Genomic DNA, 124,554 nt, shown 5'->3' with positions numbered 1-124,554 from the left:
GTATATTACAACTGCTTTATTGTAGCAGTACATAGTGGTGAAGTCGGATGCCCTCCGACTTCGTTTCTATAATAATTATAATTATTGTGCAATGTTGACAAAGTGTATTACTATTAGTATAATTATTATTAATACTTACTATTTAATAAAAATTGATTATTCAATTTATATTTATTGCAAATCGAATATATGAAATATATGATATATATGATAAATATCATATATATATGAAATCTATTACAAATATATATAGTATAGCTTTTGTTCTAATTAAAGTTTATTTATTTGGTTACGGAAAGCATGATACATTACATGTGCAAGAAGACATTTCGCGACGAGCAGATTTCAAAATCAAAGCATCAAACTTGAGCACTATTTTCATATTTTAAAGTGATTGCTTTGCTGATGGGATTGCTTGATAATATTACATAGAAGAAGATTCCACTCTATGGTTTATTAAATTGAATATTGATCGAGACAATGAGAAAGACGTTTACCAATCCCTTCTATCATTATACATATATCTTACAGCATTATTAGTATTTTTCCGGATAGAGGATAATTGAGTTAGGGTTGAGTGTAAAACTTTTTAGAACTCTGCAGTACAATAACTATCAATAACTTAATTTTTCATTGACTATTTTGCTTTTAGAATATCAGTGTTTGATTCAAATGAGTAGAGTTCTGTATAGATTCAAAGAATAATAGAAATAAAATAGAAAATAAATACGAAAAGTATTAGCCGGTTAGTCACTAATCATTATATTTAGATCAGGATTTTCAGGTTTAACCCCTTCCGTGTTCATTGCCAGGACCCCATTCACGTGCCCAGGTGCTACTTGGATGGGGAAAAGGCGATTATAAGTGTACATGATGTTTATATTGTATCTATATTTTGTTTGTTTGTGTTGTTTATAAAATCTATTGGTCGATAGTTTACTTTTTTGTGTTGCATATTTTTGTTTCAGATGTTCCAGTACCTTCAATTTGGTCTTACACAATATTATAATGTACATATTACTTATGTTTAAATAATTTGTTACGTACTTTTCGTATGTTTTAGGATTTCTGTTGGTTAACATGTTCCTGTATTTGCTAATTATTATCCTACATATACATCTCAGGTGTTCTTAAGTGTTTCACTGTTTCCTTGTTTTACTTGTATGGTTATATTTGTTCGTATTTGGTTCGTCATTACGTATGTACACATACATGCTCGTCATGGTTCGTTTCTATCAGTCTTCTTGAGCACTCTACTTCTAACTCTTCCCTTTATCGCTTTTAAGGTTCGTACTTCCTTTGTTTCTGAAAGTATCATCAATTGGAGGAAACATGGTTTCATCGTATATCATTGTATAATATCTTTAGATATTCTCTTTGATTTATTGATAGATAGGAATAATTTCCTTTGAGTTAATACAGATGCATGGTTAGGTAGGTCATTTCTAAATCCTTAGCCAGGTAGAATATTCTGAAGTTGAAATGTGTTTCAGTTTTGTTTTAATTCTTTGTCGCGACAATTCGTTAAAGAACTCCTTTCAGCGTGTACTTGCACAGGGATCGAAAATCGAAAGTGTTGCAAATGCACGTTGAAAGGAGGTTTTATTTAATAATAAATCGTATGAAAGGAGGGTGGATGGGGCGTGGTTAGGGTGGGTCTCAATTCGCAGCAACCTCCACGTGGTGAGACCTGGGCAATCGATTATATTTTATTCGATATATAATTACTAATTGCATTAGTTGGTGACATGATACAATTACTAATTATATAACAAATAATTCGAGCAAATTGCTGCCATAGGATAGTTATTTAGATTGATTTAGATTAATGTTCATTGTAATAGATGACAGAGATTTTAAATAATACTGTTTAGAATGATAGTTTAGAGGTACTTTTGGTTAAGTGGTTAAAAATATAAGCAATACTGAATTTAAATGTAAGCTGCCATAGTACATTCGTATGATAGTTGAATAAAGAAAGGAACGAGACTATGAAATCTTGAAACTAGAAAATATTGTGTCAACACAAGCAAACAGTTGTTCGTTGTAGAGTACTAGGTTTTTATCGAATTTTTATGACCGTGAACAATTTGCGAATCAGATGTTTTCCAGTGATACGGACTCGAAATTGCAAAGGATCGTTAGGTTTCACGCCACGAAGCAAATTTTTTGCACTTCTTTTTAACAAATGCCTAAGGAATCGCTGTTACGGCTGTCTGAAACGTTTTCTAAGAACACCCATAACAATAAAGTGAAAAGAACTTGTGGCCGGCGAATCGAGGAACAAGAAAGCGTTGAAAAAGAACGAAAGTTAATGCCGCTGTTCCTAATGGCATTCGACATTGAAAGTAACTGCACGAAAATTGCATAATTCCCGTAGAAATGGCCAATTGATCGAACTCAATTACACCTTGCGATAGATTTTCTCACCAGATTGTTCTTGAAACCGCCTGGCACGCTTTTGAACCGCTTCGAGTCTAGATAAATTGGATTTTTCTACTTGTGCGGATTTTCAAATATCTCAGATTTAGATAAATTTGATTTGAAACGAAAATAAAATATAACTGTATAATATATCGTTGACTTACATCAATTTTTTTATATTATTTTGTAAAGTAAATATACATAATGGAATAATTGAGAGAATAATCAGTCATTATTCAAATAGAATAATTTCTACTGAGAAAAGGCACATCAGTTAAATATCATCGCTGATTAGCAATCAGTTTATTATGATAACACTGAGATTTCTTTAGAAAAGCAAAAATGTTGAATTCAGTGAAACAGATAGAATGTTTCTCTTTCAAGACGTTTTATATTTTTATACTTCGGTTGATATCATTGTTGGTGAAAGTACGCAACTGATGGGACGATAACGTGGCGTTAGTATCCTTCGACCTATTACGCTCGCCTTGAATTCGGTATGAAATAAACGGAGCCTTGATACGTCTAGCAAAATTACGCTACGATACACTTGGCTTCACGGATGCTCTACTTTTTCGAGTGGTAACTAGACTCTAATTTGCATATTTAGGTGGACTAAAACCTCTCTAGAGAAATAACCTCTTACCCATGTAAAGCTCGCGACGATACTTTAAACAGTTTCAAACTAATTGGCTATAATTTATATCTGCGAAATCCTGAATAAGAATTTTTGGCATACAAATGTTTTTTATATTTTGAACTGATTACAGGATTAATACTGAGCAAATAATTTTAAGTTATTTTGTACAAAATGTGACTGTGTACATAAAACACGAATCCATAAGTAAAGAAGCACGTATCGTCGTTGTTCTGTCTAAAGTAGCCGACAACTGAAATTGCAAAATTACTAGCTGTTTCAACAGCATAGGAAAATCGTCAACCGTATTTATCACGGCAACAAAGTGACCAGTCTCGTTTCTTAACAAACGACGATCCTTTCTCAGTTGCGCAATTTTAAATGGATAGATCGCGTGCGAATTCATCGACCTATGTTCTCTTCTGATTCGCATTCTTCGTAGAGTACTTTCTCACGATGTTCTATTCGTACTACAGGGCCTTTAGCAGCTATTCCATCTCACGAAACAGATAGAACTGTTCGAAACGCGGCGAAGGAAAACGTATTCCCTGCATTACAAATAAGTATTATTCTATACATTAGATAGACTTTTACTCTTAAGAACACCATAATGAGAATAATGGTTAATCATTTTTTCGTTGAATTCAGGATGCCTCCAATATGAAAGTCGCGATACAATGCTCCAGTATTCCTTGAACAGCACTCCTAGTCTCACAGACATCGTAAACCTTATCTTTCATCTGTTCCTTCCAACCTAACAAACTCCCTTGTTATTACGTAGAGTTGCCCAACAGCTCGTAGACCGATTTCACTCGAATCGATCACAGTGCTCGGTCAAAAGTGGCTGCAGATCGTTTCCGCGGGTTCATCGATACCAAAGAGGGTGTCGTAACTCAGGAAACGACACCAGCCGCGCGATACTTAAACGCGGGTGAAACTATTCGCGACGTCCATTCTTCGACGTGCCATTGTTCCATTTGCTGATTATCAGCTGTACAAAAAGGCGCGATCCTGCGACTTCCTCGCAGTGCCGCGGCTCTTTTTCATCTCGTTGCGGGAGAATCGGTTCTGCGGCTTTGGCCTGAGGTGTCGTTGCATTGGGAACCGGAATTTCACGGTAATTGCTCTGTTTCCTCGTTTAGGATCGTTAGCCAGCGTCAGGCATGAGTAGACAAAAGAATTGAGGGGAAAAGTTGCGGGAGAGATTTTGAATTTTTAATCATGATAGGAGAAAATAGTGTTTCTCAGTTCTTCTTTAGATTGTACAAGCGTCTGCAGAGGCTATGCTGGTAGTATTTCAAAATTGAAAGATTATTTTCAAAAAGATTGAAAATCTAAGCAATAATGCTATAAATTGTTAAATACGTTCACAATTTTCTGCTGTTTTTCGGTTTTCATCTTCGTTGCATTAAAACTAGCTTGAAGTTTTATACCTGTTATGTTTATAAATTTTACCGTTATGAGACAATGTACAAAATATTGATAAAACCTATAATTTAATATAATTTAATTTTCATTTATTGGATTCCACACTTCATACAATGCACAATACTTTCTAAAAATAATTATTTTGTAAAGAAATTAATAATTTACAGATATTATTTCCAGTTACCAGTAAAATTAAACATTTATTCAATCGATGCCTCATGAAAATGTAAATTTTCTTAATCAGAACATCTACGTATCAATTACTACTTCCTGTTTTACCGCATTTTACAAGTATCTCAGCGTACAATGTATCGAACATCTGTTGCACTCGGCAAATACCGCTAGATTCTGCATAGCACGACCATTCACAGTAAATACCAGCTGACTTCTTTCATTCCGTAGTTGTGAACCATGTACGTCGGCCAGTCGGTCAATGGGTGACTTTACTGCTCGCGATACTTAATCACTGGAACATGACGGATGTTTAGGGCTACGGATGAAAATTATGTCATCATCATTCTGTTCTTTTTTACACAAATAATCGTTACACAATAATCTCGTTGGTTATTTCACACTAAAATGCCAAACTAGTTTGTTAGAACATTTTACTTCCTGTTCGAGATTTCATATAGAATGTTAAGATGTGTTAGAAGAAATCTTGACACCTTCGTTTACGTCCGTTCTTTACCCTTTGAGCTTAGTAAGTGAAAGACCTGGACTACTTAAAAGTTAGATCGTATCTACAAAGAAGTTTCATCTCACAAGAACCAGGAAATTCGATAATCTTGAAACGATATAAAAAAATTATATTAATGTATCACTAACGAAAAACCCTGAAATTACAAAATGAAAATATTAATAAGGAAAAGAACAAATAAGGATTAATCGATTGAAATCCACATGAAATCACTTTTAATGAATCAACATCGAAGGCAGAACGTACCAGAACATTTTCATTTCTGACAGAAGATAAATAATAAGCAAATAAGAAATAAAAACAGTCAAAGCATCCAGAACCGCACCTTTAAAGATAAACCGTCGAACGATAAAACGAGGAGGTGGAATAAAAGGTGGACGCTGCTCCTATCCTATCCGCTTGAAGGAAATCGTCGAAAGTGTAACAGTAGGTTTCCCAGGGACCGCTTAGGAGCTGCGTGTGTCTCTTCTGGATGAAAAGGATCAGTCGCGGTGGCGTTCTCCAAGTGCTTCGTGGCTACCTCCAGCTAAGAAACTCGGGGTCACAGAGTTCAGCGAATCAGTGGAATCAGGGGTCGTCTAATGTACCGTGGAAGGAAGTAAGTAGGTTTCCCGGAAAAGGGATTCGATGGACCAAGTGTGCACGACGAGATTGGTCAGTGACCGTTTTGCTCTTCTGCTGGTCGAAGCAATTGGGACTTTGATTCTGACTTTGGAGAACGACGGGTACAGTGCTCTTCTTATCCCCTATAATTTCATGGATTTTGAAGACTTATCCATTTTAAAGTGAAGAGTGACATTTCTTTGAAAAAGGAATTAAATCCTCGTGCTCTATGTTAAAATTTAAGTTGAAAGTGACACCAAAAGGGAACACACAATTTGCCATGATTTGAATAATTAATCAGTATATTTATCAATACTTTCAACAGTGGCATTTGGATTAACCATCAATGGATCATTTTGGACCGCAGTGTTGTTTAAAAGAAGATTTACCGATTTTTCTTTGCAAAATATTAATATTAACTACAACGAGGATTCGTGGAATTTTATTGGAATAATTTATAGAATAATATCTGTACGATATGTACAGGAGAAAATAATTTCAAGGTGTACAAAGAGATCAGTATTTGGAATCATATGGAATGATCTTTCGTGATCGATAAATCTGAATAGATCATTCATTCGAATCGATAATGTGTTGCAACGCATAATGCGTTCGCGCGAGAAGTACCGCGGTTCTTCGACACCGGAACTTGAGGATCGTGACATGTTGGATAAGTTTGGAAGAATTCACAGCTGATATTCGAAGCTTGTTCCCGTATTTGTGAACACGTACTCGATGATTCGCAATAAAGTCGATGCTGCGGTGATTCCTCATGGCTTTTTTCAGCCACAGACGACGCACCATCGGGGGATCTTTATTTTATTGTTTGTGATACTCGTAACGTTGCCTTGTTACGAAAGTCGTGGTACGTAACAATGCCACTAATTGAGAGAAGTATATTAAAAAAAATGTGAATCTGAAATTAATAATGAGCTTTATGAAGAAACACAGTGGCGTGCAGTCCATGGAAGCACTGATAGCGCTGCTTTCCTTATATTTTCTAAAATATAAATAATAAATGTATATCGTTTGATTACTTTTTGTGAGAATATTCATGTTGTATCTATTTTAGAGTCAAAATAGAAGAACTGTTCATTCTTGTTATTTTTAGTATTTGCTCATAATTTTTATGAAAACACAACTTTCCTATCAGCAAATATTGCCGCACGCCACTGATGATAATAGTAATAAATATTTTTATTTAACTGTACGATTACTAATCGAGCTTTTTAGCGCCGTAATTTAATAATGCACTGTAGACGGAAGTATGCCTAGATGCTAGAGATCTTGGTGCATTAAGCGTGAAACGAAAGAACGGGACATTTGAAATCGGGAGAAAAGATGTATTTTTAATTACTTGTAAATTAATAAGTAGATCGAGGAAAAGGAAGAAAATTAAATACAATCGAACATTTATGCTATTAGTATTTCTAGTATTAGACATATTAACGTCTGAAAGACAAAGGTAGTAGAAATCGCATAAAAAGTGCAATAGCAAATATAAAATAGCCAAAGTACAGTAAATTATAAGAAATTAAAATAGTTTTAAAGAGAAGAAACTCGAAAGACCATAGAATAGTCAGTAATGACTTTAAACTACTTACGTACGTACATTTCGTGCGGAGAACAGTTTACTTTGAAAGCAATTTCAAAACTATGGAAAGAAATTTTCTCCCAGAACGGTTATTTAGTGAAATTAGAATACTATATTTATTCTTGCGCTATTCTTGGTCAAATTACTGCACATTACAGTAATTGCTATTATTTAACGAAAAATAACTGTAATTCGATTCTTGATAAACTAATAATACCTCCAGATCTTGTTAAAACATTTACAAGTTATTACTTTATAAATTATAGTGAATTGATGTACCATTAAATAACGATTGCACAAAGTATAAATAAATGAACATACGACTTTTCCTATATGTCATTAAACGTAATTTTTACAGCCAGGAATACTCCAAGTACCCAGCAATTAATTAGAAATAGGGAAACATATAATTTAAATAAAGATAATTCTTTATCCAATTACATAGAAGATGATTGGAAGAAAGAGAATCTTCATATAGGACACAGCAATGACGCGTGGGCTTCGGTAGCCATGCAACAACAAAAGGAAAATGTTTATATACGTGAATCTCCATCTGTTAATTTTACACACAATTATACAAAAGATGAAGGATTATTGTAAGTTTTTCTAGTAAAGATGTTTACTTAAAATATGTTTACCTTTAATTCTATGTATACATCAGTATAGCACTTTCATAGCATAAATAAAATAACTTTAAATTGTTCTGAGAGTATGTATATTGTTTCAGAATGTACAATGGACAAAGTTCAACGCATAAAAGATTTAAAAGAGGTGTAATACATTTGTACAATATGGTAGTATGCGCAACTGGATGCAATCCTTTAGCGTATAAGGGATACGGATGTTACTGTGGCTTTTTAGGCTCGGGATACGTAATAGACGGAATAGATAGGTAAATTTTTCGTATAAAATTTCGATTGTAGTAAAAAATGATAAAATTCATAAAATAAAACATTAAATACACATATATATATAAATAAAAATGTGACATCTAATACATGACACTAATTTATACAATGTATTATGTACATGTAAACGAATTAAAATAACAAAAGATATAAATGTAATTTTATAAATATTTTCGAAATTTAAACAAATTTAGATATATAAATAACAATGTAATAATTTTATATAGGTGTTGTAAAATGCATGATTGGTGTTATGATGCTACAGAATGTGCAATGTTCTCAGAGTACTTCGTACCGTATTATTGGAGATGTTACCACGGTTACAAACCAGTATGCGGTTCGTTTTATTGATGAATGTGCTATTTGTCTCGGTTCCTTAATGATATTTCGAATTATTCGAGAGTACATTTCTTTTACATTGCAGCCGTTGAACATGGAAGCTGGGGTGGTTCTGGATCATGTGCTCAGCGATTATGCGAATGCGATCGTTCGTTCGCTGAATGTTTAAAACGTTACCCTTGCCCAACGACTAAAGCAGTTTGTACTTCTTCACCTTGGAGATTGGTACAAAATCTATTTATGATTATGTAATCGTTGGGAGAGAATTGTAAATTATAAAAGATGACATCGGAAGTTAATTTATGATTTGATAAAGTTGCGTTCATATACCAAAGATAACAAGGATGTACTTTAAATAAGTATTTCAACATCCATTATATCATAAAAGGTATAAATTTTTCTATAACGTTGCAAATCGACAAGATACATACATCGAAATAAATTTTTTATAATTTGTGAATATTTTATTAAAAGAGTACGTAAAAAAAGTATTTAGTCAATTTTTTACATAAGGCCTAATACTATTTTTTACCTATTTTGCGATAAAATCTTATTTACATTGAACATATCTTGTCTTTCTTTTTTTAAGTATTTACAATATACTTATCCCACCAGTTAAATGTACAACTCTATTTTTATATTTTTTTGAAATATCCTTTTCAATCTGTGAACAGACAAAGAGGACAAATAAATTCATAGACATATATTAATAGTAAAATTTATTATCAAGGACTATTGTAAATACCTCTATTTGTAACTCCTTTGTCCTCTGTATAAGAAGTTGAAGGAGAGGTCGGATAGTATTAACTTCTTCTACAGCACTTTCTCTCTTTTCTCTCATAGTTTTTTGTAAAGCTTCCATTTTCTCAACTAAACTTAACTTCTGTTTTAACGTTGATGTTAAAGTGTCCACATACCTATAAAAATGAAATAAAAGTTACGTTAATTCCTTCAAAATAATATATAAACGTATTTTTTATTTATTCTAATTACCTCGCGGAATGTTTGATGTTATGCAAATGTTGTACTTTAGTATCCAAAATTTCTGATAAAATAACTTGAATGTCATCCAACATATTTTGAGTATTCTCTAGTGTAGAATGTTGCAAAATAGAAGACGAATCTTCTAGCTGACTAAAGCTCAAAAAATTTACACTAGTATCTCCCTTAAACTCGTACAATCGCAATTTAAGGAATGCTTCCAGCTATATGAGAGAGAGAAAGAATGGAAGAGATAATAATATTATAACAAAACCAATCAAGAAATAAATTTTAGCCACCAATTTTAATAGAGCATATACCTCAAATAACTGATTGATAAAATCATTTCTAGTGGTTGGATTATCAAGAATTGTATATGCTTCAGTACCAGTAGCGTTACCACCTTCATGACCAGCTGCCTCTACGACTATACCTGATTCTTCCAAAGAAATATTATAATCGATATCAGCGGGTGCAGCTTCTTCTGCGATTCCATCACCCCAATCAATTTCACCTCCTGCTTCTAACTGAACGTCATCGCCGAAATCTATATCACCGTTTATATCAATTTCTCCAAAATCGATCGCCTGGATTAATTACAAACATGTTTAAGGGACAATCTTCCAAATTATTTCTAACATGTTTAAATTATTTACGTACAGCATTATATACAGTATCTTCAACTTTTTTTTTTGCCAAATCATCGTTGTCTAAATTTATGTTTAAAGGTGGTTCACTGACAGAGAGTGGAGGTTCCCCGTAAACCCATTCGTATGTGGTAGTATTTCCTTTATCTAATTAATTAATAATATTTAATATAGTACTTGTGATGACTCTTATGTGGAATAACTTATGCGTATAAATTCTTATAAGTTAACATACCAATTATGTATTTTACCATAGGAACACAGCCACCATCATGCTGTCTACCAAGGGTATAATTAACGAAACTGCAGTAAAACTCTACAGCTTTCTGTAATGATTTCGTCTTTTTGGCGATCTTTTCGTAAATATCTGGAAGTTCTTTTACTTTTTCACCTAATTCTTGTTTAATCTGCTCTCCAGAGATACCTAATTGCTTACAGAGTGAATTAAACTCTGACTTAGCTGCATTTTCTGATTTCTTATAGTCTGCTTCTTTCTTTGTCAAGTCCTATTCAGAAAAAACATTAGTATGTTACTTATAAAAATATAGTGACAAATAATGTACATATGAAATACTCACAATTTGCATTTGCTCCAATTTTTGAATCTGTTTTTTAGTACTTGGAATTTCGTAATTAACATTTCTTATAAGCATTTGAGCAGCTTCTGCAAGATATATATTATCTTTCTCATATAAACGTATTATGTCTTGCCAATCTTTCATTCTTTGCGATCCATATCTGCCAAATACATTTTTTGTATCAGCTTCAGTCTCTTTTAAAATTTCTACTATTTTTAAACAGTGAAAGTAATTTATATCTGAAAGAGCAAGAGAATGAATAATAAGTACATAAATTAAACATTTATATCAATCATAATCAATTACTATAATAATTGTATTAAAACATAACATATTGAATTAACATACATGAACCAGATAATAGTTTTGCAATGCCCTGGTGAACGGGCATACCTTGTATTGCATTGTTAATTTTTTCTCTGATAGCAAGAACATTTGTGTTCCAGTCCTTATTGCAATGACGTCTATTAATTAGCCATTCTAATAATTTGCTAGAATTTATATCAATCGGGATATTTTGTTCCTAGATACAATATAATATTAATTATAATTGAAGTCACACATTTCACAAAATAGAAAGATAATATACCAAAATAAAAAATTTAACACAGTATAAAATTGAGTAAAATTTTAGTAAATATTGTATGGGAACTTTTGCTATAAAAAGTACAAGTAAATATTATTAATAATTATTTATTAGTGCATGTAGTAAAATTGAATGTTCCAAGTACTTACGTCCATAATATAAAATTTTAATACAAGTTAATTAAAATTTGTTTGTTTTCTTTTCGATAGGTTATAACAGCTGTTGCTTGTTAGTTATGTGCCGTTTCAGTATGCAGAGTGAATACAACGATAAGATTATTCTACCGGCTGTCTTAATGACACGTAAGTTACGTATTTCCGCAAAAGTACTATTTTAATTTCCTACTCTCGTATACGCCACGTAGGTATTCTAAATTACAAATCTCTTAGTACCTACGTAGGTATGTGTCATCAATAGTTGCAACTAATTTTAAGTATCGTAAAGCAAGTAAAATATAAAACCAATAGATTTAGAAGATGCAAGAGGCAATTTTGTGTATAAAATTGTGGAAAAAAAAACGTTGATAGCTTATAATTCTGTAAAAGAATGAAACTATGCTTTTACAAGGGAATTTCGTAGTTGAAAACATATCTGACAAATGATGACTTCTTTAAAAAAAATTTAAGATTTAAGACACGCAAATGAATGCATCCGGAAAGTAATATCTTTGTAGGGAAAGAAATTGTATATCGAACCTTAGGGATGAAAAATGGCAAGGCTCATACTTCCACAAGAGAAAGTCTTCAGTTTCGAATATATGAAGTTCTTTATTGTACAACAGGATAAAGAAAAAATAAAACAATCAGAGGCTCAAATATTTAAATTTATTATTACACATTCACAGTAAGAAAAATGTGTTCCTCGTGACAATGTTCTATCGTACTTTGAGCGCCAAAGTATAATTATAACTTAAGAGTTTATCATTTAGAAGAGACAGCCCGATTGTCTCTACACACAGCTCGCAGTAGAGCAGGTACTCACATTAAAAAGTCCTAGCTTTCATGTAACTTAATATTCAAATAATACACACATAAACGCGCATACACAACATTTTCATACTTGAGGAGATGATGAAATCTCTGCTGCTAGATTAATTCCGTCTGTTTGATGTTACATTTTCGTGTCCACGCTAAGTATTGGACGTAACAGAACAACTGGCCAATGTTAACATGGCACCATGAGACTGGTAGAATATTATGAAACGCTGAGTATGATGCCGTTTCACGTCGATCAGACGGATTAGTTGTTTTATTGCGAACAACGAACGGTAGTGTTATTCGCAGACTAACGGATGTACTAAGGTTTTCTCTCCGTGAAAAAGGTCCTTAAAACGTACACCTGCCCCACAGATATGATTAAAATTGTAAGTGTTTCCATAATGGACCACAAGAGCACACCAGTATTTAACTCTTCTGCGCGTTTGCGACCCTGTGCTTCTCTTAGTCGATGATGTGTTTGGTAGTCTAAAATGCTATTCAAGTGTTTGTGTATCTCCTGGGCAGAAGACTCCATCTAGAAACAAATTCACTAGTCTTAAATTCAATCTTATAAGTAAAAAATAATCTATAGTTTAAGCGTTAATATCGTGTAGATCAATGTTACCTGAGTCATAACAGTTATATGTTCTCCTTGTCCAACTAATAGCTTATCCACTCTAAAATCCATGTAAACGAGTTTATGTGAGAATGTTGAAAACTCATTACTGAAACAAGCCTTATAAATTCCTCCTATGGACGCTGTAAACTGATGCGAGTCAAACTGTGTCTTTACTTGTTTGTAAATGATTTCCTTATTTGGAGCTTCTAAAATGACATCTACGTCGTATTGTCCTCCTGTTACAACCTGAGATACATTACAATTGAACGTATCGTAGTATTAATATACAATCAATGATATATTTAATGTAAGCATCGGTATAACTTTGACCAGCAAATTTTATATTATTTACGCATATTATAAATTATTTTTGTGAGTAATCGGCATCGATTTGATTCTGTTAAACGATTTTATATGTAATTCTTTTTTAATGTTTATTGTATTTCATCAGTTTCATAATTTAATTCATCCCACAGGGATTGTCATAGTGGAATGATAGTTACATCACAATTCCAATTACTTGCAAATTCTGTTTTATAACTATGCGTTATTGAAAAAAAACATACTTTTATGGTTTATTAAACGCTGATTTATTTACCTGGAATTCGAGCATCGCTGTCGCGTTCTTCTCGATTTCCTGAAAGAAACATTGTTTCGCATTGTCGGGCAGTTCAAAGCTTAGCTCAACGCCACTAGTACGTAATATCGTACCAAGTAGCGAAACAAACAGTAAGCAAATCGACCAGTAGTCCATTTTTGTAGATCTTTGATATACCGTATCTCATTCACTATTCGAGATACATTTAAGTTACGGAGAAAATCTTCTAAAACACTGTTTAATTGGTTAATCAAGACTCCGGCCAATATTCTAACCAAACAAGCTATTTTAACGTGGCCGGATATTGTTCACGTTATTACGACAGGAGCGCCGCCGAAACGGAATTGTCTACGATGACGTCTGAATTTTAAAGAATGTTCTAAGCAGTGTTTTAGTTAAGGAAATATTACGTTTCAAATATATTAAAACAAACTTAGTGACGAGCAATAAATTTCGTGTACAAAAAAGTATTTTAAACATCGATGCGTCTAATTGAAGTTTTAATCGTGCAATAAATATAGGGACGAGTCAAATGTAGTGCAAATCTAAGCAAAAGAATTTATCTTTAAGTACGAAAGAGAATTGTATTCCAACTTAGTTCGTTAGTTAGAAAGTTTTTAATTTTTTACTTGACAACTTAGGGGAAAGGTAAACCTTGAGAAATTATATTGATTGCAAATTTTAACATGTATGCTATTATATTAAAGTAAGAACGTTTTTTCTTTATCCTGTTATGTATGATATTTTTGCTTATGTGTGATCACTTTCAGGATCTATAAAACAAAGCATCTCGAACATTTATGATAATTTATAGAGTACGAATACATATAAGGTTGGTCACGTTTTTTTCACGACATTAATACATACAGACCCTTAGGAGTTAGACGAATATTAAATAGTTTCCTCTACGTGTGTCGCATGATTCTAAAAACCGGAAGTACTTCTAGAGTCTCAGATTTTAAACACTTTCCTCGTTTAAACAAGTCGACGGTGCTTAAATACTGATAGACAATAACAGGTGTATGTAATACAATATTGCAAAGCGGGAAATTCGAGTATACAATTAATTTTAATTACTTCATTATGCATACAACTTATCTTCAAATGAAAACAACCGAAAAATCTGATAAAACACATTTTTATTTTGAAATGTGTGGAAAGTTATACACGTCTAGCTTTTACATGTAATTTTTATGCGTGATCTTTATTACTGTCTGGAACAGTCACATATATTATCGCATTTTCTGCATGTGACTTATTTTTACTTAAGTAATTGCGATACAGAATGATTTGCAATTTTCGTGTGCACCCTGGATCAGATAGGGAAAGCTTTAATACTGCAAGCAAACACATGTACGTACATACGTGTGTGTAGAACAGTGTTTGCGTGAGGCGCCCTAAGGTCCCGCCTCCTATTCTAATAGAGTTTCCTCGTCTGTCATGTTACTTATTCATGGAAGTGTGTTGCACACAGGACAAGTCACGTGTATCGAAGGGCACGTAGGGTGACCAAAAGGGAGGGAGCGCAATAGATACATGTGTTCGTCAAGATCCTTTTCATTGCAAAAGAAAATTAAGCGCGAAGGGAGAAACAAAATGATGTGTTATCCTAAAAATGGTTTCACATAAGTATATTATAAAATTAGAAACAGATGAAAGATGATTTGCACAACAAAATTAAAAAATAATAATAATAATTTGCATATTATTTTGCTCTCTTGGAATTAAATTTGCTTCCCCCTTTACTGTAATTATCGAAATTGTATCTGAAGGTAGGTCTGAGACTTTCGAGACAGAAAAATGAAATCATGATTATGTAGATTGTAGATTATACCATATAGATAACTTGCACAGTTGTAATGCACATGAACGTATACATGTTCACGTAATGCAATACTGTATATACTTATACATCCTATCGTATAATCTAGACTCCCTGCTGGCACGGCAATAACCGTCGCGAATTTTTTGATAACTCCGTATAGCGTGCCTGAATGATCCTTAACGATATCTGCAAGTAGTTCTAAATTTAACGTGTTGCCGCACAGGGTATAAAATCAATAGAAGTTTAGTTGAAACTAAAATCTACCATCGTTTTGTCTGATGCAGAATTTTTGGAAGTATCAGAAGAGGGATATCAAAATTGTGGAGTTAAAATGAGCACCGACCAAGATCAGTGTGTATTGATATTTCGAGTCGAAATATTTGATTATAGTTTTGTATAATTCCTTTGCAACCGATTCAATTCATTTATAATAAGTTTCTAACATTCATGTTATTTATTCATAACATGGCGAAGAGAAAGACTTATCCTCTTCATAGAAAAACTTAGCGCACCTGCTCTGTGTCGTACTTACATACACGGTTCGTGAATATCTAACGACTATGTTCCGTTTGAGACTGTATACCTACATACACTATCCACCAAAAGTTTTAGGTTTTAAGAATCACACCTTCGAATTTCTTACTAAAAAGTTCTATTTTAACGAGTATAGAAAACAAAAAACAGTAGGAAATCTTTAAGGCACAAATTTATTCCTTTCAGTTATTGTCAGATAAAATCAATACATTAAAACTTTTTTCGAAACGCATTTGGTAGTTAAAAGCTCTATATTATGCCTTCTAAACAATCTTATAATAAGAAAGTCTAAGATATTCGAATTAGAAATATTATAAAATTTCATCTTAAATAAAAATTAGAATAATGTTATATATAATACCATTTTATATTCACCTATATATTTTCTTATATTTATTCGTTATATTACATTGCATTGTATATATATAAATATGTGCAAAATGAAGTTGTTAATTGTAAATTGTAAGCGCAAGACTTAAGAATCCGCTAATCGCACCCATGCTTCAACTTTTGAGGGATAGTGTATGTATACACGTGTATTCGTGTATACACGGAGAGTCAGGTTCGAAATACGAACAACACGAAGGGTTTCTCCACCACGATTAACTCCATCGGAGTGGGGGAAGAAGCACACGATCGCATCAAGCTCGCACCATGAGTTTTCGAACGACAACGGTAGGAGGCAGGTCTCTTTCTGTACACCGCTCTCGTCCCTCGCCAGTAGTATTTTTACTCACAAATTTTTCTTCCGCAGAGTTGGAAGAAATTCGTGCGCGAAGGATTTGTGCCCCTGTTGAGCGGAGTTTATAAGTATTACATAGTAACGCGTGTGAAGGAACACTTTCTACCGGAGTTGAAGACAGAAAACGATCCGGAGTAACGTCGTAGGTCGGTGACTTGAAAAATCTCCAACCTAGCTGACTGTAAAGTGAGTAAATACATTTATAGAAGAAATTTACGCACAATCTTGATTAAAACTTTATATAGAAATAACGTGTTACTGCTCAAGTAAACAAGCGATACCAATTTTATAGCAAACTGGTTTACAGCTTTAACTATTCTGCAATATACAGAAGATTTTTAATCATACCTTTTTTTCATTAATGTAGAACTTTTCAAATATTGAATTTCTTGCATTTATCATATTAATTATGTAAACATGTGATTTGTGATATCGAATCGTGTTGTTTACTACAAATGGCCTAGATATTATTATGTTTTCTGTATTGATGTTTGAGCAATATTTGATTTTGGTACGTTAATATTTTGCTAGATAATCTAATATGGTCAATAATCCAAGCATGGTGCTTTATTATGTTTATTTATTTTTATACATACATGTATTTGAAACAATATATATTGCTTGTTTCCAATCGAGTATTGTAGTCATTTCATTGTGCTTTTGAGAAAATTGTGGAAATTTAATTTTACTATTTATAACTGTAGGAGAATAGTAATGATTAATAGGCTTGTTTGTTATCATTCTGGTATATGTATACTGTTTTTCCTATCGAATCTGACTTTCGAATGAAATTGATTTAGCAACCAATGTCCTTTTAAAGTCAAATGTTGTTTTTGTACCACTTATAGCGTGCTTAAGTCGAGGATGATATAGATCGACGACTTCTTACGATTATTTAACACGATGTTAAGGTGCTAACATTAATGTTAAATAAAAATACAAAAGGGAGCAATAATTTGTTACAAAATTATGTTTATATATGCGTGCAAAGCTTACAAATTAAAAGATTAATTTTCTTCGACCAATTTTTCCAATAATCGTTTTGAAGGCCGAAGACCAACTGTTCTATAAGGCGCGCATTTTAAAAGAGTTAATAATTTTCATAACAATTATTCTCTCCGTTCGTTTCTCAATTGCCTTTCAATCACCATATTGATCTTATGCCCTCCTTAACTGTTTCTTCATCAATTTCCATGATTAACCAACGAAAGCGGCGGTTGGTTATGCACGAGCCGAGGGTGCTGTAACGAAAGTTAAAAATAGCCGAATATAGCAAATAAACGAAGCAAGGTTGACGGACGCGATGCTGAAATACTCGCTGTATTAATAAATTTCCCGCGTTATTCTTAATATATTACAATTTTATTGTACATACAAGGGAACGTTGGTATTCGTGACATTTTTATAAGAACGAATGAATGAACAATTATTTCGATGTTAGTGTTTGTGTAAAACTTGAAGGTGGAGAGGCGGAAGGGGGAGAAGGAGTATGATATACAATTTGTAAAGCGTATCAGCAATTATAACTTGTAGTTAGAACAAGTTGTCCAAAGGCAATTACGTGTACGTATAAAAAACATTTTCACACAGAAATCTAAAACATATAATTTACAATCTAAAGGGAATTTTCACGGACTATTTCATAGTACGATCACTATAATTTTGCATCTCCATAAGAGGAGTTTATAATTTGCTATAGAGAAAGTATGCTCTTTCAAGGCCACTCCTGAATTCAACTTGTATCATACTCATCTCCCAATGAAACTCTCCTCTGAAGTTTGAAAACTGTGACTTACAATACACTTTGACTTTAGGACCTAAATAGGTAGTACCTATATTTGGTACGTAGCAGTCTAATTTTTCAAATTCTCCTAAAGTTTAATCGAAATAGACGCATGGCCAATGTGGCAAAAATGGAAACGTCGTGGAATACATCGTGCGTGCAATAAAGGGGCGTGTGCTTCGTGTTCGACGCTGTTATATAGCCGGAATAGGATTTTGGCTAAAGACGGCCATAAAACAGCGCAGCCGGTTGTCTAGACCCGTAGCTCGCACGTGAACAACGTATACACACGCTGTTCAATCGATCTTACCGACCGTCCGTGTCCGATAAATTCTAGTTTTCACCGTCGCGACAATCGCGAACGGATAGGTCAACGGCCCGGTGCATAATTGAGGGAATCTCGCTGTTAATAATTAACAGGCAATTCGCCAATGTAGATTGGGAGAATCGTGCTATTTGTGACGCTTCGTTGCCAGCTTTTATTCTAGCCAGACCAATTTATCGCCGGTACATATAAGATACGCGTGGTAAAACCAACGGCGGACCGCGTATACAAGATTTTTCCATACAACCGTTTCCTAATTATCATTAACTCAGCCGTGATATTAGTTATTACATCGCTTCCTTACTATTTAACGTTGCTGTGATTGGTATCGCTGTTACCATTAAGCCAGTAGTTACATCTACGATACAATTATTGCATTCCGATGTTGATAATACTGTTATCGGTATTGTTACACGAGATGTTTCATAATGGGTGGTATAACTTGAGGAGATGATTGTTCTTTAAATTTTTCCGTTCTCTTATTCCAACGAGGTCTCGCACATTGGGCACTATAACAATAATCAAATTGACTAAACTTATAAAACTTAACGCGGTTTCTAAATTCATTCTTCTTGAAATGTTATTTCCTTAGCTAGAAAGAAAACCGTTGCTATTATTAGACACTATAGACGGTGAGATTCAAGACTTTTTCTCTTCATTCATCCAACCACGGAAGAAAACCGTCGGAGATCCTCTTTCGTTAGGCACGTTCAGTTAACGTATCTCTTCGCTTCTTCTTGCAACATAGACTGGTTTCAGTTATGGACCACGGAGCAATGCAGACGCGCTCTGTCAGACCCGCTACTCCTTCATTGCACGCCATTTCTCCTCCCCTTCGCGCGTTCCTTTTCTACGAATTTATCCGCAGTTTAACTGTTTATAACATCATGCAACTTCATTATTCAATTATATAGACTGTTTGATAAATCAATCCCATTAGTTTGAATTATTAACTATCAGGACAGTTGTGGATTATTATGTTAGATAAATTTGTTTTAATGTTCGTTCCTTTCTGCAAAATGCTATCTAGTTGGTTGCCATTTAGGTATGACACGATGCTTTTAGTATTTGATGGTTGTAACGTAGACGCGTAGGAGATTTATTGTGAAGCGCTGCACAATTTAACCCTTTGAGCGCTATGAATCCATATATGGCCACGCGAGCAACCATTCCGTTGTGCGCTATGAATCCATATATGTGCCAGATACTACTGTTGCTTTTGAACCTAGGAATGGTGGAAGCGCGTGCCTTAGCATTTCACACTCGATAAGTGTTTGTTGCAGTAGAATCTTTTTTCACATTCCGAGTTTCAGACAATTAGGAGTACAATTGACATACTGTGCCTCTAAAGTATGCTTCTATTTAGATACGCTGTGGTATTGCATTACCATTAAGTAATTCATTAGTGTCTTTTTCTTTTTTATTGTTATTGAGCATTTGTTTTGTAGGAATCATTGATTTCGATGTATGCCTTGCATCAAAGTATAAAGTTCTTTTTCTTTGGCAAAGAAAAGCCAGGTTGCAGTAGGTTAACGTTTCCGGAGCGTGGTCCAACGGCTGTCATTGCCGTGAAAGCAAACGAGCCCTAATTAGCGCGACCGCGCGTAAGTTATATACGAAGTAGAAAATGACTTGACGGGTAATAGAATCAGCAGGATTGCTTTATTAACGTTTGTGAAAATGATGCGAGCGAAGATAACTTCCCTAGCGTGTGGATCTTGGTTTTCAGACACGACATAAATAGTTAATTTATTTCAAGAGGAACTTGCGCATAATTGTTTCAAAATATGTTTATATATAGAAAGAGAGTTTCTATTATGTGTAATAATATATGTGTTATTGTAAAAAGGAAAAAGTAACGAAACTGTTATTAACATGGTTTTAATTGCTTAAGAAAAGGATGAAATACAGTTTGTTGAATAATATCGAAGATAAAATTATTTAGATCGTGCTGTATTATTTTCTACTCAAGTAATTCAGAGTTGTATGATATTATATATATTTGTTATTAGTTATTTTTATACTTGCACTTTCCATCGAGGATTGTTTATTTCAACATGAAATAGCAAAAGGCAACAACGCAGAAGTAATAAGCCGCTCGAGAAACAACCGACCTGTCGGTTTTAATTAAACAATGGACAGGTCTGTTAATTAACAGAAATTGGATAACGAACAATCCGCAATCCGGAATCCGCTGGATCGATACGGGATTGGAAATATCCAACAGAGACAATCGCTTGCTTATCCAACGGAAGAAATTGTTACGCGCACACGAAAAACAGCGTGAAAGCGACACATACAATTAAGCGAGTAACCGGAATCGGCGATCTAATGCATTATCTTGCAGCGGAGAACTTTCTCTCCCCTCGCGCACATCGTGAAATCGTATCGGGAGCAATGTAAGCCAGAAAATTTTAATTGGATCGCTATTGGTCCCATTGTCTCTTCTGCGTTGATTGTTTTCTGCTTCGTTTAATAGGCTATTGAACTATTTATATAACGCACGATGGTTTTTATAAGATCGTTTTCGAGGGATATTAACCGTTCGAGTGGCACAAAGAGATCCAATCGAAAAGTGCCATGCAGCGCCATAGCGCCTCTCAATTTCTACGTTTTGAACCAGCTAGGAAACACGACGGTGCTTCTCAATTTCTGCGTCTCGAAATTCCTAGCAGCGATTTGAAAGCATAGTATCCAACACGATAACGCCAATAATGCCGTTGGAACCAAGCAAACATGGTTGATCCCATCGTTGCAGTGCAATCAATTTTATTACTATATATTATTGCACCCACGCGAAACTCCTACGGTTCGACGTAAGTGCCTTTGATCCCTTTCAAATCGCGCGATCGGAATTTCTAGCATCGTTATCGTCCGTACGAGTGAATTCGTTAATCAAGCTGCAGACGAAATAATAATAGCAGAACCGCGCGCGATCATTTGGGTCACGGATCGATTCCGCGGCCGACGCGGCTACGCGCAACGAATATTCTTTATTGTGATTCCGGCTCAGCGTAGAACAACCGCGTCTCCCGGCTCCTCCGCTTGTTCCGAGCCGTAATTAAAGTTGCGGTGATAATGAAGTGGACAATGCGACGAGATGAACTCGTGAATTCGCACTCTCTTTAATTCGCCCGCCGTACGTAATTATTATCCGCGGAGGTCCATGTACATCGCGTTCCAAAGTGTTAGGACGTTCACGCGTTCGTGGTTCGATGGAAATTTGTGTTACTAAAGAGGCTTTCGTTGTGATATTCCATTAGGATGCTCTGGCAGTATCCGATTGTATTATGTAATATATTCAATTAAGTAGAAGTTCCAAAAATGATTGTAATATACACATGTAATGATTGTACATGTAAATGATTGGTGTTACGAAAAGTATTTTCAGAAAATATTCTATTCTGTTAGTTTTATTTTTCTAGCCATGGCATTTAATTAATCAAATGTTTGTAGCACTTTTGTATGAGAATGTACATTACTCGCGAGGGCGCCTCTGAATAATTATATCGACAAGTGGACACGTTGCATAGTTAATTAGCTATGAATATAATGATGCATAATAATCATAATTTGGAAGGGTGTTTATATTGTTCTGTCTCGTAATTAGTTTAGTGTCGAGACGTAATTGTAGAATATTTGATAGGTGTGCGTCGGGGAATGATGTTGGGGATAATGGCGACGCGTTCGAAATGATGGAGTAACTAATTAAACGATAGTTCGTATATTTCATATTCGAGCAAGTATCTAAAACGTTTGTATTTTATTCTCAATTCGTTGTATATTTATATCGTAATCCTCGATGTTTACTGTTATTATTTTATCTTTTTATTGTAGGATACTTTTCTGTGATAAAAAGAAAAAGAACAGATAGCAATAAAATAGAAAGTGATCCGTCTCGATTTGTCGAGAAACACCAGGCTATCTTTTTATTCCTCTAAATAACGCGTTCACGTTTTAATTCGCAGGATAAAGTGAAACACCGAAGTCGCTCTCTCGTTCAAGACTACCGTGACCGTATTGGATTTCTATTTCCTGTCCGCAGGAGAACGCACGCACATGAAGAGTGCTCTCCCCTGTTTCTTCGTCAAGAGGGAAATTATGAGAATGATACAGGATCGGGGAGGGCGCGCGCGAGTTTAGTGAAGGTAAGTCTGGCGTGGAATTCTTTGCATCTATTTCCAGATCTGGAAACCGGTTCGCATATACGAAAAATAACGTTGACAATAGTGGTTAATAGGTATCGACGATGTTATTGATCGCGTACGATCGATATACGATTCAGGTTGAAATATCGAAGAGGATTGATAATATTATTGCCAAGCTGGGTCGATCAATATTGTTAATCGCGTACTTGCTTACTGTAATTGTGATAACATGAAGTATCGTCTGAGTATATCGCCATCCTTGAATTCAGTTTTGAACTACATTTTCTAAAGTGGTCTAACGTACGTTTGATATAAATTTTTAGTTTCAATTTAATTCTTTACACTTCGAATCACTTTTCAATTTTGTTGCCGACAACTCTCTTTTTTAATGATGCATAAATTGTAGAATGAGAAAAATCCGCTGAAAGTTTTATATGCAAAATCTACCTAAATTAATAATTTGCAATCAAGATCTGGGAAATACTAATTTGATTCAGATAGGTCCACATTAAGTTAACTAGAAAGTGAGAAAACCTAACGCGTATACATATATAATTGGCAATATATCTTTTTAATTTGTTAAGAGCCGGTTTGTTATTCCGCCACGTATTAAAATAAATTTATAACCACAGCGCACGATATAAAGGTTTCGATTCAAATTGGTCGGCTTTCTTTTTTCTAAATTTATACACAGCTCGTAGCAACCAATAATTTTGTAAGCATTTCGTATGTACGTACGTAACACTCCCCTTATATTTTCTTAAAAATTGCAGTAAGTATTTAAACTTCGCCAGTGCCGAACTGCATTTGTTAACGACTACCATTATCGTAGATCTATTTTATGTTCATTTCCAAGTAAACACCCCACTTCCTGTTTGGAACTTCTGTGCTAGGCACTTTATATACAGAATCGATTTCAATTATCATACAAATGTTTCCAGATATTTCGGATACTCTTCCTCCGGTTGACCCTTTCTCTAACTGCAGATTTATACTCCCACGATATAAACATTGACGTGCAATTTCCAAGATAGTTCAATATCTTATTACATCAATTTGTCGTCTCAATATAGTGTGAGTATAAAATTAAAAAATGTAATCGAAAACAGACAAATTCGTTCCCCAAAATATTCAGATTATGCATGAATGTAAATATTAATGTGGCCAGCTTGACTTTGCTGCAAAAAATGGACATAGGCCAGTTTCAAAATAAACGGCTGATTTATCCATCCGAAAGGAAAAGTTGCACATTGACCCAGATTCTAAAATCATTCAGTACAGTCAATGAAAGTTCGAGTGGTGGTGCATCGAGTACCCGCGTTACGAGTTCCACGTTTTCTTGCTCGGGTTATACAAGGAATGCACGGTACGCGAACGCGTAGCGGCACGAGTTTACAATCGCGATGCAACGAGGCCCTCGTAAACGGCTTTTCTTCGCGAGCGGCCAGATGCAGGTCGCACATGGGCCTTTGTACTTTTATGGTGTTCCACGAAAACCGGTAGACATTCCCGCCAAGGCATCTTCTGTTTTTGTCGCAAACCTTGTAACTATAATTAACCATCGTGGAATTCGATGGTGTTTTGCTCCTCTTTTTTGGGCGGAGGAATGTATTGCGTGTAACCTTCGAATTGAGGTAATTCCATATTTCTTCTTCTTATTGGATACTCCAATTATTATTCAGGATAGAAAAAATGTTTAATTTGTAGAATCTTTGGATCCTTTTTATATTCGTTCAAATAATTGAAAAATTAATCTTTACAGTTCTCTCCCTGGTTTCTCACTCGCTTCGATCGTGAATCATCGAAGACGCTTTACGGCCTTCGTTGCGTCAAGGAAAATTTACCACGAAAGTGGAACTAGTTTTCACTTTTATATCTTTAAACGAGTCGTATCAGCTTAACGTCCCGTCTACGAGCGCGTGATCTCTGAAGAAAGAGAATCTTTTAACTGACGATGTATTTCTCGAGTCAACGCTTTCCTCGAGTCTTGTTCAATATAATTTTTTTATTCTTTTAGTATTATTTTTGCTCGTAGAATCGTAAAATCATTATATAAAATTTCTCGTACGCTCTATATATATATATATTCCCTTGTTACGTACTTGTAAAAAGCAGGCTTATATAATCACACTCTATTTTTAGCAGCTAACGTAATAAGATCGCATTTCCTTCTAATTCTGACGATCTTCTAAATCACGTTTTAGTCGAGGAAATTTATAACAGTGGCTAAGAAAACGTGAGACCGTTCGTATTGGCTAGCTGGTAGAAATCGTAGGGCTCCATTGGGGGTGTTAAGATTTATTAAAAAAAGTTGGGTCGTTCAAGGTTTTCCAGGCTCTTAAATTTCGAATAATATTCGAAGCGATTCAGGTCATTCGTCACGTGTTCGAAGCAAGTCAAACCCTTGTTTAATAGGAATTCCATATATGTACAGAATGTACCTACGTACAGTGCTGGTTATATGAACTTACTCAGGCAACAAAAAGTGGAATTTCATTTAATTTTGAGATCATTATTTGAATATTTTAAAAACCTTCATTTCTAGCTACAAATGATCGAATTTCCTTGTGTTATTGTTATCCATTTCTATATATCAGAGAGAGAGAGACAGGAATGATACAATTTTCTAAACGACGTCTAGTTAGAAATTCAACAAAAGTATGGAGGAATGTTTCAGAAACGATGATGGTGTGATACGCAAAGTATACCTGCGATATACCAGAAGACCTATACACACAGTACTCTGAATCATACTGTTTTGTTTTGCCCATATCCATCGGCTTCATCGCTACTTCTTTTTTTCTGCGAGCGTCCCGGTTTCTCATTTTAAAAATATGGGATCCCTGCTCGCTAAACACGAGCCAGGAACGACACGAGGGGTTTCTCCACCACGATTAACTTCTGTATGGCTAGAGTGGGGGATGGAAGGGCCGTCGTGGCCGCGTCGAGTGTGCACCATGAGTTTTCGTTGGACAGTGGACGAAGAAGGTTCTCCTCGTCTCTACGTTCTATAGTGTCGGGTATATTTTTCTATCCGCAATTTTCTCGTCGAACACTACTTACTTTCGAACATTACGTGGACTCCTTCTGACGATGTGATTATTGGTTAGAATGTGCGACGATCGAACAGTTTTCGTACGATTTTCAAACAATCGGTGACTTTCGAAACCCTTGAGACCGATGTCTATAAGGTATTTGGCTTTCTGTATATATAGATTCAGTTTTTGGCTAGGAATTAGTGTGAATGTGTGAATGGTGCGGTGATAAGGAAGTATTGTAACTAAAAATGGTAACAAATTAAACGAAAATTAATTTTTTATTGCTTTTTAATAACATATACTTATTGAATAGTTATTAGGTATATTTACAAGGTTTGAAACGAAGTGATTCCCACATTATTGTTGTACTAAGTGGGTCATGGTAGTTTAATTATAATATTAACAATATTATGCAACGCAGTATAGTCTTCTACCATTTAATTACCTGCGTCTTTAAAAGGATCAGCTTCGTAAACTCGTGATTAGTTTTCCACGGTAACGTGGTCTTGTATAAAAGCACTTAATTATTAACTTGCTCTTCAGTATCTGGGGAAATTCAATTTACACGTTTTACATTGCAATTCTGCACGTTATACATATATATTCCTCCCATATACGTTTATTTATTTCTGAAATTTCTCCTCGAAAGATAAAATCGTACTCTACGTTACCTCAAAATCAATTTTAAGTACAGTGCTGTGCGAGTGTTTTAATATATCGACGTGACTGTTGTTGCAGTGGTCAGTTGAACATAATCTATTTCGAAATCAGCACGTTTACTATCATTAAACGAAAATGAAATTTTAGAAATTGTTTTCATTGTGTCAGTCATTCATAATTCCATCTGCATTCCAGTCCAAGAAAACGTATTTTATTAACTCGGAATTCTTAGGTAAGATTGTTTTTTAAGTAATTCAGAAATAGATGATTTATTGTATCTAAGAAATTCTAAGAAATTCATTCATTTCTAAAAAATTAATGAAATTCAAAAAGTACAGCGTGACGATCTTTAAATTCATTTGTACCACAGTAATATGTTTTCTTGGCAAAGAGCCAAAGTATTTGTATCGAGTATGCATGTAATGATTTCGTACCCGTTAGAAATTATTTAGGCCGAATCCTTGACAAATAGCATGCAATAAACTAGTAAACAAGCGTAGATTCTTGGAAAACGGTCTACTCTAAATCTATCTGCTGGATATTTAGATACTCGCAACCCGGTCAGTGCACTTTTCTTTGAAACATAACGTAACGGTATGCATGGTAAAATTAAATATAAATATAACACGATCGTAAAATGTTAATCAGCTGATAATAAGTTCACGGTCTGACTCTGATTTAATTTTTCTCCCGCGGGATATAAATAGCAAAACGATAATCTTAAACGAGTTACCGTTAAATGCAGGATCTAATATTCGATAACGAAAAGTATTATCTATGCTTTCCACAAACGTTTGCAAATTGTATTTGTTTTTTTCTTTAACAATAATTGGTTGAACTTAAGAAGCATAACAACCCCTGAATAACTTGCACGCAGCTTGGATCTGAACGCGTGCAATTACTTAGGTATGGAGAAAGAAATTAGCCGAAAAGAGAGAGCAAACGTTCGTTTTACCATGTAATTATTAATTTTATCGTGTTACTTTTAACAAACATTAAAAGTAGCACTAAACGCAACATAATTCAGATTATTTGCACTAAAGAAATGTGTCGTACTTGAAATCCTGATGAATCTCTAAACTTGATATACTTTTTAAGTATTTTCACAATTACAGCGGTGTCAGAAGTTATCGAGAAGTTTCCGACTAGCCCAATAAATGGAATTTGTTAAGTTTTACAGTAGGGATTAAGGGATGGGAGGGGTAAGTACTTGACAAGCGAAGAGATTATGTCTGAACGTTGACCGCCTTAGTAAATTTCACGTAACACGGCAGAGAGGGCAACTTCGGTGACGGAAATATATTTTCGGAACACAATTTTGGCATTAAGCGACTGCGAAATGGCCACTTCTACGGTTATGTAGATCTTCTTGCGCATACACACCTTGCATACGTGACCTGGTCAAGTTTGACGTTCGGAGAACTTTACTGTTTGCAGGGGTGAATTATTGTCGAATAGTCCGGCTGGTTAAATATATATATACGTGCTGTACACAATGTGCTGTTTTGTTAACGGGACTTGAATACGTGAGGAATATCCTTAAAGATATCCTTATTTTCATTTCTGTCATCTTATAATTGAAAAGATATTGTAATCATTATTTTTCGTTAATTTAAATTTGGATATTTCAATTTGGATAACGAAAGTATGCTTGTAGAAATGAATGAACATAATTACATTATTTGAAAATGATTTGTAATTGCAAAAAATGACGTACAGTTTAAATACCCGATCTTCAAGTATCCTATCTCTCTATATGCTAATCCTAAATGATGATTTTATGTTTCTTCATTTAAATAATGGAATTATAGAGTATAATCCTGATGTTTTCCCTAATACGTCAATGTGGACATAATTTTGAATCGTTACTAATTATATGCAATTATATAAGAGCGTTTGCGTGATCCTATTACGAAGACACTGCAAAGGTTTCACCGTAAGAAGCAGATTATTGCACGGTTTGCACGTTTAGTTGTTTCGCTATACAATTTACAAAGATGTAACAGCCACGCAAGAAAATAATTAACTTCGTCAAGGGGATAATTGTAATAAGCGCTTAAGATGGAAAAACATTCTGAGAAAACGGAAGAACAGTGTTTCAAAAATGAAAGCTTTACTTTTATTTATGATAAGGACAGTGTCAATTATACTAAATATACTACTTGATATTGTACTATGTGTCATTATACTAAACACTGTAATCCATGGAAAAGAATTTATTTTCTTTCTTTACTATCGATTTGCTTCGTTGGATTTCGCGATCTACGGAAGGGCTCGAAATTCTCTCTTTTTACCAGACGCATTCAGCCAAAGTTTCAACCCGTTTCTTGTTGCACTCTAGACTGGTTCCAGTCACGGACTACGAAGCGAGACAGACGCGCTCTGCCAGACCCGCTACGCCTCCATTCCGCGACATTATATTCTATGAACTGTGTTGCTTCCACGGGGTTCACCTAGTTTATAGTTTCCACGTTACGAACCAACCGTTCGGAAATTCTGCACGTTAACCTTTACCTACACGCGGTGAAAATGCACTGCTGGGACTGTACGAACGAGCCGCCCTTTCTCTTTTCACGCTGGCAAAAGTTCATTTTTACTTACATTCTTGAGAAAAGTTATTCTCCGTAAGTTCCCAATTTCTGAAGTGCACCAATTATTACAATAAATAAAGAAATCTATCAGAATGTCTGGAACGTGTGAACAATATACAAAGCAAATTTATTTTTGTAATTCAAGTGCCGTTTTAGAAATATATTTACGTAATGAAAGTTGAATGTATACGTAAAGATAGCGATGTAAGTTTTAGTTGATTAAAAAAGAAATGATAGAAGATCGTTTGCAGACGTATATATACAACAGCGCATATAACGGTGTCTTAGGATATGCACAAACAAACCGGGTTGACGTGGACGGATGCAAGTTTAGGGCTCCCTCGGTCGCGTGCACGCACGCACGGTTTTCACGTGTCGCGCGAGTGACGACGGGCAGGGAGAGAGACGCGGCGCTGCAGCGTTTCGTCCCCATCGACAAAAGCTCTTTTAAGCACGAACGAGTGCTGCACTTAAGCGTACGTATGCATAGCCGCGGAACACGCGCGGGCTTGCAGTCGCAACGGCTCGTGATTCGTAGCTTTTCAAACCGAAAAGGGTCCCCCTCCCGCATAGAGCGACCGGTTTGAGTAGCTTAGAATCGAGCCTGAGTTTCTGCCTGTGTACAGGGTCGCTCTTCGCGGATTTTTTTTTTGTTTTTTCGTGCTTCCATGTTACTTACGATTGTAAAGCTGACAATAACCGTGTCAGAATGAATTTTGAATGCGCGTTTTGTTCTCATACGGTTTGCTGGAATCAGACATTTTTTGGTAAAATATAATTTCGAAGGATGAATGAATAATAAGTAAACTAAGAATGTTTGTATAAAGAATTTTTCTAATGAAATGATAAGATAACAAGTGTTGCTCGTTCTGTTGCAGAATACAAATCGGATGGCTGTTCGTGTAAAATCTGGGCGCAGGAGCGCAGTGAACGACACAGAATACAGCAATGACGCTTCCGGTATCGAACTATCAGGAACTGCTCATTCAAGTCCGAGAGTTGACGCATGAAACGATTCGTCTGCAGAGACAGCTATCCTCCGACTTGTTCGACAATGCCGACGCTCCAGACGTGAATCACAATTTCTCTCTCGGTCAGAAGAACTATGAAAACGGTGAGCCCCTACAATTCTCTGCGAAGAGCGCTGCAAACGTGATTAATTATTTTTTATGACGTCTGATAACGATGGAATTTCTATCTTCAATTTCACACCTTCGCGCAAGGAAACATTTGCTATCACTCAGATTCTGGTGTGTTGACTTTTTTTTTAGGGCATCGTATATGTAAGCCACGACATTTAATGTCGGTGCATTGAACTTATGATAAGAGTTAGCGTTGCACCGTTAGGTTCGAATACCAGTTAACAGAAATGCTGTTTCCTAGTATTTTAATATGGATCTGATTATTTTCTAGGGTATCATGCATAAAAAGTTCGATATGATGGAAATGCACACATAGTATACATAAAACAGTATTGATTATTCCTCGTTATGCTTCAAAAGAAGAACAAAAATAGCATAACAGAAATTAATTAGTAGTCGAAACAATACCAAAAAGTTTAGTCTTATGTCTCAACACTGCCTTTGCAACCTTACATAAGTCGCATAGCTCGTAGAAACCGCTCTGAAAAATGCTTAGGTCAACTAACTCGAGACACTTTCGGAACGCTATCATTTTTGCTCGCTTCCAGTCAAACATTGGATTCAAGCGGAGTATCTTCACCTGGTTGTCGTCTATATTCGACCTCACTTTGAGAGAGCTCGATCGTTTTCCGTTTCACGCATAGTTCTTCGATATTATCAACGCGAGACGTATATACGACGAGACGTGTCGGTTTGCGTTCCGTGTCTGAGCAGGCCTGGGAGCCCAACAGAAGCAAAACGGTTGGACCAATGCCACGGCGATGCCAAAGCACACTTGGCCGCGCGTGTGTGCACCGCGAGACGTGAAAGAAAAACCGGCGCTTGCCGGATCCAACACAGCCCTCAAAAAGTAAAAGCCACACCTGCGACGCTGGTGTCTTTGCCTTTGCGATTATTTCGCTGGCCTAGCTTGATTTCCTCTCTTCCTAGATCCGTGACACTAAAACTGGTTCTGGGAAATAGTGAAAACGTTGAATCGTAATACGTATGGAATATTTGGATATCTTGATGTGGTAATAATTTAATTTAATTTATTTAATTTATTGAGATTGATCAGTAGTACATAGCTTCCAACAATTTTATATTATAATACAAGTCTAAAGTCCAGTCTTTTTTTATATATTTGAACGTTTCGTTTTTATACGCACAGTATCCGTTGAATAAAACTGATCAATCGTCACTAATCATTAATTGTTCCCATTTCGAGGTAAAAGGACCTCATTTGAATACGCGCGCTCGTTTGTCATCTGATGAGGTAATCAGTCGGGCAGTGTTCACGTGAAAACTGAAATGCACGCCACTCGAGCGCACAAACGCAAATAACAAAATTTCCTGTTGACAGTACCGTGCGTAACGAATTACACATTATACGGTCGATGGCGTTGCATTTAAATTAAAGTGTTATCCAGTGCATGTTAAATTGTGACGCGACAATTATCTTCCGAATTGAGTCGTTCTCTATCTGCACAAACCGCCCTGCGCTGTTTTAAAATATTACTGTATTATTTTCATTTAAACGTACTCAGCAATTTCATGTCTCACTGATCCATTTACAGTTGATTTCTATTGGCATTTTAATACTTTGATCTTCCAATATTGCGTTTTAGTATTCGTACAAGTTTTTTTACGCTATCAGATGGGAATATTATTTAATATTATCTTAACAGTAAGCTTTTATAATGTTACACTTGAAAATTTCCTATGTTGAATATTAATTTTGGTATGTTTATAGTCGTTAATAATTTCGCGAGAGACAGAACTTATAAAGCAGCAACGAGATCAAAGTCATTACACGAAGTCTCCTCCAATTCCAACGTTATAATTTACTTCTGGACCAGTTTCTCTCGTGTTACACTTCCCAAAAATCACGTGAACGATGTTCACGCAATGAACAATCATTACAGATGTATATCTCTGTATATACAAACGCGAGCAACGATGTTGGTCTTCTCGACCCTCCAATATGGATTCGCAGCGCTATCTTCCAATGAGAAACGATGAGAGTAGACAGAGCCACGTTCGATTGGACGATCCAATCAGCGTGGCGAGTAGTTCCAGGATCATTGCTCGCGTTTCGTGCGTACGCGCGAGAAACAGTTGCGATTCACGCGACGCCGCCGTCAAAGAGTCAAAATTAGAAAAAGGAATTCGGTTTCGTACTCTGGTCAAGTGGTCGCGGATGGTTCCCGAGTTATATTTAACCAGGCAATAAATCCAGCATCGTTCCACGGGACCCGTGTCGCGTAAATCCATTGAGGAACGTTTACGATGATCGTTTAAAAGCCGCCGCGCGCTTCTCCGTCCTGGTGAACCGGTTCACGAGGTTATCGCGTTTCCCTAATCGGCACAGAGAGTGGGAGAGATGCGAGAGCAGCGAGCGTCCGGGTGAGGAACTTTCGTTTCGCGTGCGACACGTGCCTCGAGATGAGCATATCGTTCCTGATGGACTACATAAGTGAGCCTTTATGGTCGATCGTAATTTTTCACCAACCGATGCGAGATTTCTACCGGTTCTCGAGTTAACGAAGACATCGTAGAGTCTTCTTTATTTTAATTATTTCTTATTGAAGCCCTCTTTCTTGTTAGAGTAGCGTTTATTCTTTTATAACAAGACATTTTTGTCTATTTTTTGTAGTGGTTTGTTTTATTCTATTTTGCTTCGAAGATTGTGTATAGATAAAATTAAATAGGTTAGATAAATGTAAGTAATAAATTGATGGAAAAATTAGGGGACGCGTTCGCGATTAATTAATTTTTGTGCTTGTTTCGAAATGGTAGTCTCGTGATACATTTACGTAAATGCTTCCTCTCGGTTTGTTACTCAGCGAGTAAAAGTTTGGAGAACGTTGGGAATTCATTCCGATTGTTCTATTTAAAGAGCATCGGTGCTGTTTGGTTCGCAACTCCATTCAATTACACGAACACGCGAACGCACTGCATATTTATGCACTTTCGTCACCGACACCGCGTGTGAAGCCTGCGGGCGTCTTTAACATACAATGCGCTTCGATTTACAGATGGAAATGGCTAAGATAAATGAATATTACAGCAGGAAATCGATCATCAACTTTTGAAATGCCTCTAGCGCGATCATTTTCTCTTATTATCATCATTACCGCAGGAAGTCAGTCGCCAGCCTTTCAAATACGTTTGCAGCGTATCGATCTTTTTTTAAATACAAAAAGAAAAGAATTGAATGGGAAATTTGTACAGAATGTTAAAGTGTGCGTTAAAAATTCAATGTTTTATCTAGATTCAAGGAAATGAAGTAACGTAATGCGATTTTAATAAGTAATATATAGAGAAACAGTAAATATATACTTTCTGAAACAGCAAAGTATTGTTGTGCAAGAAATGACTGAATATATCGCATCAATCATATTAAGAATACAGATTTCTCCATGTGTATGCATAAACTCTTGCAGATATTACTCAGAGATAGTGTGTATCGTATATTTCTTGCAATATTTTTTCATTAAGAAAAAGATTAGTCAAAATTATTTCACCGTTGAATGGGATAACATTTTTTCAAATTCAATTTGAACCATAAAACTAAGTCAAACGATTCATCGCTTGAAATTATCAATTTTAGGAATTTTTTATCTTCCTTATAAGTAAAACCCGCCTGGGTCCATTTCAATGATAGAAGCGAACGACAAATTCCATCATCTACTCCATCCTTAATGTCACATCTTCGATATAAAGTGCTTTCGGAATTGCTTCATGGCGTATAAATTCGCCGCGCAAATTGCCCGACACGGCAGCGGAAACATGAATAAAATATAAGCGAAGGATACATTATTTTTTCGTAATTATGTTTCACGCGACAAGCACGGTTTCTAAGAGCACGCACCGTGCATCTCGTTTTAATTCGCCCATGCGAGTTATATCTCTCTGCTCGTCGCTTATAGAATGTTCGATACGGAATTTGTCCTTTTTCACGAGAAATGTTTTACGATAAACACGAACAAATTTAATCAGACACAGATGTTTCTGAGACTTTAAGGTGGTCGCTGCTTTATCTTTTAATTAAATAATTATCGCGTGAAATAAATTAATCGTTCTCCGTACAGTAGGCTAAAAAGATAAAATGGAGCATCGAGATCGAGTCGACTCGCGCTGTGTTCTTAATTGAATTAATTCGATTTACGATGTCAGATTATACGCTTAGTGTAACTGTAGGCATAATTTCCATTCCGAGAGAACGTGGACAAAATTATGGGGCAGCTGCACAGTATTCATATCAACGTGTCACTTAATTTCAACAAATTGCTTTATAGAAAGTGAGGGTACGTCTACTCGTGAGACTGGCTCTGCGTACACTGTCTGCCATAAGTATTAGGAGATTTGTGCAACGGTTTTAATCAGCTTTTGTTAGACAATATGAATTAATATCGTTAACTACTATTCACTGTCAAATTCTTAGCAATGTCAGATTGTATAACACAGATATCCCTCGAATAACTCGAGGGCTCCTCAACAGAGTCAACCCAAATAATCTTCAGTTTCATAATATAAGTACAAAAACGAATAATAATAACTTCCCTTATTCCGTTAGCAATTTATAAACTAAATCCGTTCAAGAATATTTTCTTTATATAACTATAGAAAAACTGCTACTTCTTTCGATTGCAAAGGGTTAATAAATTATTGACCAAATAAGTTCATCGATGTGGCAAAGAGCAGAGAACGCAACGTTTAGCGATAATTTTCGAATGGTATTATAATTGTTCCATGTATTCGTCCCAATTAACCGAGTGTCCTAAATGGTTTCTGCCGGAAGTGTACTCGCGCGCGTCTCCGGAGTTCTCAGCAGGGTCGTGGAACGCTCGCGCGAGTGTTGCACCCTGGTCGTCTCCTCGTTCTCACCACTCGCGTCACGACCGGTCGCGCTTTTCTGTTCGCCGTCGTCCGACGGTTTATCTCCGCTCCGGGAATTTGATTATGTTCGTGAAGCCCGCGTTGATAGCTGAAAACGATCAGCGACGCTGCGCACGAAGAACCACCGCAGCCGATGAACCCCTCGAGCGGCCACGGAAATTCGTCGCGTTGAAAAGCGAACGCGTGTTTTTCTCTCCCTTTTTTTTCCTTCATCGCAACCAGATTCGAAAACTGTGGAAAATAGCGTGGTTCAGTTTCGAGGAGGAAAATACGAACGCGTTTCACGAGCGGCTCTGAAAAGTTTCGCGGTCGAAAAAATATTGCAAGTCACGGTAGCGAAAAGTGTTTTCGATGGTAAAATTCTGGAATTTTTTATACGTTCACGTATCATTTACTCTCCTTTTTTTAATTAGATCCCAGTTAAAAGTTGACGATGGAAACCAGAATAATTTTGCACTCGTGTATGTCGTGTTTGGTTGTACAAATTGCTGTTCATTTTTAAATTGTGCTTACGTACTTCCAAATGGAAGCAACGAAAAATATTTTGATGCATCAGTAATTTATGAAAATGATGTCAAGTCGAGAGCGCAAAAACTAGAATTTTTCTTTCATTTCTTTTTCCATCACTAGACACCAATGAAGAAGAATCACCAGCTGTTGCAATAATTGATCAACAAACTCTATCAAAACCTCGTCTCAAACATATCTCAACCCTTTATTTTCATCGTTTTTTTCATCGTTCTACGCTCTTACTTTACAAAAATCAAAAATATAAAATTCTTATATATCATAAGAATAATTAAAATTTTTGTGTGAAATAAAACAAAAGAAATTCCATTTGATGTGTCATCCTACAGTCGCGTGGAAAGTTTCCACTCGATTGGTTATGCGACCTAAAAATTGTTGGTGATTTCGAGTACCGCGATACTAATGTCCTCGTGAAAAATGTCGTGTTTCAGGGAAACACCTGACGGACAACGTGATAAGGCAACGCGAGAAAAGTAGAAAGAACGAAACGGGACAGAACCCGCTGGCTGAATACAAGTGAGTACAGCGTTAAACCATGCCTTTGAAGATATACTTCCGCGTTTCAAAGCCGCCTGCCCGCTATGTTAGAAGCGTGTCTTTTAACGCGAGCAATTACCACGATCACGTCGTGCCATTTCGCTGAGTATCACTGGCGGGCATTTAATGAACGCGTTAGACTATATAGGGCGACAGTTTGTGCCGCGACTGTTCTATCGCCTGAAAACGCATGCATATATTTACTCCCATATATATAGCAACCAAATCTGTTTAGCCCTTTAACTGTGGATACTCTTAGCGCAAAAAGAAAAATGAAATGAAAATAAGTATATACTTGGATCAAATTGCAGACTTAAAAGAAATACATTTTCATCAGAAACATTCTCTTCCATTTGAATTAATTTGGTAAGATTGGCGACAGCGGGAACAAGGTCTTTAGTCTTCTGTTGAGTCTTGCAAACAATAGAATTATACTGCAGAACAATTGAGTTGGTTAATGTATACATTTCCGTATAAGTCAGTGGATTGTTTTTGTGAGAAATAAATGTATCGCATAATCAGTAATTTCGATATATATTCTAATGGCTGCGTCCTTTTTCTCTTGTAGCAATTTCCGGTTTCGTCCGCGGCTCTGTCAGAATTTAGACTCCTCCGAGGGTGTACGGGCTGGAGAACTGACTAGTCGCCTATTGTCTTGGCGAAGTCGAAGCCATCGTCCAATAACACTGCAGGTAAGCTGGTTCAATATTTCCTTTTGATCAGAAAATAGTTTACCGGGCAGATAGCATGTTTCACATACGGAATGACTAACGAGAAATCGCAATCCTAATATTTCCAAGGAAAGAAATATATTCAACTGAGAAACGAGGAAAAAGACAGCGAGTAAAAACGTACAGCATCTCGTAACTTTCTCTTTTTTAACCACTTCAAACAAAATTCGTTACGTGGACATCCTTCACTCTATTTTTAATGGAAAAAAAATGTGAAATTTGTATTTCATGCGTGGTTCACTTTTCATGTTTCACCTGGCGGCAAGAAACGAAGTACCGTCGAAAATGTGGGTTGGTTAAAAGAAAAAAAAAAAATAAAAAACACGTAGTTTGTAATTTTCCAGCAAATTACATACATCTCGCTCGCTCGCGAGTTTCTAAATTAAGGCACTCGTGTCGAGTGGCTCCTTCATGTCCCTCTTTCTCTCCTCCTTTTTCTTTTTTTTTGCTTTTAATCAGTATTTTATAAATTTCACCAAAAATGCCCTCATCGCCAGCTCACTAATGCACTTAGGCTAAGTGACGTGCATGCTGCGCATTAATGACTGTGATACGCTGAAGTAGCGAACAAGGTATAATGCGTCGCATCCGCGGTAAACTGTCCCACTGCAATTTGCAACCTGGCGTCAGCGATAATCCGCATTTTAAATTAAAATTAAAATCGATACTCGCCCGTTAATAACACCGCGGCATTAAACAGCGGATCTTTTTATTCCGCGGAGAAATTTCCATAGAAATTCGCCTTACTTTTATCCTTCGCGATCTGCCAACGCCCCCATCCCTTTCGTATTCCATGTGACCTAGAAATTGCCAGTTACGTATGTCGTTGTAATAATTGTCCATCGAAGGAGCCACTATTTTTTTCGCGCCTCACTCTTTTCTTCAATCTTTATTATCCATAAACGCTTTCAAGTCAGTGACCTGTAAACAGTCCTCTTGGAGATAGCAGATAAAAATAAAAATGATAGAAGCAAAGGAAGGCTCGCGTGACTTCCAGATTAAGGTAGACCGTTTATCTTATTTCGAGCAAGGCACTTGCTGGTTTCTTGATAGCCTTTGAACGATAAACTTCGTTGCTACAGCAGTGTGCTATTCTACTTTATTAATATATCACAATGGTATCTGTCTATGTTAAAAAGTAACTAGAACAGATTCATTTTAGTCACGTCTGTTTAGTCGTTATTATCGTCGCAATGCAAGAAGATCACAGAAACTATGTTACACTCGAATTTACCTAAGAATCACCACGATGCAGAATGAAACTTATAGGAAAAAGGATGAACAAAATTAACGAAAAATTGGTACTACATAGAAACTACTGAAACATTTGTCACAATTGACTAAAACCACACAGAGAGGATGAAATAGGAAGAAATTGTAATTCCAAACGATGTCGAGCACATAAAATTTTTGTTCGCTGTTTATTCACGATCAAGGTCAGCTCATTAGCATCAATGAACGCCGCGTACAAACGGCTGCGTCTCTTTGCGTGCGCGCTTCCGCGTATTCATTTTTTCGCCCTTCTCACGACCGAAAAGGAGAGGCGAGAGCACGGTGAAATCGCGAGTAGGGGATGCCGTTTAATTTCTCGGCGAGCATGCGCCCCACCGCCATGGGGGAGTCGTTGCAGAGGGGTTGCCGCGTCCCCCTTCATCCCTTTCTCTCCCGCCGCGGTGTGTTATTGATCAGAATTTCTTCTGTCCCACGAAATGGCTCAAGTGTATCACGCCATGGGGGATCGAGCCCCCGATTTTCTCCCCAGCTTCCTGCGCGGAAAGTCCGCGGACGTTGCGATTAATAAAAACTTCGGGTTTCCTCGGACGGCCGGGAAAAATTATTGGGTCATCGTAACTTCGCGTTCCCTTTGAACGTGTACCCTCCAGTATCAACAGCATTGTTAATGGCGAGCGCAGTCTCTTCGAATTGCCCTCTTTGTACTTCATAGAAATCAGGATATTGTAACATTTATGTTTGATTCTATGTGATCTCTTCTTTTTATCGTTTGTGACGTTATTCAGTGCTAATCTGTAGTTCGAAGTGGGGAACTATGGTTAATTGTATTCTCTTTCCTCTTAAGTAAACAAAAAAATTGCAGTTTTCCGCTTGTAGCAGATACAAAGATTGTTAGAAGATTTGAAGAATGATAGGCTCTGGTGTTCTGGCATTGAAATTGGTAGATTTGCGTGGAAGTCATATTGTGCTACAACTTTAATAACAGGTTTAAAGGTTGCCAAAAGTTACGCCAGCATTTTCATACGGCTGAAGAGAAATAAGAAAAAATTGTCATTGTTAAATATTTTCTGGAAGCATGCGTAAAAATTCGAAAATTTTAGACTGTTTTTATGGAAATGGCAAAATACGTTTTGCTATGTTGCGTTAGAAATGCAATGAGGATAAATTCATGCGAAAACCGCGAGGCTGTAGATAAAGACGGACGATTGTGTTATCTAAGAAAGAAGCACAATACGTTCCGAAATAGTTGGTAACCGAACAAGTGCAGTATTAGCGAGGGACATTAGGAAGAAGCTCGAACGCCCTACTCTCTGTCTTCTGATCGATACACCAAGGCGCCAATCCGTGTTCTAATCAAGCGACGCCTGAGAAGTCGTTCTTAACGAACTGGAGAAAAGTGATTGCGATTAGATACTCCAGATAGTAATATATAGCCGTGAAATGGAGCATAAACGTAATTAAAATACTTATTAAAATGGATGCAATTGCAGAACACGATAAGAGGAGAAGTTGAATATTTTTTTAGTAACAAATACTGACTCTTCCTATTTAAATACTGACCAGTGAAATAGAAGTCTATTTTTTTCCACAAAGTGTTCAGTTACCGATGGAAGAAATTTTTAAGAGACAATTTTAAGAACTAAAGTAAAACGAAGATTATAAGAGTAACGAAATTACGTTGGAATTTTACTTTTTAAAAGTACAGTCGAGACTGCATAAAGAATGTATGCATTAATGGTAAAAGTCCATAAAACAGAGTGACGCATGATGAAATTTTATGGGGGCTGCGCATGAACTCTAACGTAGCATTGGTTTATGGGCACTTACCATTATGTAGCGTACGTGAAGAATTTTTGAAGATGGTTTCCTTGAAGACGAAGCTTTGATCTCTCCAAGGGAAAATTCTTTTGCTTTAATTTAATGAGAAACAAAGAATATCTACTTCTTTAATTAGAATACGAGTATAAGAAAAGAAGTTACCTTGTATACAAATAGAATAGTGAAAGTATAATTCCATACGTAGAATGAAGAGGAAAATGTTACTTGATTTTTATGCAAATATAAACAAATATACTCGCGTTTTATAAGAGAGATCAAACTTTGGTAATAACATATTTATAGTATTTTTAATCCCTTTAATTGTTAGAATCCATAATTAGAGAAGGAAATCTGTAGGAATTTGCAATTTTTGTGAAATTCGAAAAACAACAATTTTGAAAGTGAAACAAATATTAGTAGTAGGAAGAGATTAACTACAGACAGTATTTATAACGAGACCATAAGTGTGTATTTAACTATGTCAGTATTTTTATTGCGGTAGCGTTTAGTTTGTACAATAATATCGAGGCATGCGACCATTACGGAATGAGTAATGCTTTAATTACACTGAACGGTATAAGCAAAGAAAGAAGGTGAGCGGTTTCACGTGGACAAAACGGAAATGGTAGTTTCTTGAGGGAACAAAGGGAGGAGGATGACGTAATTATCAGTTTGCTATCAAAGATTTAAAAATAGAACAACTTTGATTTGATAGTGTAATACCTTGAAACAAATAATAATTTCTTCAAAGTTCATTTTATTTAAAAAAAATCTAAGAAAGTAAAAGAAAGGATGTTACTCCAAAAAATGAAGAGGTTGCAAAACTCTTGAATACCTTCCTATTTTTTTTTACTTTAAAGACATTTATTAAGGACTACAATTAGTAGGTTGCAAACAAGTATTTCTTCGTTTTTTTTATGGAACCTATTTCAATATATAGAAGCAACATTTAAAAAAATAGAAAAACTACTATAATAATAAATAAAACAGATAAGAAGATAGAATTAAAAGAGAAAATAGTGACTAATAAAGGACAGCAAAAGAAATGAAGAAAAACAAAATATCTATGGTGGAACCCAGTGCCAACACGACTGTTCTTACAAGAATGGACACAACAATTTGATCAACTTAAAAGATAATTCTCCTAAACGAACGAAGTTCCACCAAACGAACAACAGCAAGACCAACAACAACAACAACAACAACAATAAAAACGAAGGAGTTATCCAATCTTGCGTCAGACTCAGCATCATTTTCCACAGACAGAGACAGAGGCGAAGCGGAACGGAGGCACGAGCCCAACCACGGTCGAACGGAAAGAGAAAACGTGATTTATCGAAATCGTGCGAAAGAGAAGGACAGGAACACGGATCCATGGAGTGTGTGCACCAGAGCGAGGGAGGGAGAACAGAGAGAGGAAACAGGATGAAAAGCGAGTCGGAAAAAGACGGGGCGCTCGCGAAGCGAGAGGAGTAGCGACGAACGCGGCAGCGGGAGAGAGAGAGAGAGAGAGAGAGAGAGAGAGTGAGAGAGGGAGAGAGCGCCGAGTGAGTCAGTGATGGCGTACAGCAGCCAGGCCGAGCCCAGCTGTTCTTCGATCCCCTAACCTACGCCAGTTTATTTCAGCTACCAACACTACGTGGTCCCCGACGCGAGATCCGCGCTCTCTCCGCTACGCACGTCCGTGCCTCGTTATCCGGCGACCTTCCGGTTTTATCGTGCCTCCACTCGTTAAACGTCCCTTCCGAACCGCGGAGCGGTCGCAAACGCGCGCACCGCCGGCGCTGAAAAGAAGGGAACGGTGCTAACCGGCGGACAAAGTGGGAACAATCGGTTGGCCAACGGTGGAAACAGTGAATCGATTGTGGACGGGTGTCTGTGAATCGCGCGAGCCATCGTTCCGCGGGCACGTCGCCGACGCGGGGCCGACAGTGACGAGCCGATCATGCTCGAAAACGGATGCGAGCCATCGACGCTCCACGAGACGAGACGCGCGCGCGCAACTCCCTCGGCTCTCGTTACCTTGGGCCTCGAGATTGGTCCGCCGCTTTGAGCCCTGCCATCGTCGTCCCCGTGGCCGCTCTCGATCTCGTTCGCGCGAGGAAATCGCGCCTATCGATCCCGACGTGTTTCCATAGGTACACCCCTCTGACGGCGCATCGAGTGCCCACCGAGAATTGAATCGATCGCGCGGCAGGCTTCGAGGGCACGCTCGATCCTGGGATACAATCGTAAGGGGTACGTTAAAAGGGACTTATTTTTTTAACGAGCTGAAAAAACCAGCGCGAGAAAGAGGATCGAGATGTCTGTTTGAGGGACCACCACGGGGAAACGCGGTGATCGTTTCTTCTTTCGAGGAGACTGAGAGCGCATTCCGGAAGTCTGTTTGAGCTACGATCGGTTTGAGGTGAAAAGTGGCGAGAGAGATTGCGACGAGTCCAAGGGAATCCCCGCGACAGGATTTAGTGGAGTTCAGCTGAGGATTTCCTGGGTTGATCCACGGAAGGAGATGACGGTTTTGTGCGCAACGGTGAAAGCTGCATGAAAATAAGAGTAAAAACACACCTGTGTGTATCTTTCCTATATAGTATCGTATTTTTCGAGGATTTTATTGGCCCGATTAAAAGGCAGGCGTAGCAGAGTTGAATAAAGAGCACGATCGGTATCCAGTTGAAGTTTCCTTGGCGAGAAAACGGAGTGGAAGGGAAGGGAGCGTATTTCCCTTCTTTATCAGTCACCGCAAAAGGCGCGTCCAGTCGATTTGCGAAACGAATGGCAAAACGTGGGCCGCGAACGAGTGGCAGCGCGCAACTATAAATGGAACCCGTAACGCGAACGCGTCGACTGTGTCACGAAGCGAGCGCGCCGTGAAGAAAACGGACTTTTGCAAACACGTCCCGAACGAGGCGAGCCAGAATCGTTTGGAGAACCGAGATTCCTTCCGAACCAACGTCGACACCTAGACACCGCAATAATACAGTACACGGGAAGAAAAAAATGTTCCTCCGATAAGATAAGCTTCTCGCGATCCGTATACGAAAAAACGACCAAGATTATTGCACTCCGAGACCTTTGGCTTTCCGATAGAAATCGTATTGTAGCGAGCGATTTAACGCACAAGTGATTATGTAACGAATTATCGAATAATTGATTCGCGCGAGCCGAAGCCTGTTTCGCATCGAGTGAACGACACGAATGGTGAATAGAAACTGCAAGTTGTCGGTGGTATACGTTTGCAAGACGAGTCGATCAAACTCCTTACGAATAGTCGATACCTGTCGCGAAGATTGTTTAACTATACGTATTAGTTTCTGCGAGCAAATTTAGCAAGAAGAGATACAAAGAAGATTGTCCTACCCTTAAGGAAATTAAATTAAGCAAGCTTCAGAATTAGTAGACAATAACTAATAAATGTTGAAAACCTTGAAGACTAACAAATGGTTATAACACGATTACTCGCAAGTGGATCTTCAGAATATATCGGTAACATAAGCAGAAAAATATAGTTCCTGAACGAAGTTCTTACGCGTAAATGAGTAACCGCAGATAAAATTCCTGCCAGCAGTTCCAAGACTTCATGACGCACGGAGCGATCCCTGTCGATAACCGGTCCGTTCCACAAATCGTGCCATTGGATCGCGAAAACGAGCACGGCTGCGGACCGTCGTAGGTGCACGGAGCCAGAAAAAAAATAGTTCCTCGCCCGGCGACACGTTCCGTGGATTCCCGAAAGGTCATCGCGTGCCAATTAAACCGCGCGGATATCGTCTCGCCGGCGTTTCGAGGATCGAGACGAAACTGGCAACGCAACAAGTAAGCACGCGTGCACGCGTAACCGGAGACAGAGCGGAGAACAGCGAAACGACGGCTGGTGAGCGGGAAAAATAAAGAAAAGAAAACAGAGAGAGAGAGAGAGTGAGAGAGAGAGAGAAATAAATAATAATTAAGCGCGAGAGCGAGCGCGGAAGAGCGAGCATCGAGGAGAGACCACGCCGGTTCGCGGAGGGTCGAGGAAATGCCAGAGGGACGTTTTGAAAATCTTTGCTGCGACGCATGCGTCGCGACGCACTCGACGCCCGATGGAGCGCGATGAAGCTGCCCCTCGGCGGATGAAGAAGGGTCGAAACCCGGAGAAGAGTGGCTTGCCGATGGTGCGCGTCGACGCCGGTGCCAGCGAGGACGTCGAGCGCCGCGACGCGTGATTCCACGGTCCTATAACCTCACGCGAAAACATTCTCGCCGCTACGCGCGGAAGCTGCGTCGAATCCACCAACCGAGGATCGCATTCAGTTCACAGTTTCGAGGGACGAATTATGCCAGGGGAGAACAGAGAGCGTGGCTCGAGACAAGCGACGAAACGTGCCCCGAGGGAGGCATCCCCGTCGAAGACGAACGATCACGAGGCGAGAGCCCGCGGGAGCTCCATGATCCCTCTGCCGCGAACTATGTCGCAGAACCCAAAGACGGTCAAGACGGAGAAGAATCGTCTGAGACTGATCATGGAGAGCAACAGGGGACTCATCGATGCCTTGGAGAAGGAACGCAGGATCAACGTGCACGAGGACGAGGACGGCTATCGAGTGTCCTCGACTAGGGAGCCGGCTACGACGCGCGGTACGACGGTGCTGCACTACCGCTCCTGCAACACCTATCGATGTCCTGTGCGAAAGGTGACTCTATTTTCGCCGTCTCATACGTTCGAACTTTATTCTTCTAGTCTACTTACGGGGGTGGTTGTTTTATTCGTAATCGATCATCGATGAGAATAGAGTATGGTGTATCGTAGACATAGGGGTTGGGCTGTGGAGACAGCGTGGCTACTATTCTTGTTTCGCGTGTAGAGAGCAGACGAATGTTTAGTTCCACGAGTTTATCGTGTTTGGGGTGTAGTGTCGCGACTGGTTTGATGGACTATGGGAATGGAAAGTCGTGGAATGCTGTTGACGCGCTCAGTAGAAGTGCATTTTTCATCAAAAAGGGGTGAACAGTAGAAACTGTGCGGGGGGTATGTACTTGTGTAGTGGAGAGATTGTAAACGTTTTTTATTTGCAATGATATTTATGAGGACGTTTCAAATTATCCTAGTTAGAGTTTGATTTAGAATTTGATAATTTTTCCACCTGTGTTGCATTTTTTGAAAGATCTTCAATTGATAATTAAGGGTCGGTTGTAGAATATTGTTCTGATTTTTCTGATTGATCGTTTTGATTTCCATTATTAGGAATTTTTACTAATATCGTTTTTCATCAGTTTTACTAGTTTATCGTAGTTGGAAAATTGGGTAAACGTAATTGCCTTTTTGAATTCTGAAAAGGAAAGGAACGCTGTGACGTGGAATTGATGCGCGATTAATGGCTTTTCTATTGCAGTTTCATATTGCAGAGTAAAATTTTCTGACACAGTGATTTTTTTTTTAGTTTATCAGGTGCCTTTATGATCGTTCCCTTTGGACATGCTTTCAGCTGGTCCGCTTTTTGTTGCACAGCAATTGTTCACATCGAATCTTTATCGATATGAATTTTTACTAATATCTTTTGTGTCCGTTATCGGTTTTACAACTTTATTGTATCTGAAAAAATGATATGTGGAAATTACGTTGAATATTGAAAGAAATACATTGTAGTAGAGAATCGAGGTATACAATTAAACAGTCGTTGGTTTGGAGTATTGTCGATATTCTTTATATTCTTCGTCAGTTTTATAACCGTGGTTTAATTGGAGACAAATTTAATGAAACGAATTTGATTGTAGTTGATGGTTTTCGTTAAAAAGTTTTTTCCATGGGGTGGTTATTTTTTTCTTCTGATGTAATTGCTTATTCCCAATTCGTGCTTATCTGAAGATCTATTGTTATTCTTCGTGTTCTTTATTATCTTACTTTGCGTAACAGTTTTGTGTCGAGATCAATACTTTATTAATAGTCTGCTGATACCTGTATTGACGATACCTATGTAACTTCGCAATTGTTGTGAAATTTTCAGATATTGTTCTAGAAATAGACAACATGTTTATCGAAGATATCATCTTATAAATATTTACGAAATTACTTCACATCTGTGGATACAAAGTTTATGGTAACTAAAATAATTCCCGAATAAGATATTATCTTTATTAAGAAAATATTTGAAGAATATTCTTATCTTTATTAAGATAATATTTTAAGAAGGTTAATTAAAAAATTATTCTGGCAACAGCTAGAATTTTCAATATTATTTTCATCTCAAGAAAATTAATTAATAGTGTAACGCATTAATCAGCAGATATTCCAAAGAATTATTTTTAATCTTCTTGCTATCGAACTTGTGCAAATTAATTAATATCAATTTAGTTTAGTGATTAAAATTTCGAATATTATCCACGAGATTTAGATATAATTTTTCGTAAATATCAATTGAAATTAATGTGTCCCAACATTTTCTAGAGCAGACATGTTAAAAACGCTCTACACTTTTTCATTTCAATTGCTCTCTCATCTCTCACCACGAATTGCTCTCGAACCAACACAAGGACACCCATCAACGACGTAATCCTGTTAAAAAATGCGGGCTGTCCTCTTCTTGCCTCGATCTCGTCAATTCCCGGTTCGCCATCCGTAATTCGATTCATGAAACGCATCGCGTAGGCTGCGATCCCCTTCAAAACGTTACTACCGACTAAAATCACTCGCTTCTCCCCTCTCTGAGTCACGCATTTTTCAGAACTGGATTGCAACTCGGAGAATGTTTCGCGCTTGCAAAGGAATTTTTCACAGATCCGTTTTAATACCTTCCTTCAATAATGAGTCACGCTAATTGTCACACCTTTCGAAATGGCAACCGCTCTTTCCGCATTCTCCACGCCACTGATTAAATACTACACTTCGTGTCTTCTGACTGTGCTTCAATTTTCAAGTCCTTGCTTTTACTCAATAACAATTAAAAACGAAATGGAATATTCAAATAATCTTGCATCTTTCATCGATTAAAGATAAATCTCTGAACTTTTCATGCGACCAATAAAATATTTTTAATTCCTAAACGAACTCTCTTGCAGAAAATTTGGTCGCAATTTTAATTGAAAGCTTCAGCTTTGAAAAAACTTTGGATTGATTATTCTCAATTTTTCTGAATAAAACGATGCTCGCCGGGGGTATGTGGGCTTCAGTTTCAGTGATTAAAATGTCGATTGAATAATGCATCGCGTTACGCAACGGACGAGACGCTCGCAAAGGCGTCTTTTCATTTGATTATTCGCTGCCGCTTTCAGCGCATAACTCGATAACTCCTGATTACTTGTTCGGTGCATCGCCAGACGTATTCTTACCAATTGCAATGTAAACGTCCTCCCGGGTAGAGCAGCGATGGGAAATTGCACGATAATTTGTTGTTTATTATTTTTCCACCGGCTATCTCGGGCAACGTCATCTTACCATACAAAGGATTAATTATATTACGGTTTAAAGGGAGCTCGCAATTACGCGATTGATGTGAAAAACCGCTGCTCGAGATGCGATATTTACCTTCCTTTTCAAGCAGAATTAAAATGTTCAATTTTTTTACCGCTCGGATTTCTTGTTTCGCGTTATCGTAATCATGTCCGTTCTATATTACACTTTCGTTGCAAAATTTTCATTTTAGTCGCATCTTATTAATATTTTTTGTGATATACATATAGCTGTTATTATATTTCTACTTTCATTTATGAAAGAGGCATTGGCTCAACTTCTTTTTTTATCATTATCGAAACGTGAGAAAATTGAAACTGCTGGCGCACATAAAAATTTCTTGTGATTATTTTATTGCAAAAGAACCGTTTAAAGAGTTGTATTTACACATGCGTGGTCTTAGATTGCAATTAACAATTCGAAGACTGCACGTCTGAAAGATTAATTATGTTTGTCCAACTAGAATGGTATGCATCAATGTAAGAATTTAGCTGAGAAATCATGGGGCATTGCGTTTCGCATTTTCAGTGCAAGAATAGAAACTCCTCGTTAATAGGCACGAAGCTTCGAAACCGTCTGTTCAAGTAATTTAACTCAATGTTGCGAAGTGTCGCAAGGGTTCTTGATTACTTCTCACGATGACACTGTTTCGACACAATACGCGGCACGTTCGCCCGCTTTATCGCTTTATTCCTTACAATTGGATCGAAATAGGGCAAAGAAGAACACTCGACGGATTTAATTCTGCCGTGCTAGCGCCGTCGTTTTCAAATGGTATGCAGGATCTTTGAAGTAGCCATCCTCGATACAAAAGTCTTTGCTTTTAATTAAACCCACCCTATACGTGTTCTGTAAACTTAGTTTGATTCTATAGGGTATAATAGATGCATGATATATGATAGATTTGATGTTTGTAAGGATTCTTGGTCCTTTGAACTTTAATTTCTAAGGTTTTACATAGAACGTTATACCAACACACTGCCACTACCTACGTTACCGACACAGTAAGGGATAAGATTACAATACTGGTTAAAATAGAACAGAATATGACGGGTATACGTTTTAAAAGGTTTAAATGCACGTTTCAAAGGCAATCTTTGTAAATAAAATCGTTCCTATTTCGAATAATCGCGTTGGACTGAAATAAATTTTTTCTTGGATCTTAACTTTCATCGTCGAATGAACGTTTCGATTTTATTCTCGATTTGGATGCAATAAGTGTTTACGGTCGGTTACTTTTGATGAAAAATTGGTTATCCAAACCCTGTTACGAGATTGGCTCCTCTATTCCTTGCTAACTTGGATTCTGAACCAGAGGAACAGTCTACGGGGGAACTCTGGTGGTGTTCTGCACGCATATACGGCGTCGTACGTGACTAAAATACACTTCCTTGCTTGGTCGTGTCGAAAATAAAAATTCGACTCGCGCAGGATCGATTTCGACGTCCTGAAATTAGTAGAATCTACAAACCGACGCGAAGATAATACAAATTTTCGAATAAATATTACTTGCGATTCGCTGACAAAATAGCGAATCTCTTAGAATAATGCAAATCGTAATGATTGGTTGAAAAATAGGAGTAACAAATTGGAGAATGAAGAGAAAAATTAAAGATACAAAACTGTGATCTGATGAGATCGTACAAAGCTTCCATTTTAATTTGAAATTAGAACACTGCCCATACCACTTCCAGTTTATATTTCCAACTCCTTAACGCCATCGCTTATCTAAATTCTTCATCCATCAAGATACACGGTATAACGGAATAATAAAGTCAGAGAAATAGGATAAATTCATTAAAAGTATGCTTAACATATTTTCTAATTATATAGTTTCTAGACCCATAATTTATATCCCCCTTTTTAGATCTCTCATTTTAACACAATATTTGTTTTTTTTCATATTAAATATTTATTATCAGAGAGGCTCGAGTACCAAGTTACTGTAATATTCCATGCTATATGCAGAACCAAGGCCATTGAAGTTCATTAACACTCACTAAAAAAAAAACTCTTAATTCAACATCCACTTCCCGTTTGCAATATCCAATTCACCAAAGTTCATCGACACCAATTGTACTAAAGCATCTGAATCACAGTCTTATAAACAGATCTGAAGACTGCATCAAACGCATAAAAAAGGAGCGTGTGCCAAGTGAGACCAATATGGCGTCTTCAGATCAAAGCTATACTTCTCACTTGTTATACTTTCGAACGAGTTTGTTGCTAATAACAATTTTAAATCACAAATGCATAAGTTCTTTCTTTTCTCGTTTCTTTTTCTTCTTTTTTCTTTATTATTTAAATTTACCTTTTTTTGGTTCGTACCACGGCTCTTTAGCAACCGCGTTTTATTTACACGATATCCAGAAACTTATCTTTCCAATGGTAGCGCAAGATGGCTGGATAAGTAGCTGGCGGGAGAAAGGAAACGAAGGTTTCAGCGTGAAAGCTAAGAATTCCTCGAGTTGTTCTTGTCTTAAATGTTGTTTAGTTTTCATCAGAAGACTCCGTGTGAACAGAGACCGCTGGGTGCTCCTGGTGAAACTGGACTCAAGGTGTTCTACATACGTACAGCAAACGCTTCCATAACGCGGTACCCTTGAAACACTGCATTGGAATCTGCATTGGAAGTCGAAAAAATTCTGGTTGGAAGCTTGTCAACCCTTGTTATAACGTGTGATTTATACGAAGGCCATTCGTGCTTCAAACAATCGTTTTTAAATGAAAATTAAGACCTTTGCGTGACCAACAATACTTGAAACGTCGTACACAATATATTCATTTTTTTTTGTGCGTTAATTAGGTAATTTCTTAGAGGTTTTGCATTTAGATTCCAATTTTAAAATATTTTATTTAATCCCTTTAACCTTTTTTTTAAGAGAGCAACGACTACAAGGAGAAAGACTTAGAATCTTTTTTTTTGCGAGTAACGTATGAAACTAAAAATTCAAGATTATTTAAATGATTCTCGTTAGTATTTAAAGTAGAGTTCTGTGCAGATTATTTTCTAGGCGATACATTTGCGGGTAATTAAAGAAATCTGGGATTAGAGATGGTCGTGTAATAAATGGATTATGGAGATTAGGGATTGCGGATGTACGAGGAGGAATAAGGCACGTTGAATATGAATTAGGTATCAGAAGGATTAGACGGAGATAGCAAGAAATAATCCCAATTCGAACACGTGCTTATGACTAATTTTCTGTCATCAGTTGTCATTCCTTTGAACTTGAATTTATTAATAATTCGAAATGAACGAAGTTTTATCCAAAAGTGGGTGAAGTTTATCCACCACAGTCGCTAATCAATGTCCATGTCCCCTCAAAGGGGACATGCAACTGCAAAGGATTAATTCATTCCGTGTTATATGGAAACCGCGCTATAAGAAAGTCAGAAGTACATAAATGAAAATTGCATTCTCAGAGCATCAAATTACGATACAAAATTTTATGAATACAAAAGGCAAGATATAGTTTGGTGCACGTATAAAATTGAGAGACCTGTCGCAACTTTAGCGCCACGTTACATGAGAACCGTGCAGGGTTGACTGCAATTCCCATTAGACTGAAACAAAAATGGCGTAACATCCGCGCAGCACCGTGCTCTAAGACAAACGATGATCTCGCAAGGTATTTGAAAATTGCGTCGACGATAACGAACCACTTGGCGATGCTGAAAGAAACAATAAAACGCAAACGCAAAATCGAGGCTAACGTCTGACCGTGCTGTGAATCACGAGCCAATTAAAGGATGATTCACCGCGGCTCCGTGGAACGTTAATTTCTTACTTAACGTTGCAACCGGCCAATTGAATAATACCATCGCCGCGCGGCGATAACGGAATTTCATTCGATCGAAATAATACGTAGAACCTCACGTCGGAAAATTATATTCCCCATAAATATGGAGTTGCTCGCGGCGAACGATTCGAGAAAGCTATTCAACGCGCAGGAAGTCGATACACCCGGTTTATTCGGTATCGTTTACCGTAAGCCAGTCCGTAACTCAGCCAAGAGTCACCGGTTTGGAACATTTTGAATTTGCGCGGCGTAAAAAAAGAGATTCGCCCGCCAAGCGAGCGGAATAACTGTTTATGAATCGCGCGATGTAATTCTACAATTAATCAATCGAATATTTCCTTTCCTCACAGCGTGTCGTAACACATCTTTCGTTTTCGTTCACTTTTTTTTCCACCCGTTCTATCGCGTACATTGAATTCGAAAAATTGTTCACTCTTTCGCTGAACAAAGCTAAAAATAATCTATTCGTAGGTAGAAGGTATTTTTTTTTCTTCTTTTTAGTATGCTGCTTATTTTTAAGAGGAAAGAAAAACAGTTCCTCGGTTCTCCATTTAGCTCCAACTAAGAGCGCTCGAGCATTTTAAATGACTCTCGTGCTTAAGATTTATTTAACGTTTGAGTGTTCTCGGAGTTCTGAATTAATATCTTGGTTTTGCGTGGAACACCCATTGCCAGGCGTAGAAAAAAGTTTACACGTGGCTTTTTGAGGAATTGTGGAATATCATGAAGTTACTCCAGCGTGTTTTCTTACAATCACTAATTGACATATTGACAATTCTTAGGGTAATGGAAAAAATGGATGAGTTAAAAATAATTTTGCATCGCGATGTTTCTAAGAAAACTTCTGAGAAAAGGCAAATTAAATAGGGTGATTCTAGAGAAATTATTGACATCCATAGCTTCTCACACCTATGTTTGCTAATAACAGGTGTCTTTTAATTAGATCGTACGTTCCATTTCCACAATACTATATTTGTACAGTCACACAACAGTATCATTGAATGATAGGTAAATTTAGCATATATTTTCATCTAAAAATACTAAAAAAAAATACAATAATACCAGTACAATCTTTTATATACCAAATTTAAATTTTACTTACTAACACAAATCTTTTAAAATAAATAGAAGAAAGTTCGCGTGGAAGTTATTACTCCGTTGAACTTTTCCCACGATCGTGCCAGCGATGTTAATCACTGGTTAAAATCAGGGAAACCAGAGTCAACCGTGTAACAAGGGAAAACTCGGCTGTAAAAACATTTTCAACTACTTGCTGTACGTTCCTTTTTTTCTTCTTCCATCGCACGTTACTCGATTAGATCCGATGGTAAATCCTGTCTGGTACACGATGGCTTGGCGATCAGTTTGCACCACTTTACGTAACTTCGCCTAATTAGGCTTCTTGTATCAACGATCAGCCGTGCTCCAACTTCAGCCTTCAAAGGCATTTCTAACCGCGCTCGGCTCATTACAATTTAAACCGGCTCTAATTGCAAGATCGTTCTTATTGTTAGTGCGCCGGCGTGTTACGCATGGTTGTCCGCGTTGCCAATGGATTCATTGTTCTTGAACTTCTCGGACGGCAGAGAAAACCGGGTGAAAGTGGCAAAACTGCGGCAACAATGCTTCTTCTTTGATTATGCATGCGATCTTGAACGATCTTCGGTGAACTGCCCTCGTTAATACCCGCCCGTAGCGAGTTTCTCCCTAGATTCGTCGGATTTTTAGGACACCGACTAATTTCCTCGACTAACATCCTGCGCCAATGTTTATCTCTCGATCCTGCCTTTCGTTTCGACCAGTAATCCAGCTTTTCGTATCGCCAGTTGAATTTCGCGAGCAATTAACCACCATTTTGCACTCGTGAACATCCAATTTCCGAGTATACCTGCACTGGCTTAGAGTATTGCGATTTGCTTGAAGTTCTTCCTGTTTTGTGTGATGTTTTCTATGGTTCTGTAACTTTGACGTGATTTTGATCAACTTTCATTGTTATTCGTACCATAATCTCTACTTTTAGCGTGCCGTTTTTTTAGAACGTTACAAAACAAGTGTTCAATACTCTTCTCTCGTTATTATTCCACTTCTCTCTCTTCCTATTATTACCCGTTCCCAGTTACGCTTATCCATACACTCGGCTTTTATTATTCTGTTAAGAATTATGCGATGTGTACTTTTACGACGCTATCTTTATTACTCGATCGATATAGATCCTTGCAGTTCCGCAAGCCACGTCAGAATGTTGTAAAATATCCATTCTTCTAGTACCAAGCCAGCAAACATCAAATTATCGTCCGATTGCAACATTTGAACGCGTACTTACCACGTCACCGTCAATTTCCTATCACTGTTATTCGATCAACGTCAATTCCTCCAGTTTCGCAAGCCGTTTGACCATTCATTTACAGAATCCTACAAAATAACAGCTTCTCGGTTATCTATACTTACAAACATCAATACCCACTCTGTTTACTATTACCATTTTATGGCGCTATTTATAATACCAGTTTACATCCACCTATCATTATTACCACCACGGAAATTCCTGCTGTTCCGCGAGCCATTTGGCCGCCATTTCGCAGGTCGACGCAGCCGCGACCTTTCGCCAGCCCAGATACACAGCTGTGTTTTAATTGTTTCTCGCACGGCAGCGGAACGATTCGTGCGCCGCGTGCCTGCAGCGGAACTTAACTCTCGAAACCCAAGATCGACGGACGCAGCAGCGAGCGGAAGTTCGAAGGAGGAACGTCCGTGAACCTGGTAGAGAAAGTAACGGCGATCGAGATCGCCTGTCTCTCTCTTGGTGTGAATTCGAGCGATACCAAGCGATTTCCCCCCCACCTACTGGCCGCGTTTGTTTGCTTTGCTGGAACCGAGGGAAACGGACGCGAAGCCTAAATCGACCGCGGGGATAAAAATGAATGAATCCACTGGTGGAACCCGCGAAAGCAATAATTCCCACCGGATGCTGCCGGGTCTGGCGGCGATACAGCGCGGTTACCCGCGATTTTTGGAACCTTTTCAAGAATATTGCGACGGGACGAAGCGCGCTCTGCCGCTGAAAGAGTTCGTATGTCCTTGGTAATTCATTGCTCGATTCTTTTTGCTTCTTCTTCTTTTTGTGGAGCGATGACGTAGAGATTTAACGATGGAAACAACGACGATTCGAGTATATCGATTCGTGTATTATGCGAAGAAACGAAAGTAAGAGTCCTATTTGGAAAGTTTGGGCTTTTTTGTTTAGTGGAGTAGAAACATTTTTTGGTAAATGTGCGTTTACTGTTTATCGCTTGAATATCAGCTGTCGAATTCCTAGCGAATCAATTGAAGCGTAAAACGAGTTAATAACACAGAGAAAGTGTTGCTTAAGCAGCGAAATTTGATTTCTCCTTTTTGAAATTTTTATTCGCTCGGTTTTCCTTTTTCTTTTCGCTTTTAATGTCCTTCGATCCTTAAACATCGATTCTTAGACTCGAGGGAGTATTTTGTAAGTTGAAATTAAAAGTGATACTTTCATTGGTTCTGTGACGCATCGCGAGGAACATTGAAAATGACTGGAACACGACTCGTTCCTGAGTAATGTTTGTCTTTAGTAGCTGGTACGATCAAAGGATTCTCGTGTTCCTCAGATACGAATTTATTTTTAGCACCGAGAATTGCACGACCGTACTCGCTCGTTACTTTTGTCCGTGAGAGGAAGTTGCACGATAAGGAGCCGCTGCCTACGCTTCATTGCATAACAAATTATAGCCTAAATATTATGCTGATCGTCGCTGCAAACCGACAACGTCGATTTATACGTCTCTTTTACGCGAAATAATTTCAATTCACTGTTTAATGCATTTGGAGCCGTTTTTCATCTCAAAAAACGTACAAATATAAAATCAGATCAACTTTTACTCAATCTGTATTCGTATAAAATTGTTTAAAAGCACGTTCACCTAAAGTCCAACCCGCTGTAATGTTATGTGTCGTCAAAGTGGCCAGTGAAACCATTTGGGTTGGCCAGATCTCTGTTAATTTATTAAGGTTCAGTTAAATAGCATTGTTACGCATATTGAATCGATAGTAATGCAGTTAGAGTGTCTATAGATTGCGCTTATTACGTTATGAGTTATTAAATGTCGAACGAAAGAATGTTGGCTTACTCGTACCGGCTTGTACCGATCGAAGGAACAACCACATTCCGTCTGTATACCCATAAAGTCAGATCCATTAAGTTCTGATTTAATGCGCATACCATTTTTAGCGCGTACCCAGTGCGCTGCGAGGATCACGTTAAATGCTTTCATTGCGCAAACAAATTTGTAAATAATTAACGAAATTATATTGCTACTCGAGTAAAAGAAGGCATCATTGCGACTGATGATTGAAACGACGATCGAAGCGCTGATAAAGTTAAACCAAATCGACTCAATCGATAGCTCAATCGATAGAAGAAGAAAATAAATACATTTTTTAATTGATTTTCTTATTAACTTGATTTTCTTATTATATTTAACAAAAACAAAATTTTTATCCATAGTTTGAGATCAAGTTTGACGCTTTCTTCGAAATGTCGATCTTCTTCATTTTTTCCTCTCTCTTTCGAATAACGTCAACTAATTCAATTGACAATAACGTGGGGAGAGAAATAGGTCGAGGACGGAGACAGGTCGAGAAGAGGCTCCTAGAAAAATCGCGAACGCTCGCGTTGCACCACGTTACCCAATTCCGCACGATCTGACTTTCAATCTCGCCGTGAAACGTCTCGTCTGGACCGTATTGTTTCTTCTGTTGGGCCTACCATCCACGCGTATCTCGAGGAACCTCCGCGAAGAGGTGAAAAAAATGTCGATACATGTTATTTGCATATAGTGGACGCGAGAGATAGTCGCGTGCATTGGTGTGTTCGAAATGGCCGTTTTACCGCATCCGTTTTGCATCTGATTCTCGCTAAATCGATGCCTCGTAGATGGAAATGGACATTTTTATTACCGCTTAAATGTTCGAGCGTTTTTTACCAAATAGTATCGAATACCACTGTTGCGTTACACTTCGTCTTTTATATCTCTTGTGTATCGTCGATCTTTTAAATTTCTGCTGAAGCGAAAGATGTTATCTACCTAACGTCTAAATAAATAAAAACGGGACCATTAGAAGAAAGTTGAAAACTGTTGTTCCACACTGGTGCGGAAACCAGTGGACCGCAAAGGATTAACGTAACGTGACTCTCTCATCTTCGCGAAAGCCTAAATCCATTCATCGCCCTCGGCTATTGTAAACAACTCTTCACGGCTAATCTATTGTAACGATCCGATAATGAAATCGTGGATGGCCTCTTGGTTCTCTAGATCCAATGTTCTTTCACGTTTCACTGACTTTCTTCCTCTTTGATGTCGCCAGGCTATTACATTGTACCGTTGGAGGAGCAGGAGAAAAAGAAATCGTCGAAGAGGCGTTCGTACGTTTCGTTGAAATAGAAAAGCTGATTCTCGGGTAGAAATGAAGTCTGCGTAGCATTTATGGGATTTTTGCATCGCGATGACGTCAGAACAGCCTCTCGAGCGGATATTGATGAACTTTTAGGGATGGGCTTTGCAGGAGAAAGCAGTGACTAATGGGGTGGTAACGCTTAACGCGCAGCACAGACCTGGAAATGGTTTCCGGGGCATACTACTGTTTTCAATAGCTGTGAAACGAATTTTTGTAAAAAATCCAGGGACTATCCAGCATTATTTTAAATGAGTAATTTAAGTGAATAAATAAACATATCACCTGATAAAATAAATTCAAATATCACAGTAAGTTCTGAAGATAATGGCACCATTTATAAAAATAATTAAATATGTTCATATAATATTGTTTATAATAATTATTATATCGAACGCAAAGGGTTAATTCGTGCCGCGTTGTATGAAAACCGCGCTACAAAAATCTCAGAAGTATATAAAAAACTTGCATTCTCAGAGCATCAAGTTACAATGCACACGGTTATAAAATAAAATTTTATAAACACAAAACTCAAGGTATAGTTTAAAAAACATACGTGAAAAATTATAATTACTCTCGCAATGTTAGCTGCGCGTTGTACGAGAGCTGCGTTGTAATAGAATCGACTACTATTTTCCATTGACGAGAAAAAATATGCGGGCTAAGCGACGTTACAGAATTGGTTACGTTTGCAGGAGGACGCAGAGGGTTGCCAGAAGGGATCAGAGGATTGCCGCGTGTCTCACCGGCCGACAGCCGCCTGCGTCGAAGGTGTCGGCCCGTGGAGGTCCCAGCGGCGCCCCCACGGCATCGAGGTATCTACGCCCCTGGCCGGCGTCGCGGCGCACGAGCTGGAGTCGTCCGTGGACGGCGCAGCGTTCAACCCCGTCGTCGCAGCCGCGGCGACGTCCGCGAGATGCTCGCTGGTGAAAAACGCACCGAGAACGGCCCCGTCCTCCTCCGCGTCTCTACCCGTGAACGCGCGCAACGCCCGGCCAAGGTTGTACCTGGGCACCGTGATCGCTGAGACCAGCAAGGAGGATGCTATGGAGCCGGAAGTGAAGGAGGAGGACGAGCGAAGGTCGTCCACGCCGAGCCCGGAGGTAAAATCCTTTAATCGCTTCTGATCCGCGCCTTCCTCTGCTTCGCGTTCCGCCTGTTGTCTGTTATTCCTCTCCTCTTTCTTCTTCTTTTTAGTCGGTTTTACGTTAAACGCATGTGGGGTGCACGACGCGCTTGGGTTTGACGGACGATCACGGAGGGATGACACTGAAAATTGATCGAGCCTAGGCTGCCGTGTGTACGTTTCGCCCTCGGACGACGCAACGGGGGCGCATTGTTTGTCCCTCGCTTGTAGAACGCGCTGATAGGACAGCAAGTTTCGAATCGACGTCGAAAACGTGGCTTTTCATTGCCACTGGGTCTGATCTTCGTCGTGGTCAATCTTAACGGAACGGCAGCCTTGAAATTTACCAGGCAATTTCGTAGCCTCCGATTGTAACGCTGTGTGGTAGAAAATTCTCCTTCTCGAGCTCCTCGAGGCCTTGAACGATGCTTTGTAGAACCACCCCTGTGAGTTAGTTAATGGTCGGTAATGAAAACGTCAAATTGCGATTCACCGTTGAATACCGCATCGTCTTGTAAAATGCTCAAATGTCACGCTGTTTTGCTTGACGTTACGCAAACCCTTGCTGGCAGATAACGACGGTAATTGTGTCGAAGATAGCCAACGCAACCCCTGAAAGCAGCATCGCCGTGTAACGAGTGTGCAAATCAATTAATATCCATAGGGATGCTCGAGAGAGTGCAAACGAGAACGCGTGACGTACAAGATCGTCCCATTAACGGCAGCAATAAAAGCGACTGTTTACACAAGTGTCGTGCTCGCGCTTGGCAATCTGTTGAAAAATTTTTTACCACCGCCAGGCTTGTGTATACATCGTCCACTTTCGACGATAATTCTGATAATCGTTCGACAAACGCGCAACGAACGGTGCGTCGTTATGCAATCGGTTCTTGTAGCGCGCGTAACGGGTGAACGTAGCAGAAAAATGGCTCGAATGTGTCGATATCGATATTCCAATCCTCTGGAAATGTTTCTGCGGTGATTTTGTTTTGTAATTCGAGAAAAGAAGCGGTTGGAAACCACTGGCGTTTGCCTCGTGCTTGCGGAGTACGAGTCCTTCCTATATACACTTCCACCAACGTACCGGGCGTATTGATTTTACGGGAGAGCTCGTCCCATCTTCCTCTGACCAACCGCTGTATATACAGTTCACGGGCGCGTATATGTGCATATTCTCTCTCTCTCTCTCTTTCTCTTTCTCTCCCACCTTCGTATCTCTCCGCTTTTCTCTCTCACCGCCCTTTAACTCGGCCTGCCACCCTAAACATTTCCGCGAGAATTTATTCCTCTCGTTTTCCGTGTTCCGCGCGAGAATCTAAGGCGCTTAGGATAGGGACGCCGACTATTTACTCGCGTTGGGAGAATTGGAATTAACTTCGTGTGCGGGCATCCGTTTTGTCTTAAGCGAGCCATTTCCGAGCCAGCCCCAGAAACGTTTAATATATGTGTCTTCTCTTCGCCTTTTTCTTTTAAATTGCCGGGAGATACGTTTCTCTCTTGTATCGCAAGTGGAAAAGGTTTGTATCCTCGTTGGGAGGAGGATTACGTTTACTATAGAAATATTAGACAGTGACATGTGCGATATATCCAACCGAGCTATTTTATTTCATACTACTTTTGTTCGAAGTGGTATTGGACGATCTTCGACGTTTTAATTCAAGATATTATGGTTTGAGTTAATTGAAACATTCTCGTGTGTTGTGCAGATTTACGCACGAAGGAATAAACGCTACAATGAGGGTGGAAGTAGCGAGGAGGATAATAAACCGGACACATCCCTGCCGGGCCACAGATTGCCGTCTTCTTATCGGGGAACATGGCCCATCAGAAGAGACGTATGGGCCAATCAACAAATGGGCTTTTCCTCACAACAGAGCACATCAACCACTGTACATAATGTAAGGCATACTTCTCAGCATGAATTTATGCTCTGCGCAATTAATGGTAGAGTATTGGAGTTGGTTGAATACTCGGAATGCTATTGTAAATCAAATTTTTAAGTATCATTTGCATTTAATTGCTATTTCTTATCGTTTCTGAATACTCTAAGAAAAATAGAAAAGAAAAGGATTTGGAATAGCTAGAAATATTAAGGGACAAAAAGCTATTCTGTAATCATTTTATATGCATCGCTTGTTCATTTACCTGTATATTTAAAATACTTGTTAACGCTTCTTAACGCGTGGAACGATATTTCTCGGTTTTCTGCGAGCAAATGCACGCCAATCTGATAGTACATGGATACGAATGTGAAATTCATACGTAGCTAGTTGAACGAACACATTAATAAATACGTAGCCTGCCACAAAGGCGACGTTCAAACGGGAGCAACGACCTGCCGAAGAAATTTGACTCATCGCTACGAGCATTAGCATTATTACTCATGCAGTTTATGAACCTGAACTTGCTACGAGTGATTGAATAAAATGCATTGTAATTGAAACTGGTTAAATAAATTCAAGAAGTCACTTGCATGCAATCTACAGAGCAAATTTACATATTTCTTCACGTGGTATACATAAAACAAAGCGAACCTTTCAAATTTGTTTCTAAACTGCGTACGAATGTCTCCCTTAACTGTTAAAATATTTTAAAAATTAAATAATAGGTATACAAAATTAAGTCTGCGTTCACCTAGAACATTTACAATTGATAGAATACTAACAACCATTCTCTCCGACAGGACGTAGCCAGCGTGATGAGTTTCTCTTCGAACTCAGGCGGGGCATTCGGCTGTTCCTCGGAGATGCAAGGCGATCGAAGGCTAGGGGCAAAAGTGGACGTGGTGTACAACTTATTGGGAATGTTGGGTAGCACAGAGGGTCGAGACGACATGAGCGCTACTCTGCTTTCGATGAGCAACTCGATAGATACTTGCCTCATAATGAGGCAATCGGGGTGCTTGCCGCTGTTGGTGCAGCTGATTCACGCTCCGGGACAGGACCCAGAGACTAGAGAAAGAGCGTCGCGAGCTTTGCACAATATCGTCTACGCCAAAAGCGATGAGAGGGCTGGACGGAGGGAGGCGAGGGTTCTCCGGTTCCTAGAACAATTACGGGACTACTGTCAGGCTCTGAGAACGTCTTTGGAAACAGGACAGGTCCCGGATGACCTGGAAAGACATCCTGGAACAACGATAGCAGCATTGATGAAGCTTTCTTTCGACGAAGCGCATCGACACGCCATGTGCCAGCTTGGTGGGCTTCACGCTGTAGCAGAGTTAATAGAGATGGACCATATGGCCCACGGAAGTGAATGCGACGACCAAAACTGCATCACCTTGCGCAGGTACGCTGGAATGGCTCTGACGAATCTGACTTTTGGCGATGGAAACAATAAGGCGCTGCTGTGCTCCTTCCGGGAATTCATGAAGGCCCTGGTGTCACAGCTGAGGAGTCCAAGTGACGATCTCAGGCAGGTAACGGCGTCCGTTTTGAGGAATCTGTCGTGGCGAGCCGACACTATCAGTAAACAGACGTTGAGAGAAGTAGGAGCGGTGACTGGTCTGATGAAGGCCGCGATGGAGGGTAGGAAGGAGTCTACGCTGAAGTCGATACTCTCCGCTTTGTGGAATCTCTCGGCGCACTGCAGCACAAATAAAGTGGACATCTGCGCCGTGGATGGCGCGCTGGCGTTCCTCGTGGACATGTTAAGTTACAAAGCACCCTCGAAGACTCTAGCCATCGTAGAGAACGCTGGTGGTATTTTGAGGAACGTGTCTAGCCATATCGCGGTTAGGGAGGATTACAGAGCCATTGTAAGGGAAAGGGGATGTTTGCAAGTGTTGCTGCAGCAACTACGCTCGCCCAGTTTGACTGTCGTCAGTAACGCCTGCGGGGCGCTGTGGAATCTTTCTGCTCGATGTCCGCAAGATCAACGCCTGCTATGGGACCTGGGCGCAGTTCCGATGCTTCGAAGTCTGATTCACTCGAAGCACAAAATGATCTCGATGGGTTCGAGCGCGGCTCTGAAGAATTTGCTAAGCGCCAGACCAGGCTGCAACAATCTCGTCCATTTGGACTCGACGGCGCGTGGATTGGGCCTTCCAACTCTACCAACTCTTGTCGCCCGGAGACAGAGGGCTTTGGAGCAAGAGATAGATCAAAACTTGGCCGAGACGTGCGACAACATCGAGCCGAGCACATCTCCGACCAACAAAGACGACAAGTTATCGTTCAAAGTGGAGCACAGCTTCCTAGGCATTAACACGCGCACTCTACGCTCTTATCAGTTACACAACCAGCCTAGCACGTCCAGCATGAAATGCAACGGCGTCGCTAGAAGCGAGAGCAGAGACTCCATGCGCTCCATAACGAGTACTCATTCCGATACCATGTTCGAAAGGGTGAACCGTCACGTGCTTAACGGTCTGTCGCCCACCGACATTCAGGTTAAACAGCAGTCCTCGTCGCTACATTCTGCAGTCGGTTTCGACGGCACCATGTCCAGTGAAAACCACCCGAAGACCTCATCTGAGAAGAAGTACACTTTGCGCTACAAAAATGCCATCCCTGATCGCCTGAAGTCGTCAGATGGTTTCAACGGCCTTGGCGACCTCAGATGCACGAATTCCACCATCTCGTGGTCCTCTGCTCCAGATCAAGAGTCCGCCTGTTCACAGAACTTGCTCCATTCTTCGGTAGAGGACAACCTGCCTCAAAGCATGTCGTCCACGATGAAGACTGGCAGCCAGTCGAGCATCTCCGAAGAAGCAGAGCTGAATGTTTGCACGAAAACAGAGTACACAGCCATAAAATCCGGGATGGACAATTCTTCCTCGTTGTCGTTCGTCAGCAGCAGCTCTCCCGTGAAAGACACTGTTGCTTTTGGAAACGTCTACGACAAGACTGTGCTGCATCAGCACAACTCGTTGAATACGATACAAAAAGCTATCTCGCCGACTGTTAGCCATCGAACAGAGGGGAATCTATTCAGCGATTACGCTGAGACCGATTTGGACCAACCAACCGACTATAGCTTGCGTTACGCGGAACGAAGTCTGGAGGACGAAGAGAAGCCACACTCCCATTACTTCACCACTAACGATCAAGAGCTTATTCATGAGGACACGGTGAAGACCTATTGTACCGAAGGAACGCCGCATGGTACGTCCTTGAATTCCTCGAGGGCAGCGTCTGCTTCTGATTTGCAAGAGGATAGTCGACAGAGGAATCTATTGAAGAAGATTCAAGAGCAGGGCATACTACAAGATAAGGAAGAATTGAGTTTAGAGTGCGCGGAGGATGTTTCGAGTGAGAAAAGGAGAAGTCAGGCCTTACGCTACCTTGAGGCAAATATTAAGCGTGAGAATATCGAGGAAGACGATCGTGCCGCTATAAAAAGTTCATTAAGGTTTGTTTGATGTATTTGTACTTAATTTTTAAACTCTGCAGTGCATGAACCATTTGATTCCACCACACATGGATTATCATAATCCAATTTAGAGTTTTCTTTTTATATCTTGAAACTTCAATTCACTCTTGTTGATTTAAAAGATCATTTTACCTTGATATTGTTTTTTTAATTAACTTTCTCGTTCTTCTGTTATAACAGTTTACGAACCACGCTTGCGCAAGTATCTTCCAGCAACTTGCAATACGATGAGAGCGATACAATGGCATCCAATTCTGCGAAAAGTAAGCCAGGTAAAATAACACCTTCAGAAATGTTTACACGGCAGTTAAAATTACTTTTTCAAAGGCTTCGAAATTTTATAAAAATGTGTATTTCTTTTGTTATAGACGTGGAGAAGAAGTACGATACTCAGAATAGTTTGTTCGAAAAGAACGATAAACTCGATAAAAATTTCACGAGCAACGGAGTTAATTCGTACGTAACCAGTGCATTGAAGGCTTCTAATGATTCTGGATGTAAGGAATTTGAACTAAAAGGAGATACCCGTAACATGCCTTATACATTATATATAAACAACTCTTCCGAATGTTTAGATCAAGTCAGTGATGGTGATGAGGAAGATGAAGATCTGCTTACAGCTTGTATTAATATTGGAATGCAAAATAATAGGTAATTAATTTGATTCAACGTAAATCCATATTACAATTAATCAATTGTCTTTCGATTTAAAGCAGTTACTGCAATTGAAGTATAACTTTTGCGTTATCTTTGTGCTTCCAGGCACAGGCATTCGTTCATAGGAAACAATTTCGAAAAAGTTCCACGAAGCGAAAGCAATCTAGCCAGGTATCAAACCAGTGTTGCACTGGATCAGGTGGAGTGCAATTCGTCAGCCGTTTGTGCCATGAACTGTCTTGATACCAAACAATTGGGATCCGAGGAAACCTTGGACTCTACCGACATTTGTACAAATAATGATAATGATTTGTCGAACGTGAACATTGCGTCTGACTACAGTCAGAACACAGCCAAATTGATACAGAAGGTAGCATATCTATCTCATATAATTCTTTCTTTAATTTCTGCATTTCTTACATCGTTCGACTTCGAATAATCGAGTCTTTTTATTCCAGGTGGTGGAAACTAAAATCTCGTTGGAACAATCAAACCAAATTCTACGAAACGAGCTGGACAAGATAAGAAACACAGAGCATAGATCGTTGCTGGGTGAGGATAATCTTTGCAGCTTTTCGTTGCCTTCGAACTTGAGAAACAGCCCGATAATGCACGACACAGTAGTGTTCAATACCGAGCCCACTCAGCAGCAATACTTGTCCAGCATCGACACCCAATCGAACGAGGACATGTCGTCTCTGATTCATAACGACCTTATCGAGGATGATCGAAACATAGACGACGACCCCGTCAAATGGGACAACGACAGAGCATCGGAAAGCCCAAAACACAAAGCCATCGAGAACTCGTCCATGCAACAATCTTACACGAAAGTAACGGACTCCGAAAGTAGCGAATCGATCGATTCCGTGGAACAGTCCGAGCACGCGCTTTTAGAGCTCTGCATACAGCCTGGACTGACGAAAACCATGGACAACATCCAACTGAATAAGACCATGGTAAAATCCAACCAAGTCGACGATGAATTCGGCGAAGGAAAAGTAAGCAGCTCGGACGAAAACAACCAAATGTACAACGATACGTGTGAAGTAGACGGCATCAAGAGAGAAGAGGTCGAGCAGAAGCATAAGCAGACGCAGAAGAACGGGGACTCGACGAAACACGTGGGGAAAGAGGACGTGTATCGACGCCAAAGGGACCCAGACGCTATGATCGCGTCGTTGGATCGATTGACCGCGACTTTGGTGCAGCAGACAGAAGCAATACGTGAACGAGACTCGACCGCGATGAAACAGAGTATATTGAGCGATACGTGGAACGAGGATTCTCCTAACGACGTCTCTTTTCCCAGCATCAGCATCAGCGCGCCAATAATAGCTTCCTTTAAGAGCGACGCGCAGGAGGAGCAAGGCACGATCACCTCGGAATGCTACGAGACAGCCAGCAGTGAAAGTGGACCGATGACGAACTCGAAGATCATTCAAAGGGAAGCCATTAAATTAGCCGAGGCTCTGGACGGGGAAATGAATCGACACGGTGAGTTGGACGCGACTAGCATGACGTCCATGGACTTGGAAGCCATCAAGCCTCCATCCTCAATGGGTAGCTTGTTATCATTGACGGCTAGTTACGCGGGTTCGGGTGACTGTAGCGAGTCGTTCGTCAATCGAGACAGGTGTAACTCCGCGTCTTTACCTCCGCTTCAAGTAAAGAACGTACAATCGACCGATTCTCGAAGCTGTCGTAAGAAATCTCTCCCTCTTGGCGTCGTAGCTAAACGAGCGCTGAATCAGGCTCAGAGCCACACTAGTAGCCTGGAAAATTTGTTGAACGAGTGCACTGGTTCGCATTTAGAAAGCGTTAAACCACCTTCGATGATGGACGAGCTGCCGGATGTTGGCGATATGGAGAACAGCATGTTGAGCGTGGCGAGCATCATGTCAGAGGTGGCGGATATCAAAGACCAGGACTCGCAGAATCTAAGTGGGAGCGATGCTGTGTTCGATCTGCTGAAACCTGTCGCGAACGTGCTCTCCATGACTTGTCTGCGTTACGCTGAAGCCATGCAGAATAGCGCGAATAACAGCCTGAGCGAGTGCCTGGAGAATATCAACCCGCCGTCGCTGTTCAACGAGGTTTACGAAATGGACGAGTCCACGATGGAACAAGCCACGGAGACCATATGCAGCGACACGTTGTGCATCGACGCGGAGTTACGCACTGAAGAAGCTCCGCATCCAGTTATGATAGATAAAATCGACGAGGTAGGTAACGACACCGATGAGGCGGTCACGCCAATCTCGTCGGAGTACTGCGGCACCAGCTCGGCTGAGTCCACGCCCAGGAAACGGTTGCATCGAAACCTGACGCCGAAACAGAAACGCAGCTTGGTTAAAGAAAGGTACAAGACCTACACGATCGCCGCGGAGCTCGACAAGAAGGAGGCGGATCAACAAGAGAATGGAAATGCGGAGGAGAGCAAAGTTCCACGCGGCAAGTGCTCACCTTTCTCGAAACTGACCCCTAAACAACGCAGACAAGAAGACAGAGCCAGATTTCAGACGCAAGTGTTGGAGAATCCTTTTCTAGACTTGGCTCAGGATCAAAATAATCAGCAGGAACCCGACACTACTTACGAACAAGAGAATTCTGACAAATCGTCGGGAGCGACGTCTCCCGTGAAGTCTGCTATCCCGAAATTGTCGAAAATGTCCGCTTGCAAGACGTTGATCAAGAAGCGTGCCGAGCAGAAGAAGAACCGAGAAAGATTTCGAACGAGGACCCTGAACGAGTCGGAGAGCATATTGAAGGATATAGAAAGCAACGCGGTTGCGAACGTCACGGAGGAAAGGATAGCAGACTCAACGCACAATATTCAATCGGACGAGATTCAAACGATGCTGGAACAGAATGCTACCATCGTGTTGAACACGTTGAACGAGTCGAACAAGGTGAACGAAAATGTCGAGGACGGGCTGCTGGACTGCGAGACCATCAGTTTAGTGTCGAACGAGTCGGAATCGGAGCGGAACCTGCGAATGCGGTTTGTCAACGGCGTTTCTAAGAAGTTGATAGGCACGTGTGCTCAACAGATGGACAATATACAGGAACCAGAGGACGTCCACAAAGAGACACCAGAGATTGAAACACCCAGATCGCAAGAAGACATCAGGTACACTGACAACGTGGAAACTGAAAGTGACGACGAGTCGAATAACACGGAGGGACCACCGAGAGAAACGAAGAGGCCACGAATAATTAAACCAGGGATGGTAAGGGATCCTAGCATGGATTCGAACGCCACAGACAAATCAGATCCAGAGAGTCCAAAAGCCATTCGAGGCAGAAGAAAAGCCCTCTACTCGAATCCAATTACACGTAAACCAACGCCACAATCGTCACCATTGAAACAGGCGAACCCTGTCAGCGGAATACCTATAGGCCGTAGCAATACCTCACCTATCGTGAGAGCCACCAGAGCTACCACCCTCAGACAGAATAATAACAGTCCAAGCGTAGGGACGAAAGAGTTCGCAAAATCAAACACGGGCTCTAAAACGACATTCGGTTCAACGGACGACAAGAAAACGAAAATGTTATCCGTGGCTGCGAAAAGAGCCTCGGTTCCCCAGAAAGGTTCCTCGTTAACCTTCACGAAATCAGTGAAGAGGCACAGCACACCTCCAACCTGTTCTTCCTCGAACTACCAACAAGACACGAAATCAGACGTGAAACCTCTGGAAAGGCAGGGCACGTTTACCAAAGACGAACCGGAAGTGGAGAACGCTCCCACCGTGGTCTCCTCGTCTTCTTCTCCAGTGAAAACGAAGATCGCGAAGCCCATCAGAGGCGCAACGTCGAAGGTACACCCAACGACGGGGAAACCAAAAATCTCGCCAAAGACGCACCAAGCGCACCAATTGAAATCGTCTAAGGGGAACGCGTCGGAGAGAATCCAGCCTCCGAAAGCGTTACCGCTATCAGTTGCCCCAAAACGACTGCCCACTGGCAAAGTCACCGCGACTCCAAAACTATCAGCTAGCAATCAAAGTAATACACAAACGGAAACCGGGAAGACGTATCGAAAGGTGGGTCCTCTTGGACAGAGGTCCAACAGCAACTCCAGCATCGTCTCGAACTCGTCGACCGGTATGCAGTCGAGGAAACTAGCCAAGGAAGCGACCAGTAAAATAGCGAGCCTCTGGAAGAAGGTCGAGGAGAGCAAGAACAAGCAACGTTTCGAGAGGCCAGACACCAGGCAATGGGTGCAGCCTGGCAATTGTGCCAACGAGGTGGACGGTCCGTCACCAGTGAACGAACCACCTGCTTTCAGATTGTACCGTAGCTCGACGTTCGAGGGGATGTCGCAGGAGAACGATCGGCCTGAGTCGACTCTGTACAAATCGAAATTGAAGAGGCCGTTGGTGGTGGGCGTGCAGCCCAGCAAAGCGAAGTACAGGAACTCTTGCGACCTGAGCGGGATGAACGCGAATGACGCGCCGTGCAAGATTCCTGTGAAGTCTGGCGATGCTTCTACGTACAAGAAAGACACTGTGGACGCAGGGGACAACTCAGTTGTTCTACGGAAGCCACAACAAGCGGAGCATTCCGCGAGCGAAGTTGTGGACCCTACGAAACGGATATCACGTCTTGGTTCCTTCATAAGAGTAGACTCAGCGAACGCGGATGGTCCCGCGCAAACGTTCGTGAATGGGTCCGGCGTGCGGGCCCCCGCGTCTGCAATTGTGCCACCATTCAATTACAATCCAAGGCAGGACGTCCCCTCGCAGGCGAGCAAAGTAACGCCGGAGGATAGCGAAAGCAAATTCAGAGTGGCTGATTGTCACAGCGACATCGTCACGGCCTCTACGAGGGTAACGACGGTATAGGGAGAGCCTGTTACGAAGTAAACAGCAATTTCTTTGGTAGTATCGCTTTTCTGTTCCAGGCTAGTCATTGTACATTTGCTTTACCGCTGTATTGGTCGTAGGATCGACGTACAGTACGCATTAAGGGTACTCGATAAGTAAGTTAAAGGTTTCTTTTTTTTTTTTTTTTTTTTTTTTTACCTCATATCGTTTAAAGGGCACCGAAAATCTTCACATGATATTTCACTGAATTTTACACACTGAATATACTGAGGAGGAACGATCATTGAGAGATCTTTTCTTTGTTTCTTTCTTTTCTTTTTCATTGCATGCGCATTGCGATGCAGTGCTTTACTTTTCTGTTTCCTTTTTTTTTCGTTTCTTTTAAGGTGGTATGACTAAAGGTGTGACTATAGCCGGAAACCCTGATATATCATTCCTATTCACTTTGCGTGTTGTATATACATTATATTGAGAAATTCCATTTATTACGAAGGGGAAAAGTTGAAAAGATCGGTAGTACGTAGCAGTAATTATTGCTCGGTTATTTATTCAATTTTGTATATATTGAACGTGAACGAAGAATGTAGAAAGCTTAGTGTTACGTATTACGACTCACACGGTGTATAACGCAGGAAGTACATCTCGCTGTGCATCTTCGTAATAGATAAATTCGCAAGAGATAGGGATCTATAATTTTGTTTCCATCGTAAGCTGATTTGTATTCATTTTCAAGACGAATACAAAGATCTGATTACTTTTTAAAGACTGATAGAAACACGACGAATGAAGATACGGATGAAACTTGGACATCTTCGGCGCAACAGAATGTTAGGGATTAAAAGAAAAAAAGAAAAAAAACAAACAAACAAAAAGCGGTAATAACGTTTATATCGATATAGCGGTCTAAGGTAAAAAAACGCTAAACTGGCATTACGTGAAGAGAGACAAAATTTTGTAAACTTTACTTTTAAGTTTCTAGTCTCTATTTGAAAATCTACAGTTGAAAATAGCTTCTATTTTGGTCAAACATACATATATATGTATTACATAAAAATCGATTTGCATGTAAACAAATGTCTACGGATTCGACTGTTGTACCCTTTCTAAAATACATATAAAATAGGTACAATCGAGGAGCGTGTACGGATCAATTATGTATTTATAGATCGGAAAGTTTAAGGTATTGGCATGGCGTTTAACAATTTTACTTTTATACGTTCTCGTTTCCTTTTATTTCTTTTTGTTTCTTTTCCTTCGTTTAAGCTTTTATCGAGAAATTTTCTGTATACACGCGAAATATCTAACAGTGCGTACGATACTTTAAGTTTTCTTCTATGTCGCGTCATCTTTCCTTCTACATGCGTCCGATCGATCCATAAAAATTTCATTAGAAGGAAACTGTTTGTCACGATATAGAATAGATTTTATTGTTCATTATTTACACATATATTTGTTAACACGCGGTTTTGCCCTGTTCCAGTTCGAGTTAATTAGATTTAACCCTTCCAACTTGGAACCACATCAGGGTACCTTTACGTTTTCTTTTTTGCTCATACAAGATTTGGTCTGTACACCGCAGGATTCCGTTTCTGGGGGTTCCTTTTGTAGTCTTTCGTCTTTTACTTAGATCTTAAGTGTAATTCATCTTTTGTTATACTGTATTTTAGATTCGGCAGACATCTTAATAATTTGTATATCGATAATTACAGTACAATAAAATTTATAGCTACTAAATACCTATTTTGATTCAATGTCTCAGTTATAATGGAAATAATCAAAATATATTTGATTGAATGAAAATGAACGCTTCGATATATGTAAGATATGCATTCCCGATCAAAAATATTAGAACATTCATTATTTTTTGGAATTTTTATTACACGATCGTAAATTGTTTCAACTAGGATTAAACATCTAAATGTTCGTTCGTCTAATTATATCAGAAATGTTTAAGATCGATCACTCGTCCTCCAAAGCTATTCAAACTATATTTTAAGCATTTCTTAGTATCATTAAAAATAGAAAGAATCTATATACTCGAACCTATTCTTTTAATAGAATATAAAATAGAATATATATATAACAATTATTAACTTCGTAAATACCACAACATATTTCAAATATTTATTGTACAACTAGACAAATATCCCGATACTTTTGAACGGGGATGTATATACATAAAAATAATAAGAACATGCGCATGTATTCATTCGTGTTTGTAGAAAAAATTTATTCATCATACTATGGACATTCGTAAAGATTAATGGATTTGTCTTCTGACACTGATGCTATTGTGTTGTTTCTTTGTGGATTGTATTTTATAGACCATACCTGGAAAAAAAGACAAAGCATTTGAACAGTTGCAAAAGTATTTCTGTCGATTATGTTTTAAACATTTGCGACATATTACAGGTCATTTTTTCCACTTTGTAAATTTACAATAAACACTCCATAATGCTATGTATTATATCGTGTCTCACCTGGTCGTTATGTTCATTAAATGTATGTAAACATTGCCGCTGTGCTAATTCCCATATTTTGACCGTATGATCCGAACTGCTAGACGCAAATCGTTGTCCATCCGGAGCGAAATCAACAGCAAGTACCCACGAAGCATGACCAGACGTGGTCCCTGCTAACTTAGCATCGTTTCTATAGAATAAAATAATGCAAATGATCAATGTTTTGTTATCTCTTAGTTATTTAATCGAACGAATGAGAGTCGCAGCGATATAAATTTTTCCAAAGTATAGTTTCCTCTGACTGCTTATTCGAACACGCGAGTCTTTTAAGATTTGTTACGACTAATATACATCACTGTGATTCTCAGTCCATTATTCTGAAAATGTGAATCGCTTACACGTCATATAATTTCATGTTTCCATCGTCCGATGCAGTAAGAAGTAACTGGGAATCTGGCGAAAAGCAAAGTGACCTAATAGACATTGCATGACCTGAAAAATTTACATTTATATATTATCGATGAATATAAATTACTAACATTAAAATAGTGTAATATTCGAATGTTAACAAATTATTAAGGAAACACTTACATACCTCCCAATGTACGTAAGACTTTTCCATAAGCCACATCAAAAATATTAATAATCCCATCTATCGCACCGCTGGCAATATATTTACCATCAGGGCTCTAAAACACGCAATTATACAGGACGAAGGTCTTTATTACTTCTGCATAACATAGAATGTAAGTGGTATACACTTTTACGATACTCACATAGGCAATGCTTAATGTAAACTTTCCAGTCGTGGTATCTAAAGTTTGTTCCTGTTTACCACTTTCTGTTCCATATAAATGTATTTTACCCGAGTGACTACCGGATACAATGAATTTGTCATCTGGAGAGAATACTACTGTCCAAATATCTACAGGTCCTACTTCGATGCTCGATATTTTTTCCCCTGTTTCTATGTCCCATAATTTCAAGCTGGAATCTAGTGAACTGGACGCACATTCTACAAAACGCATACAGTTTATATAGCATCGTATTTCTTATAAAAAAGTAAGAATGGCCTGACCAAAGAACTACCAGAAATGAACATTTTTATCTAAATATATAACTCAGTCAATAGCTAATTTCAGATAGTAAATTAATGCGATCAACATTTATTTTATGTTATACAAAATAACATTGTGAATTTGCTTCTACGTTAATAATTATTTGAAAAATTATAAAATTTTATTCAATCAGTTTCACTTTGTTAAGCTATTCTCGCTAAGTCGATGTTCCTTATGCGGGATTACAACGTAGCATCTAAATATAATTTGTTACGTTTGTTTTGGTTTACTTTGTTCGTGTACGGCCTAAAAACATACCAAATACAACCAGAACCATTCTGGGATGACGGAATAAGGAACCAAAACAAACCCATTGATCCTTTTTGTTTATTATTAACTACTTACTCGAACCATCTGAACTTACAGCAACAGACACCACACCGAACGAGTGACCAGTTAGTCTATGCTTTAGCTGTAAACTCTTATTCTTTTGTTCCCAAACTTTAACAACATCGTCCACTGATCCGGTCACCAAGTATTCCATTGTCTCATCCTCGTTAAATTGCACGGAATCTCTGTCGTGTTAAGAAGAAATATTACAGGGAAGCAGGCACAGGTGGCAACGAATTAATTACCGTGAATCTTCATTATCGAGCTGTGATTCCCTTTTCTTCTTTAGACAGCCCCAAGCACAGGTCCAAATGCTATCTTCGTGAGCATTTTCTGTTTTATTAAGTAAGGAATACTGAAAAAATTTCGAACACGTCTTCGCAACTGTCGCATATCATAAACAAAATATAACCTTTACATTTTTTGATAATTCGGAAATTCATTTGTGTTCCTCACCATTTTGGGAAATACGTATATATCTTCGAGGGGATATTGTTAATCAAAATTCATATGTACACGCAATCGATAATAATTTTGTTCTAATATAAAGTTTTTTTTTTTCAACCACGTATGTCTACATATATGTACAAACAGTTGCGACCATCTGCCGCTTCGACATTAATTCGAACCCGGTTAACCAATCAGAAACGACGTCGCACGGTGGGCTCCACTCCCATTGGACAGCGCGTCGATCAGTGTTTGTGTTAGTGTCACGCGAGACGCCACGATCCAAGAGATCTACTCCTTTTCTTAGCTTGTGTAGGTTGGTTACACTGTTGTAATCAAAAATTTCTCGAAATCGAGTATATGTTTACATCGAACCATAATTGAACACCGCTTGAAGTATGTAAAGCAACGTTTACATTCTATTTACATAACGAGTAAGTAGGAGATCACAGGAAATTATTATAATTTACAATCACAGTTCTTGATTTATGTATTTACATACATCGCGTTAGAAACATTCAAGCGATTCTAACCTCGAATTCAAGTAAATAGAAATAGGTTAGAAAATTTGTACGCGAAAGAAATGATCTGTTGTTGAGTTAAGGTTAGAACGCAAAATGTTGAGAATATTCAGATCCGGAAGAAGAGCGTACGAGGGATTTCGGAAGACTGCGATACAGAAGCGATCATTTCTATCGGAAGCGTACCGGTGCGAGGAAGCATGGAACGCTCGGCTACAAATTCCGTTGTTGCAAAAATATAACCCAGAAGACCTGTTCATGACTTTGCAACACAAATACGCCACTGATGGGCTTGTTAGCGCGGTGGACATAGATATATTCGTAAATATTGTAAGAACCCGGGAGCAGGTGGAGGAATTGTTGAACTTGCTAGAGAGTTTGAGACAAAGCGCGGAAACCACCAACACTTTAGATTCGACGCATCACGCTGTTGTGAGATACCTGCTGGATCACGGTTGCACATCTGAGCTTATGGACGTGTTGCATAACAGACTCAAGTATGGTATTTTTCCCGATCATGTTTGTTACAACTTGCTCATGGATACGTACATAAAGAAGATGGATTACGCAAGCGCAGCGAAAATCGCTGTTCTACCTATGCTACAAGAAGACAGCGAGAATCCAATAACAAATGCATTGTCCTTGTACGCTTGTCACAAATATTTAGAAGATTCCAGTACCTGGGTGAAACCACCGGAACCTGAGCAAACCTCCAAAGAAGAAATTAAAATACGCGTCAAATATCTTAGAAATCCTTACTTCGACGACCACTTTGATATCACTGAACCTTGCAAATTGGTGGGAAAGACATTGGCTTTCCAAGGAAGAACTCTGAACAATGCTTTAGGGAGGACTTGTCAGTTAAGAGGTTTAGTACTGTATGAAAAGTATCAAACCGGAACAGAATTAATAAAGCAGTGGTTAAACGAGGTTGAAGGAAATATTGTTTACGAAGAAGTTTTCCACTTGATCAAGGAAGATTACAAAGATATATCCAAACAGGCAGCAAATGAGTTACAAACTCTAATAGAACAAATACTTGTGTTGAAAGAGAAGAGTACGTGTAAAGATAGTTTAATTAAAGCATTGGAAAATAATGTTAAATCTGCAGTTGAAAAGCAACAGGATGTAGATATAAATAATCAAGTGCAGGTAATAAAAAATTTATTAAATCATTAAAACCTACTCAATTATTAATTATCTTACGAAATAGGCTTTATTTAATGTTTTAGGCTTATACGAACTGGGAAAAACAGAGGCAAGCGACATTAGATAAACAATTATTCGAAATGAAACGTCAAACTAAAATGGAGGATATAAATGAATTAAAGAAATATTTGGCAGAACGGGAAAGGCTTTTAACGTTCTTTGAGAATGAAGAACAAATCGAGTTAGAAGTAGAAAAGAGAGAAGAGGAAGAAAGATTGGAAATGAAGCGAGTTCTTAAAAAACCTAAAGCTCTGAAAAAACTGAAGAAATTAGAAGAAGAAACAGAATACGTACCACCTAAACTTGAACATATGAGAAAGTAATTTTTCCTACAATTAAAAGCAATAAATCAGACTAATCGAATTGTTACGGAAATTATTTTTAAAACGATCATAATGGAAAGAAACATTAAAAAGAAAATATGTTACGTGTTATTTATCTTATATATTTTGTACATAATTACTTAAAAGTATTTTCTTAAATGTTCTTTATTATATACGTTTGTTGCGGATATCAAGAAAGCCGTTCTTTCTCAGAAATATTAAAGTTAACTGTACAATTAAAGTTTATACTAAAAAAATTTTTAGGCTCTGTAACAAATGACATTTCGTTTGAGCGTTGGTTGTTAAATAAATTTTGAATTCTTTCGAATGAATTCTGCTATACGTGCTTGGCCCATATTTAAGCACGATTTACATTGTATAATTTCGGGCCAAGGCACATATTTAACAGTGAATCGTATTTTAACAAACTTACAAAGACTGCTTTACAGTCAGCAATTTACCAAATTCTGCACAACTGTAAAATTTGGTCATAATAATCGTATTCGTTTGTAAGGAATGTCCTGCAAAATATAATTTTTTTTTTATATTTTGCAAAAGAGAAACCAATTTATAATCTGAATTGGTCGCGCTTGAAATTTTTACCTGGTCGTTGTTACAATTTACATGATAATATCACAGATTATTATGCAAGAATCACGAAGCTTTACTTTGGAGTTTTGCTGTTAATTCTGCCGTTTCCTGTTTCATTTGTTTTAAATCAGCAGTTATTCTTTCCAAATTTGCTCCAACATTTTTCGTTGCTTCAGAATCATTCTGAAATAAATCGACAAATATTTGTTACACAAAATGTTGACTGTAATACTGACCAAGATATACCTCGAACGATACAAAAATCTTCAACGATATGCATTACTCACCTGTTCTTCCAAGTCCCTGATCTCTCTTACAGTCGCGCCTGTTTCTTCCACTAAACTTACAAGCTCGCTACAGTCGGAATGAAGTGTAGCCAATAATTTGTAAGCCTTTCTCGATGCCTCATTTGTTCTCGCATCACGAAATATTAGTTCGTCGACAACAGTGAACGATCTTTCCAATCTGCCTGTGAGCATATTAATTTCTTTTTGGATTTCTCTCGTATCGGCTAACACTTTGTTGATTTCGTCCCTTTGTTTCCTAATATTGTTAATTATTTCTAAAATTCTTTGAGTATACGCTGATCTATTCACTTCTTTTGGAAGTTTCTGAACTTCAGTCACTAATTGCGAGTATTGTTGATCTTTGTTACGACATTCTTCTTGCAGTTCTCTCTCTTTCTCTTTCAGTAACTTAATTTCATCCAGTTTCTTTTGGCTTGCACTCTGAATGTATATAAAAACGTATGAAATAAATTTTATATTCGGTTACGAAAAGATATATACATAATTGGAATTTCATTTTACATTAAAGAAGTATTACTTACAGCTTTAGTAGAATGCTTTTCTCTTTCTTGCCTATACTTTTGAATAAGAGGCACTCTATGTTTCTCCCATTGATTACCTAAATTGATTAATTTGTTCGTAGTAGCTTCAATCGCTGCCTCCAGCTTTTTAATATTTTCCTCACCACCTTGAAATAGATCATAAATTCTTGCTTTAATCTTTTTTTGCTCTTCATTAAGCGTTAATTCTTTCTCTTCATTTTGATAATTTATCGTTACTTGTGTTACACTAGTAGTCAAGTTCTTGATTGCGTCTTGTAACTCTTCTATGTCACTTCTGAGATTTTCGCATTCTAATTGTTTATCTTGTTTCTCCACTTTATCTGATAATATTTGTTTTTCAACCTTAATTTCTCTAGTACCATTATCTTCTGTTTGAAGTTCCTATATGCGAACAATCAATACAAGATTAATAAATCAATATGATATAAGGTTAAAAATGTTAGCATCAACATTTTTCCAAGCCTACCTTGGAAGGTGATGTTGTATCTTTCATTGAGATCCTATTAAGAACGTTAACATCGTTACTAGATGCATTAACTTCAGTAATTTTATCACAATGTTGTTTATTTAACCAATTTATTTGATCGATAAGACTCATAGAGTGTGAATGAAGAGCTCTCGCACTGTAGGATATCAAAGAAGGTAGAAGTGATGATTCATTTTGCACTTGTTCAGGCACGGATTGTAGATAATGTATGTAATAATCTTGATATTCTGATAAGCAAAATCATAATATTTGTATTAACGGAAAAGTGATATATTCCATGTGATCATTATAAGGTTCGAATCATCGATATTACCTTCTCCATTCTCTATTTTTGGGACTTCTAGATTTACAGATTTATAAGGGATTCTTGCTCTTCCTCTATTCCTAAATCCCTTTGTATGACAATAATGTGGCAACCACGGGGCTGAAAGTTGCTGTGCTATCGCCGTTGCTATCGATTTCTCTAGTAATGCAATATTACTAACAGGTTCGCTTAAGGTTTTATCACTTTCCTTTGGTAATTTTTCAATAAGAAACATGAAAACCTTTCGTAAATCAGCTTCTGAGCTGTACAAAAATGTTTGATAGCCGATATCACCTTTGTATCCTAATTCCTAAATTTATGAACTAGGTATCAATAGTAGTAAAACAACGAATAGCATAATAAATAGAAGATTTTCATATTAAATGTAACATATTTGTTAATTGTAATTCCTTCTTAATGTAATCGAACAAAACATTCAAACATAGTTTGTCTGAAAGACTTAATGTCTTTCGTAAATGTATTACCAATGTAAACGATTTAAGTTCTTATTGTAAAATCTTACCGAACATGCTTGAGCAAGTGTAGCACCTAATCGAAATCTGGCTGCCATATTTATAGGTAAAATTGTAGATACACCAAGGCCTGGTCTTATTATATCCAAACATTTTACCGTTGCTTCTACTACTAGTTCTGTGTTAAAACCGCCGAGATTTGTCACGCTTTCTTCAATGTCACTAAAAAAAAAAAAGTTAAAGAAATTAATCAGGATACTTTATAAATTATCATTCGTTTTCATCGCTATCGAAATCATTCCCTCTTCTTTTCATTATCGAAATAACAATGTAATTTTTTCGCAGCTGATAAAACAAACGACAGATCGTTCATTTGAGAGTGCGATGTTTGACACGAACGAAGACATCGCCGCCCACTTTTTAGTGCGAAACCGGTTGACATCGGGTTATCATAAGCGCGATGAATGCACGTTAAGGCCATTTAAAACAGAACTTACCAGCCTATCTGACGCAATGAGTGAATGATTATATTGTCAACCTCCTCCATCATCCGTAAAAACGTGAAAATTCTAAAATCCTCTACAGTGTCGTTCTATCGAAAGAAATTCAAGATGAATCGCACAAATCTAACCTGTCCATGAGTGAACAAACATTTGTGCGCTATACATTCATGCAGATGGCGTGAGAGGTTATCAGCTTTGCCAACGCTGGTTGCAATCATTCTGTCCTCTATCTCAGTGATAACCAATCTTCTCTCATTGCGGAACGCTTTTTGAGTTTAAACATTTTTAAGAAACGCAGGAGTAAATCTAGTTTCCTAGTTGTAACTTTTCTGTTTAAGTTTATTGCAAATTGTACGTATGTACATATAAAAACGACAATATTCCATTCAATTTCATAATTTTTCGTGGAACACTTTAGGAAGTATAGTAGGATCGCACTTGCGATAAATCGAAACAATCCCTGTGCGGTGGGGATCAGAATACACCCACAGTATCCCCTGCTTGTCGTAAGAGGCGACTAATAGGGGGAAGAAAGGGTTAACAAAGCTGTAGAAAAGAGTAACGAATTTTAATTAACAAGAAAAATAGTATACACAAGGGTATCAAATGCGGAACGTGTGAAAAGAAAGAACAAAATGAACATAGATTGTTTAAAACAGTGCAAGAAAGAAAGTTGGGCAAAGTAAGAGCATTATGCTCTTCCAACCGCCATAATGCTTTAAAAAGAGTCAAAGAATATTTCATAATTATATAATTGAGAAAAAATGCGAGTAATATGAATCTACGAAACAAATTTTCAATCTCAATTCTAGAGAATAAAGAATACATCTTTCGTATCTCCGTTAAGGAGAATCTATCTTTAGGAGAAATCCTCTTAAAGAAGATCTATCTTTATTAATTTCCATTTTTGTAAACTTTCATCAAAGTATAAGATAAAAAAAAAAGAAATTTAATATTCGATAGCAATAATCTTGAAGAAGTGACGCAATTATCGCTTTTCTCCTCCTCCCAGCAAGTTTCTCAAGCGTTACCACCAAGCGTTTGAATTCTCGCGCCGTTGTCAGGCGGCAGCTGCGCGGCTCGATCCGCAGGCAAGTTCGCGTCGTCGAGTAAAGATCAATTTATTCGCGGCGAGAGGTCCGCACTCCGCGGAGTCGTGCGTTACGTTCGGGTACGCGTCAACATCAGCTGTTGTTTCGCTCTCGCGTGAAATGACAGTTTCGCGCTGGTTCATAATGTGGAGATCGTTCTCGTGAGAGTGTTTGCCGCGGATGTGAGTCGTATTCGACGCCTCTCGTCGTGAAAGATGAATGGGAGTCTGGGAATAATGCGCGGACCAGAGCAACATCCACAGAGGTTCGCGGATTATTTTGTCATATGCGGGCTGGACAAAGATTCGGGCTTGGAGCCAGACAAGTATTTCGGTGAGTCTACTTTTTTTTTTTTTCTTCTTCCCTTCTTTATTTTTCTCCAACCCTCGTCAATGAAACGCGTGATTCTAGTTTCACCGCGAGCTACGAGGAACGTCTCGTATTTACACGTGCAATTAATCTCCAGAGAAGTCGGATGGCTATTGACGAACGCTCGACCGTTTTTTTATGGTCCGACTGAAAGGCTGTGCTGCTGTTGCAATTTTCGAAATCGCTAGGTTGCGCAACGATAGATAATGTATCTCGTGTCAGATCAGTGAATCGCACCAGCGTCGGTTATTTAAGTCAACGCAGATACGAAGCTTCTGTTGGGGAATCTGACAAGACACACGGGACTCGTTAACCTTGGTTACCTTATTATTTCCGATTTATCGAATTAGATTAGACGCTTCTTTTTATTGGAATACGAACGTGCGGATGAATCGTAGAACGTGAAGCGTTTCGTTTTATTTGCACGTGATTGACACGTGAATTTCAATCGATGCCGTTGCACCCTTTAGAAAATGCCTCCCCTCTGCACGAGCCCGTTGACAATTCGAGCGGACGTTATATCGTAAGTTTCTTTCCGCTAGATTTGAAATTATAAAAAGGAACGTGTCCATCGGCTGTGTACTCGAGCGTGTAAATAGCGTTGCTTCTGGCAGAAACATTCCCGTCAGCGAGCCGTTCCGTTTCTTGATATGTTTTCAAATATGTACAGACCGATAGTGCCGCATAAATCGTGTAATCTCGTTAAGTTGCGCCCAGGGAAGCCGTGTTTAGCGAAAATCTGCACGCTCGGTGATAATCAAGTTCGTTGCGTATTTTTAATTGCACACTTTTTTTTAATGTCACTTAAATCGATACTTATTATTCGCTTATTTTTAATCTTCCGCGAAGGATGTTCGTTACAAAGCAATTTATTTCTCTCACTAAATATTACTCGCTCTTCGTAATGTAGATATACGTGAACAGCTCGTTAGAGGATAATACGTTCAGATTACGTAGCTCCTTTTCTTTCATTTCTTTTCTTTTCTGTAAAAATCGAGAAAGAGAAGACTCTCAAGAAACTGATTTCAAAGCAATTTCTCAATGAAGTAAATTACAGAATTGTTTCTAACTCCAAGTTTCTACAATAACATCGTTACACGTTCATTGGAAATTATTATTTCGTTTGTTTACGCATCTCCGTCCTCGAATATTCTCGCCATCCTATTTGGGAACGGTATTGTTTACGTGTATGTGCATAGGCACAGCGGTTAGCAGTTCGCGGCCACATTTTAAGAGGGTCGCTACCATTGAAAATGCAATTACTAGCCTGATAAACTTCGTTGAATATTTGATTGTTTATCGACTGATGGTTGGCAGCACTTGGCTGCGTAAAACCGCTTGAAACGCGAGCAACGGGGATGTGGGGGAAGCAACGGATCTCCCCGGGAAGAAAGATGCTCGTCTTGTACCAGCGATTTTTATTTTCCAGGAACGGCTCGGGATAGGATCGTTTTACCGCGGCAGCAGCAAGCCGTTAGGAAAATTCCGCGTTAGAAGATGCACGTGCCCCATTCGAACGATCAGCCGCAGCCTCTTGTATTTGTTTGCCTAACTCGTGCGATGCTTATTTTGGATTCACGTTTCACGGCCATGTTGATTCCCGTCACGCGCAATTTCTCGACTACTTTTAAAGAAAATTCGTTTCCTGTAGAGGGTAAAGAACAAGAAAGTACGCGGAAAAACCGTCCACAAGTCTGGAACGAGAATACAAGAGGAAAACCAGAAAACGGAGAATGCGAATAGGGAATTTTTTCTCGTTTCCTCTTTTAGAGATCGAATTTTAAAATTTTAAATACGTTCATTTGAAAATACGGATGCGCTGTATATATGTCGAAGTGCGATCTTGTGCGAAACGTGATACGGAATGCGGAATCGAGTTTTGATGAGTATAGAAATTTATTATATGGTATACTCCAGTCTGTATTTCCGCAGTTATTATTGAAGCGATAATCGACATATGGTTACGTTCACTGATTGATAAATGGCTCGCATCGTGGTCACACAATTGTGTACAGACACAAATAGGACAACAGAATCAGAGATAAGCCATTGCTTTGTTTTCAGATTTTGATATAGTGTTACAATCGCCACCAAATAATTCTGTTGGAACGAAATAGTTATGTAGAAACTTGGAACGTCGATTCTGGCCGATCGTTTCTCCACTTCTTCGGGGAATTTTTGTACAACGTCGTTAGTTTTTCAAGGTGGTCGTGGATGTGCTGGTCGTAACTCAATCCTGAAAACGCCCGATGAAAGTGGCCGGTATTGAATTACGACACACTTGCCTCGCTACAAATTTCTACGGTTGTTAAGTGCAACACGTGCTCGCATCGCGGTACACGTTGCTGCATCAGCGTGTAACCGCGCGGCGTTTTATCAGGCGGTTTCTAACGTTACATCGACATCTGCATTCTCAATGCAATTCCTCCACGTGATTATAAAATAACGAATACAGTTAACTTCGAACTTTTTTTAACCATCAAGGTACATTTCCCGATTATTACTCATGTGCGCATGATTAAGATATCAATAATGCGTACAGGTATGATAAGGATTACAAACACAAGTTTAATGTATTAACGCAGAATTTAAGTGCACGTGTTAGATAGATTTTCGTTGAAACTGCAATTTTGGGCAGCTGTATCTATGAGATACTTACTATTGCATTATGTTTAGAAATAAAAATTGCTTTTCAGTTTCTTCGCATATATTTTACGTAAAATTGCCACGTGTGTGCGTGATTCGATTTTATAAAGATAGAATGATTAACAATTAACATCTTGGAGGCGTTTTTATTTTGGTCTATACTTTGCAATAAAACTTTCACGATAATTACTAGTTTTGCGTACACACACGTTTTTCTGTTAATTAATTTTCAGAGTTCAAAAATGAACTCACAGCTAGCTTATAATTAGTTGGAATAATATTTTCCCTTTCTTTTTTTCTCTAATGTGGGTCACTGTTTTCTTCTGCTGCTCTTATACCGTTCCCGTGCGAAAAAGTAGCGTACGTTGCAATTTCTCACGGTGCCAAAAACCCATAGGTTGTCCTTCCTGCCTCCCGCGGTGTAAATTGAGAAAAACGCGGATTAGAAAGGCAGGTAGGTCGCGCTTTTACCGACGCGTCGTCCGCAAAATACACGGGCTATAAATTGAAACGTAATTCTGGCGCGCCCCAGAACGTACGTTCTGCGCGGCGAACAAAGGCTAATTGTGAACAATGCCAACAAGAAAGAGATGATCCCCCGTTTCGTTGAATTGTAACCTTCGACCTCGTCTGTTCGACGTGTTTAGTCATGTCGCATAGAATAAGTACTCCAGCTGCGAACAGGGAGAGAGCGAGAGAGTAGCCGGAGAAATTAGCATCATTGCAAGATTTCAAACGGTTTTCAACAGCTGCCTTATTGAAATTGAGTAATTTCTTTTTCTTTGATCGATAATAATTATGATCGTGCTCATCTGTTCCTGTGTTCTCTGGTTTTTCAACGAAATCTGTTTAATCTATTAATTTTAAATATTACAATACCCATAGAAGGATATTTTAGAAGCAACGAAATGGTATAGGTATAGGTATTGTTAAAAAAAAAAAACAATCTTGCATCTGCAAAATATGGCGTTCTACAAAAAATTGTCTACTTTTGTGCTTGAGCGTACAAAAGAAGAAGTAGAGAGGATAGGCGGTTTTTCGTCGTGGCAGTTTCCTGGAGTTTTTCTAAAAAAGGACGTTCTCGAATAAAGCAGGGTGCGACAAAGAAACAGGGGGAATTCTAAAGATACTGCATGCTGGGAGCAGCTGCAACAGATGCAGAGCAATACACCGTGAGCACTCTCAAGGATGATGAAATTAATCGGAACATCGAGAGCTTTCGAAAGCTAAATTCATTTGTTTGTTCACTCTAGCCCTTCGCAAACGAACCAGAATGTTATCTAGCTAATTAATCCGTCAGATCGCTTCCTGGTCGAGTGAATCGAAGATATCGTATCGTACACATTTCTGCTAATACACTCTGTGATTATTTTGCTGTTCAAGATAATTCCCAGGCATCGTTCGATGATAGATCTTTACTGTAACAATTGCCCTTCTTTATTTGAAACATTTCTTTCTGAATAGTTATAATTATATACAAAATGACCTAAACATTTATAATTATCAATAAGAAATTGTTTAAATATTTTAGTACATTTTTTGATGATCCATTTTGTTCTTTCTTCATACTTCACATTTATTATAAAATGTATTTAAAGCTGTAGTGCTTGTTGCATATGTTCCTAAGTACACAAATTAACAGGATTCTTCTCTTTAGAAATAAATTGAATCCGGCGAAGTATACAGTTGCTGTTTACTGGGTTTGTTGCCTCCGCGGTTTTTGATGGCTTCTGGTGCAATAGACTCTCAAACCATCCAATAGACACAGAGCCAGTATGCTCAGACTCGCCCATTCGTCAATTTAATATGTTGGTATAGTGAGACGATTCGATCGATCCAGTCGCACGCAAAGTTGAGCCATTAAACACGTCTGGCTGGCTATAGTACATAAGTGATGCTTGTCATAAAGGCGACAATAATGCCGAGGAACGGCTTTTCTTAATTATAGGCATTCCATTAGATTAGTTCGCGGCTATTCAGATAGATTGTATCTTACAAAAGACTGTTTACACGTCGTAAAATTTGCCAAGGTAACCGCGAACGACTAAATTGCCTGTACGCGTTGGTAAACATCGAAAGTATAAGTTGCCGATAACTATCATTAACAACACCTATATTATCGATACTTATCGACAAGCGAATTTGGGAGTCTCGCCCTGTGAACTTAAAAGTTGTATACCAAGTAAATACAGAAGGAACATTGTTTGATACAACGTATAGAATTTCAGGAAAGTTTCTTACTAAATATTCTAGATGATTTATTGCCACAAGATTTCATTATACATACAAAATGGAAATTGACCTTTATGTTGTAATCCAATCTTTAATGGTATCCTTAATAAGCTAGCTGAATATCTGTTACGTAGGTAATTTACATCTTGTGAATATTTACTAGCGGAGATTTCAATTTCCAGAGTACGCTTTTCTTTTTATGTACAATATTCATACGTCCAAAACATGTCAACTTTTTTTGAAGTCACGGTTCTCTTTTTAAGTCACATTTTTGCGTGCAATCTTATTATTACAGAAATTGTCTGATCGAGTCTATTTTAGCGAAAACTTCTTTCTTTTTGCTGTGATTACCGCTGGAAAGTTTAATTGTACACTCGGTGGTAATTATTGCGTACAGTTGAAAATGGGGATAACGTTGGAAATAAAAGAGGATAATAAATGCAGGAGAAAGTACGTTAGAAATGTATCGAATGTTATGCTACATGTTCCTATTAAATACTTTGTGCTATTTTTATTTTCCTGCGTTTTTCGATACACTTCGTAGAAAATGCTTAGTCATCTATGAAATCAGACATTCCTTTTTTTTTTTTCGCGAACTGTTACACGATTCGTGTGAACTCGGTTAGATGCTCGAACGTATGTTCGACTGAGCAGTATAATGGAAAGAGAAACAAGTAAGTCGCGCATTAAAATGCAACAGCCCCCAATCCACACATTAATTTAACGAGAAACATTTGACCGCGTGTAATCGCGCAGCTGTAATTAACGCTGCCTGGTTGAAACTTTCCAAGAAGATCTTCTCCTTTCAATGTTTGACAAATTCCACGTCCGTACACAGACATACGCACATTTTTCGTAGAACAGGCTGGATTCGCGTGATGCGATTCGTGCTACGCGCTCTTATTTTTATCCTTGTTCGTCTCCGCACGAATTCTTCGGGTCGTTACTTACGATCGAGTCGCCTTGCGATGGCGAAATTTAGTTCACTAGCGTTCACCAGGATCTATTATTATTTCCAGATTGAATACGCTAATTTATATCGATATAGTTACAATTGTCACGTTTGACTTGCAATTTTTGCCGTACACTAATTAATTTTGAAATTAGACGAAACAAATTAAACACTTTAAGTAAGTAAGCTGATCGATTAACGATTTTCGCGAGAAATCTTATCGAAAGAATGTTATGTTATAATTTTGTATCTATTTTTTTGATCGACCATTAACGATCCGAATGAATTCAACTCAACAGCCCAATCAGTTAACAGAGTTAACATGCGGGAGTGTAAAAGAATCGCGGTATGGGATGCAAGAAATATTAGAAGTTCCGTTCATTGAGCCCTGACATTGCACGTGGGTCAGCGACATCTGGAGTCATTACGTTAAAACCAGTTGAAAAAAAATTGAACACGCTCAGTACACATGGCCGTGTTATAAAGTATCCAATTATGTGTAAAAGGGTTATTTATACCACTGTGCGTACGTCATCTCCCTGTTCCTCTATCTCGTGATGGAACGAGGGAAAGACCGATTCTGTTTAGCAGTCTTCCTTCCGGTAAACAGTATAGGTTATCAGTAAACGGTCACCGTTTACGCAAGGGAAACACATTCACGTAACAAGTACGCGGAACGCATACGCGTATCCATGTCGCGTATATATTCGCGAGATAGCAATCGCTCGAGCATCTCTCTGTTGTTATAGAACGCACCAACAATGCGTGCCCAGTTATTCAACATTTACAATCGCGTTACGATTGAACGGGGCGCACGTAGCGAACCGTTACGATCGTGAGAAGTATCACTGACGATCCATCGGATCAGTTATTGTACGGCGATCTAACGATCAATAAACTTGACTTTATGAGCTGGATATCCCATTAACGATAAGTGTCACGTTACATAGCACTGCGTTCCAATTTGTTGTTACAAAAAAAGAATCAATTTCGAAATCATGGAAGTACAGTAAATCAGCGTTTCGCAAATTTCTCTTGTCGCTGGACACTATTTAAGTCCAGCAATTTTCACGAACGTTACACTAAATCTGAGTCTTTAGTTATGTAATAAATGGTAATACTGATATATTAGATGAACAAGATAAAAGTTTATTTCATGTATTTATGTATGAAATGAGAAAGTTGAGATTTTGAAATTGAAATTTTTGTGGTGTATCAAATTTAGAGGTGTACGATCTAGGAAAGATATAGTCAGAGATGTCTCCCAGTTCTTGACACGTTGGGACACACTGGTGGGAAACATAAAGTCATTTGTATTTTCCAATTTTCCTCCCTCCTTGCCAGCGTGGGTGACGTCATCTTGCAATGGGTCATTTGTGCGCGCAGGGGGGTCCCCAGTGCTTAAGTACGCGTTTAAAGGGCGGAAGTATGGTTACAGAGCAAAGTTGTGTGGTCCGTGCGAGCAATGATCGCAGTGCTCTAAAAAAAATTCTACTTTTACGTTATTTCGTTGTATTTCGTGCAATTCGGATTTTATCGTCTTAGTCATTTTTTTCGTGAACATTGATTATAACCAGGCACCGATCCGATAAAAGATACACGTATAAATTCAACGAAACAATTGTAGATCAATTTACAAGTCCATTTTGAATATTTAACAATTTAATGTTGCATATATTGCAATATTTTTGCATGTCGTACATATTCTATGTTTTCCTGCATGTTAAAATTTCATTTTAATGCATAAACATTCGCGGTTTGCTTATCATATATTTATTCCTTGGAATATTTAAGCATATTTAAGCAGGTTTGCACGTAAATAGGTGCATATATTGAATGGGTGCATTGATTCGATGCAACATCGGCACTGAATCAATTCCTACACTGCATTGGTACATCAATGCGCGTCGACATTATTGCCGATGCGAATAATAAATAATTGCTTTCAACGCGTTATAGACGCGAATATATTGAACGTGATCTGTCCCTCGAATATTGAGATCTTAGATTGTTGTTTTACTTTGTTATTATGGGGAGCGTGAGTCATCCGGTAGTAGGGCTTAAAATAATCGCCGCTGTTTTTACTGGTGTGGGAAAATGTCTCAAGAACGAGACGCACGTTTCCGAGAAATGAATAACGTGGCCAAACATACTGTTATCTCACAGTGACGCGGTCTTATCGTATAAATGATACATATGTAACACAAATAAACTCAATTTTACATATGTTACATTTTCCCAAAACCTATTTAATTTTATTTAAATGTAACAAAATTAGCTCTTTTTTTTAATAACAGTAAGATTATATATATAATCCATTCCGTACATTATATATATCATATATTATGCATTCCATATATTATACAGCACGTGGTAGCAGAATTTTATATATAATTATTTATCTGTTAAAATAATTGCACGTTTTTCTTTATTTTCGGGTGGTTCGTTGTGATTTGTTCTGCTCCACAGTGAGCAGATGTAATCGATTAAATAAAGGAACGAGGTAGACCAGCTAACAGGAAAGTTTAACAAGGGGTTGATCCTGAAATCGAGACACTCTCGAAGGAACACCCCAGACTGGAATCGAATTTTCGTCTTGCATTCGAAACCAACGGGTCTAAAAATAACGTTTCACACTTGCGCGGCAGTGCAGCCCTTTCGTAGCTCGAGCAAAGGGTGCAGCGTTTCTAGGGAAGGGGATGTCGCTTTGTATAAATACTCTTACGATAACAAATATTAAAATCTCGCCAATACAGTTATTTGCACACCAATCAGTATATTTTTTGTTTTTTTTTCGCTAAATTACAAATGACCACAAAAAATAATATTCGACAATTTTGTACAAAAGGGTGAAGATAATTTGTTTAATGTGAAAAATTGATTTTCTATTAGCAAACAATATTTTCTAACGTGTGGTTTGTGCTTAGAACTAACCTGCGGGAAATGAAACACTTTGGATTCTGTCCAAGATGTAAATGTTATAATGTATTAGTTTTAGAGGAAAGTGGGGCAAGTTAAGTGGTGCGCTTTACTTCTAGATGATATCCAGCTTTCCTTGATATAAATGACAACACAGTATACTAGAACTGTGCATTGTGTACCAACGGTAAATTCTTCTATAGTTTTCTACGTTTTTGTTCTCAACATTTATGAAAACGACGAAATTTTGAAACGTGTACTGTTCTTTGTTATGACACTATTGTATAAACTGAAGAATATTACTATTTCCTGATTCTCGTAGATCTGTCTGGACGGTGCAGTACCAACTTGTTTTAGCTGATACCAGTTCTCGTGTGTCCTTTTCATTTAATATCCTGTTTGAACAGCAAACGGTTAAACGACACCGCAGAAACTTCCGCGAGACAAATGAAGCGTTCATTTCGTTTTTTGCGGAAACAAAGAATTTTCCATACCACCTGATACCAAACCAGAAATCCATAAGTTCGAAATTCGTCCGTTTGCTATTTTGTAGGATTGTATCCTCGTGTCCTCTGCGCGTGCAAACATTTGCTTTCCATTTGTCCGCGTTTGCACAAGTTCGAAACGAAACCGTGGATATTTCGTCCCGCGGAACTAGAACGGACCAGTGTCCCACTTGGAAAAAATATTTTTAACGCGACGCTGAAGTCTGAAAAAAAAAAAAGAAATAGAAAACTGGATATCTGTCGACGTGAAGTGAATTAACACTTTCATTGATTTATCGATTGCCATGGAGCCTACTCGTGTACATCTACGGTGTTAAGTAAATGCGAAACGATAGAGGGCAATTGAAGAGCAACAAGTTGATAAAAATTAATGCAACTCGTGTGGACTTGGCACTTCGTCGTATTGATACATTTACAGAAATACGTGCAAATTGTATAAGTATGCATACACTTGGACTTGTAATATATTTGGAAATTTTTACGCGAAGACATTCGAGGGTGGACTTAAATTTTTTGAATGGGGTATGGGCGATTAACGGGTACCGTTTCGTCTAGACCAATCTCTTGACGAATTACCGAAGTTCATTATCACGTAGCGTATAAATATTTGCATTGACGTTGCTCAAAGGGTAAAGATCAAAGAGACGGAAACGGGGATAATGGGAGCAGAATTGCACAGCCGCATTTTAAAAGGACGCGACGAGAAGGATGGCGCTAAGAGGGATAAAGAAAGGTTAAACGACGTTTAACTTCAGTTGCAAGATGAATTTCTACTTTTCCTTCTATTATTGCGCGGTACTAGCTACGCTTAAAAGTTCCTAGTGTGTTAATATTTCGAAACGTGCAACTTTTCGCTCGAACGTACGAACTTTTTGGTGAAAAATACTCTTTCGATTGATTGTAATTATTGTGAAAAGTTAGAGTCTCGTGGAAATTGCTGAGTATTCATTTTTTCTTGCTAATTAATTGCAAGTATTATGAAAGTACAAGTTTTATGATAATTGAAAAAAGTGCTCGCTCTTTTACAAGTATTGTTTCAACTTTTATGAAAGTATTCTTCCTTTCTCTGAAAGGAATCTTCTACTTTTTATTACTCGTTGTCAGCAACAGAAATTCTTGTACGTTTGCCATTGAATGCTCTTTACAACTGAATAGCTGATATTGAATTGCAAACTTAAATTGGGAACAATAATTTTAAGAAGGGAGACGTTGCTTTTACATAAGCTCTGTTTTAATTCTTAAATCATTCACAATATAAGTATCATATCGCTTACATCTGTAGCGAAGTACTTTTATATAATATCAACGGTGGTCGATAAAATTGTACTTCTTTCATGTCAAATTAATTTCAAATTTGTTACTTCTTATAATATTTCTTTACTTTACTTACTATTTCTTATATATTTATATACTTTTTATATAATATAATATTTCTATTTTACTTTTATCTTGTTGCAGCGTTGAAATTTAGTGGACGTTTAATAAGAAATTTTTAAGCCTGTAGAAGAAAAGGAATTTGTTAGAGATTTTTTCGAGCGTATAGATTTCGAGTGGAATCGGATGACGCCACTAAATGTCCAAGGAAAAATATACGTACTTAGTTGTTGTACAGTGTCTCACCTCACGCGTGTAGTGTACCTCCGAATCAATACTTCCTGCACTATAGGGGCACGTCTAACGTTTAATGCTCGTTTTTCGTTACCCTCTTCGGCTGTAATCTTCTTTTCTTCCTGCCTTTTATCCTTGCTGATCCATCGTCCACGGGACTGTAACAGATGCTTTGTTCCTCTAGTTTGATTTTACGCTATTCTAGCCACGTTACACACGGTGATCGTTAAGTACCCATTATGTAACTATACACGAGTATAACGTGACACGTATGTTACGTTGTCGTCGAACAATAATGTGAGTGCAATTGTCTTTTGAAAATTTCCCCTCGTTCTCGAATTCTCAGAGGATACTCCTTTTATTATACTGAATGTAAGAGAACTATCATTATACAATTTAATTCATACATTTTTTTTTATATACTTGTGCTTACTTTAGAATCGAGTAATTAAAACTTTACATCCTCCTCGCTTTGTTTTATACGTTTAATTTATGTTCATTTATGTAATGCAATTTGTAGAGAATATTTAAAGAATATTGGACGTGTCCTTGGGAAAAGACCAATTTAAGAAACTTCAGTAAAAATGAATAATAAGGCCATTTAAGAAAAGAGGATGAGATTGATGATGACTCTAGTATTCTCTGTTGAAATTACTCGCGAAGTCGTTATCCAAGAAATTGTAATAAATGCGGAGTTACTTTGTGTTCCTCGTTACGGATGTTTATTCGCAGCGTTCGCGAGGGAAGTTTTAATAAAGTTTCAACAATCGGCCCGGAAAATGTTGCTAGCCGCTGCAGTAGCTCAATCGACGGTTTTTCCACTTGCACAACGACTCCAAAATGCAAGGCTTTCCAAGAAAGTGTTGCACACACTCGAGAGTGCAAGTGAAGTGGTAAATAAAAGGAAGTGGCTGGCATTATTTTGTTTTTCTCCTCGAAACACTTTCCGCTTGTGAACTAATTCATTTTGCACGCGTTGAATTATCCTTGTGGGTGGTTAAGGGTTGGCTAAACGAGCATTTTAAAAGTGGATGACTTGCGGAGTGAATTTCAAGCTTTAAGAAAAATGCTGTATCGATTTTTGTTATTTTTTGGCGCTTGTATGATATTTTCTGTTAAAGTTTTATCGTATACGCTTCGTTTTGGAATATTTTTTCCATTATAAAGTAAAGCATTTCACGTGAAACGTTGACTTTGATATATTACAATTTTTTTTATACGAATTTTATAACTGTTACAATTTATGAGCGACTCTTTTTTATAGAGAAATGTGAAGCCTCTAATAATTTGGATCATTTTCAAAATTAACGACATACCTTGTGACAGTTTTGCGAGGAGACATAGTGAGCAAATAGCCAGTATTGATTTTTCCGGTCTTCTTCTGGTTTTCTTATAAGGGGACATCCCCCAACCCCTTCTGGACTAAGTCGTTGATTTTTATAAGACTTGTATACGATGTGCTTCTAAAAAAAATATTTGATACGTATCACTATTTTTTATGTGTTGATATCCACGACGAATGGATGGAAACAACCCTTAAATATGGGGGTTGAGAATATATTTCATAAGAAATTATACATGGATATATTATAATCTAATTCATTAATAAATCTGTAACAGAAGAACTGAAAAAAATTAAGAAACTAAAAGAAGCTAAGTGAAACAAAAAATAGAATTGATATTTAAAATTGAATATTGAAATTTTCAGAGGAAACAGCTATTAGAAAAGTTAAATTAAAAGGAAGAAAATGAACTGAATATCAAATATGATGGATATCAATAATAATGTTAAGATTGAAAAAAGGAGAAGAGTTATATTAAAAGCAGATGAAGTAATTTAATATCGTAGAATTAAGATTACAAGCTTAATATTTAATTTTCTTTTTTTTTTAAGTGGCAGGCTTTAGCAAGTAAAAGAAAACTGTGGTTTCTTTTGATACCTAAGATTATCCGTTCGTCGTAGCTTTTCAAGGTGTTTCCAACGATATTGCGGGTTCTGCCTGATTCTCCGTATATAATAGCGAAATATTATATTATTTTAGAAACTAGATATCTATGTTGCACCATTACACGAGTAATAATTAACGACGGATCTGTTAGTCCTTGCGCTTGCTAAGGAAGCATTATATAATATTAGAAATTAGTTATGTACGAGCTACATTACGTCGCATCTAACTAATTATTATATGCAATCTCTGTTATTATGTTAGATGGTCAGACTTTCATTTTTCTCATAATGACAATATTAAGATCCATTCAGAAATATTGGAATAAAAGGGTGCAAGTGTTAAGTCGTGACACTTCATACTTTTCTTTGATTTATTATAATTTTTGTAATAAGATAAAATGTCGAAGTTTTGAAAATTTTTTATAATTGGAAAAAGAACATTTTTCATTGTTGCTCGGTTCAGAAATATATTTGATCTTTTGGAATATATGTCACCGGGAATAAATAGTAATATCGTTCAGGTGGTATCCCGTATTTTATTTCATGCAACTCGTTCAATGCCATTCGCCAAACATATTATGTTCATTATAGCATAGCATTATATCAAAGGAAAGTTGTTGGGAATTCTCAATGATATTTCACAGCTAAAAGCGAGCGAGATAAAACAGGATTTAATGATATTTCATTTCCTTTGAAGAATATATTGGGAATATATTTTTAAAGTACAATGCAGAAGAGAAATAAGAAAATATGTTTAATTGATTGCTGATAAAATTGTTGTTTCATTTACAATTGCAGGAATATGCCTAACGTTTAAATAATATTTTTAAATGCAACGTATTTAGGAGAAAATCGTCTTCTCTCCCATTATTAGGGTATACTGATTTTATAATAAATCAATTAAAATTCTTCTCAAGTAGCACACAAACTGTTGTCCATTAGAAAAGAATAAAATAAAATTTGTATTACGTACATACATCTTAAGTCCCAAGTACCGCCATTACTGTAGGTACACTTCTTATAATAATATCAGATATAATGTTTCTTTATTCGATTGTACTTTAGATTGTTCATAGTTTCCTTTTTTTTTTGTTGAATTTGCCGCAGACAAATAGTGGAACTGTACAGTTTACGTAAATCTAATTAAATGACGATATGTTACACTGATTGGGGTTAAAGGCGAAGGTGAAAGCAGGAATATTACTTGGCATAATCTTCTTTTTCTCGGCAAATAATTAAGTTATACGGCTTCATCCGTGACGGTTGCGCTAGAAACTAGCGAAATCTCTTTACCGTTCGTCGCTTCATTATGAATACTGTGTATGTATATAGTTGGCAGTATCCAGACGTTCTTTGGAGAACGGAGATCACTTTTCCCTTATTTTCACTGCAACGTTCCTTACCCCAACATTAATTTTTCTGAAAGATCCAACGTATAACAATTCACGCATTGAATATCTTTTATACCTCATATATATCACATATTTTTAATTACAAAATAAAAAAAACAAATAGAAAATTGAAAGCAACAACGAAGTAAAATCTCGAATAAATATGAAAGCTCTCGATCTATCGATATTTAAAGTATTACCAGCGACAGAAAGCGAATATATAACACGAAGCTCGTTAATTCCTATCAATAGAGTATTGGTCACGTGCATACGCGCGCGCGCAAGGAGAGCCTAACAAAGCATTGAATAAAACATGGAAAATCCTAGATTCGAAAACTTCTGAGTGCGCGAAGGTTTCATATTTCCTCGCGCGGAAAGAGGCGCAATCACACGGCCAGGTACGTTTCTCGATGAGGCCGCAGAAAATGTAACGTTCCGCGCGCGGCTCGTGAATGCCCTCAGCACCCGTCCGTTTAACTAAGCAATCGCCGTACAATTTCCTCCGGTCAATTAAGCTCGCTGACGACAGAGGAGTGCATAACGCCGGGGCGTTTCATCGCGTAAGAAACTCGTGGATGCTTTCACCCGCGGCAGGGGAACGTTATTAAACTGCGATCCGTGTGTGATAGCGCGATAATGTAACACCTCTCGCGCGTCCACAGAAGTTCTCTTAGCCCTGAGAAAGCCGGGGACCCCACTTACGGTAACAGTTCGTTTCCTTTCTATTCGACGGCGTTTCTACAGGTGGCGCTGGTCACGCGTTGTTATAATTTTCAGATTCCAGAATCCAGATCGCTACCCAATTTTTCGTGTCTGTCTTTCTTATCAATTATTTTTTTTGTCACAGCCTGCTGGACACTGAATTACGAGACGCTTGGCGGTGTTTGGATTTTATTCTCTCGCGTTGCCTTCGAATTTTTTCAAAAATTCTTTATTGCTGTCGACGTTTTGATCAACGGGTGGGGAGATCGAACATTCGGAATTGGGAGGAGAGATATTCACCTGCGTATTAACGGCACGAACACTACTGGCGGCTGGCAAATGGCACACGGCTCATTGGATTATCGTCGTTAGCTCGTTCACTGAATTTCCAAGCGGAGATTGGACCGTGTAACAGTTGATAGTGGCAATTAAAATCACCGAGCGGACTTAATCTTGGGCCCGAATTCCTTGGATCGGCAAATGTGACCGTCTGATTGCCACGAATCCGGCAACGAAATGCCTGCTGCCCCATTACGCGGCTTTCAGAGCTGAAATTGTTACCGCGATAAAGGTGCATCTAAATTGAATAATCTAGTCGGCTATTGTTGCAAAGTCCCGTAATTGCGTCGCTCCTCGTAATTACCTCTTTCAGACCTCGCGAGGACCCTTTTATTATTATGTAATAATGGGACAACGATAAACGAGCGGCTCGGCTAGCAGAGGATAATATTGCGCGTACCCTATTTTTTTGGGAAACCGTGGAAATATTGTTTACGTAGTAAACTTCAATTTCTGTAGAAGAAAATTAATATCAGGGAACCGTATTATCAATAATAATAAGTATCAGGAGGATTACACCAAAGCAGTTTTCGTACGAGTCTTCGTTTAATTAATTGGTTCATATATAAGAACTTTCTGAGCTGACAATGCTACCCCACGATAAATGCACAAGTCTGTTAGGCAGCCTTATTTATGGGTTCACTACAGATCCAAGATAGAACGTCCTTTCTTTTCTTTTCCTTCTCTTTCTGAGTTATCTTACAATTATTAACGTACACTACGTTTCAACTAGACCGCTGTAAAATTTTCCAGACAAGTGATCGCAATTTTGCTTACAGTTTCAATTTGATAGAATTAAATCTAATCTGAGAGATTGCACGTATTAGTGTACATACTGTGGCAAATAGAAATGCAGTGTTAACAATTAAACAAAGGGCAAAGATAGCGCAAACGTAAGGAGAATCTTGTTTTTTAGAACAATTCCTTTGAATCGATCCTGCATGTATTAATGCCCTTTTGTGCAATATGAATGGGACCATTCATACCGATATAACTGCAAAAGTTAATTAACACACAAGAGACGGGTACAATGCGCTCATTGAAGATTATTATCCGGAATAGTTGGATGAGATTGCAACTCGTTCTGCGAATAATAATTCCCAATATAGACGAAGATATTAAACCAGACAAAAGTGGTACAAGTTAAAAATACATAGCGGGACAAGACTGAAAATTTCTAATTACGTAATTGCAATTTTATCCTAAAACAATCAGTGCTTTATTACCTCCAATGGTCTTCCTATTGATACTCTACTTTATATAAAATTATACTATGCAAATAATTTTTTATTTTACAGAAAAACCTTCCTTTACAATTGAGGTACAAACTGCGCTACGAATTTAATTTTATCAAATACCCATAAAGCAAATATTTCGTTCGTAAAAGAGAAAACAATTTATTCATCACAAATAGAGTTAAAAACAAAATATAATTAACCTGAATTAATTAAATTTTTGTCAACGCGCTCTCACATTGAAGTATGGAAAATCCCTGGACAGTCGATTTCCGAATACCTTTTTAAAATACGCATTGTATTCATCGTATCACGTGAACACCTTTCATACGAGGTACAAGCGACAAGCAGCTAAGAAAAACCAGCAAAAGTTACGTGTAATGGCGCAGTACAATACGAGCTCGTTCAGGGTTTCTTTCCAGGACAATCCGGCTGGAATTGTGGCTGGTGGCAGACGGGAATATCGTCTAGGAGTCGAGGGGAGAGGGAACGAAACCCTCGTCACGTAACTTTCCTTTGATCCAGCCTAGAGGAAATAAAGGTTTTTACGGCGTTGCATCGCTGGCGATAACTGTTATGGCTGGTACAGCAGCCCTTGGTAATTTTTACGGGGAAAGATGCCAAGAGCTTTCGAACGAGAGATTTCGACGACCCACGGAGGGCCATGGGCGACGTGCTTTAATCTTTTTATCGTTAAGAGGTGTCCACAGTGTATTACCTATAAAATTTCAAATTCGATTGATTAATACCATCGCAGATATCAACTTGAACGTCTGTTTACATTACATCACACTTCTAAGTCGATTCTAAATTGTAAGAACAGGATTAAGGACGCGTTGTTCCTTCAAAATCTCAAACGATTCGACATCTAGTTATAACTCATTATTTGATATTACTCTAATCGAATTAAAAAGAGAAAAGAGGGATGGAGGAAGAGAGAGGGTGGATGAGAGATGGAAGAAAAAGCAGCCCGTTTACAAGCAAAAGCCACGTTTCCCTTCAGCCGCCGATTAGGTTCCCGGTGTAATCAAATTCTCTCTCGACGAGCCCACATCGTACACATTTTAGCCGCCTCCTTGGGCGGCCGTTCGATCACGAACGATTAACCCTGCACAAGGGTGCTGTTGTGCTCGCCGTGCGCGCGAGGCGGCTGGAACGTCGCCAGAGCCTCAACAATCTCATTCAGGTCGAGCTGCTCTGGGATATGTACCACGTTCAATAACAACTTGCCGACGCTGCCGTCGAGAGATTCTAATTTTTCTCAGGAAAGAAGAGACTTTCCCTCTTGCTCGCGCGGCCAGGAATTGCAGGTATCCAAGATGACGCACTTAGGCCGCGTTGGGCCGAGAACAATGTGCAAACTGGAGTGAATACTCCTGTATAGCGTCACTCCTGAAACTCCTTTTTAAACCGTGCAATTTTTTCACGTTTTTCTCTTTTTTTTCTCCCTCTCTCTCTCTCTCTCTACTGGAGAACTTGTATGTACGTCACTTTTTTTCTGGGGAACGTTTGACCGAGTTGAACGTCACGTATGCACGTACACCGTGCAGCGAAAAATTTGGACTAATTACTTAGCTGCGACGACGCGTTGTCGCGAGAAGCGTCCTCTTGGGCTGTTGGCTCGAAAGCGTTAGGAGATTTCAAGGAGGACAAGGTTGTAGGCGTGTGGGATGTCGTATTGACGATTTGCACACTGGTGTTACGAATTTCCAAGTGTTGTACTTGAAATCTACTTGGAAACTGAAATTTAACAAAAGTGCTGAGGTGTGAAAAGGGGGAAAGAAAATTCTTTTTGCAAGGGATAAAGGTGAAATATATGGATTAAAATGGAAAGTTTATTGTACAACTCAGAATTATGTCTCTCTCTCTTGTGCGACGTTGAAAAAAGAAGATTGATTAAAAAGGTAGTCTCTTACATCAGACGAAGATACGTGTCCAAGTATTTGGCCAAAAGGTCACGGTCTCACTTACTGTTAACAAGTGTTACAACTTATCATTTGCGAGGCGTGCTGTTTGTGATTATTAAACGCCACAAGTTGGCTACCACGTACATTCAATTGCTTCGAATTCATTCGGAGCCTCTAATTGTGGAATTGTGCGTTGAAAAAGTGTAATTGTGAATTTGAACGTGCAACGTAAAGTTACGTCAGCGCCAACTATGCAGCTGTTGATTTTACAATGGCGTGGGAATCTGCCAGCAGCGCTCTGAATGTATTAAGTTTCGAAAATAACATTGATGTTTGTTCTACCAACGAACAACGACCAACAATCGTAAAACGATCTTCCTGGTTTCTAACGGAATATTATTTTGTTTGATTTCCAGGTGACTCTTTGCAATGCACACCTCTGGACCGAGCATACAAGAGCAAAGTGCTGGGACATTATCCAGATTCAGTACCGTGGAACCCTTTCGACGAACACGCTGTCTGCATGGTAAGTAATCGATAAATATCGTTCTCGCAAATTGTAATTTCTAGAGTGACGCATGCGTGTATTTTTTACAATGTTCATCTGCTCTAATTTGTTTAATTCGACTAATTTATCAGTTCCTTCTAGTAGTGGTAATGCGTTAATATAATTATTATTGATTGAGGACGAATAACTTATCGATTGTAAAATAAGTAATTCTGAAGTGTGTAACTTGGAACAAAAATGTATCGATGGAATTCTTCTTTTAGAGAGTTCAAAGTAACTTATATAAGTTTTGCAAATCTGTATTAACACTTCGCCTACGCTTTACTGACAGTGACTTTCCATTTATGTAGCGTGGCTCATCGTCTACCCACTATGTTTATTTGCATTCGCAAAATGTGCTGCTAAAATCACTAATGAACTTGGAACTGAAGAAATTCTTGAAATTTTACCATCAATATAGAAACTAGAAATGATTTTAATTTTAAAGAAATTTTGTACTATTTACAGGACTACAGATACAATTATTGATAAAAAGCGTAGAGTAGAATATCCACTATGGAACAAACAATATAATTGCCTGAAGAAACCTGATAATTCGCGTATTCATTATATTGAACAGTAAGAAATACGTCTGCCTATTTCAAAAAACCAAGAGAAAAGAAGAAAAAGATTGTTAGATACGTTTCAGCTGAGCAGACCAAACATTGGTCCGTTTCGTTTATCATTTCAATCACGCGACGCGGAATGGTTTCACCCAAAAACCCTTTTCACACGAAAAGGAAACAGCAAAGCTGTACTTTCCGGTGAACACTAATAGAATCACTAGGACGTAAAATCATAAGTGCGAGATACTCGAGGTACAGCGGAGTTAGGGGCACGCTGTTCGCGATCAACGTTATATAGGTGGCGCTAGGCGCGTGTCCCACTTGGCGGAAGGCGAAAAGAACGGGATGAGAGGCGAACTGAAAGATGGGACAAAAACGAGAGTAGTCGGAGAAATGAAAAGGGGCGTAACGTGCGTCGTCTGTTCATTAGATATTCAATCTTGCAGCTCTGCCTGCCGAGCGGCCTGAGATTCCGAACTCAAAAACACTCGGTGGAACCGACGTTCCACTCGTTCGTCCTCACGAAGCACGACGGGCATAGAACCTACGGGTTCAGTCTTGTTTTCTACGAGGAGTGCCGGAATCGGAAGATATGCGCGGCTATGCAAACCCTGCAGGCGATGCACATCACGGAACTGAGCAGCGGCCAAAACGGTACACCGCCAACGTGAGTCTCCTTTGGTACTATTTACTCTCTTCGATCCTTAGACCTGAAAAATATTTACGCACACCACACTCGATTCGCGGACGAATTGTTGCAATTGCAATTGAAGCATCAATTTCGAGAATTACAAATTCAATACTTCAAGAGAAAGTCTTTAAGAGAATTCAATACTTCAAGAGAAGTCTTTCAAGAGAAAGGAAGTATGTAAAATTTTCAAAATTTTATACATCTTGTTTTATGAATTGAAATGAACAATTTCGTATAAATCTTTGCAGATCGTGTTTGGACAAAAATAATCTATGATGTATAGAATACCAGCCAGTAATGATACAAAAATATCTAAGACAGATTCGTACTTAAAAACGTGAATATATAAACTCATCTTGGATCTAAACGTCACCTTCTTTACCGACCGTCGTACAGATGGATCGAATATTCTTCGTCCACGCTGCGAACGATTCTTTATCAATCTTTTTTAACTGTATTTTGAGAGTTGATATCATGCAACTTTGATATTTTATATACAGTTAGCACTCGTATAACACGATAATTAGGTTTCTAAAAACGACATGTTATACGAAGTAAAGAACTAGTACAAAAAGCAGATTACGTTCTAAAAATGAAACAATCATATTACTATATCTTTATTAATTAAGAGAAATGTCTATATAAAAGCAATTTTCATTAAAAGTATTACATATTAATATATTATAAATAATATTCGTCATGGCTATTAAGCGCCACTAATCGAGGGCGTTTTCTATTTGATAAGAAACTCTCATCCTCTTAACTTTCCTCAACATTGTCTCAAGCTGTTTGCTCTACTTTCTTTTGCAACATTTCGCGTTGTACGAGGGTTTTTCTCAATTTTCGAATCGTATTACACCAAGAATTGCTCGCAGTTAATTAACTGTAGGCGTTAAGTCCTCGATTATATATTTCAGCAATTGCAATTCAATGATATTACTTATTCGATGATGGCTTGGAAATTTGTAACAACTGCAATTATCTATGAAAGTGGAACGTGCGTTCAATGGATTTGAAGTAGCCATTTATGAGATTAAAGCAATTACGAAAGTTGTCAGTCCCGCCTGGTACAGATACGAAGGGAAACACATCATGGACTGCTTTCGGATGCGGAACGTATCTGAAAATATAAATCAGAAGCTCTTCTTTCGGAGAATAGTCCCGTCTAAATAATCGAGCAGGCATAGTGTTATCGATTTATAGGGACATTAAATTTCTACTTGCTCGAATAATCGCCGTTCTATTTTAACTGCTTTGCATTGTACATGCTGAATTGTCCCTTGCAACTGGTTTAAATTTGTCGGGATAATTTTACTTATTTAACATCTTGACACAGAAAAGACGGACAAATAAAAGTACGCACGAAGAATAAAACCTGTTATATTACACAAGCATTGTATTAAAAAAAAGATTACTTCGAAACTTAAGAAAAATTGCTTGCCTATTAAACTAAATAAAAATGTTCAACAGGAGATTCAAAATATTCACCAAACGCGATAGACTTGTTGAATAGCTTTGTTATAAAATGAAATTGTTTCGAAGCAAAGGAAAAATTTCTTTTATTTTTTGATTCAACGTTCTCTTTGAACAGCAGAGCTTCGCAAATGGAAATGTGGAACAATAAAGCTTTAAAAATCTGACTTTAGATATATTTTAATTCCTGAATTTTTTGAGATAATGATTCAGTATGTCGTGAAATGAAGGGATGTGCGTGTAGGTACAAGAAAAATCCGTTTGCAGGGTAAGGAAAGGCCAGGATGGGCACAACACGCGATCGTTGCCACGGCATTTCAAGCTATCAGCGCATTCACCAGGTGCTGCGTTAGCCTACTACGACTCGACCAAAGACAAGTTGCTAGTGACTAAATCGATATCCTTGCTATGCCAGCAGCCTTACCTCCACGCCGCGAAAACGTTCCTCACTAATCTCTACAAGTAAGCAACCGTCGTCTACACTCCAGATTATCATCTAAACCTCCCGCCGTTACCACCTGTTCCGCTAATGTGGGAGATCCGTGACAAAGCACTGTTGCCTCTGCAAGGAACTTCGGTGTAACTCATCCCCAGTGGCGTGAAATTTTCCTCGATGGCATCTCGCGATTGCATCTTCCTCGGGAAGATCGGGAAGAATTTTTTTTAGAATTCGTTTCATTACACTTGCAAGAAAGTCGGATCTCTCTCGAGATTCGAAATTCTTCGGAGAAGTTTAACAAATCGCCTGCGTAATGAATAATGTAAAATAATAAATCATACAGAGTGTACGCATCTAACATTTATATAAAAGATAGAAATCTGTGTTTATTAGAATTGTTCTTTTCTCTTTTATTAAGAACGCGCTGTGGATATTGTCTTGGTATATTAAAGATCTCTTTAAATCTCCAAATTTAAATTCAATATTCCAAAGTAGCATTCTGCACATTTCTCATGAAAAATTCCAAAGAATCCAATATCAGAAACAAATATTCCCAAGTACAACCCTCCCCTTTATTTCTTACCCCTTCTAAATTCCCAATACATAATCTCACCCTCTACACCCCTTGTTTCCTTCAAAACATCCCATAATCAATGTAACCCACTGTAGTAAAAAAAAAAAAAGAAAAGTGAATACATTATAACGCTATAACGATTCACATTTCCAGATGTGTTCCTAGACATCCAGGACCCGGCCTCAGCTTGGAGTCGTACGTGTACAACCTCCTGTACAACGTGCCGGTACCATTGCCAGGGAAGTCGTTGAAGTTCTTCGTGCCGAACGACGAGCCGGCGAAGTCCCCGTTGGAGTTGGTCATCCATCAGCCGACGCCGTCGCAGGAGCTACCGATGCTAGATTACCCCCTGAAGGACATGTTCACGTGGCTTGGCGCCGATTGCGTGATACAGTTGTTCACCTGCGTCCTGTTGGAGAACCAGGTGTTGCTAAGGAGCACGGATTTCCACAAGCTGATGGTGGTGTCCGAGTGTATCACCGCGCTCCTCTTCCCGTTCTCCTGGCAGCACGTCTACGTGCCCATATTGCCGGCTAGCCTGCATCACTTCTTGGACGCGCCAGTCCCGTTCATAATGGGCCTGCACGCGCAGAGCGAGGGGGGTATACTGAAAATCGCCAGCGAAGTGAGTGCTCGTCGACAGTTGGAATCGATGTCGAAGGAACCGTAGAAATAGAAATGTTACATCGTTGATTACATTCCATCGTGCGTTTGAACAATATACTGGCTTTTAATCGTGGCGTATTACGTTGCTCGCTTCACTGAATAGAACTAGGAACGTCTCGGTAGCGGGGATCATAAACGAGTATCTATCGTGGAAATCTCTGTATAAGCAACTTTCGAATATTTATCGAATACAACAAAGGAAGCGTGCGCGTTCCAAGTTTATTTTGAGAAAAAAAAGAGGTTTCGAAATTTTCTGAAAGGAAAAGTAGAACGGTATCAGCGGATAGGAGATTTAGTTAGAAAAAATTTCTTTGACTGCGATGATTAATAGATAAGTATATGTATGGGTGATTCTTGTGTAACGCAATGATTAAGTTCCTCTGTGCTGCTATGTTATCTGAATTTATGTTACACGAAACTAGTAATTAGCAAATTAACGACTACGCAGTATTTGAAAATTCCTATTATTGGAGATCTTCCAGATTCTTTGATTGCGTTAGAGCGGTACCGTGTTATACAAGGTTCGCTTGTATTTAAATTTCCTTCGATTTTTTTCTTGTACTCGAAAGAAACTAATTTTACGTATTAATTCTCGATTGCAGGCAAATCTTTGTTATGTAGATATAGATAAGCAAAGTAGCCAATTTCCGGAAGAGTTACCTGTATTCCCGCATAAAATGCAATTTATCGCTGAGATCAAGGCTCTCCTAAACAAGTACAAAGTACCGCACACAGGAAAGTAAGTTGGACAGCCGCAGCCATGCCCGTCGCGCTCTTTACTTTCAATGGTTGAAGTTGGAATTGGATTTTCAGGACTGACAACATGGTCATAAATCATTACAACGGTGACATCATGACCAGCAGTTTGACGCTTCCTGGTACTGGATTTCATCTTCCTCGTAGAAAACACTCGTTGCACGACGTTTTGGACTGGGATCGACCGGAACCAACTCCGCAATCAGATCCCTTGCAAAGGATTTTAGATATCACTAAAAGGACAGGTAAACGTCGTTCAAAAGGCACGCATAATTCTCTCCTTCACGCAGTTAGGGATAATCCATTGTAAGATTTAAAAACTAATAGCGAGGAGAAAAAGTAAAAAAGAAAAGCAATTAGATTAATAACATCGATCAGTATGTACAAGTTTTTCTAATCCATGATAATGAATTGTAAAAGTTATTGATTCAAATGTAAATTAAATGCAATTCGTACTCCTGGTAAAAGAATAATCGTGTCAATTATTTTTGCTTACTATTCATTTTTATTGTAGAGGTGAACGTGGAAGATATTGATTCTGTAGAAGACAACGTCAAGGAACGGGAACTCGCACCTCAAGAGGAGTATCAAGAGACGCTTACGTTTAACAATGCCATTAGGGAGATGTTTTTGAACCGTTTTGTACAGATTTTTTCTAGTTACGAACACTTCGTTATTCAGCCTAGTCAGGTGCGACAAAAAATTTATATACACTCGTCCTTCCAAGCACTTGGTGGCTTTTGTGCATGACCTTATTTTATAGGATCAAAAAATGATCTCTTATAGCGTCCATCTAAATTATTGAATTTCAGAGAAAATCTTAGTGCTAAATAAATTTTTTTTTTTGCCATGGCAAATTCCATTTACGGGATTTTAACTCCACTTAAATCAGGAGGCGAGTGTATTACGTGCACTACTGCTCATAATTATTCGAACTATTTCTAAAATTCATAGACATTGCAGCAATAACTTACATTTAAGAGCAGAACCGTTTCAAATCTACCGTAACAGCCGCAGTTGCGAGAGACCTCGAACTTGAGGTCGTGACCCCTTATCTTCCTTACCACGCTTACGTCACGAATAGCTATGCATACTATGGACTTAGTGGTAGTCATCTACGCTTGTATTTTTCGAATACTTAAGAGCAGAACTGTATTCCTTTTAATATAAAATTATGTTTGAAATAAAAAGGAAGATAAACGAAACGTGTGTTTCAGGACAAAGACGAATGGTTGAATAACAGAGACAGTATGCATGTTTTTGATAAGGCCACGTTTTTATCCGATCAACCGTCGCAGCATTTGCCATTCTTGTCAAGATTTTTAGAGACACAAATGTTCGCCTCCCTCGTCGACAGCAAAGTTATGTCAACGTGGAGTGAACTTGATTTTAACATACGAGTTTTTGATCAAAGAATCTCTTTGTTGAGGTAAATCTGAAGAATACCATTTATTTTATGTTTGTCTGCTTAAAAATATTTGTTTTCGTTATTGCAATTTATTTTACGTTAGAGTAGAATTAAAAAAGAGATTCATGCTTTCATTTTTGACAGAAAAAAAATTGGAGAGGGTATTACAAGATCAACGCGTTACGAGTCCTGTACGAGTATAGAAGAATCGCAGAAAGTGTTGGAGCAGAGATTAACGAACGTGGACTTCGAAACGAACCCACCAACTGAAATTCTTCCCCACAGAGCCGCCTATTTCCGAAGTTTTCCTTTATTAGACAGCGTTGTTTTAAACAAGGAGCCGGCTCAAAGGTGAATACTTTGAATAAATATATATTTTCCACATAGTCGAATCAAATCGAGAAATGTTAAATTGAAAAACATAAATTCATTGAAAATTTATTATCTCATTTCCTGCTTCACGTGTAGCATTCTTCGGTAAGAACTTATATCTATAGAAATAATGTAGTATTATTGCATGTTTGTTTTCTATAAAACTATATTGTAACATAATATTATTAATGGCAATTTTTATTTTATATATCTAGATACACTTATTTTGTCCAGCAAATTTTTTCTTTCGATTTCGTGTGTAATACTTTTAAGTAACAAATTCTTAACATCGTGTTAATTTACTTGCGAAGTATGATTGAAACCGATATTTTATTCACGACAGCAGTCGAAAGGGCCAGACTCAATGGAAGTACAAAATGAAATCGATGGAAACGAACGGGAAAGCTCCAGCGCCTCAAGAAACTCAGTCTCCACGACCTCAGACCAAGCTTTCCGCAGACATGAGTCCAGCATTGATCGCGCAAGCTAATTGGAAGTTTGTCGAGAAGTTGCTCAAGGTATACTTGTACAAACTAAAAATGAAACGAACCAAGCTACGGTCGATGTGCATATTTCTTCTATCCGGTAGCAAGAAGTCATATTAATCGCTTCTGTATCGCTTTAAGGACTGCAAATCGAAAACGAAGAGGATGCTGGTATCAAAGATGGGTTCGGAAGCGGTCGCGTTGGGACACGGGGGCGAATCGTTGTCCGATGTCGAGGAGAACACGCTAGTCGCCAGTCTCTGTGATCTGTTAGAGCGAGTATGGAGTCACGGATTGCAAAACAAGCAAGGGAAAAGCGCCCTTTGGTCGCATCTCACCATGTACCAAGCGCTAGAAGAGTGCAACGACCCAGACAAACCCATAGCTCCCAGTTTTCTTCCTCCTGGTAAGTTAGTGCTAGCCACGTCACGCGTTAATATCGTTTATACCGTCGCACTTTCTCATCGAGAATACACGACATTCACGGAATTCCATCGTATTTGGAAATGCAGCGTGGTGCTTGCTGCGGAAACGACCCGATTGTACGTGTCTTATTTTATTTCAGATAAACTGTTTAAAGTAGAGATTAGTTTCTCATACGTAGATACTCTGCACTGTGCTAGTTGTAAGTGACACATTAATCATAAATAGTTACTTACTCTGACTCTACATGTTTTCCGCTAAGATCAGCGAGTATGTTTGCAACGCTAATCTCAAAAGAGTGTCAGTTTCGTAAAGTCACGTAGTTTAAGTTAAGTAACATTTTGCTATTGCGAGGTTTAATTTAAAACGTGCAGTATGATCAAATTATTTATTTGTTTGATTCAATTCCTTTGTCTAATGTTTCTTCTTTTTCCTTAATTTAATTTGTTATATGAGTTTACTAGCAACTCAGAAAGTAACGAAACAAATTGTATTAAAATAAAAGCGATATTTTTTAAGGAGACGAACAGTTTTGTTCTTTCTTCATTGTAATAAAATGAAATATTCTGCTCTATTACAATTGAAACAATTGCATTCTGAGTTGCGATATTATTTAAAATGTGTAACAATGTTTCGTTTGCGTTTGATTTTTATTATTTCTGTTTCATTCTCTTGTGTTGTAAATAGCCAAGAAATCGCCGAGTAAGTTATTTGGATTACGGGACCGTTTAGTTTCATCTTTAAAGAGCAGAAATATATTTGAAATTGCTTCTTATATCAAGGAGAATTTTCATGGTAAGCCTTATTTGCTGGCTTGCCGTAGAAATGTACATTTGGTTTTTCTTCTAACTTCTATTTTTATCATTTAACAATTATTGCGAATGCTAATAAATCGCATGTGATTTGACAATGTTATTCTGGAAAATGTCGCAAACAATTCATTACCATGCATTAAACATTTTGGTATCATAATCATGTAATGTCCCAAATTGTTTTCTGGTCATTTGCTAGAGTTGCACTCTAACTTGAACGTAGAACTTTGTATGATCAGCATGTAGAACTTGATTGTCTTAGAAAAAAAATTGATTTTTCCCAAAAATGGAAACATATTTTCTACATGGAATGCAGAAGGCGAATGGTTCACTCATAGTGCATTTATTGTATGTTTATAGCATACAACTATCATTTGCATGCACCGTTAGAGACATCCTTGCAGCAGTGTGAAAAACGAATGTTAATCAGTTTAGGATGTATAACTTTTAACTTGAAGTAGTAGAATGGTTTATATATAAGGAATTTAAGGTACAAAAAATGATTTTGCACAATTTAAATTTCTCATACAATTCTTTATATGAATATCTTTTTTATGCCTTCACTTCCTTATACTTTTGTATACTTTACTTGTCCAAAAAATACCTTGTGCATATTTATTGCTTTATTCAATTGTGCATTTAATGCCAACAACAGATCTACCAAACTTGGCGTTGGAGATCGATTCACCCACGCGTGGTACGGACAAGCACAAGTCTCCTGGTGACAGAAAGATCGGCCCTGAACACTTGAGGCCTCTGCCTGACTCGTTGCTCTTCGACATTCGTAACATCCAGGCGATGACTGACATCAAAACGCACATTGGATACGCCAGAGCTTGGGTTAGACTGGCGCTGGAAAAGAAGCTTCTTTCTCGTCATCTAAAAATTCTATTATCAGATACAAGACTGTTAAGGTACGCCATTGCGAGAATCAGAAAAAGATCGACGGAGAAACTATATTTCTAAATTGTGGAATCAATAATCTATTGTAACGTTTTATTTTTAGAAGCCAGTATAAACGCTTTGCTTTCCTACGCTGTGAGGAAGAGAAGGAACAATTCCTGTACTATCTGTTAACACTGAATGCTGTGGATTACTTCTGTTTCACTAACAATTATGCGACCACAAAATTGCCATACAGGGTTGTCATATTTCCTAGTCGAAAGGCTAGTGCAGCTACAACTTCAGCGAACAGTTGGATCGCAATCTCTGGTACGCTTTGCGAGACAAACCCAGTACCAATCCCCAAGGGAGCATTGGAATTCGTGTTCCACGTACGTTTTTATGCATTCATAATCTACATTCAGCAGTATAACGTTTCATAATTAGTTAAACATTCATATTCAAGTCCAGTCTTTTCTGAGAACGAATTCTAAAATGAATAGATATTATTCAACTTTTTATACTTCCTTTTTTTCACGCACAAGCATTACTTGTTGGATGTTCTACTACTTGCAGAACACCTTGTACAACTACACTTGCAATAATAACAGTATACTGCAATTTTATGCGAGTCGAGCGGTACATTATCAGTTCTGAGGCTGTGGTGTGGCTCACCTAGATATTCTCACAGTGAAACCACTGCATTCCAAGCGGTTAAGGATCTGTGCATAATCTGGCAATTTTTATTCCAGCATAAGAATCTAGGCGTGCTCTCTACGTTACGCATAGGTCACGACAATACAGGCCTCTCGCCTAAATGGATGGTGGAACACGTTGTAGTGAGAAACGAGGTCACAGGTCACACGTTCAAGTTCCCCTGTGGTAGATGGCTTGGTAGAGGTATCGATGACGGATCTACCGAGAGATTGTTAGTTGGGGCCTTGGTGCCGCGTAGTATCGACAGCGAGGAATTGGTCGAGACGTGTTCGACGCCACCAAGATGTAGATCTCCTAGCATACCTAGACGTCCGATATTATCTCAAGTCGAACTGCAACATATGTTGGGTAAATGTTAACAAAATGTTCATTTTTTAACTGAAAAAATCAATATATGTCTTGCATGTATTAGAATTGTATAAGACTAAATTGTTGAGATCTATGTTATAGAAAGTTCATGTAATTTCACAGGAGAGTCTGTAAACGCGATTGTCAAGTTCCACTATAGAAGAGAATGCCAGGACGGATCCCTGACTGCTCTGCTCTGTGGAGAAGGTGGTCTTGTGCCATCGTTAGAACAGATATTTTTATTTGGATTTAAAAATCAAAGGATATTTGGCAGGAACTTCTACGTTTGGGATTACCTCTGTGAGTTACGCATTTTCAATGACAAACGAAACTATCGCCGTGAAAAATTGCAGATGTTTATAAATTTATAAATAATTTTAATGTACAATACGTGACAATTCTAAAAGCATCAGTTTCATAAGGTCATTACGTTCGTCTATTTTCAGTGCGTGTAAAGGAGAACTTTGAAATTTCACTGTTGGAGGAAATGGACGAGTATTCGCAGAGGCTAAATAGAGACAGACGGATTCACACGCTGAACAATCAAAGATTTGCAACGTTGCGATGTTATTGTCATCTAATCGATCAGATTAATATGTTCAGTCAGACGCTCGGTAAAGATGGGAAGTTCCAATTGTTCATTTGTTTAGCAGCAAGGTAAACTTGTAATTTTCATAGTTGGTTCAAATGTTTGTTGACTATGTTCTAAAAAATTTCATTGCTATTTCAGAGAGCAGCTTCTTCATGCGATGCTTCGGCCAATGAGCGAAGCGCGCTCCACCGCGGATATGTACGAGGAGAATTCGTTTTTAAGGAGTTCTACATTGTTGAATTTCCTCGTTCACATTCTAGAACCACTCAGTGAATTTCACATTGTTCTTGAAAAGAGTTTGACTCATGGAATTTCTAGTATATGTTAATTCATCATGAACATTCCACGTAATTAGGTAAGATGTATTTTAAACTCGAATCCTATCTGTGAATCGTAGCGTACAACGACGTGCCATCCGATTGACGCTTTTGATTAGCGGAAAATAATTTCCTTACAGGAATACGTTTCTTTGAAGCGGCACAATTTATCAAATTCTAAATAATACAAAACGGAGAAAGAGGATAAATGTTAAAAAGGTGGCGAAGAAATGAGGAACTTTCTCAACGGGAAAGAGAAACTATTATTAAGGAGCTAAGAAGAATTTAATAATGCAAATGAAGACTGTTATGCAGATGTAAAATAGCCGTTTTTAGATGAAAAATTATTCGACAAAAAAAAAAAGGTTGACACACTCGAGTGATAATGAACGCATAGATCTTGCCCTGTTCTGACAGATTACGATATTAATAAGAAAATAAGAGTTCAGCGCAAAGACAAAACGATCTAATCTCGCCTGTCTTGCCGTAGGTAATTTGGTAGGAAATCAAGCTAAGTTTGTTGAAACTGACGTATCGTGTACCAAAGATGTGATCCTATTAGTTATTACTATTAGTATTATTGATACCGTCATTATTATTAAGGATTTAGTTTTTTTACAGTCTTTGTCGTAAGAGCGGATGAAACGTTTAAGGTGCGTGCAAGCAACGTATATCGCAGTCAGTAATAAGTTAGACGAGATAAAAAACATCAATTTTATATGTTCCATTATTTATCAGTCCCAATGGAATTACGAATCATAGAAAGTATCATTTTATTTGAGATGAAATCGGAATTTGAATTATAGATGCCGATTTTTTTTAGCAGCTATATTTATAATTACATTTCAATGATAGGTAAAGGAACAATTGTATTGATGCTTCGTTGCATTTATTCGTTGCTTCTAGAGTTGAATACAAATGTAAAAAGTATTACATATACGAAGAATTTTTAAAAGAAATCGATAAAAGAGCTCTGTATTGATGTAAAAGAATCAATATCCGGAAACATCGATTCAAAATCAACATCTTTGAACTTAGAGTATGAAAGAATCTGCCTTATGTTAATCTCGAACTACCAACAGTTACACGAAATCACATCGCGTACGTAAAAGTCAGTATGCGAGCCATGGAAGTGCGTGAACTACGAGAAATCTTTCCAGTTTCAACGCATTGTTTTTGTATACTTGAGCTGCTTGCACCTCTATCCAATACTCTTCTTTTTTTTCTTTGATGAATGACCGAAATGACAATTTTTTATTTTTAATAACTATTTTTTTTTTTACCAAAAATCAATGGATTTTATCGAAGTTTCTTTTTTATATTAAAACATCCTCTCTATATACTATTTAGCATAATATAATTAATACCTTTTTGTTAAAACTTGAAATTCAACTGCGTTGGCATTCGAGTTTATCCAAATCGAAATTGGTAGGACCTAATAATAATATTGTCAGAAACGTTTGTGTGCATATTTGAGAAAAAAAAAATGGACCAAAAGATTCAATCGTTTCTTACGAGTTTTGAAGCGTGGCAATTCATTTTTAACATGCAATATTGCATTATTGTTGATTGTTCTTCGAAGTTTTAACATGCAGTACTGGGAACGTTTACTGTATCGCCCAAATATCAAACGCTTTGTCACACGTACCTCCATCGTTATTACCACTTAAGAAAATGTATTTTGTCTATTTTATTTTGGACACGAAGGATCCGTTAATTTGGTGAGAATAAGCTGGACATACAAATCATGTTTTTGTAAACCACATTCTCAGATAGTAGTGCGCATTTTGTAAATTTGGGCGATACAGTAAATGGTAGGACGTTTTGTAAGTAACCATCGATTTTAAAGAACAGTAGGAATGTTTGAAGAGAATAATTATAAGACACGGAGATATATATATTTGCAGAACAAAATACGTAAACGTCATAATTTGTCCAGAATCCGTAGAAACTTAACTAACGAACAAGTTAGTATTCGTGAAATACTAAAAAATTGGAGCCCTTTCGAAATGTTCAACGTTATGGGAAGTGCGTATAGACTTTTTATGATCAACTGTATATATTTTCGTGTCTTCTAATCTTTTTGCAATTCTCATCTTCCTTCTCAGAATGGTTACTCTCTTTTTAAGACGCCTTGTACGTTCAGTACTGTACTCGATAACAGGGATAGACCGATTACTCTACTGATGTTTTGAGGGAATATAGCTTCGAGAGTACAATTTTACCGCTAGCATTTCACAGACATTGAAGTAACACGATCCATAATTAAGGACTCGTTCACATTATTAACCAGCGTGTTACTGTTCATCCATCTTTAAAGCGCGTGTGAATAACTTCCAACCAGATTTAATGTTCCACCGATTTTTGTATGCCCTATAAAAATTCGATTTCTCAAGCAAACTTAACTATATTGAGTTAAATACAAATATATTAAGTTCGATTTTATATGTAAAAGGAAAAGAAGTGACTGTAACTTCTTTCATTTTTATTGTAACATATTCACTTCTCCTGAGAAATATGTTTCTGATTATTTTCGTTTTACTAGAATCTTCTTGAAGATTGAGAGAACTATGAGGCATGAAATTCACACGTGCTTACCGTGTACATTCGTGACATTGATATTAACAAATAATTCACTGCGAGTCATTCGCGTCTGTGGCCAAATTTTAAAATATACAATACTCGCATTTCACATTAATCTGTGGATGTAAAACTCTTTGATTCTGAACTCTACTAACACATTGCTTATCGATTGATCCATTCGAGCTGTTCATTATTATAAAGAGTGTTCGTGAATATTTTTATTCTGTCATTTTAATTAAAAATTTATGAACATTCAGCTGTATAATATTCTTGTCTCGTCTTAATTATAGAGAACATTGATGGAATTTGTTCCTATGATAATCCAAGGAGTATTTTATACATCTTTTATAAATGTTTTATGTCTCTTTACAGACCACATAGTTAAATACTGTATTATCATGTAGCTATCTAAAAATTTTCTTCTACCAAGTAACTTTTAGATGAGAAGCAATGTGTTGGTGTGTGAGAAGAGAAATTAATGAAAAGAGGAATAGGAGAAGCTGTAGAATCTGTTAACTGTGTATCAGTTGTTTCACGAACAGCCGGCATTTATATTAAACTATTCATTTGTTAGTTAACTATGTTGCTGTATGTTGTTGATCAAATTAATAACGAAATACTCGCAATTACGATCTGGTAAACATTTTTGTTACATCTTTTTTTTAGAGAAAAGTGAAAATGAAATTACGTTTCATGGTAGTTTTAAACGGATTATTGTACATTTTGTTGTTCTAACAATAATCGCGTTTAGATAGAAGGGAGAAGAGATAGTTTTATTCTAGATAGTCGTAAAATGTGCATTGTAATCGTTTTGTTGTTAGACTGAAGGATAATGTGTTGCATTTTATTTGATTGTACTCTGTTTTATATCGCAGCTGTGTGTCTTGCGCCACTCATGTTGAAGAAGAAATGGGATTTTAGTTCTCTTTTACAATATTCATTTTGTACAATGGGAGTAATTATTTTTTGAACGTAGTTGCCAATGTTTGTAGCAAACATTTTCTTAAAGTCATATCATCGAAGTTTATGCTACCTATCGTTTGTGATCAGCACAAACATGTAGACACAGGGAATGTAAGTTTTGTAACGCTGTCAGAAAACACTTCAACATGGGGGTGTTCGCGCGCATCTGTTCACCAATACTCAAGTAATAGATAAGTTGGTACGTGAGCTTTGATTTGAAAATTGGAAGTCATGTCCATCTGATCACGATCCATGCCCGATCGGTTCCTCATCGCGCGAAGCAGATACCAACATTTACCAAGTTTGTATATAAACGAGAAATTTCAAAGCTTGATGTAACGTATAGAATCTTTTACAAGACGACCGTCATATAACATAATTGTATATATACGAACTGTAAAACAAAATACTATAGTACTGTACAGTAGAATAAAGGATTATCAAAATGGAAGGATTTTAGTCTTATACTTCGTTGAGATTTGTGTATACAATCTAATTTAGTATTAATTTGAAATTGAATAACAGGGTCCTTGGACTAATTGCATATCATTAGCATTACAGGTGAAGTGCAGAAGAAACGCACGAGGCTTTATCAATCAATCAGTGGATTTACACTTGGCTTGGGAACTTCAGAACTGCTTTACCATCAACTTCTTCAGTACTATTGAAGTCACCAATTTGCAGGATTTGTAATTCAAAGAGGAATTAGTACAAGGAATTAATAAACTAATGGGAAATTTACGTAATTACGCATGAGAAGGACTACCAATTTCTGAAGCAGTGGTCACTATCTCCTTCACCAGAGCAAGGAAGAACTTTGGGAAATAGTTTAATTAATATTATACAATACCTCTACACATTTATATCATATGCTTAGATAAGTTATAGATGTAAGATGAATTGTAAATGAGTTTATAACAATAATTTACAACAATTAGCTTGTAGAAACACTTGTATATCGTTCAGAAGTTAAAATAAACGTTTAATAACTGTTAATCAATTGTTTAATTAATGAACAACCCGTCCAGTAATCCTATAATGACCAATCCCAATCCTTAAACGAGGAAATACTCGTAAATATAAGTCCTGGTACCGATATAATGACGTCTAAGTTCGAATTTTGGCGCCTGGTATTGTAGGCTTTCGCTAGTTCCTGGAAAATGACGTCACATGCCAGTAATGGCAAAATTCCTGGAATTCTCGATGACGTCATTTCCAAGAAGTGGCACTATTCGGATACCTCCTATGACGTCATGTTCTCCTGATACATTGTCGATTTTTCGAACAAAATCCTGAAAATCCGACTTTGTATCAGGAGAACATGACGTCATAGGAGGTATGCTTGCCACTTCTAGGAAAATGACGTCACTTCCAAGAATTGCTAAAATTCCTGGAATTCTCGATGACGTCATTTCCAAGAAATGGCACTATTCGGATACCTCCTATGACGTCATGTTCTCCTGATACATTGTCGATTTTTCAAACAAAATCCTGAAAATCCGACTTTGTATCAGGAGAACATGACGTCATAGGAGGTATGCTAGCCACTTCCAGGAAAATGACGTCACTTCCAAGAATTCCCGAAATTCCAGGAATTCTCGATGACGTCATTTCCTAGAAGTGGCACAATTCGGATACCTCCTCATATGTCATGTTCTCCTAATACAAAGTCGGATTTTCAAGATTTTGTTCGAAAAATCGGCAATGTATCAGGAGAACATGACGTCATAGGAGGTATCCGAATAGTGCCACTTCTTGGAAATGACGTCATCGAGAATTCCAGGAATTTTAGCAATTCTTGGAAGTGACGTCATTTTCCAAGAAGTGACAAGCACACCTCCTATGACGTCATGTTCTCCTGATACATTTGCAATTTTTCGATCGAAACCCCGAAAAATCGACTTTGTATCAGGAGAACATAAGTAGTGAGGAGGTATCCAAAAGTTCCACTTCTTGGAAATGACGTCATCGAAAATTCCTGGAATTTTGGCGATTCTTGGAAGTGACGTCATTTTCCTGGAAGTGGCAAGCACACCTCCTATGACGTCATGTTCTCCTGATACATTTGCAATTTTTCGATCGAAACCCCGAAAAATCGACTTTGTATCAGGAGAACATAACATGTGAGGAGGTATCCCAATTGTGCCACTTCTTGGAAATGACGTCATCGAAAATTCCTGGAATTACCGATACCTCCTATGACGTCATGTTCTCCTGATACTTTGCCAATTTTTCAATCGAGAACCCTAAAAATCGACTTTGTATCAGGAGAACATAAGTAGTGAGGAGGTATCCGAAAGTGCCATTTCTCGGAAATGACGTCATCGAGAATTCTAGGAATTTTGCCAATACTGGCATGTGACGTCATTTTCCAGGAACTAGCGAAAGTCTACAATACCAGGCACCAAAATTTGAACTTGGATTTCATTATATCGGTAGCAGGACTTATATTTACGAGTATTTCCTCGTTTAAGGATTGGAATTGGTTATTATAGGATTGCTGGACAGGTTATTCATTAATTAAACAATTGATTAACAGTTTTTATACGTTTATTTTATCTTCTGAACGATATACAATGTGTACAAGTGTTTCTACGAGCTAATTATTGTAAATTATTGTTATAAACTCATTTACAATTCATCTTACATCTATAACTTATCTAAACATATAATATGAATGAATAAAGTAATTGTATAATTTTAATTAAATTATTTCCCAAAGTTCTTCTACGTATCGGTTCGATAAGGCAAGATTAGGTTCGGTTTTATTATTCAAAATGATAATAATTCAATTTAATTATTATATATATATTATATTATTTAATTTATTATAAATAATAATTTAATAATTAATATTATCCAGAACCCAACCTAACCGTGCCTAATCAAACCTCTATCGAAGCGGTTCCAGCAGCAAAAGATGCGCCAGAGGACGCTTCTTAAAATGGAAGATTCAAATATGGCGCTATAAATAAAAAGAAGAAAATGAAAATGGTTTACAAACAGGTCATTTGAAGTATTTCTAGGAGATACTAACAGGTGTATGAAAAGCAAAAGGAACTGTAATTAATATAATATAAACATGTCGCCCAATTAATTCAGAGATTCCATACACTTAATGCCATTATTCTTTCTTCAGGTTCAAAACTTGCTTTTATCCAAGTTCAGAGTGTAGGATGCTCCCTCTATGTCCGATTACTTCGTACTAAGTTTTATTTGAGTTGACTCCATTCGTTGTATTCGAGTGCTCAGGTCATGTTAGGTCCTTTAAACGTCCGATTTTGAATTTCTGCTGACAGTTTTCAATAAACTTTCAGTGAAACATGAGTGTTTCTGGTAAAATTTTGTTCGATAAATTTCGAAGTTTACGTCTGGAACTTTCGAACGTTGTTACACCGGAAGTACTGGACAAAGTTTGTGAAAAGCCTTCAGTACAACCGTTTTTAAAATGGTTTTGCGAGAATGTAAATAATGTCAATATTTTATCCAGCGAGGATGTACAAATGTAATAATACACTGTTATTTATGAGTGAATAAAACAATACTATTGAGATATTTTCTATAATTAATTGTATATACTGAATATTTTAAATAAAAAGAAAACTACATTAATTACAATGAAGTTTAGTCTCAACAATTTGTATTTCAGAAAAAAGAAGCTACAGGAAACGAACGAATGGTTAGAAGGACCTGAATTAGATAATGCATTGGAAGAAGCTACTAGAGATTACCCGGATCTATTAAAAATCACAGATTCCAATGGTACAAATATTAACGATTTATATGCCGAATTTGAGACATTGAAAGAGTCATGTAAAGAAGATGAAAGTTACATTTGTACTTTACGCAATGGAATTCAGAATTTAAAGTAATGTAATTGTTACGTATATCTTTATTAACACTTTGACTGCCACGCCAAAATTACATGTTTCGTTCAGAACGCAACGGGAGTCCTCCTACTATTTAAAGCATATAATGGCAGAATAAAAATAAATTAATGATATAAGATAAATTTTTAATTGTTCAATAAGGCACTTTTTATTTCAAAGTATCTTCTATATATCGGCCATATTCAAAATGTGTTAACTATCAATTGTCATTCATTTTTTACAATTGAAAAATAGTGGCTGGTCATATATGACCAACATGGCAGTCAAAGTGTTAAGATGAATTTTATACCACTGTAATGCAAATGAAATACATTTATAGAAAAGTAGAAGCCAAATTAGACGAAGACATAGAGAAAGAAGAGGAGCTTCTGGATAGAGAAAAAATTGAAGCAGACAAAGCTTACAAAGAATGTTCTGCAATTCTCACAGAATTTAACACGCGCAATCATGAATTTTTTAAAGAAGTTGAAAGTCTTTTAAATGTTTATGCGGATGCAGCTGAAAATGTGGGTAATTTTAATTAATACTCTATAATTTGCAACGGTAATAGTATTTGATTTGTAGAAAGGAGTGCCAGTACTATGGACACAGATGCCATTGGAACTTTTCACTAAAAACATTGAATTATATAATCGTTATATAGATGTTTATATAAAACAACAATTTGAAAACATGCATAAAGAAGAAGAAGAAGAAGTGGCAGAAGAAGAAATTGACTCTAATTGTGTTGCTCTAACTGAAAACAGTAACGCAAAGCGTATAGATAATGAAAAATTGCAAGAACTGGCGCTATGTAAAACAAAGTGATTATATATTTCTAAACTATATATTTCATGTGTTTTAAAGGGCATGTAGTGTGTTTATATTTAATTTTATAGTTTGATTGATGCAAAAATGGAACAGATTTTGGCTAAAGTGCAAGAGGAATCGTATATGGCGATGTTTAATCATGTACAAGATATATACAATTCAGGAAATTTAAAAGTGCCAAGACATTCTGAATTAAGGTATTTGAAATTCCTATTATTGTAATTGGTATCTGTAAACATATGTGAACATTATTTTTATTCATGTACAAATATTAGGGTAGAAATCGCTGAATTAACTAAAGAAAGAGATTTTTTGGAAGAGACCGTCTCATCGTTACAAGAGTGTCAATTGTCAGAAGTAGTGCATGCGTTTTCAGAAATGGAAATAAATAAAGTCTTGGTAGAAGATGCTCGTGCGAGGCTTGAACGAGCGCAACATCATTTAGAAAAGCTTAAGAAATTACTATCTCTCGTGCGAGAACACGGTCACGTGCATACTGACTTATTATGTATGCTGATGTCGATGCAACGACATCGTCTTAAAGATATCGCCGAATTTATAGCGGATGCTCGCCACTATTTAACAACAGAATATTTATTGTCTTCTACAAGATGTGTGAGTAATTTAAAGGAACCACTACCTTGCGCATGTGTACCCACTAATTGTTTTTAGTAATCTAGTTTTGTTTGTATACAGGAAAAAATGCAGCAACAACAAAACGAGTACTATACTGCTGTATTATCTTCACCAAACACTCACAATTCATTCCATAAACTTTTTACTTCCATGATATGCAATGGTGATGATGTACAAGACTTAAATTCTGCGTTAGACAAATACAATGATCTGTTAAGTGAAAATGAAGCCAGAAAACATTCTATATTGAAAACTTGTTTAAATTCTAAAATTCAGAAATTAAAAATGCTGTAAGTATTATTACTGCTTGGATAATAGTATAGTACTTGAAATTAATGTTATAGAACTATTAAAATATTTCAATTTAGAGAAAATGAAGTAAACGCGCAATATGCAAATGAAATTCAGAGAGACCCGACACACACATTTATACCAATTTCTTTCGACATTGAAACTTGTCACAACGAGGCACTTGATAGTTTGCAGAAGATACAAACTGATTTAACAAGAATGAGAACTCAAATGAAAGAGCGATTGGTAACTCGAACAAATATATTTATATATATAAACTACTTTTATGGTCGTGTAATAATTCAAATCTTTTATTGTAGAAGGCAAACGTGGATCTTGACAGAGAAACAACTATACTTTGGCAACGATTTTTAGCCGATCCTGATACATTAAGGAGAACACATAAGGAAATAAAGCAAATGGCAAATAAATCTTGTTTTACCGATACTTTAAAAGATGAATTATAATTATTTTGTAATTTTAATATCATTATAATACTACTGAAAATAAATGTCTTTTACAGAGAAGAAATAGAAAAAATGTTCATTGTAAATTGCTTGATAATTAATATAGTAGTAGCATTTAGAATATTGTGTTATAGACCCTTTTTGGAGATACTTTAATATTTCTAAAGTGTCATTTTAAATATTTTATTTTGATTAAGATAACGACATTTCTTGTTTTCCTTTTCGTAAAGTCCATATTGCAATTTCCAAAATCTATGTTAGATTTTAGAGAATGCATTATGGATTCCGATTTTAAATTCACAACAACTTGTGGCGCCATCTATGCGAAGAAAGCTCAAACTAATGTTCACCAGTTTGTGTAGAGATGGCGCCACAATCGCGTGGTAGTTTACTTCGCTGTCGATAACGATGTTTGACCAGTTTGAGCACTTTGTGGAGAGATGGCGCGACGTGTCATACCTAGTGTACTTCGCTGTCGATAATACTGTGCGATCAGTTTGAACAATCTTCACGAAGATGACGCCACTAGTTGTTTGCTACTTCAGTGTCGATAACGATGTACGCTACTAAACTACGCTACTAAAGTAAAGCTTAACATGTAAGAAAAATCGCAACTTGTATATACTGTTAATAATATAGGTTAAAATATTATTTACTTACATTAGATAACGATGTTACTGTAATAATGGAATAGATGGAATATTTTTTTCATACCTGATACAATTATTTTAATTTTTCCAATTACCACAACGTGTAAATTATGTAATTAGTAACTATTTTTGTTGCAAATAATTGCTGAGCACGAACACCTTCATATTGCACTATTATTGTTCTTCTTCTACTTGATATACTGTTACGAAATTATAAGAGAAAATGACAACACCCCCCTCTGACTCTTCTCGCGTCGACGGACGGCGCGCGACTGGCGCGCCGACTTCGAAGCGCGTCATATAACCTATCCCCACTCCTCAAGCAAGAACTTACTTATATTCACACTTTTCTTTCCAATATATTTTCCAATACTTTTCATCACGTATTGACATCTTAATTGCACTCGCATTAAGATATCCAATATCTAAATCGTTGCGCTGTGTCAACGTACACAGATACGAATAATTTTCAACGACGAAAAGACCAAAAGATATGAGAAATGAACAAGGCACGTCTTACGACCTGTATAAAATACTAATACTTTATTTTTCAATCGATCGTGCGTCGCACTACGCACAATGGGATATGTACAAAGACCATAATCGTACCGGCTCCTATCCCGCCTGGTACAACTTGGATTGCGCGTCTACCGATTAAAGATCATGTTTTACCTGCTAGGTTTAAAAAGTAACGCATAAGTATGGTTATTGCATCCATCTTGTTTTCTCGCAGTTCTCTTCTCTCATTCATCTCCACGCTCTTTCGCCGCGAGTGAGGTTTAACGAAAAGAAAAAAAAAAGAAAAACAAAAAAAAAAAGCTACACATGCTGTTTCGAGCGATGTATACGGTGCCTGAGGTATATCAGTGGTATGTCTATTGCGTTGCTTTGCCTTAAACGAAAGGGGTCGGGTGTGAACAGCTGATGGAATTATACAAAGTGACAAAACAACGATATGGGAATCGATGCGAGCTGATCTCGTCGAACGCGTGCGTTTTCTATCGTTCGTCGAGTCTGGCAGTGAATCCCCGTCAAGGAGAAAAGATGCAGGTTCCATTCATTCGTAGCGCGTTCGAAACGCGCGCGCGGGTCAGGTTATGGATGCGCAGAGGCGGACTGCGCATAGCCGCGGAATTCGAACGAATGGTTTCGCGCTCGCATCGAATGGCGGGAAGTATGACGGGCGAATAGGGTGCTACCCCTGTTCCCCCAACTATTAGCAATAGTACAAGATCAAAAGGAATCGCTGTGACGCTGGTTACAAGATTATTTTCTCGTTCGTTAACGGTAGAGAAGGAAATAGGGTGTCGCAAGCTCGTCGTGTTCTTACAAAGCTAAAACAGGGGCGGAATAACGGGGTTGTTCGATTGGAACGAGACGCGATTCAGGAACAGGCTCGTTAATTAAAGTCGCTGCTCCTCCACGAATTTCGTTTTATCGGGGTTGGCGGCTGGTTTCAACACTACCTCTTTCCTTTAATTTGTAAAACAATAAAATTATCTAAAACGCTTTTGTAAATGTTTGTTAGAAGACCATTGATGGTTTATCTTCTCGAGATTCGTCCATTGTTTTCTTTATCGAATTCAAGATATCTAGTTATGTAAATAGATTGGAAAATATTATTGAACTAGTGTGAAATTAAAATATGAACACAAAGGTATTGAAAAATTAACAGGATTATAAAATAAAGAGGAGAATTAGAAGAGTAAATGCAAATTAAAAAAAATCTCAGTCTGAACATAAATGCTGGATATTAGACAGAATTATCGAACCTTCAAAAGCGAATGAAAGAACTATTTTTTATGAAAGGCTGCATGCAAATAAATAAATATAAATGATAAAATCAAAATGAACGTAATCAACTCTAGAATCTCTCTTAATTATAACCAAATATAGTTTGTTAAGGATATAAAAATCTAATGATTAAGTACAATTATGTGAAACGAACGAATTATAGTGATAAATCTCCCATTCAGAAATAACTAAATTATTCCTGTTTACTGTATTTTGTAGTATCTCTTTTTTATTCAAATTGACGCTCCAATTTTCTTCACAAATTTTGAAGAGTAACTCCAAAAGAAGAAAATTGGGTTTCAATTTTTCTAGAGTGAACGAATAACTTCGAAAGAAGACACATGCAATAGAGATAGTCCTCTATTCATCCCTCAAACGTGCTTAATAATTTCTCTTCCACGTTTCCCTCTTCTGGGGTGAAACAAAAATACGATTGCCCCTTGAAAATCATTTCTCTTGGTATGATTACAAAAAAAAAAAAATAAATTCTTTCAATGGACGACTCTTCGAAAGATCTAAACACCAAATAAAAGAACAGACTTTCATTAATGCCACCCCGATGGAACTCGTGAGAGAACCCTCGATCGAGGAACCGCCACTTCCGGCACGCAATTGCTCAGCCTCTAGTTCCGATGCGTCCCTCCTCCGTCTCTCGACAATAATCCCATTCTTCCAAGGTACACAATGATACGTATTTGAAATATACAAATATATAAGTGCGTGCACAAAGTACGCATTATCGTACGCTAGTAGTACAAGTATGAAAAAGATCAGCCATGCGTACACCAACTTGGATCATTCGTTTTCTTCTTTTTTCGTTTTTATATTACTCGATTTATTTCCTCTCTTTCTCTCTCTCTCTCTCTCACACACATACACACATTCTCTCTTTCTCTCTCTCTCTCTCTCTCGCTTTCTCTCTACGTTGTACTAAGATTTGGTTACTTGAAAAGTATGTTACTAACTAGGTTTCGCTTTGTGGCACTGGGCTATTTCTCCCATTTTTTCCATTTTCCTCTTCAGTTGCTTCATACAATCGGAATGCGCGGACGAAACGCGTGTGTCTGTAATATAAATCTTCTATTATCCTTCATCCTCTTCTCGGCTAGATCACTTTCCGTTCGCTCGAGCTCGAAGGAGAACGCCGTGTCTCCTCCCCTTCTCTTTCGTTCACCTCTGTTCGACGCACTTTTAAGTACTAACGAGTTTCGTGGTTATTTCTTTTCTCCGTTGCTTTCATCTCGAGTTGGACGCTGGCCTCAACTACTGTCGTTTCAATTTTTCGTTTCCTTTACATGACATGTGCGGTCGTGGGAGCAAGAGCAGCTAACGAAATCGTCAAAGTGTCCATTGTGACCTAAATGATCGACTCATACGCGCGGTTATAGATCTTTGAAGAGGTGGCTACATTCACACTTGCTTTTACATTAATTATTTTCGTGAAAATTGCATGCAACCGTGGCCCCGTTAAGTTACCTCGTTTCGCATAATCAATTTGCAGTTAGACTGCTGTTGCTCTTGGTCTCTCGCATTGGAGATCGGAATTTTTACACTTTTCCATTCTAGTTTTCTGGGTACATTGCGTCGGGAGTTCTACTTATTTACTACTACTTGGCGATTTAATTACACATGCATACAGCGTTTCGATTATTGGGACACTTTAATTGTTTATATTCTGTTCATTAAGGAAGGTTCATGGCGTAATAGCGATAAATACTTTTGTTTGAACGATAGTAGTCGAGGTTTCGCTCTTCTGGTGCTGTGGGTCTCTGCGATGAGAATGTTTTCCCGATGAATTTTACTTTCTTCTTCTTTGCGACTTTTCGAGCAGCTTGCCTGAGCGCAAAGAATTAATTTCAATTTGTAAAATGAATGGAAATGAATACCCGACTTTTATGTTGCTTGGAGTATTTCGTGTTTTATTCAGATTATTTTGTTCCTATCCCGATTTTGTACTTTCAATATAAGAACCGTCCATATCATAATGTAAACGAGGGTTCTACAAGATCACATGCATAGAGGCTCTTCAAGTACGCGGAGTAAAAATCACAGCACCAAAAAAATGGCATGATCATCAAACGGTTTTATCTAAAACGTCCAGCTTCGCGTGTAACTAATTGA

The 124,554-nt window shown here is 37.9% G+C and overlaps 9 protein-coding genes across 21 annotated transcripts; 5 read left to right on the top strand and 4 right to left on the bottom strand.

The window, feature by feature from the left end:
• The first annotated feature begins 6,169 nt into the window (after positions 1 to 6,169).
• Positions 6,170 to 9,048, top strand: LOC143430029 (uncharacterized). 2 transcript variants are annotated; one of them, XM_076905996.1, is made up of 5 exons: positions 6,170 to 6,654; positions 7,742 to 7,979; positions 8,111 to 8,275; positions 8,519 to 8,628; positions 8,716 to 9,048. In XM_076905996.1, exons 1-5 carry the CDS (start codon positions 6,525 to 6,527, stop codon positions 8,880 to 8,882), a joined length of 810 nt encoding a protein of 269 aa, XP_076762111.1. In that variant the 5' UTR covers positions 6,170 to 6,524; the 3' UTR covers positions 8,883 to 9,048. The 2 variants fall into 2 exon arrangements, with proteins under 2 accessions (XP_076762111.1, XP_076762112.1); XM_076905997.1 differs by having other exon boundaries at positions 6,171 to 6,654; positions 7,832 to 7,979.
• Positions 9,049 to 9,071: 23 nt separating this feature from the next.
• Positions 9,072 to 11,712, bottom strand: LOC143430007 (CDK5 regulatory subunit-associated protein 3). Its single transcript, XM_076905957.1, has 9 exons — positions 11,572 to 11,712; positions 11,185 to 11,359; positions 10,837 to 11,075; positions 10,494 to 10,764; positions 10,272 to 10,405; positions 9,932 to 10,198; positions 9,624 to 9,835; positions 9,376 to 9,547; positions 9,072 to 9,294 (listed from the first exon to the last, which is right to left on the bottom strand). Exons 1-9 carry the CDS (start codon positions 11,575 to 11,577, stop codon positions 9,223 to 9,225), a joined length of 1,548 nt encoding a protein of 515 aa, XP_076762072.1. The 5' UTR covers positions 11,578 to 11,712; the 3' UTR covers positions 9,072 to 9,222.
• Positions 11,713 to 12,229: 517 nt separating this feature from the next.
• Positions 12,230 to 13,937, bottom strand: LOC143429839 (transmembrane emp24 domain-containing protein 7). The gene is made up of 3 exons (XM_076905651.1): positions 13,617 to 13,937; positions 13,025 to 13,264; positions 12,230 to 12,934 (listed from the first exon to the last, which is right to left on the bottom strand). Exons 1-3 carry the CDS (start codon positions 13,770 to 13,772, stop codon positions 12,719 to 12,721), a joined length of 612 nt encoding a protein of 203 aa, XP_076761766.1. The 5' UTR covers positions 13,773 to 13,937; the 3' UTR covers positions 12,230 to 12,718.
• Positions 13,938 to 16,455: 2,518 nt separating this feature from the next.
• On the top strand, positions 16,456 to 70,552 carry LOC143429938 (uncharacterized). 6 transcript variants are annotated; one of them, XM_076905801.1, is made up of 13 exons: positions 16,456 to 16,650; positions 16,730 to 16,903; positions 22,794 to 22,973; positions 30,141 to 30,376; positions 36,245 to 36,329; positions 36,919 to 37,042; positions 57,526 to 57,933; positions 59,663 to 59,854; positions 60,640 to 63,308; positions 63,510 to 63,601; positions 63,698 to 63,980; positions 64,092 to 64,356; positions 64,445 to 70,552. In XM_076905801.1, exons 4-13 carry the CDS (start codon positions 30,211 to 30,213, stop codon positions 68,834 to 68,836), a joined length of 8,676 nt encoding a protein of 2,891 aa, XP_076761916.1. In that variant the 5' UTR covers positions 16,456 to 16,650; positions 16,730 to 16,903; positions 22,794 to 22,973; positions 30,141 to 30,210; the 3' UTR covers positions 68,837 to 70,552. The 6 variants fall into 6 exon arrangements, with proteins under 6 accessions (XP_076761916.1, XP_076761920.1, XP_076761919.1 ...); XM_076905805.1 differs by having other exon boundaries at positions 16,649 to 16,903; positions 63,510 to 63,592; positions 63,698 to 63,826; positions 63,905 to 63,980; XM_076905804.1 differs by having other exon boundaries at positions 16,649 to 16,903; positions 63,698 to 63,826; positions 63,905 to 63,980.
• A 475-nt stretch (positions 70,553 to 71,027) lies between these two features.
• Positions 71,028 to 73,348, bottom strand: LOC143429844 (uncharacterized). Of its 3 annotated transcripts, none has more exons than XM_076905654.1 (8): positions 73,185 to 73,348; positions 72,974 to 73,083; positions 72,744 to 72,913; positions 72,057 to 72,295; positions 71,876 to 71,969; positions 71,679 to 71,772; positions 71,299 to 71,470; positions 71,028 to 71,149 (listed from the first exon to the last, which is right to left on the bottom strand). In XM_076905654.1, the coding sequence occupies exons 1-8, from the start codon at positions 73,185 to 73,187 to the stop codon at positions 71,060 to 71,062; spliced, it is 972 nt and encodes a 323-aa protein (XP_076761769.1). In that variant the 5' UTR covers positions 73,188 to 73,348; the 3' UTR covers positions 71,028 to 71,059. The 3 variants fall into 3 exon arrangements, with proteins under 3 accessions (XP_076761769.1, XP_076761770.1, XP_076761772.1); XM_076905655.1 differs by having other exon boundaries at positions 72,974 to 73,112; positions 73,185 to 73,347; XM_076905657.1 differs by having other exon boundaries at positions 72,974 to 73,061; positions 73,185 to 73,347.
• Positions 73,349 to 73,680: 332 nt separating this feature from the next.
• On the top strand, positions 73,681 to 75,258 carry LOC143429666 (uncharacterized). Its single transcript, XM_076905350.1, has 2 exons — positions 73,681 to 74,848; positions 74,929 to 75,258. The coding sequence occupies exons 1-2, from the start codon at positions 73,793 to 73,795 to the stop codon at positions 75,226 to 75,228; spliced, it is 1,356 nt and encodes a 451-aa protein (XP_076761465.1). The 5' UTR covers positions 73,681 to 73,792; the 3' UTR covers positions 75,229 to 75,258.
• Positions 75,259 to 75,286: 28 nt separating this feature from the next.
• LOC143429665 (coiled-coil domain-containing protein 22 homolog) lies at positions 75,287 to 78,608 on the bottom strand. Its single transcript, XM_076905349.1, has 8 exons — positions 78,431 to 78,608; positions 77,984 to 78,155; positions 77,470 to 77,770; positions 77,136 to 77,383; positions 76,649 to 77,050; positions 76,107 to 76,547; positions 75,832 to 76,002; positions 75,287 to 75,749 (listed from the first exon to the last, which is right to left on the bottom strand). Exons 1-7 carry the CDS (start codon positions 78,481 to 78,483, stop codon positions 75,883 to 75,885), a joined length of 1,737 nt encoding a protein of 578 aa, XP_076761464.1. The 5' UTR covers positions 78,484 to 78,608; the 3' UTR covers positions 75,287 to 75,749; positions 75,832 to 75,882.
• A 958-nt stretch (positions 78,609 to 79,566) lies between these two features.
• Positions 79,567 to 112,032, top strand: Pns (DENN domain containing pinstripe). Of its 5 annotated transcripts, none has more exons than XR_013102588.1 (21): positions 79,567 to 79,860; positions 98,698 to 98,807; positions 99,841 to 100,061; positions 101,826 to 102,020; positions 102,725 to 103,196; positions 103,840 to 103,976; positions 104,051 to 104,238; positions 104,508 to 104,683; positions 105,211 to 105,422; positions 105,546 to 105,752; positions 106,117 to 106,291; positions 106,400 to 106,664; positions 107,369 to 107,476; positions 108,149 to 108,407; positions 108,500 to 108,767; positions 109,128 to 109,440; positions 109,564 to 109,740; positions 109,887 to 110,097; positions 110,171 to 110,388; positions 110,492 to 110,835; positions 110,960 to 112,032. XR_013102588.1 is itself a non-coding variant. In XM_076905904.1 (20 exons), exons 1-19 carry the CDS (start codon positions 79,743 to 79,745, stop codon positions 110,358 to 110,360), a joined length of 3,924 nt encoding a protein of 1,307 aa, XP_076762019.1. In that variant the 5' UTR covers positions 79,567 to 79,742; the 3' UTR covers positions 110,361 to 110,388; positions 110,492 to 112,032. The 5 variants fall into 5 exon arrangements, 3 of the variants coding, with proteins under 3 accessions (XP_076762019.1, XP_076762018.1, XP_076762020.1); XR_013102589.1 differs by having other exon boundaries at positions 110,492 to 110,839; positions 110,971 to 112,032; XM_076905904.1 differs by lacking the exon at positions 107,369 to 107,476 and adding an exon at positions 106,771 to 106,800 and having other exon boundaries at positions 110,492 to 112,032.
• A 5,075-nt stretch (positions 112,033 to 117,107) lies between these two features.
• LOC143429669 (HAUS augmin-like complex subunit 3) lies at positions 117,108 to 120,062 on the top strand. The gene is made up of 9 exons (XM_076905354.1): positions 117,108 to 117,400; positions 117,545 to 117,763; positions 118,105 to 118,291; positions 118,350 to 118,588; positions 118,664 to 118,792; positions 118,871 to 119,210; positions 119,292 to 119,521; positions 119,600 to 119,768; positions 119,843 to 120,062. Exons 1-9 carry the CDS (start codon positions 117,219 to 117,221, stop codon positions 119,987 to 119,989), a joined length of 1,842 nt encoding a protein of 613 aa, XP_076761469.1. The 5' UTR covers positions 117,108 to 117,218; the 3' UTR covers positions 119,990 to 120,062.
• Positions 120,063 to 124,554: the final 4,492 nt, after the last annotated feature.

Source organism: Xylocopa sonorina, chromosome 12 (genome assembly GCF_050948175.1).
Source record: "Xylocopa sonorina isolate GNS202 chromosome 12, iyXylSono1_principal, whole genome shotgun sequence".
In the NCBI taxonomy this organism is placed as follows: Eukaryota; Metazoa; Arthropoda; class Insecta; order Hymenoptera; family Apidae; genus Xylocopa; species Xylocopa sonorina.
Note: the sequence above shows the minus strand (reverse complement) of the source record. Positions and strands in the feature narration are given on the sequence as shown.

Coding starts and splice junctions, on each gene's coding strand:
- LOC143429666 (XM_076905350.1), top strand. CDS start 73,793: ATGTTGAGAATATTCAGATCCGGAAGAAGAGCGTACGAGGGATTTCGG. Junction 74,849..74,928: donor ATATAAATAATCAAGTGCAG/GTAATAAAAAAT, acceptor TTAATGTTTTAG/GCTTATACGAACTGGGAAAA.
- LOC143429665 (XM_076905349.1), bottom strand. CDS start 78,483: ATGATGGAGGAGGTTGACAATATAATCATTCACTCATTGCGTCAGATA. Junction 77,771..77,983: donor CACTTGCTCAAGCATGTTCG/GTAAGATTTTAC, acceptor TCATAAATTTAG/GAATTAGGATACAAAGGTGA. Junction 77,051..77,135: donor ATACAACATCACCTTCCAAG/GTAGGCTTGGAA, acceptor GTTCGCATATAG/GAACTTCAAACAGAAGATAA.
- LOC143429669 (XM_076905354.1), top strand. CDS start 117,219: ATGAGTGTTTCTGGTAAAATTTTGTTCGATAAATTTCGAAGTTTACGT. Junction 118,589..118,663: donor CTGGCGCTATGTAAAACAAA/GTGATTATATAT, acceptor TTAATTTTATAG/TTTGATTGATGCAAAAATGG. Junction 119,522..119,599: donor ATTCAGAAATTAAAAATGCT/GTAAGTATTATT, acceptor ATTTCAATTTAG/AGAAAATGAAGTAAACGCGC.
- LOC143430007 (XM_076905957.1), bottom strand. Junction 10,199..10,271: donor AAGATACTGTATATAATGCT/GTACGTAAATAA, acceptor TAATTAATCCAG/GCGATCGATTTTGGAGAAAT. Junction 9,836..9,931: donor TTATCAATCAGTTATTTGAG/GTATATGCTCTA, acceptor TCTCTCATATAG/CTGGAAGCATTCCTTAAATT.
- LOC143429839 (XM_076905651.1), bottom strand. CDS start 13,772: ATGGACTACTGGTCGATTTGCTTACTGTTTGTTTCGCTACTTGGTACG. Junction 13,265..13,616: donor CAGCGATGCTCGAATTCCAG/GTAAATAAATCA, acceptor AATGTATCTCAG/GTTGTAACAGGAGGACAATA. Junction 12,935..13,024: donor ATATAACTGTTATGACTCAG/GTAACATTGATC, acceptor ATTTGTTTCTAG/ATGGAGTCTTCTGCCCAGGA.
- LOC143429844 (XM_076905654.1), bottom strand. Junction 72,296..72,743: donor TGTAAGTTCAGATGGTTCGA/GTAAGTAGTTAA, acceptor TGCGTTTTGTAG/AATGTGCGTCCAGTTCACTA. Junction 71,773..71,875: donor AGTCTTACGTACATTGGGAG/GTATGTAAGTGT, acceptor TAAATTTTTCAG/GTCATGCAATGTCTATTAGG.
- Pns (XM_076905903.1), top strand. CDS start 79,743: ATGAATGGGAGTCTGGGAATAATGCGCGGACCAGAGCAACATCCACAG. Junction 104,684..105,210: donor TCGTTATTCAGCCTAGTCAG/GTGCGACAAAAA, acceptor CGTGTGTTTCAG/GACAAAGACGAATGGTTGAA. Junction 109,741..109,886: donor CTACGTTTGGGATTACCTCT/GTGAGTTACGCA, acceptor GTCTATTTTCAG/TGCGTGTAAAGGAGAACTTT.
- LOC143430029 (XM_076905996.1), top strand. CDS start 6,525: ATGATTCGCAATAAAGTCGATGCTGCGGTGATTCCTCATGGCTTTTTT. Junction 6,655..7,741: donor GCCTTGTTACGAAAGTCGTG/GTACGTAACAAT, acceptor TAATTTTTACAG/CCAGGAATACTCCAAGTACC. Junction 8,276..8,518: donor GTAATAGACGGAATAGATAG/GTAAATTTTTCG, acceptor AATTTTATATAG/GTGTTGTAAAATGCATGATT.
- LOC143429938 (XM_076905801.1), top strand. CDS start 30,211: ATGACGCTTCCGGTATCGAACTATCAGGAACTGCTCATTCAAGTCCGA. Junction 30,377..36,244: donor TCAGAAGAACTATGAAAACG/GTGAGCCCCTAC, acceptor GTCGTGTTTCAG/GGAAACACCTGACGGACAAC. Junction 63,602..63,697: donor TTCTGCGAAAAGTAAGCCAG/GTAAAATAACAC, acceptor CTTTTGTTATAG/ACGTGGAGAAGAAGTACGAT.